The sequence below is a fragment of the Oncorhynchus masou genome, chromosome 12 (genome assembly GCF_036934945.1).
Source record: "Oncorhynchus masou masou isolate Uvic2021 chromosome 12, UVic_Omas_1.1, whole genome shotgun sequence".
NCBI lineage: Eukaryota > Metazoa > Chordata > Actinopteri > Salmoniformes > Salmonidae > Oncorhynchus > Oncorhynchus masou.
Window position 1 is genome coordinate 88,384,887 of NC_088223.1, and position 124,316 is coordinate 88,509,202.

The following is a 124,316-nucleotide window of genomic DNA, read 5'->3' on the forward strand; positions in this document are numbered from 1 at the left end:
CAGAATCAGAAATAAATCTGTGCTGATGTTCTGTTCCATTTTATCCCTTAAACAAGAGATTCTCTGAGAAAGCACGTGCACCAAACATGGTCAGGCATCAGCTGACCTCGTTGTGTAACCTCTAACTTCATTTGACTTGATTTGATTTCGCCTCGTTTCAAGCAATTGGATTTAGTTGTTATTTATTATATTGTCTGGCTAAACAGTCTTCTTTCTTTCCTCCAAAATAAGTTGTTGTAGCAGGCTAGCAGCAACAACACCCTTTGCACAGAGGGTGAAATTACACTGCTGAGTGTAAAGTGGTGTTTAAGATCTCTTTGTGGCAGTTCTGAAACTGATTGGAACACCCAGTCAGAGATGTCAGACTGAACATTCCTTAGAGATGTCAGTCTGAACATTCCTTAGAGATGTCAGACTGAACATTCCTCAGAGATGTCAGACTGAACATTCCTCAGAGATGTCAGACTGAACATTCCTCAGAGATGTCAGACTGAACATTCCTTAGAGATGTCAGAGAGATGTCAGACTGAACATTCCTTAGAGATGTCAGACTGAACATTCCCTGAACATTCCTTAGAGATGTCAGACTGAACATCAGAGATGTCAGACTGAACATTCCTTAGAGATGTCAGACTGAACATTCCAGAGATGTCAGAGAACATGTCAGACTGAACATTCCTCAGAGATGTCAGACTGAACACATTCCATTTAGAGATGTCAGACTGAACATTCCTCAGAGATGTCAGACTGAACATTCCTCAGAGATGTCAGAGAGATGTCAGACTGAACATTCCTCAGAGATGTCAGACTGAACATTCCTCAGAGATGTCAGACTGAACATTCCTCAGAGATGTCAGACTGAACATTCCTCAGAGATGTCAGACTGAACATTCCTCAGAGATGTCAGACTGAACATTCCTTAGAGATGTCAGACTGAACATTCCTCAGAGATGTCAGACTGAACATTCCTCAGAGATGTCAGACTGAACATTCCTTAGAGATGTCAGACTGAACATTCCTCAGAGATGTCAGACTGAACATTCCTTAGAGATGTCAGACTGAACATTCCTTAGAGATGTCAGACTGAACATTCCTCAGAGATGTCAGACTGAACATTCCTCAGAGATGTCAGACTGAACATTCCTTAGAGATGTCAGACTGAACATTCCTCAGAGATGTCAGACTGTCAGAGATGTCAGACTGAACACTCAGAGATGTCAGACTGAACATTCCTTAGAGATGTCAGACTGAACATTCCTCAGAGATGTCAGACTGAACATTCCTTAGAGATGTCAGACTGAACATTCCTTAGAGATGTCAGACTGAACATTCCTCAGAGATGTCAGACTGAACATTCCTTAGAGATGTCAGACTGAACATTCCTTAGAGATGTCAGACTGAACATTCCTCAGAGATGTCAGACTGAACATTCCTCAGAGATGTCAGACTGAACACTCAGAGATGTCAGACTGAACATTCCTTAGAGATGTCAGACTGAACATTCCTTAGAGATGTCAGACTGAACACTTAGAGATTCAGACTGAACATTCAGAGATGTCAGACTGACATTCCTCAGAGATGTCAGACTGAACATTCAGAGATGTCAGACTGAACATTCCTCAGAGATGTCAGACTGAACATTCCTCAGAGATGTCAGACTGAACATTCCTAGAGATGTCAGACTGAACATTCTTAGAGATGTCAGACTGAACATTCCTCAGAGATGTCAGACTGAACATTCCTCAGAGATGTCAGACTGAACATTCTCTTAGAGATGTCAGACTGAACACTTAGAGATGTCAGACTGAACACATTCCATTCAGAGATGTCAGAGAACACTCAGAACATTCCTCAGAGATGTCAGACTGAACATTCAGACTGAACATTCCTCAGAGATGTCAGACTGAACATTCCTCAGAGATGTCAGACTGAACATTCCTTAGAGATGTCAGATGAACATTCCTTAGAGATGTCAGACTGAACATTCCTCAGAGATGTCAGACTGAACATTCCTTAGAGATTCCATTTTTGTCTACAACAAAGAAAATTGTCGGAGACAAGTGATTTGCCACATGACATCATGACTCATGCTACCAAACAGCAGAGGAACATTTTGGGCTCTCTGGATGACCATGCCACTATATCAATCTTTCCTTTCCTCTTAATATCTACTGTATTTCATTCCAATGCTCTCCTCTATCTACTTTGCCAGTTTCCTTCTTTTCCATTTGATTTGTCAGCTGGCAGTGTGAAGGCCCATTTGGAAGACTGCTCCAGGTCTGTGCACAGATCATCTGAGATCCTGGCTAGACAGATAAATGTCCCAGAGTAAGCCGCTGCATTGGCCCGCCAACTCAAGCAGGACTTGGCTCTAGAAAAGACCACTCTTATTGACACAGCTATTGACAACCCGCTGAGAATCACTGTTCTGGCCCACAACATGCATCAGAAATGTTTACTTTACAGTACGTACCAACCACGGTCTCATTAGATGTTGTAATCTAATCCACTCTGAAGCAGTCATTTTGGGGAAAGTGCCGTGGCCCCATCAACTCCGTGTGTTTTCTGTCTTTCTGACTAAACCCTTCATTCATCAGGGCTAAGAGAAATGAATATGATACATTTTCCACCTCACAGTAAAGCTTGCTGGGATCCTCATACGACAGGCTCTGAAGTAGAGATCACGATAATGCTAGATCAGTGTAACATCATACCCACTTTGAGGCCACAATGATGACAAATGCTGCTCCATTCAAAAACTCTCACATATGGGACCAAGAAATATGTTAAAACCCATTAAAAGCTTGGCAATTCATTTCTCCTCCAAAGCCTGGGTCCTGCCAGCCTTTATGCTCATAGGAAAAATACCCCAAATGTATTAGTCAAGAAGTCAGGCCTCCTCTACTATCATGAATTGATAACAGATGTACATTTTCTGTACAGAGCTATAACGCTGTCAGATCATGGCTATTTTGACATACCTGTGTGTAATTTCGGTCTATTGAAATTCATATTTTATAAAGGTGTCCATTTTAAATGAATGACAGAATAGTAATGATTTTGCCTCATCCCCTAATTTGCAGTATTATAGATAAAACCAGCCACTGAAATGAGTGAAGAAGATTAAGGGTCATTTCCTTTTACATATTCCATCACAATGGCATCACAATGGCATCACAATGGCATCACAATGGCATCACAATGGCATCACAATGGCTTCAAATCAGAATATTTATTCTGAATTTCCTATTTCGCACAGTATAATTTTCTTCTCCTGTAGGACTTTGTTTCTGGACTTTGTGTAGCGTAAACAGATGATGTGCTTATCATACTCCCCCCAGACCCTCTCTCCCCTAAAGATGCTACAGTACTAAAACAAGTAATGTATTAAACTTTTATTACATTACAGACAGAATCTCAAAGTGCTTGTTAAAGCAGAATAAAATGCAATAAGTAATATAAAGAGAGATACAGTGTACAACAGTAGCTAGATCAGATCAAGTCTGTTTGAGTGCTTCTTGAAGTCTCCAGTTTACACACGCAGCCCAATTCTGATTTTTCTTTACCCAATTATTGCCAGAAGAGCAGATCTGATTGATCAAAAGACCAATTAGAGGCAACATAATCAGATTTTGGCTGTCTGTGTAAATGCAGCCTTAGTGACTAGAGGTACCTTGAAGACTATGATGTCACGTCCTGGGAGGCAAAAAGTCCCACCTGCATTTGTAGCCCATAATTACTATTGTAACGTCTGTCCTATTTTACCCTTATCCAGAGACAGGTCATTTGTTCTAAAATAACTCTCTGTTGATGGTGAAGGTCAGTTAATGCCACTGGGACACATTGTTTTGAGGCATCAGTCCGCATCCATTATAAAGAGATGACAGACCATCAGTGGATGGTTTTGAGGTTTCAATGGCTACTGTATCATTTGCATGGATCTGCTGCATGGCTTGAACAGACTAGGGGTTACCTTTTTTTTAAATCAATTCACAGAGTAATGTCAATATTTATTTGGCACGACAAGCAACCTAAAATTAAATAAGAAACATTCAAACTGCCAATCAAAAAGTGAGGTTTAAAGGCTGGTCCAAAGCTGGAACCACGACACAGAATAATGTATTCTATGATGGCACACGCCATACATTTTTCAGCAAATGCAACAAGAATATGGTTTTATCACATTCACAGTTTTTCAGTTTCCTTCAACTGCAGAGACATATTTGCTGGACTTCCTTTTATACAGATGGATCTAACAAGCTGGGGCACCTCGGGGCTCTGGATGTGCTGGGGCTCATCTAGTACAAACTGTTCAGGTGTCTGGTTGTTGCCTTGGAGATGGTATTTTTTGTTGTTGTGGCATTTCGGTGCGGGGTTGGTTGGGGTGTGGATACCGGGGCGTGTTGGGGTGGCTGTGGACCAACTGCAGGGCCTAGGATGTTTGAAATGTCGTCTCGTTGTAACATGTTTGATTGTCTTTTTGGAGGACTTGGGCGTTGTTGTTTTGTGTTGTATGCTTTGTGTATGAGGTATATGTGTCAGGCTGTTGATAACTGTGGTATGTTGAACATATTAATAAAATGTTTGAAGGACAAGGATGACCTGTTGACCTGCTCAAATAAAACTGATTTGTCACATGCTTCGTAAACAAGAGGTGTTGGTACGGTTTTCTTCTAACTCCTCCTCTGACGAAGAGGTGTAGCAAGGATCGGACCAAAATGCGGCGTGAAATTCTTACTTTACAGGCCCTTCCCAACAATGCAGGTGTACGAGGTAATTGAGATATAAGTAGTAACTCAGCAACAAATAATAAATAACAAATAAATAAACAAATAAATGACAAATAATGACAAATAACAAATAAATAATAAATAACAAATAAATAAATGACAAATAATAAACAAATAAATGACAAATAATGACAAATAACAAATAAATAATAAATAATAAATAAATAAATGACAAATAATAAACAAATAAATGACAAATAATGACAAATAACAAATAAATAATAAATAACAAATAAATAAATGACAAATAATAAACAAATAAATTACAAATAATGACAAATAACAAATAAATAATAAATAACAAATAAATAATAAATAACAAATAAATAAATGACACATAATAAATAAATAATAAACAAATAAATGACAAATAAATAATAAATAATAAATAACAAATAAATAAATGACAAATAATGAACAAATAATAAACAAATAAATGACAAATAAATAATAAATAACAAATAAATAAATGACAAATAATAAGTAGCAGTAGCGTTAAAAAAGTTGGTGCAAAAAGGGTGGAGATGGTCCGGGTGTCACGTACGAGTCGTATGAGTCGGACCAAGGCGCAGCGTGGTATGCGTACATTCTTTATTATTATAAGAACGAACACTGAACAAACTAACCTAAATAACAAAACTAACCGTGACGCTATATGAATAGTACAACTAAACATAGAACAAGAACCCACAAACACCAAACGGGAAAATGGCCGCCTAAATATGATCCCCCAATCAGAGACAATGATAAACAGCTGCCTCTGATTGGGAACCATATCAGGCCACCATAAACATACAAATACCTAGACCTACAAAACCCTAGACATACAAAAACCCTAGACAATACAAAACCCCTAGACAATACAGAAACTAGCATATCCACCCTAGTCACACCCTGACCTAACCAAAATATAAAGAAAACAGAGATATCTATGGTCAGGGCGTGACACCGGTAGGCTATCTGGTTAACTATGTAACTAACTATTTAGAAGTCTTATGGCTCGGGGGTAGAAGCTATTCGGGGTCATTTTGGTTACAAGTCATTTCGGTACCGCTTGCAGTGCGGTAGTGGAGAGAACAGTCTATGACTTGGGTGGCTGGAGTCTTTGATAATTTTTGGGCCTTCCTCTGACACTGCCTTGTATAGAGGTTCTGGATGGCAAGGAGCTCAGCCCCAGTGGTATTGGTATTTGGTATTATATTAGGATCCCCATTAGCTTTTGCTAAAGCAGCAGCTTCTCTTCCTGGGGTCCACACACAACATGAAACATAACACACAGAACATCATTAGACAAGAACAGCTCAAGGACAGACCTACATACATCTTTAAAAAGGCAAGATGTAGCCTACATATCAATGCATACACACAAACTATCTAGGTCAAATAGGGGAGAGGCGTTGTGCCGCGAGGTGTTGCTTTATCTGTGATGTACTGGGCCATACGCACAACCCATTCCAAGCAGTTATGAAGCCAGTCAAGAGGCTCTCGATGGTGCAGCTGTAGAACTTTTGAGGATCTGAGGGCCCCTGCCAAATATTTTCAGCCTCCTGAGGGGAAGAAGCGTTGTCGAGCCCTCTTCACAACTGTGTTGGTATATGTGGACCATGATAGATTCTTAGTGATGGACATCCAAACAAGGGCACTGCGTTCATCCACCTCTGGCCTGCTCGCCTCCCTACCACTGAGGAAGTACAGTTCCCGCTCAGCCCAGTCAAAACTGTTCGCTGCTCTGTCCCCCCAATGGTGGAACAAACTCCCTCACGACGCCAGGACAGCGGAGTCAATCACCACCTTCCGGAGACACCTGAAACCCCACCTCTTTAAGGAATACCTAGGATAGGAGAAAGTAATCCTTCTCACCCCCCCCCCTTAAATTATTTAGATGCACTATTGTAAAGTGGCTGTTCCACTGGATGTCAGAAGGTGAATTCACCAATTTGTAAGTCGCTCTGGATAAGAGCGTCTGCCAAATGACTTAAATGTAATGTAATGTAATGTAATGATGTGGACACAGAATGGAATGGGGGCGTGGCTCGGTCCTCCGTTTCCTGTAGTCCACAATCAGCTCCTTTGTCTTGCTGACGTTGAGGGAGAGGTTGTTGTCTTGGCACCACACTACCAGGACTCTGACCTCCTCCCTATTGGCTGTTTCATTGTCATCTGTGATAAGGTCTACCACCGTCGTGTCATCGACAAGCGTAATGATGGTGTTGGAGTTGCGCATCTGTAACGGATGTGAAACGGCTAGCTAGTTAGCGGTGGTGCCCGCTAAATAGCGGTTCAATCGGTGACGTCACTTGCTCTGAGACATTGAAGTAGTGGTTCCCCTTGCTCAGCAAGGGCCGCGGCTTTTGTGGAGCGATGGGTAACGATGCTTCGTGGGTGACTGTTGTTGATGTGTGCAGAGGGTCCCTGGTTTGCGTGTTACACATGGCCACACAGTCGTGGGTGAAGGGGAGAGGACGAAGCACACACCCCTGAGGAGCCCCGTGTTGAGAGTCAGCATGGCAGATGTCTGCATTCCGCACCTGGGGGCGGCCCGTCAGGAAGTCCAGGATCCAGTTGCAGAGGGAGGTGTTCAGTCCCAGAGTCTGTAGCTTAATTAATGATGAGCTTGGAGGACACTATGGTGTTGAATGTTGAGCTGTCGTCAATGAATAGCATTCTCACATAGGTGTTCCTGTTGCCCACGTGAAGTCAGGTGTCAGAGTCAGTCTGATGAAACAATTTACTTCTTCAAAGATGCTTCTTCTTCTGTTCCGGTCCTTTCCACGATAAAGTCTCTGAAATTAGTCCCTGTCCCAAATTCTCCTTACTATTTATAAGGAGAAACGAATTACAAAAATTGCTGAAGCTGGAGACTTATATTTCCCTCTCTAACTTTAAACATCAGCTATCTGAGCAGCTAACCGATCGCTGCAGCTGTACATAGCCCATCTGTAAATAGCCCACCCAATCTACCTCATCCCCATATTGTTTTTATTTACTTTTCTGCTCTTTTGCACACCAGTATTTCTACTTGCACATCACCATCTGTTTGTCTATCACTCCAGTGTTAATCTGTAAATTGTAATTACTTCGCTACTATGGCCTATTTATTGCCTTACCTCCTCACGCCATTTGCACACACTGAATATAGACTTTCTTTCTTTTTCTATTGTGTTATTGACTGTACGCTTGTTTATTCCATGTGTAACTGTGTTGTTGTTTGTGTCGCACTGCTCTGCTTTATCTTGGCCAGGTTGCAGTTGTAAATGAGAACTTGCTCTCAACTAGCTTACCTGGTAAGATTAAGGTGAAATAAACTTTTTTTTAAATAAAAAGGACACCAATCAGTGGAGCACATCAATTATGTCATCATGGCTGAATCAAACCTGATTCTTGGCTAGTTGTTCAAAAACTAATTTTTACCAACACGAAGTGCAACGGACCGGAGAGCAGTTCTCCTGACCTCTTGTCATCTGGCATCTGTCTATGTTCAAGGGCACAGAGGTATAATGTTCCCGTGAGTAATAAACCCACAGACTACTGTGACAGAGATACTGTATATAATGATGAGATGTTCTTGTCTCCGGTCCCAATAATGGGAGCCGTTGTCCCAAAGGAAAGAAAGCAGTTCTGCTTATCACTCTGCTTATCGCTGTATTCCCGCGCGGACAGTTTTTGATGGAAGGAACTCTCTCGCTCCGTCTCTTCCTCTCAGACTGTGATCACATATATGGTTCCACACCACCAGGGAATTCTGGGTAAATGGATGCCTCAGAATAACACATTTGACTCTGACAACGTGGAAAAAATCCAAAACGAGACCAAATCTCCCAAAGCAGAGGGGAAAATTAGGTAAGGAGTTTTATAAAATCAGAATCAATTAATATAGGATTATTTTTGTTAAGCAACACTCATTTCAAAAAAGAAATTATCTAAAATCTGAGAATTATGATCATTCACTATATTCATAATTTTGTTTGATACCTGTTTATAGCTTTGTGTGACTTTTCAAACTTAGTGACTACAAGGAAGAGGCTCTCGGACCCTATTCCCCCTGGCTGTCCCTTTGATGTAGGCCTGTGTGTGTGTGTGTGTGTGTGTGTGTGTGTGTGTGTGTGTGTGTGTGTGTGTGTGTGTGTGTGTGTGTGTGTGTGTGTGTGTGTGTGTGTGTGTGTGTGTGTGTGTGTGTGTGTGTGTGTGTGTGTGTGTGAGCATGTGTGAGCATGTGTGAGCATGTGTGAGCATGTGTGTGTGTGTGTTTACACGTGTGCGCGTGTGTGTGTGTACACGTGTGTGTGTGTGTGTGTACGTGTGTGTGTGTGTGTACGTGTGTGTGTGTGTGTGTGTGTGTGTGTGTGTGTGTGTGTGTGTGTGTGTGTGTGTGTGTGTGTGTGTGTGTGTGTGTGTGTGTGTGTGTGTGTGTGTGTGTGTGTGTGTGAGCGTGTGTGTGTGTGTGTGTGCGCATCCACAAGGATAGTAAAACAAGGAAAATTATCCCACGTGGGGACATTTCCCACGTCCCCATGAGGACAAAGGCTATTTTAAGCTTAGGGGTTAGGGTTAGGGTCAGGAGTTAGGGTATGAGTAAGGGGTTAGGGTAAGGGGTTAGTGGTTAGAGTTAGGGTAAGAGTAAGGGGTTAGGGTTAGGGTAAGAGTAAGGGGTTAGGGTTAGGGTATGAGTAAGGGGTTAGGGTAAGAGTAAGGGGTTAGAGTTGGGTAAGAGTAAGGGGTTAGGGTTAGGGTAAGAGTAAGGGGTTAGTGGTTAGAGTTAGGTTTTGGAGTTAGTTTTAGAGTTAAGGTTATAAGTTAAGGTTAGGGTTAAGGTTAGGGTTAGGTTAGGGTTAGTGGTTAGGGAAAATAGGGAAATAGGATTTTGAATGGAAATGAATTGTAGGTCCCCACGAGGATAGAGGAACATAACATGTGTGTGTGTGTGTGTGTGTGTGTGTGTGTGTGTGTGTGTGTGTGTGTGTGTGTGTGTGTGTGTGTGTGTGTGTGTGTGTGTGTGTGTGTGTGTGTGTGTGTGTGTGTGTGTGTGTGTGTGCGTTCGTGTGTGTGTGTGTGCGTTCATGTGTGTGTGTGCGTTCATGTGTGTGTGTGTGCATTCATGTGTGTGTGTGCGTTCATGTGTGTGTGTGTGTGCCTATATAAGGACACGCAAGTGTAAAAACATTTTTAAGTTATGAAGAACAAATCCCCTATATAAGTCTTGCTTTTCTACAGATCAAACAGAGTTAATCATCGACTAAGCCTTCAAGATAAATTCAGTTTGACTCCTGATAGTTTATCTCTCCAAACATTTGTGAGGTCGTGAACTCTAAAGTACATTATTCATATTAACTGTCAACTGAAAAACAGGAGCTAAACATTATGTTTCCATAAACCTCTTTTAAGACCAATTGATTTGGAGACAGTGGAGGAATAGGACCTCGGCCTATGTCCTTCAGGAACTTCTGTTTCTAACTGACTGCTGAAAGCAACTGGCAATGTGTTCATGGTTGTGAATTGCATCTCAGTTTAAGGTACTGCACTTCCCTTTTCCCACTAGTACTGACTTTTTCTGCTAAATACTTTTGTTGAGGGATAAATGTGCTTGATACGATTGTGACGTGGGGTTGTCTCACCTAGCTATCTTAAGATGAACGCACAAATTGTATGTCGCTCTGGATAAGAACGTCCGCTAAACAAATGTAAAGGTAGATGGAGGACGTATATCTAGATTCCATTTCCCAAGCCTCTCAAGAGTGCTCAAGTCTGTAAACGTCCCTTTAATATGTTTTAAGCTTTTCATATCACACACGCACACAATGGCACCTTGAAGTTCAAAGTAAGGAAGAATCCCTGTTGAAGATGTTTTTTTCCAACGGTCCATTAATCCGTTGATTTAAACAGTATTTAAACAGTAAATACCACAGTAAATTCCATGCTAACATTTGCGTTCTTTATTAAAAGTCAACAACAGAACAGTCAGTCGTGCAACAATTTTCCAATGATGTCAGATCTGACGACAAGTTAATGATTGAGTACCAAGCTACAAATACGGACATATATGCTTCTGTTATTGCTGTAATGTAATGGCATGGGCATTTCTTTATGGCCTGTTTGCAAATCAATGTATTCTTTGTGCCATGGAAATTGCATTATCATACTTTAAAGATTTATTATTTGAAATATGCTCATTGGTTGGTGCACAACCAATCCCGTGACGCTCATACAGAAGTCCAATCAGTGCGGCTGGATATATTTACTATTTGGGAGTCTCTCGGTCTGACATTGACAATATTTAAAGAGAAACACAAAACCTCTTAAAAACATCAGCTCCAACACCAGGCCTGAAAGGTATGGGTGCTTTAGGTTAAATGAATGAAGTGAGCTAAAGTGAACTCATAAATTCAAATTGAAACGGAAAATTAACATTTCAGAATCGGGAACTGTTTGTGAGGGGTGGCGAGGTTAAAATGGAGTGTATACAGCTGTTTGTTTCCAACCCTCTTTGTAGCTCTCAGTGTACAGACGGGCCTCCGCTCTCAGTGTACAGACGGGCCTCTGCTCTCAGTGTACAGACGGGCCTCTGCTCTCAGTGTACAGACGGGCCTCTGCTCTCAGTGTACAGACAGGCCTCTGCTCTCAGTGTACAGACGGGCCTCTAGTCTCAGTGTACAGACAGGCCTCTGCTCTCAGTGTACAGACGGGCCTCTGCTCTCAGTGTACAGACGGGCCTCTAGTCTCAGTGTACAGACGGGCCTCTGCTCTCAGTGTACAGACAGGCCTCTGCTCTCAGTGTACAGACAGGCCTCTGCTCTCAGTGTACAGACGGGTCTCTAGTCTCAGTGTACAGACAGGCCTCTGCTCTCAGTGTACAGACGGGCCTCTGCTCTCAGTGTACAGACAGGCCTCTGCTCTCAGTGTACAGACGGGCCTCTGCTCTCAGTGTACAGACGGGCCTCTGCTCTCAGTGTACAGACGGGCCTCCTGTCTCAGTGTACAGACGGGCCTCTAGTCTCAGTGTACAGACGGGCCTCTGCTCTCAGTGTACAGACGGGCCTCTGCTCTCAGTGTACAGACGGGCCTCTGCTCTCAGTGTACAGACAGGCCTCTGCTCTCAGTGTACAGACGGGCCTCTGCTCTCAGTGTACAGACGGGCCTCTGCTCTCAGTGTACAGGCGGGCCTCTAGTCTCAGTGTACAGACGGGCCTCTGCTCTCAGTGTACAGACAGGCCTCTGCTCTCAGTGTACAGACGGGCCTCTGCTCTCAGTGTACAGACGGGCCTCTGCTCTCAGTGTACAGACGGGCCTCTGCTCTCAGTGTACAGACGGGCCTCTGCTCTCAGTGTACAGACAGGCCTCTAGTCTCAGTGTACAGACGGGCCTCTGCTCTCAGTGTACAGACAGGCCTCTGCTCTCAGTGTACAGACGGGCCTCAGACAGACAGGCCTCTGCTCTCAGTGTACAGACGGGCCTCTGCTCTCAGTGTACAGACAGGCCTCTGCTCTCAGTGTACAGACGGGCCTCTGCTCTCAGTGTGGGCCTCTGCTCTCAGTGTACAGACGGGCCTCTGCTCTCAGTGTACAGACGGGCCTCTGTCTCAGTGTACAGACGGGCCTCTGCTCTCAGTGTACAGACGGGCCTCTGCTCTCAGTGTACAGACAGTGTACAGACAGGCCTCTGCTCTCAGTGTACAGACGGGCCTCTGCTCTCAGTGTACAGACGGGCCTCTGCTCTCAGTGTACAGGCGGGCCTCTAGTCTCAGTGTACAGACGGGCCTCTGCTCTCAGTGTACAGACAGGCCTCTGCTCTCAGTGTACAGACGGGGCTCTACAGACGGGCCTGCTCTCAGTGTACAGACGGGCTCTGCTCTCAGTGTACAGACGGGCCTCTGCTCTCAGTGTACAGACGGGCCTCTGCTCTCAGTGTACAGACAGGCCTCTAGTCTCAGTGACAGTACACGGGCCTCTGCTCTCTGTTCTCTCTCAGTGTACAGACGGGCCTCTGCTCTCAGTGTACAGACGGGCCTCTGCTCTCAGTGTACAGTGCAGGGCCTCTAGTCTCAGTGTACAGACGGGCCTCTAGTCTCAGTGTACAGACAGGCATCTGCTCTCAGTGTACAGACAGGCCTCTAGTCTCAGTGTACAGACGGGCCTCTGCTCTCAGTGTACAGGCGGGCCTCTGCTCTCAGTGTACAGACGGGCCTCTGCTCTCAGTGTACAGACAGGCCTCTGCTCTCAGTGTACAGACAGGCCTCTGCTCTCAGTGTACAGACGGGCCTCTAGTCTCAGTGTACAGACGGGCCTCTAGTCTCAGTGTACAGACGGGCCTCTGCACTCAGTGTACAGACGGGCCTCTGCTCTCAGTGTACAGACGGGCCTCTAGTCTCAGTGTACAGACGGGCCTCTGCTCTCAGTGTACAGACGGGCCTCTAGTCTCAGTGTACAGACAGACCTCTGCTCTCAGTGTACAGACGGGCCTCTGCTCTGTGGGATGATTGCATCATGGCATCCCAGTCAGCCATTTTGGCTGATGTCATATATCACCACATGTCTCATTCATCAACCTGAGGTAGAGTTGAGGGGGAGGAAAACGTAATCACTTCAGTGTTCATCTATTTGATATCTTGGCTACAGATCAAGAGTTTTAATATGAGTTATAGTGTGTGTTTAATATTTATATCCATTTTGCCTCTGTGCTGTATATTGACTGTTGCCTTGGCTTGGTATTCTACTGTGGTCAGCACTGATCTCTCGTGTCAAAATGCATCAGACTCCCACCCACCCACACACCATCCACAACTTTCCCTGTTCCCAGGCTTCAGTGTAGAGGTTGCCATGTTGGATCGATCTTAGAGAGCTGAGGGGTTTAACGGTGCCGTCTAAGAATAAAGAGAAATGCCTAGACAGAAAATGACTGCGATAGAAAGCCAGGCCGAGACACACAATGAATCAGCGTTCTCTCCTCCTAGTTTACCAAAGACTTATAGTTAAGACTTAACCCAAGGTTAAGATTAATTTAAAGGTTAAATATATAATCCTTAGTTGCTATATCAATTTAATAAATTAATGTCATATACCCATTGATTCTTGAAGTATGTAACTTATCAATGAGCTTAGTTCAACTGTCGTATCACATGAGAAACCCAAAATATCAGCTTGTTTTACCACAACATTTGTAAACAACGTAAATGTAAACAAACACTGTATAGACTCGAGACATTGTTAAAACTGTAATGTTGATATCATGGATGGTCAGTCCTTGCATCCATAGCTCTGTGGATACAATTGACAGTGATTATGTTTCTCCAGACCCTGACCCATAGATGTTGAGAGAAACAGAGGCGGGGAGGACGCTTTGTTATTGTTTAATGATTCTAGCTTCATACAAAGATGATAACCTATATTTTCATTTAATGTAGTTGTGGTTTAATCTAGTTGTGGTTTTAATTGTGGTTTAATGTAGTTGTGGTTTAATGTAATTGTGGTTTAATGTAATTGTGGTTTAATGTAGTTGTGGTTTAATGTAATTGTGGTTTAATGTAGTTGTGGTTTAATGTAATTGTGGTTTAATGTAGTTGTGTTTTAGTGTAGTTGTAGTTTAATGTAGTTGTGGTTTAATGTAGTTGTGGTATAATGTAGTTGTGGTTTAATGTAGTTGTGGTTTAATGTAGTTGTGTTTTAATGTAGTTGTGTTTTAATGTAGTTGTGTTTTAGTGTAGTTGTGTTTTAATGTAGTTGTGTTTTAATGTTGTTGTGTTTTAATGTAGTTGTGTTTTAATGTAGTTGTGTTTTAATGTAGTTGTGTTTTAATGTAGTTGTGTTTTAGTGTAGTTGTGTTTTAATGTAGTTGTGTTTTAATGTTGTTGTGTTTTAATGTAGTTGTGTTTTAATGTAGTTGTGTTTTAATGTAGTTGTGTTTTAATGTAGTTGTGTTTTAATGTAGTTGTGTTTTAATGTAGTTGTGTTTTAATGTTGTTGTGTTTTAATGTAGTTGTGTTTTAATGTAGTTGTGTTTTAATGTAGTTGTGTTTTAATGTAGTTGTGTTTTAATGTAGTTGTGTTTTAATGTTGTTGTGTTTTAATGTAGTTGTGTTTTAATGTAGTTGTGTTTTAATGTAGTTGTGTTTTAATGTAGTTGTGTTTTAATGTAGTTGTGTTTTAATGTAGTTGTGTTTTAATGTAGTTGTGTTTTAATGTAGTTGTGTTTTAATGTAGTTGTGTATGCTATTTCACTTTTATCAGACCTCTCTCAAAATAGTTTTTCATCCAAGTTTTGTAAGGGCCCAGAGCCATGATCGAAAATAAACATTAACACAAAAATAACAAATAAACATCCGTTTGTAATTTATTTTCCTACTATTTGAGGATCATTTCCAGGTGTTTGCATTAAATCAGACATCCCAGGTGTCTAATGCTACTGAAAATAACAACGATTTGGAAGATAATCTGTTTTGAAACATAATATTTGGCCTGCGAGAGACTCTGTGTCAAATGAAATCAAATGTTATTGGTCACATACACACGGTTAGCAGATGTTATTGGTCACACACACGGTTAGCAGATGTTATTGGTCACATACACACAGTTAGCAAATGTTATTGGTCACATACACACGGTTAGCAGATGTTATTGGTCACATACACACGGTTAGCAGATGTTATTGGTCACATACACTTGGTTAGCAGATGTTATTGGTCACATACACAGGGTTAGCAGATGTTATTGGTCACATACACATGGTTAGCAGATGTTATTGGTCAAAAACACATGGTTAGCAGATGTTATTGGTCACATACACATGGTTAGCAGATGTTATTGGTCACATACACACGGTTAGCAGATGTTATTGGTCACATACACACGGTTAGCAGATGTTATTGGTCACATACACATGGTTAGCAGATGTTATTGGTCACATACACTTGGTTAGCAGATGTTATTGGTCACATACACAGGGTTAGCAGATGTTATTGGTCACATACACATGGTTAGCAGATGTTATTGGTCAAAAACACATGGTTAGCAGATGTTATTGGTCACATACACATGGTTAGCAGATGTTATTGGTCACATACACACGGTTAGCAGATGTTATTGGTCACATACACACGGTTAGCAGATGTTATTGGTCACATACACATGGTTAGCAGATGTTATTGGTCACATACACATGGTTAGTAGATGTTATTGGTCACATACACACGGTTAGCAGATGTTATTGGTCACATACACACGGTTAGCAGATGTTAATGGTCACATACACATGGTTAGCAGATGTTATTGGTCACATACACATGGTTAGCAGATGTTATTGGTCACATACACACGGTTAGCAGATGTTATTGGTCACATACACACGGTTAGCAGATGTTATTGGTCACACACACACGGTTAGCAGATGTTATTGGTCACATACACATGGTTAGTAGATGTTAATGCGAGGGTAGTGAAATGCTTGTGCTTCTAGTTCCCGACAGTGCAGCAATATCTAACAAGTAATCTAACAATTCCACAACAACGACCTAATACACACAAATCTAAGTAAAGGAATGGAATATATATTAAAGTGCCAGTGTGTGTGTGTGTGTGTGTGTGTGTGTGTGTGTGTGTGTGTGTGTGTGTGTGTGTGTGTGTGTGTGTGTGTGTGTGTGTGTGTGTGTGTGTGTGTGTGTGTGTGTGTGTGTGTGTGTGTGTGTGTGTGTGTGTGTGTGTGTGTGTGTGTGTGTGTGTTTTTCTGTTCTTGTGTGCACAGAAACCCTTTTATTTAGAATGAATTTACTCGTCTTCAAGCAACTTCTCTTTGCTTTCACTGGAATGGATTGAATTACTTTATGCAATTGTGGATGATTTGCTGAAATATTTGTCCACACTGTCATCCTTTAATGCTGGGCTCCAGAGTGGCTGGGGCAGGATCCACACGACTGCCTACCCCTTACTCTATTCATTTGTGGTAGCCTTCTACCAGCAACAAAAATGTACTTGGTGTGCTAATAACAGAACACAAACAGTGTTGTGGAGTAGTGAACTACATGTAATTCAGCAGGTAATTTAACTACATTTTGCAGTAGCTTGGTGGCAGTTACCTAAATTCAAATCTCGTTAGTGTTTTCAGTAGTTAAATACATTTTTTGTTAACTACTGGAGCTACACACTATTATTTTCTAAATAAAATATACACTGTAAAAAAAAAATAATGTTGTTATCGAAGTGAATTTCTGGCTGCCACTTCAAATCAAATCAAATCCAATTTTATTTGTCACATACACATGGTTAGCAGATGTTAATGCGAGTGTAGCGAAATGCTTGTGCTTCCAGTTCCGACAATGCAGTAATAACCAACAAGTAATCTAACTAACAATTCCAAAACTAATATCTTATACACAGTGTAAGGGGATAAAGAATATGTACATAAACATATGAATGAGTGATGGTGCAGAGCAGCATAGGCAAGATACAGTAGATGGTATCGAGTACAGTATATACATATGAGATGAGTATGTAAACAAAGTGGCATAGTTAAAGTGGCTAGTGATACATGTATTACATAAGGATGCAGTAGATGATATAGAGTACAGTATATACGTATACATATGAGATGAATAATGTAGGGTATGTAAACATTATATTAGGTAGCATTGTTTAAAGTGGCTAGTGATATATTTTACATCCTTTCCCATCAATTCCCATTATTGAAGTGGCTGGAGTTGAGTCAGTGTGTTGGCAGCAGCCACTCAATGTTAGTGGTTGCTGTTTAACAGTCTGATGGCCTTGAGATAGAAGCTGTTTTTCAGTCTCTCGGTCCCAGCTTTGATGCACCTGTACTGACCTCGCCTTCTGGATGATAGCGGGGTGAACAGGCAGTGGCTCGGGTGGTTGATGTCCTTGATGATCTTTATGGCCTTCCTGTGACATCGGGTGGTGTAGGTGTCCTGGAGGGCAGGTAGTTTGCCCCCGGTGATACGTTGTGCAGACCTCACTTCCCTCTGGAGAGCCTTACGGTTGTGGGCGGAGCAGTTGCCGTACCAGGCGGTGATACAGCCCGCCAGGATGCTCTCGATTGTGCATCTGTAGAAGTTTGTGAGTGTTTTTGCTGACAAGCCGAATTTCTTCAGCCTCCTGAGGTTGAAGAGGCGCTGCTGCGCCTTCTTCACGATGCTGTCTGTGTGAGTGGACCAATTTAGTTTGTCTGTGATGCGTATGCCGAGGAACTTAAAACTTACTACCCTCTCCACTACTGTTCCATCGATGTGGATTAGGGGGGTGTTCCCTCTGCTGTTTCCTGAAGTCCACAAACAATAAACTTACCTGTTACTGTAAAAGTTACTGTAAAAACAACAGAAAAGAGAATAGTATGCCTCCGTACCATATTTTACGGTATCCAATACTTTTACTGTAATTGATTTACACTGCCAATAATGCTACTGTAGTCTTTTTATGTTAACATACTCTTACTATAAAGCCTTATTTGCATATTTCCCAGAGTGCCTTGCCTTTTGAACGAATTGTAGAGTTACCACCCATGACTGTGTTAGTGACCGAGACAAGATTGTTGCACTCATCAATGTTCAGGTCTGTGGTCTTCACCAAGTGAGATCCTCAGCGAGTGTGTTATCATTAATGTTACATTCTTTAACACAATATCTATTTCATAAGGCATTTGAGGGCCTAGCTTTACCCTAATAAAGGGGCCTGAAACTCATGGTTTACAGGCCACCTCATGCCTGCAAGTAGGCTTGCAAAATCTGGTGGAGGTATTCCGGATTTCCTGTTTATTTCCTCCAGTTTCCTGGAATCTTCCAACTAGGGTTTATGGAAAACCTGGACATTTGGGGAAAGTTGTCAGAACTTTGCAACCCTACCTGCAAGTCACATTATGCTGGCTTGCAAAGTGATGTGTAATTCCTACTGGAATCCAGTCAGAGTTAGAAAATCCAACCATTGAAATGTGTTCCCCCGTAACCTGGATTCAGAATGACAGAATGAGGAACGTTGTGAGGTTGACCACCGAAGCCGTTTAAACTGGAACAAGAATTTCACTGACGGGTGCATAAAATCTAAATTTTATGTAAAAATTTTATGTAAAAACAACAGAAAAGACGCCAGGACAGAAAAGACGCCAGGACAGCGGAGTCAATCACCACCTTCCGGAGACACCTGAAACCCCACCTCTTCAAGGAATACCTAGGATAGGATAAAGTAATCCTTCTCACCCCCCCCCCTTAAATGATTTAGATGCACTATTGTAAAGTGGCTGTTCCACTGGATGTCAGAAGGTGAATTCACCAATTTGTAAGTCGCTCTGGATAAGAGCGTCTGCTAAATGACTTAAATGTAAATGTAAATGTAAATGAATGAATTAGTTTATAAACAAAAAAGTTTAAAAAAAAATTGTAGCATAAGATTAATCAATCAATAAAAATACACAGATATTAAAAAACAATTCCAAAAATTCTACCTGCAGTAGAGCAGCTGGGAAATACGATAATGATAATGATTGCTGTTGTTTTACAGTAACTTACAGGTGCTAGGCTGCTAATAAGTTACCGTAAACAAAACAGTTTTATGGTACCAATGCCATTACGGTAATCATTGAAGGTGCCATTACTGGTGTTGTAATCTATTGTGTTGGTTGAGGAGGGGAGGGGGAGAGTTGTTTGAATTCAGACTAAGTGATGTTGCAATTTGCCTAATTTCCACCAGGGGCCTGCATTTGACATGTAACTCCTATTGTGTGTGATGCTTGGTTTACTTATGATTTGCCTTTCTGGTTGTCATTTTTTTTTCTATAATATGAAACAGTATGGCCACAAACAAAGCATATAAAATAACAAAACTAAGAAATAAATATTACAATTATAATAATATAGTAAGTGAACTGCTACTGTGTTCTATGGAGCATCAGATCTACCCGATTCTCACCTGAAACTGTGTTTGTGTTTAATAAACTAGATTGCACATTCTATTAACATCTGACTCCAGAGGGATCTGCTCTTGCTATTAACATCTGACTCCAGAGGGATCTGCTCTTGCTATTAACATCTGACTCCAGAGGGATCTGTTCTTGCTATTAACATCTGACTGCAGAGGGATCTCTTCTTGCTATTAACATCTGACTGCAGAGGGATCTCTTCTTGCTATTAACATCTGACTGCAGAGGGATCTGTTCTTGCTGTTAACATCTGACTCCAGAGGGATCTGTTCTTGCTATTAACATCTGACTCCAGAGGGATCTGTTCTTGCTATTAACATCTGACTCCAGAGTGATCTGTTCTTGCTATTAACATCTGACTCCAGAGGGATCTCTTCTTGCTATTAACATCTGACTCCAGAGTGATCTGTTCTTGAAATGAATATCTGACTCCAGAGGGATCTGTTCTTGCTATTAACATCTGACTCCAGAGGGATCTCTTCTTGCTATTAACATCTGACTGCAGAGTGATCTGTTCTTGAAATGAATATCTGACTCTCCAGAGTGATCTGTTCTTGAAATGAATATCTGACTCTCCAGAGTGATCTGTTCTTGAAATGAATATCTGACTTCAGAGTGATCTGTTCTTGAAATGAATATCTGACTCCAGAGGGATCTCTTCTTGCTGTTAACATCTGACTCCAGAGGGATTTGTTCTTGCAATATGTAGTCTATGACATTTCAGATGTAGATATAATGTATCACACAGTAGTTTTAGATTTAGTGAAATAATTTTTCAAAGTAACTTGAGTAAAGTAAACAATATTTTTCTCATTAAGGTTAGCTTTAGTGTAGCTTTAATTATTCCCGTGTGAAGTAGATGGTAGCTTAGTAAATGTATGTTTTCAGAGTAGATTCCCCAACACTAAACAGAAAGTAGTTTGAATGATTATTAAAGTCTAACTTTCAGGTGTAGGCTGATGGTCCCTAAAAGACATCCAAAGTGTAGTCTAAATTATGTCATCACAATCAATTGTGCATTAAGTTTGTGTAGATTGTAGCCTAATTATGAGACAATGACTACACTGAGTGTAGAAAACATTAGGAACTGCTGCTCTTTCCATGACATAAACTGACCAGGTGAATCAAGGTGAAAGCTATCATCCCTTATTGATGTCACATGTTAAATCCACTTCAATCAGAAGAGGAGGAGACAGACTAAAGAAGGATTTTTAAGCCTTGAGACAATTGAGACATGGATCGTGTGTGTGTGCCATTCAAAGGGTGAATGGGCAAAACAAAAGATTTAAGTGCCTTTGCACAGGGTATGGTAGTAGGTGACAGGCGCAATGGTTTGTGTCAAGAACTGCTGGGTTTTTCACGCTCAACAGTTTGTATGTGTGTTAAGAGTGTTAAGAATGGTCCACCACCCAAAGGACATCCAGCCAACTTCACACAACTGTGGGAAGCATTGGAGACAATATGGGCCAGCATCTCTGTGGAACGCTTTCGACACCTTGTAAATTAAGGTAGGGTAAAATAGGGTGCACCTCAATATTAGGATGATCTTCCTAATGTTTTGTACACTCACTGTAATCACCAGTAGGCCTACAGGTTAGTGCTTTGATTTGTAGTCCTTACTATAGCAATGCAACAATTTATAGTTGTTGTTGCGCTGGCCTTGACACATACTGCGTAGAGTTTTAATGCAGCATTCAAAACAACTGGGAACTTGGAAATCTCCGACCTCCCACTTGTCTTGAAAGCACCATAGATATATCATATAATAATTGGCGTGTTGATGGCACATGCTATTGCATATGCCTGTGATTTAAATTACTGGTTGATATAGCCATGTGCTTCTCAGTTTCAGGATTCCCGTATTGGTCAGTCCTGGAAACATTTTTGTGAGGGCATGTCGGATGACGTCCAGTGCCAATACGTTTAGGTCAGTGAAGAAAGGGGAGGAAAGGTTGTATATTGTGAACATGGATGCGGGAGGGGTCAGTTGGTGATGTTGCTGCGTTTCGACAGCTTGTATCACCACCGTGGCAACGCTGCAGAGTAGAGAGGAGGGGACGGAGTGAGAGGCGACAGTCACGACGACTGCAGCAGCTGGTTAAAGTGATATAATCTTGTGTTATGAAATTGAAGTTTTCCGGGAAACATCAGGGGATTATGGAACCACACCATAGGTCATTGCGCTTTTTCGATCCGTTTTGCGCTCATTCTTAGTAATTGTTTTAATTTCCAAAGCCACTTGAAATGAAGAATACTGGTGATTTAACAAAATGAACAATGTGTCTGTGTTGATCCATGGATTTACACTTATCTGGTATGGAGGAACTGGGTCATCAACATGAGTTTTGATACTGCTAATGATGCCAACTTCTGGAGTAACGGGTCCTCTGAGCTGTACGCAGAGACACCAGGACCGTTGTCTGCAAATAATTCCAATTTGACCACAGCGAATTACACAGACAGGAATCCTCTGGACCTTACCCGAGCCGTGTCAGTTGGTATGGTTCTGGGCGCTTTCATTTTGTTCGCAATCGTGGGCAACATACTCGTAATACTTTCCGTTGTGTGCAACAGACACCTGCGTATCCCAACGAACTATTTCATTATCAACCTAGCAATTGCAGACCTGTTACTGGGTACCACAGTTCTGCCCGTGTCCGCAACACTGGAGATTCTCGACTATTGGGTATTCGGGAGGATCTTCTGTGACATCTGGGCAGCAGTGGACGTGTTATGTTGCACGGCCTCCATCATGAGCCTGTGCGTAATATCCATAGACCGTTATATAGGCGTGCGCTACCCACTGCAGTACCCCTGTATAGTAACGGAGAAAAGAGCAATTTTGGCCATGCTCGGTGTGTGGGTTCTCGCCACTGTCATCTCCATCGGACCTCTACTAGGGTGGAAACAACCACCCTCAAATGATGACACCGTTTGCCCCATCACCGAAGAGCCCTTTTACGCACTCTTCTCCTCCCTGGGTTCATTTTACATACCTCTGGCTGTCATCCTGTGCATGTACTGCCAGGTTTATGTAGTTGCCAAACGGACAACTAAGAACTTGGAGGCGGGGGTCATGAAAGAACGCATGGACTCGAATGAGCTCACGCTCAGGATCCACTGCAAAAACGCACAGCTGCAAGAATACTGCGTCACGGGCAAAGGCCAGGCGCGGAGCACACTAACGGTGAAACTGCTCAAGTTCTCCCGAGAGAAGAAAGCTGCTAAAACTCTGGGTGTGGTGGTAGGCATGTTTATTCTCTGCTGGCTGCCATTCTTCCTCGTGCTGCCCATCGGTAGGTTTGGCGTTTTTTTTGTTTGTTGCAAACTTGTGTCACAATTTCTCACTAGTTCTATTGGGTTAAATTGAACCACATACCTGTTAGATAGATATGACACTGCACGCATACATGTTGTTTTTGAACCTTGAATGTGTGCGTATGTTTGCGTGCGTGTGTGTGTGACATGACAGGACAGCATCTAACCGAACAGCCTATTCTCTGCTAGTGTCCTCCAATGCAAGTATACAGCGCATTTGGAAAGTATTCAGACCCCGTGACTTTTTCCACATTTTATTACATTACAGCCTTGTTCTAAAATTGATTAAATGTTTTTTCCCCTCATCGATCTACAAACAATACCCTATAATGACAAAGCAAAAACAGGTTTTTAGAAATGTTGGCAAAAAATGTGACATTTACATAAGTATTTACATAAGTATTCAGACCCTTTCCTCAGTATTTTGTTGAAAAACCTTTGGCAGTGATTACAGCCGTGAGTCTTCTTGTGTACGACACTACAAGCTTGGCACACCTGTATTTGGGGAGTTTCTCCCATTCTTCTCTGCAGATCCTCTCCAGCTCTGTCAGGTTGGATGGAGTGCGTCGCTGCACAGCTATTTTCAGGTCTCTCCAGAGATGTTGGATCAGGTTCAAGTTTGGGCTCTGGCTGGGCCCCTCAAGGACATTCAGAGACTTGTCCTGAATCCAATCCTGTGTTATCATGGCTGTGTGCTTAGGGTCGTCGTCCACAGAGGAACTCTAGAGCTCTGTCAGAGTGACCATCGGGTTCTTGGTCACCTCCCTGACCAAGGCCCTTCTCCCCTGATTGCTCAGTTTGGCCGGGCGGCCAGCTCTAGGAAGAGTCTTGGTGGTTTCAAACTTCTTCCATTTAAGAATGATGGAGGCCACTGTGTTTTTTGGGACCTTCAATGCTGCAGAAATGTCTTGGTACCCTTTTCCAGATCTGTGCCTCGACACAATCAATTCCTTCGACCTCATAGTTTTGTTTCGCTCTGACATACCCTGTCAACTGTGGGACCTTATATAGTCAGGTTTGTGCCTGTCCAAATCATGTCCAATCAATTCAATTTACGACAGGTGGACTCCAATCAAGTTGTAGATACATCTCAGGGATGATCAATGGAAACAGAATGCAACTGAGCTCAATTTCGAGTCTCATAGCAAAGGGTCTGAATACCTAAATAAGGTATTTTTTAAATGTTATGTTGTAAATTAGCAAAAGAATTCACAAAAACCTGTTTTCACTCTGTCGTTATGGAGTATTGTGATGTCATTATGGAGTATTGTGATGTCATTATGGAGTATTGTGTGTACATTGACGAGGAAAAAAATGAATTTGAATCCATTTTAGAAAAAAGCTGTAACCTAACAAAATGTGGAAAAAAGTCAAGGGGTCGGAGTACTTTCCCGAATGCGCTGTATAAACACTTAAGCACTCAAGCAGATATATACAGACAGAAACACTTTCTCCCTACCTCACTCCCTCTCTCACACACACACACACACACACACACACACACACACACACACACACACACACACACACACACACACACACACACACACACACACACACACACACATATATAATAATTTTTTTCATATACAGTATGCCAACAATATAGAGTTTTCATAATAAGGATTTAACTAGAAGCAGTATGTACCCATGCCAAAACATGTAGGGTATTAACTTCCTTTTATTATGTGGGAAAAGGGTATTAACTTTTCCATGAATTAACTTGCCATATTTTCTAGTCATTGGCACTAGAAACGGGCAATCTTTCCTTTACATTTTGTAAAGAAATGACACACACACACACACACAACCAGACACACTGTCACATTATAACACACACAATCTACACATACATTATCCTTTAGTTGTACTGTTTGTATATATTGTATTTTACATGTGTGTGTGACTGTTCTTGTCTATCGGTGTATGAGAGTTTCTGCTACTCGTCATGTTTTATGTTTTTGTGATGACCGCCGAATGAATAGCTGCTGCTTCAGCAAAACCTAATGGGATTACAAATAAAGCACTAAAGCAAAAGCATCAACAGCCCTATACCACTAGACAGGAGACTATATAAATAGCTACAAAAAACATCAATAGCCCTATATCACTAGGCAGGAGACTATATAAATAGCTACAAAAACATCAATAGTCTTATATCACTAGGCAGGAGACTATACAAATAGCTACAAAAAACATCAATGGCTCTATATCACTAGGCAGGAGACTATAAATAGCTACAAAAAACACCAATAGCCCTATATCACTAGGCAGGGGACTATATAAATAGCTACAAAAAACATCAATAGCCCTATATCACTAGGCAGGAGACTATAAATAGCTACAAAAAACACCAATAGCCCTATATCACTAGGCAGGGGACTATATAAATAGCTACAAAAAACATCAATAGCCCTATATCACTAGGCAGGGGACTATATAAATAGCTACAAAAAACATCAATAGCCCTATATCACTAGGCAGGATACTATATAGATAGCTACAAAAAACATCAATAGCCCTATATCACTAGGCAGGGAACTATATATATAGCTAAAAAAAAAACATCAATAGCCCTATATCACTAGGCAGGAGACTATATAAATAGCTACAAAAAAACATCAATAGTCCTATATCACTAGGCAGGATACTATATAGATAGCTACAAAAAACATCAATAGCCCTATATCACTAGGCAGGAGACTATAAATAGCTACAAAAAACACCAATAGCCCTATATCACTAGGCAGGGGACTATATAAATAGCTACAAAAAACATCAATAGCCCTATATCACTAGGCAGGAGACTATATAAATAGCTACAAAAAACATCAATAGCCCTATATCACTAGGCAGGGGACTATATATATAGCTACAAAAAACATCAATAGCCCTATATCACTAGGCAGGGGACTATATATATAGCTACAAAAAACATCAATAGCCCTATATCACTAGGCAGGGGACTATATAAATAGCTACAAAAAACATCAATAGCCCTATATCACTAGGCAGGGGACTATATATATAGCTACAAAAAACATCAATAGCCCTATACCACTAGGCAGGAGACTATAAATAGCTACAAAAAACACCAATAGCCCTATATCACTAGGCAGGAGACTATATAAATAGCTACAAAAAACATCAATAGCCCTATATCACTAGGCAGGGGACTATATATATAGCTACAAAAAACATCAATAGCCCTATATCACTAGGCAGGAGACTATATAAATAGCTACAAAAAACATCAATAGCCCTATATCACTAGGCAGGGGACTATATAGATAGCTACAAAAAACATCAATAGCCCTATATCACTAGGCAGGGGACTATATAGATAGCTACAAAAAAACATCAATAGCCCTATATCACTAGGCAGGAGACTATATAGATAGCTACAAAAAACATCAATAGCCCTATATCACTAGGCAGGGGACTATATAGATAGCTACAAAAAAACATCAATAGCCCTATATCACTAGGCAGGAGACTATATAGATAGCTACAAAAAACATCAATAGCCCTATATCACTAGGCAGGAGACTATATAGATAGCTACAAAAAACATCAATAGCCCTATATCACTAGGCAGGAGACTATATAGATAGCTACAAAAAACACCAATAGCCCTATATCACTAGGCAGGAGACTATAGCTACAAATAGCATCAAATATGATCAATTATTGATTATACTCATTATTTTGTGCTTTTACTAAACCAGCTTGTTCATCACATAAATAAATCCTGAATTCTCCTTTTTCAAGCTTGATATCGATCAGTCCTCACCGTGCTTGAGATGACAGAAATGGTCAGTGTTGTGGCGATAAGCAGGTTATTTGGAACTGCTGACATTACCCGGTGTTTAATGTCCAATCGTGGCTCCCTTTAGTTTCCTGAGGCCTCGTCTGGGTGCAGTATGGACCATAAGGCTGTGTGGGTAATAGAGATGGAGACGTATATGCATTGAGGCACAGCAGTCACCTAGCCTGGCCACACCATGGAAGTGGAAGCAATGTGTAGAGGTGGTGACAGCCAGTGAAGATTCGCACAGAGTAAATTGATGTTGCAAAATTAAGACAATGCTTTGGGTAGTAACCTAATTAGTCTGCCGTTTGTCCGTGTCTTTGTGTGTACCATACGGTATAGGAACCCTGTTGGACCCTCCCCCGAGAAGCTCAGGGACATTTTAAAATAATAAAAATGTCATTGGTTTGAAGGATTACAGCTTTCCTGACGCTGGTTGTAATTTCCCCCTCCTATCGGGGTTATGGAATAGGATGTTTGATATATGTGTTATGTATTCTGGGAGCAACAATAAGCCCTGAATAGCTCCGTCTTTGCTTTCTCTGCCCTCACAATGCTTTCAGACTACCAGTATATCAGTGAATATATCATCTACAGAACGTTATATTCAATTCTTATTTACTTGAGGTATGGAGATTGAGAATAGGTATTATCTCAATTATGCAATAAAACCCAAGATGTAAACTGTAATAATTGGGATATATGGTGTTTTCATTGGAAATGATTGGGTCCTTACAAAGCACTCACTCATATGTTTTCAGTCGTTAACCTACTGTGTAGCCGTTCTCTCTGACAAATTGGATCAAAATAGCTGGGTCAAATATTCTTGGTGTCCATATTCGACAGTCTATTGCAACTGGCAGGATTTTAAATAATCTATTTGAAAGCTTTTGTAGATTGTCTTTGACGATAGCGCCACTTTTCACTGCCAGTATAAACTATGCAATTCTCAAGCTGTCTGCACTGACCCAACGAAAGGCATGTTTTGTTTGTATCACCCAACATAATGTAATTACCACAAACAATGGTGCTCTGTGATCTAGTATGCCTGTATCTTACACCTTGTCCTCATGCGGAGGTGGTGAACAATAGAAGGATCATTTTGTGAGGAAAACAGGAAACAACATCTGTTCAAACAAACAAAGATGATGGTAATCAGGATAGAAGTTGAGAGGTTTTGCTTTTTTCATCACAAAACTCACCAGATGAACCGAAACATTACATACTAAAGATATTGCTCTTCCATTGTCGCTTTCCATGTTATGTAACCAATATTTACTGTTTTGTCAAGGTTACAAGTTGAATATATAACCTCTTAGAAAAAAGGGTTCAATAAGGATTCTTTGGCTGGACCACTAGGAGAACCCTTTTTGGTTCCAGGTAGAACTATTTTGGGTTCCAGGTAGAACCCTTTTTGGTTCCAAGTATAAATACCTTGAACCAAAAAAAAAATGTTTTTTTAAGGGTTATACTATGGGGACAACCAAAGAACCCTTTTAGGTTATATATAGCATATTTTTTTCTAAGCGTGTACAGACAATCATATTGCATTCCCACCATATTTAATAGATGATTCCAGAAGGTTTCAGACTAGTTAACTAACCAACCCAAATTCTCCAATGAGCTGTAATTTGAGCGTGATATGATGGTGATGGGTCCCTTATGCTTCTAGATCAGTGGTTCCCAAACTTTGCATAGTCCCGTACCCCTTCAAACATTCAGCCTCCAGCTGTACTCTCAAATGTTTTTTTTTGCCATCACAGGGTCCTGTGTGGCTCAGTCGGTAGAGCATGGCGCTTGCAACGCCAAGCGTCGTGGGTTCGATTCCCGCTAGGGCCACCCATATGTAAAAAGTAGTGGCCCCAGCCGACTTGTAAGTCGCTTTGGACAAAAGCGTCTGCTAAATGGGATATATTATTATTATTATTTATTATATTTATTGTAAGCCTGCCACACACACACTATACGATACATTTATTAAACATAAGAATGAGTTTTTGTTACAACCTGGCTCGTGGGAAGTGACAAAGAGCTCTTATATGACCAGGGCACAAATAATAATATAATAATAATATAATAATTTTGCTCTTTATTTAGCCATCTTACATATAAAAGCTTATCGGTTCAGCAAAAAAATGTGAATAACTCACCACAGGTTAATGAGAAGGGTGTGCTTGAAATGATGAATGTAGCAATGCCATGTTGGGTTGTATTGGAGAGCGTCTCAATCTTAAATCATTTCTACACACAGTCTGTGCCTGTATTTAGTTTTCATGCTAGTGAGGGCCGAGAAGAATCCACTCTCAAATAGGTACGTGGTTGCAAAGGGCATCAGTGTCCTAACAGCGCGATTTGCCAAGGCAGGATACTCTGAACGCAGCCCTATCCAGAAATCTGGCAGTGGCTTCTGATTAAATTCAATTTTCACAGAACCGCTTGTTGCAATTTCGATGAGGCTCTCTTGAGATATCGGTAAGTGGACTAGAGGCAGGGCATGAAAGAGATAACGAATCCACACAAAAAAATCATAGTTAAGGTTATGAGGCTATGATGGAAAGACCTGTGTGTTGTCCTTGTTAATGCAGACAAAGAGCTCCAACTTCTTAATCATTGCCTCAATTTTGTCCCGCACATTGAATATAGTTGCAGAGAGTTCCTGTAATCCAAGATTCAGATCATTCAGGTGAGAAAAAACATCACCCAGATAGTTTCTCACACGACTGGCATATCATTGCATAATGCAGAAAATACACGATAATTCAGGGGCCTTGCTTTAACTAAGTTAACCATTTTCACTGTAGTGTCCAAAACATCTTTCAAGCTGTCAGACATTCCCTTGGCAGCAAGAACCTCTCGGTGGATGCTGCAGTGTACCCAAGTGGCATTGGGAACAACTGCTTGCACGTGCGTTACCACTCCACTATGTCTCCCTGTCATGGCTTTGCACCTTCAGTATAGATACCAACAACACATCTTGACCACCAAAGTCCATTTGATGTCACAAAGCTGTCCAGTACTTTAAAAATATCCTCTCCTGTTGGCCTGGTTTCCGGTGATTTGCAGAAGCGGATGTCTTCCTTAATTGACCCCCCATAAACCTAACGGACATTTACCAGGAGCTGTGCCAGGCCCGCCACGTCTGTTGACTCATCCAGCTGTAACGCATATAATTCACTGACTTGTATTTCGCAGTAATAATTGTTTCAAAACATCTCCTGCCATGTCACTGATGTGTTGTAAAACAGTGTTGTTTGTTGAAGACATTGTCTGTATAGTTTCTCTGTCCTTTTCCCCCAGCATTGTCCCAGCCATATCCGCGGCAGCAAGAAGAATGAAGTCCTCCACAATAGTCTGGGGCTTCCCTGTCCTAGCCACTCGGTAGCTCACCATATAAGACTCTTCTAGCCCCTTCTTATTAATAGTATCTGTTGCTTTTATACATGTCTTACTCTCGCTCCAAAAACTCCCCGTCTTATTTTTCAAATTGTCATGTTTAGTTTGTAAATGTCTGGTTTTGGACATGATCTTTGACTCCATGCTTTCGTCCATTCGTAGATGTGTGAGGAGAGGTCCGAGGGTATTTAGTTCCCAGGTAGATCTGAGTCATTCATAGCCTACTCTATCATAGTCAAGTGTGTCTTAGAAAAGAAACCAAAACTAGAACAAAAGATAAACCCCTCCTTGTACATACCATCAATGCTTCTGTCTTAATTTTTTATTTTTTTAAATGCCAGTTATTTTCTCGTGCCATCAATGCAGTTCCTCTAATGGCCTCCACATTGGCAGGAGAGGGCATGGACTGAGAGATTCCGTTTGGGATTATTTCTATGGCGACTGATTGTGAAATGAGTCCAGGAACAATTATAGATGGAGGTGTTTGCTGCATTTTATCCTGAGTTCTCCTCCCCGTTCCTCGAACATGCTGTTCTTTAGCAGCCCTCAGGATGAAGCCAGGAGATGTGTTGAAAGCCTGCATCCTCACAGGGCACTGCAGTATTTAAACCTTTATTTAACCAGGCAAGTCAGTTAAGAACAAATTTAAACCTTTATTTAACCAGGCAAGTCAGTTAAGAACAAATTTAAACCTTTATTTAACCAGGCAAGTCAGTTAAGAACAAATTTAAACCTTTATTTAACCAGGCAAGTCAGTTAAGAACAAATTTAAACCTTTATTTAACCAGGCAAGTCAGTTAAGAACAAATTTAAACCTTTATTTAACCAGGCAAGTCAGTTAAGAACAAATTTAAACCTTTATTTTAAGAACAAATTTAAACCTTTATTTAACTAGGCAAGTCAGTTAAGAACAGGCAAGTCAGTTAAGAACAAATTTAAACCTTTATTTAAACCTTTATTTAACCAGGCAAGTCAGTTAAGAACAAATTTAAACCTTTATTTAACCAGGCAAGTCAGTTAAGAACAAATTTAAACCTTTATTTAACCAGGCAAGTCAGTTAAGAACAAATTCTTATTTTCAACGACGGCCTAGGAACAGTGGGTTAATTGCCTTGTTCAGGGGCAGAATGACAAATTTGTACCTTGTCAGCTCGGGGATTCAATCTTGCAACCTTCCGGTTACTAGTCCAACGCTCCAACCACTAGGCTACCTGCCACCCCTAAAGACCTCATACAGGCACTGTACATTTAACTGCTGTCTCTCTTTAGAGTCTGATGTATTTCACCAGTCCAGTTGCTTTGTTGTTTACTCCGTCTGTAGAGCAACATCGACTACCTTCCTTTGTTTGGCTTGATAGTCAGCCAGCGTTAAGCAGCCGTCGAGAAGGACTCGGTCAATTAGTAGATAAGAAAGCCGGAAGCATCTGGTTTCTGGATGTGTGAAAGACGTTGCCAGTAGATTAAGTGGTGAATTAGTGATTAAATCACTGGGTTAGATAGACTGTGGACAGAGAAATTGGACAGAGAGCTGTGATTTGTTGCCCTGGATTCCACAGTTGCACGGCACGACGGCACGGAGGAGCATCCTAAATCTTCTCAAGTGAGCACTATCAGAACATAGTGCAGGGTTTGAGTTAATTCTATTTCAATTCTAGTCAATTCGAAAGTCGAATTCCAAATTTCCCTCATTGAAAAGCATTGAAAATAATTGGAATTGGAATTTCAGTGTACTTGCAGAATTTAAATGGAATTGACACCAATCCCGGTATAGTGGGTTGGCTTCATGTGACGAGGGAGGTTCGGGGTTGAGGAGGTTACAGTGTATGGACCTGTGCTGGAGAACTGTACACACGTTTTACTGGAAAACAAACCCAGACAGAAGCACATCATTAATTACTGCAGTGGACTAAATCAGGGTCACACAGTGTGTTTCTTGGTTTGAAACAAATATACTTTGAAACAAAGGTTTTCACCTCACACTCATTTGGGCTCCCGATTGGCGCAGCAGTCGAAGGCACTGCATCTCAGTGCTAGAGGCTTCACTACAGGCCCTGGTTCAATTCCAGGCTGTATCACAACTGGCCATGATTGGGAGTCCCATAGGGAGGCGCACAATTGGCCCAGCGTTCTCCGGGTTAGGGTTTGGCCGGGATAGGCCGTCGTTGATAATATGAATTTGTTCTTAACTGACTTGCCTAGTTAAATTAAGGTTAAATTAAGGTTAAATTAAAAAATATTCATAGTTAAGGGCTTAAAAAAGTAAGACACCTGTACCATGTCAGAAATAGACTTGAAATGTATTCAATGTTGAGTTGCATCCCAATATTACACTTTATATATGTCACAGAAGACTGGCATATACCAAAACCGTTTGACATAGAAACACCAGATTTCTGGCGTTTAAAAAAAAAAAAAAAAAAAGGTTTATAATTGTTTTTATTGATAACATTACACCCATGGGGACACTAGGTCATTTAACTGCAGGAAAGGACTACAGTGTAACCACAGTCTCTCCTCAGGCCAGGCTGAGAAATTACAAATGTGTCCTTGAATTAGATGGTTCTAAGAGCCATGGTTCTATTATGAGAAAATACAGTAATAACTCTTGTTAAACATCTCTCCATCCCAGAGTCTAAAGAGAGAACCAGGATGGAATGCCACATCTTTCTCTTCAGGTTTTCATCCAATAACGTGACAGCCAGGGTTTCTGTGGCAGGACATACCAAAGTGGATGAGTACCCACAATGCTGAGTCCAAAAAGGCCAAAAAAGGGGATGTGATGTTCAACAGGGGAGGAGTGCAAGGGCAGTAAAACAGTGGACTCCCAGCAGTGAAAGCCTCTGGGATTAGTTCGGCTGTAAAATTAGGAAGACTTTGGAATGATGACGGATCTCTGTGACCTTTGTTTATGAGCTGGAGACAGTAAAGATAAAGATACAACTCCAGAAAGTGCTTCTCTGAAACTGATACTATCTTATGCCAGCGCAGTAGTGGCATTGCTTACTGTAATGATTTCTTTATTGAATGTGAGATTGCTTGTAAATCCTGCCTTATCTTTAACTTTTTCCACATTTGCAGTTGTATAGCTTTTATTCTTTAACATTCAAGGTTCAGTAGCTTATTTAGAATCAGTGAAGGCTGATGTGAGGTCGGTAGAGTTGACCTCAGTGGTTAAGGAGACCATAGTACAGTAATGATGAGTGCCGTCAGTGAGTCACCTTATCTTTCTCCATCTAAAACAAACCGAAACAGGAAACAGCCAAGACAATAGAATCAGCACCAAGATGGTAGCCATTGGAATCACTGTGTAGCCATCATTGTAAGCGTTGGAGAGCCACCAATCTCCATCTCTCTGTTATCGGGGGGGGGGGGGGGGGGGCTGTGTATATCAGGTGCTTGAGGTAGGTGTGTCGTATCACACACAATAGAATGTACCTTTCATGCTTGAATGAATGTATGATTATATATTTGAAATAAATTTGTCTTAAGTTCTATCGGGAAAAAATATATAACGCTTCAAAATTACCAGCAGACAGACAATCTGTCTGTATTAAAGAGTTGAATAAAGACCCCCGCCCTGCACTCCCTAAAACGTTTTCTCATCTCATCTCCTTCGTCGCTGATCATTGATCTGAAAGGTCTGGGAAGGTGACAGCAAGCCTGTATTTCACCTTTCTCCGTCTCTCTCGATCAGTGGTGCGGAGTGAGAGGAGAATGCCGGTGGATAGCTGCCGGAACATTGGCTTTCTGTGAGGTTCTATTGAATACTGCCATCTATTGATCATCAAAATGAATGGATTGAAGAGATGCTTCCTCACTTACATTATTGTCTCAGGATACATCTACCACAACAGTACATAGCACAGCTTAATCATTTCTCAAATGTAAAGTCATGTGTCATAAAAAAAAGTAATGCCTAAAAGATGCGTAATAACATTTGTTTTTCCGATAATATCTCTCAATTGATAATCTATTTCATCATGTACTCTCTCAGGATCGTTCAACGCCAACCTGCGTCCCTCGGAGACGTTCTTCAAGGTGATCTTCTGGCTGGGCTACTTCAACAGCTGCCTGAACCCCATCATCTACCCCTGCTACAGCCGAGAGTTCAAGCAGGCCTTCATCCGTATCCTTAAGTGCCGCTGCCATCAGAAGAAGAAGCAGAAGGGTTGGAGGGCCTACTACAACCAACGTTCCTCTCGCCTGGGCTCCACCAATACCTCCTACCTGAACGGAAGTCAGCAGACCCTGTCCTCCGTCAACCCCAGCCCTCGCTGTGTCAGCAAAGGGACTGGCTCTCGCCTAGAGCCTGGGTTTGACCTCAACTCCCCATCCCCCTGCACGTCTCTGCCTGGGAGCCCCTTCACTGGCCAGATGAGAGCCCTCCCTGGGGCTGTCTACCAGAGCACCAGCGGAAATAACAGAGTCCACCTGGTCTCTCCCCTGGCCAGGGAGTCAGTTCATGCCAATGGACAGAGTAGGAATGGAGAGGTGGAGCACGGATCAATCAGGGCAACACCTGACACAATTATGTAATGACTGTGTGGTTGCACCAGTCATACGCCTGGACAATATCATTTGATAGTCTGTACTAATGCTGGCATGAGACTTTTTTTAGAGACACTATACATTGGATCATTGTAAATGTCTAAATGCAATATGGACAGCAGCCTAACTACTGTAGCAGTATGGATTGAAGATGTCCACATCACAATGTTTCCCTGAGTATTTATTACTAAGAATCTGGTTGCTTCTAGTTCCATGTCCTCCAAATGTCATCGTCAATAGGTCTTTTGGTCTTTTGGACAATTTTAGACAGAACATTGAAGTCTACTGCACAAAACATTTGCAGAACAATGCGTGCAGCTCTGGCACATAATAACTAGGCCCTTGAAAGAATCCATGAAAAAGGGACCAACTGTACCCACGGTTTGACTTGGGTTGCACTGCTCTGCATTTGTAACAGATACATATAGTTGAAGTCGGAGGTTTACATACACTGTAGCCAAATACATTTCAGCTCAGTTTTTCACATTTCCTGACATTTAATCTCAGTAAAAATTCCCTGTCTTAGGTCAGTTAGGATAATCACTTTATTTTAAGAATATGAATTGTCAGAATAATAGTGGAGAGAATTATTTATTTCAGCTTTTATTTCTTTCATGACATTCCCATTGGGTCAGAAGTGTACATACACTCAATTAGTATTTGGTAGCATTGCCTTTAAATTGTTTAACTTGGGTAAAACATTTTGGGTAGCCTTCCACAAGCTTCCCACTTTAAATTGGGTGAATTTTGGCCCATTCCTCCTGACTGAGCTGGTGTAACTGAGTCAGGTCTGTAGGCCTCCTTGCTCGCACACGCTTTTTCGGTTCTGCACACAAAATTTCTATAGGATTGAGGTCAGGCCTTTGTGATGGCCACTCCAATACCTTGACTTTGTTGTCCTTAAGCCATTTTGCCACAACATTGGAACTATGCTTGGGGTCATTGTCCATTTGGAAGACCCATTTGCAACCAAGCTTAAACTTCCTGACTGATGTCTTGAGATGTTGCTTCAATATATCCACATCATTTTCTTTCCTCATGATGCTATCTATCTTGTGAAGTGCACCAGTCCCTCCTGCAGCAAAGTGTCCCCACAACATGATGCTGCCACTCCATGCTTCATGGTTGGGATGGTGTTCTTCGGCTTGCAAGCCTCCCCCTTTTTCCTCAAACATAACGATGTCATCATGGCCAAACAGTTCTATTTTTGTTTCTTCAGACCACAGGACATTTCTCCAAAAAGTATTATCTTTGTCCCCATGTGCAGTTGCAAACCGTAGTCTGGCTTTTTCCATGGCGGTTTTGGAGCAGTGGCTTCTTCCTTGCCGAGTGGCCTTCCAGGTTATGTCGATATAGGACTCATTTTACTGTGGATATAGACACTTTTGTACCTGTTTCCTCCAGCATCTTCACAAGGTCCTTTGCTGTTGTTCTGGGATTGATTTGCACTTTCTCACCAAAGTACGTTCATCTCTAGGAGACAGAACGCGTCTCCTTCCTGAGCGGTATGATGGCTGCGTGGTCCCATAGTGTTGATACTTGCGTACTATTGTTTGTACAGATGAACGCGGTACCTTCAGGCGTTCGGAAATGCTCCCAAGGATGAACCAGACTTGTGGAGGTCTAAAAAAATAATTGGCTAATTTCATTTGATTTTCCTATGATGTCAAGCAAAGAGGCACTGAGTATGAAGGTCGGCCTTGAAATACATCCACAGGTACACCTCCAATTGACTCAAATGATGTCAATTAGCCTATCAGAAACTTCTAAAGCTATGACATCATTTTCTGGAATTTTCCAAGCTGTTTAAAGGCACAGTCAACTTAGTGTATGTAAACTTCTGACCCACTGGAATTGTGATATACTGAATTATAAGTGAAATAATCTGTCTGTAAACAATTGGTGGAAAAGTCACTTGTGTCATGCACACAGTAGATGTCCTAACCGACTTGCCAAAACTATATTTTGTTAACAAGAAATGTGTGGAGTGTCTGAAAAAGAGTTTTAATGACTCCAACTTAAGTGGATGTAAACCTCTGACTTCAACTGTATATATATATATATATATATTTTTTTTTAAAGGCATGTCTCTACAAATGTTTTTAGGGTGAAGAAAGTTTCCTTGTTGTCATAATGAATTTGCTCTATTTGTATGTTTGGTGAAAGTCATGGCATTGTGTTGAGATCATTCAGGTTCATTATTGACATGAATCCCAGTGTGCATTTGGGTTTGTTCTCTCAATTTAAGAATCTATTTGGAACATTCCATAACAACCACTGTGTAATGTAATATTGAAAATGCATATTTAGGTATTAGTATCGCATGTGGTGTATCTTGATATACAGTGTCTTATAGCAGCGTTTGTAGCTCACATCTGCTAAACTTGGGATTGATGTTTATTTATTACAATTTAGGTGGTGATGGAGATGTTATTTTATTTGAAGGGGAATGTACTTTTAATCTCAAACAATTTAGAAGGACATTGCAGTAACAACATAACTATGTTGACAAATAAAATCGATCTTAAAGATGCTCAGTGGCTGTTCAGATGGATCTACAGTACATGGATCTACAGTACATAGATCTACAGTACATGGATCTACGGTACATGGATCTAAAGTGCATAGATCTACAGTACATAGATCTACAGTATATGGATCTACAGTACATGGATCTAAAGTACATAGAGCTACAGTACATGGATCTACAGTACATGGATCTACAGTACATGGATCTAAAGTACATGGATCTACAGTACGTAGATCTACAGTACATGGATCTACAGCACATGGATCTAAAGTACATGGATCTACAGTACATGGATCTTATCCAGGCAGTCGCTCTGGATAAGAGCGTCTGCCAAATGACTTAAATGTAAATGTAAAGTACATGGATCTACAGTACATGGATCTACAGTACGTAGATCTACAGAACATGGATCTACAGTATATTTAAGGATATTGTCAACTCAAATTACTCTCTTGAAAATATGTAGTCATATTAAAATGCATCAATCTTCATTCAGACCAAATATTATTTTTTAAAGATTTCTTATCCCACTGTGGTGACTATAACCAAGTGAAGGGAAACGGAAACGTATATATACCATTTCACACACACTCACACACGCATACGCGCACACACACACGCACGCACACACACACACACAGCCGTGCACGCACGCATACGCATACACACACACACACACACACACACACACACACACACACACACACACACACACACACACACACACACACACACACACACACACACACACACACACACACACACACACACACACAGCCACGCACGCACGCACGCATACGCATACACACACACACACACACACACACACACACACACACACACACACACACAACACACACACACATACACACCCTGGTGCACCCCATAACTCGGCCCATTCACTATACATTCTTTCAAGACACAGATAAGACAGCACAGAGGTGAAATGTGTAAAAATAAATGGCGTAGTTGTACATAATGTTCTTTTGTAAATGGTTTTGAGTGCAGAGGTTAAATAAACTTGATTTATAAATGTTCCTCGGTGTTCATCATTTTTTCTCAGCTGCATTGTTATGATGATAATACACATAAACACCCTCCTTTTAAGGGCATGGGACAAATCTTTACACATTCCAGCATCCAGTGTATTTTATTGTGGGCAAGCAACAGCATTGATGAGCAAGGCCAGGAGCATAAAACAATCTCCTTATTAAGTGTGGCAATACAACATGTTTCTTGTTTTTTCTGACGGTTGAGGAATTTGGTAGCTTCTTGAAACAAATAAAAGATCTTCAGTCTGTCCAACGGTAGCGTGAAAAAGCATATGCAGCACAGGTCGAGGCAGGATGTTCAACATCAGGGTCAGGAACACACACCCCTATGCAAATATGACCCTTATCCATTCAGTGATGCAGCATACTGCGTACATCTTGGACAATAGATGCTCATCGCAGAATGTCAGAGAAGTTTCGATGCCAGCAATAAGATACATTTTGAAGATATTTCATGCATATAATCTGAAAATCATATATAGTCCACATCATGTGATCTTAATAAAACAATGTTCTCTCTCACACTCTCTCTCTCCTTCTCTCTCACTCTCTCTCTCATTCTCTCTCACTCCCTCTCACACTCTCTCTCACTCTCTCACTCTCTCTCTCTCACACACACACACTCTCTCTCTCTTTCTCTCTCTCTCTAACTCTCTCTCTCTCTCTCTCTCTCACTCTCTCTCTCTCTCTTACACTCTCTCTCTCACTCTCTCAATTCAATTCAATTCAAGGGCTTTATTGGCATGGGAAACATGTGTTAACATTGCCAAAGCAAGTGAGGTAGATAACATATAAAGTGAATATATAAAGTGAAAAACAATAAAAATTAACAGTAAACATTACACATACAGAAGTTTCAAAACAATAAAGACATTACAAATGTCATATTATATATATACAGTGTTTTAACAATGTACAAATGGTTAAAGGACTCTCTCTCTCACACTCTCTCACTCTCTCTCACTCTCTCTCTCTCTCTCTCTCTCTCCCTCTCTCACACACTCTCTATCTCACACTCTCTCTCTCTCACTTTCTATCTCTCTCTCTCACTCTCACTCTTTCTCTCTCTCACTAAAAAAAGTGATCTTAGAAGAATTGTTGATGACGATGCATGATGCATGTTTCAGAGTTACAGTAATGTCTGGGTGTTTTAGTTACAGTAATAACTGGGTGTTTTAGTTACAGTAATAACTGGGTGTTTTAGTTACAGTAAAAACTGGGTGTTTAAGTTACAGTAATAACTGGGTGTTTAGTTACAGTAATAACTGGGTGTTTTAGTTACAGTAATAACTGTGTGTTTTAGTTACAGTAAAAACTGGGTGTTTTAGTTACAGTACTAACTGGGTGTTTTAGTTACAGTACTAACTGGGTGTTTTAGTTACAGTAATAACTGTGTGTTTTAGTTACAGTAATAACTGTGTGTTTTAGTTACAGTAATAACTGTGTGTTTTAGTTACAGTAATAACTGGGTGTTTTAGTTACAGTACTAACTGGGTGTTTTAGTTACTGTAATAACTGGGTAGCATGTCTGACGCAACCCGTATGACTCACAGCGCAGTAGAACTAGCTACATATATATATATATATATATATATATATATATATATATAGTCTACATCACTTGCCAGACTAGTCAGGTCAACCAAGACCATTGGTCATCACCACCCTGCAATGTCCTGAATGCAATCTTTACACGTCTGTCAGATATTTCTGAATGGCTAGTCTATATATTATCCTGATTCATCTGGTTATTTAAAGGTCCAATGCAGCTTCTTAAAAAAAAATCTCAATATCAAATCATTCCTGGGTAACAATTAAGTGCCTTACTGTGATCGTTTTCAATTTAAATGTTTTAAAAATTTAACAAAAATAGCTTCTTAGCTAAGGGCAATTTCTCAAGGAAGAATTTTGCTATGACTATCTGGGAGTGGTCTGAGGGGGGAGGGGAAAACTGGAAACTAGCTGTTATTGGAAGAGAGGTTTGGAACTCTCTTTCTTGTTGGTCTATTAACCATTTTCCCGCCTGGTGATGTCACCAGGCAGCAGTGGCCATTTTAGCATGTCAATCTCGGTGGGGCAGTCTCTATCATTTTCTTTTTTAGATGGATGCCAGCAAAGCCACTACACATCATAACCACAAACAATACATTAATTGTCCTATGACAGTGACATACGGTGCCCCCAAACTGTTGGGCCCTATATAAAGCTGTCCCAACAGCAGAGCTTTCTTTTCAGCACAATGTAGTGAATCTTTACCACCACTACATCTGGCTATCAGCGGAGCCTTGTCTGGCAGCGACACAGTTCATTCAGCCTCATTTACTGCCTTTTTAAAAACAATAGCTGATATGGCTGACTTGCTTAAATAAATATGGTTTCTGCTGACTCCTTATGAATTTGTGTAACTCTATACGAACTGCATTCTCTTTCAATAATAACAAATGCCGACATGAGTGTTGACTTTTGAACCATACACAAACATGATTAAAGTTATGTTCAGTAAATTCATAATGTTTGTTCTTATAGCATTAACACTAAGCTCTAAGTATAAGCAAGTGCAAGCAAACGAGCTGCGACGAGGTAGGCTTATTCGTTCCACACTTTCAAAATGGACACCGACAGAAATTCAGATAGGTGTTAATTCAGATAAATTCAGCAAGATGTTGAGGCCTTAACTTTGTGGAGAGAGGGAGAGAGGAGAGAGAGAGAGAGAGAGAGAGGGGGAGGTGGAGAGAGGGAGAGAGAAAGAGAGAAAGAGAGAGAGGGAGGTGGAGAGAGGGAGAGAGAAAGAGAGAAAGAGAGAGAGAGAGGTGGAGAGAAGGAGAGAGAAAGAGAGAAAGAGAGAGAGAGACGTGGTTAGCCTATCAATTGAAGAATTTTATTAGGCCAATGTGGTCTAAAAGGGAAGGAAAATACAATCACGAGGATCCACTTTTATAGACTATATACAGACACAGACGGAGCACTGTACAAACAAAACAACCCTCGCAATATCAGCTGGAATTACATGGATCTATTACTGAACTTTCTGTTGAAAATAAATATTTGAATGGGAAGAGACTGTCACTGGCAAACATGGTTACAGACCCAACAACATTATATAGTATCATTATATAGTACCTCTCCCTGTGGAGAAAAGCACATGATCTAACTATAATACACAAAGTTTAAAAACAATGAAATGCATCATTCCAACATTGCCTTAAGAAGAATTAGATACTAATGAGACCAATATAAGCAATATAACAATGGAGATGTAAAAACTACGGCATGAGGACAAGAGGAGTGGATAAGAGGCAAGCCGTGATTTTGATTAAGATGGATGTAGTCGATTCTCCCTGTATACCAAGTCAGAACCAAAGGATAAATAATGGGGGCATGTAAGCAGACAATGAAACCTTTGAAAACGCAACGTCTTCCTGAGCGGTATGACGGCTGCGTGGTCCCATGGTGTTCATACTTGCGTACTATTGTTTGTACAGATGAACGTGGTACCTTCAGGTGTTTCGAAATTGCTCCCAAGGATGAACCAGACTTTTAATGACTCCAACTTTAGTGTATGTAAACTTCCGACTTCACCTGTATTTCCCTGCATAATTTATGTAGCAGCATACAAGACATATTTTTGGACACACCGTTGTTGTGCTGTGGCGCGGCGGTCCTTCATGTGGGTTAACTTTGTTTATCAAACTTTGTCCTCAAAGTCTGGCGTTCTCTGGATGAAGGCATGCCCGATTGACAGCCAATGTAATCAACATTTTCTGGCCCGCGGTGTTGCGTGTGAATGTGTATCCCTTTATGCTTGGAAAACAGGCTCTTTCAGACAGATGTTTTAATTCCTTAAATCCAGACTTGGACCACACACCCTCTCCACTGAATAACAGGCACGGGAAAAAAATTGTCATTGCTTTAACCAACACTTGCAGTTAGCCACTGATTCCTTCCAAACCACTCATTGTTTAATTTGCGATTTATGACTTGTTGTGTAATGTTTATGTCCAATGGTCGATGACCATCACTATGTTTATCTGTAATTTGTCTTCATATAACAACGATTGAAAAGGATTTGGCAGTAGATTGTCGACGTAATTCATGATATTGACTGCTTGTCTACAGCGGCTTGCGAAAGTATTCACCCCATTTGCATGTTTTCCTATTTTGTTGCCTTACAACCTGGAATTAAAATTGATTTTTGGGTGGTTTATATCATTTGATTTAAACAACATGCCAACCACAAAATATTTTTATTGTGAAACAAACAAGAAATAAAACTAAAAAACAGAACACTTGAGCGTGCATAATAATTCAGCCCCCAAAGTCAATACTTTGTAGAACCACCTTTTGCAGTAATTACAGCTGCAAGTATCTTGGCGTATGTCTCTATAAGCTTGGCACATCTAGCTACTGTGATGTTTGCCCATTCTTCAAGGCAAAACTGCTCCAGCTCCTTCAAGTTGGATGGGTTCCGCTGGGTTACAGCAATCTTTAAGTCATACCACAGATTCTCAATTGGATTGAGGTCTGGGCTTTGACTAGGCCATTCCAAGACATGTAAATGTTTCCCCTTCAACCACTCAAGTGTTGCTTTAGCAGTAAGCTTAGTGTCATTGTCCTGCTGGAAGGTGAACCTCCGTCCCAGTCTCAAATCTCTGGAAGACAAAAAGGTTTCCCTCAAGAATTTCCTTGTATTTAACGCCATCCATCATTCCTTCAATTCTGACCAGTTTCCCAGTCCCTGACAATGAAAAACATCCCCACATAATAGATTCAAGGCATTATGTACAGACAAGGGTATGGTATGATGTGAATACAGTGGAGGTAAACTTAGGCATTGAGTGATGATGAGAGAGGTATTGTCTCTAGAGACACCATTTAAACCAGGTGAGGTCACCGCATGTGTGGGAGGTGGAACAAAAGGGTTAGCTAAGGCATATTGAGCAGGGCTGGAGGCTCTACAGTGAAGTAAGACCATGATCACTAACCAAAACAGCAATGGACAAGGCATATTGACATTAGGAAGAGGCATGTAGCAGTGGCTAGCTGACTACTAGCTAGTAGCTAGTTAGCTGGCTAGCTTCTGTTGGGGGTTCCGGTTCTAAAGTAAAGAAAATAGCAGATCCATACCACATTGGGTGAGGCGGGTTGCAGGAGAGTATGTTGGAGTTGAGGTTTAAAAAATATTTAAAAAATATATACAAACTATATGCAAAGAAAAAAGTTATATACACGAGACACGACAAGACGAAGACAAAGACGCCTGACTTCTACGGCGTCTTGGATTAGGGAGAGACATGTAATTTTGAGCATATGATTGACAGAACACTAAGCAAATCACGGCGCAACTAGAGAAGATTACCAACGCCTACGCTATGTGCATTCGCTGAACTGCCCCTCCACCAGAGAAAACACCTGCATATTGGAGCTGCCTTACTCAATAAAGAGACCATGTTTGTATGCAGCTTTATTAAGTAAGGGAACGTTTTTTTTACACTGTTTGTAAACTGATATGTGACACGCAAAAAACAGGCAAACTTTAATTGATTTTTCTATTTTTGGGGGGGCTAAACAGGTAAGGCTCTGCCCCACCTGCCCTGAATGACAGGTCAACACTACTAGGCAGGCCAAAACTCCTTCCCACCAAAACAGGCTGAAAATGCAAGCTCTCTTTTCAAAATGCTCTTACATTAAAAGGGCATTATCATAATTTTCACAATATTATTCCAAACCTCATAGTGTGGAAATATATTCACAACACGGGATTATCATGTTTTTGACTGCACAGGGACTTTAATGATTATGTTGAGGGTGAAACGTTCTTTGAGCCAACTGTTTCCTTAATGACTACATTTCCCAGGGTGCCTTAGCGTCGTATTGATTTGATAAGCATCCGGAAGACATGATTACAGAGGAAATGTCATCCTGACTAGAGGTAGGACTGTAGCCACAAGGTATTAAATATGCAGTGTTATACCCATTAACAACCCATTTTTGTGTATATTTACTTTGGTGTATACATAGTTAAGTTTCAAGTATTCAAAGATATAGAAAACATAGAAAAGATGTCACATTATGTATCATTTGGGTCTGTAACTGGTAGCTAGCATTAGCTGACTAGCCAGAAAAATAGCTTCGTCGCAGAAGTTAAAAAATATTTGGGATAAAGTTAGCAGCTAGCTAGATATTCAAACCTAATGGTAGCTATTATTATGTTATGTGTCATGTCGCTAGCCTAGTAACAGTGTTAGGGAGCAAGCTGACGTTACTGGGCTAGCTAGCCGAGGGTGCAACTGAACAGTCAGAAGATTATGGATATACTGACAAGATGCATGTCTCTCTGCCTTAATAACAATGGGAGCCGTCCAGCTCCCGCCTATCGTTGGGCTCCCGAGTGGGGCAGCGGTCTAACTGCATCTCAGTGCTAGAGGCGTCATTACAGACCCTGGTTTGAACCTGGGCTGTATTACAACCGGACGTGATTGGGAGTCTTATAGGGCGGCACACAATTGGCCCAGCGTCGTCCTGTTTGGGGTTTGGCCGGGGTAGGCTGTCATTGTAAATAAGAATTTGTTCTTAACTGACTTGCCTAGTTAAATAAAATAAAACTGAAACTATATATGCTCAAGGGTCTATATATTTATTTCACATTCTCTTTGACTTGGTGAATACATCTCATTATTGTAATCCCTTTTTGAATATTCGATGAGGGGTGTTGATGTCAACTGCCTGTATTCAATGGAGATAAATGCTATGTTCCTAGCCTCATTTCATGAATATCCATAGTCATGTTGAGACAACTCTGATATAGTGCTTTTTCCTCACAGTTGCCTGGATGTCATGTGTTTTACTTCTATCAATAAACTCATGACATTACAAAACTTATATTTGAGGAAATAAACCTCACATAGCAAATAAGCCATTCATTTTTTGTTGACCAAATTTGACACTCATTGTACTCACAAAAAGTCTTCGCTAGGTGGGCAGAACAAAGAAAAAATGCCTTTTTTTCATTTTTTTTGCTGAGTTGGGCCTCTTCCTCTCTGACTGAAAGCTAGAGACCACTGATCTAGCTAGCAATGTCACTGGCAGAATTGATAGAGAATGTGAATTATATGATTTCTATGGTCAGATTTCTATATCGCAGTGTAGTGTGACTGACAATCTATCCCAAGATTAAACGGAGATACAGGTTAAATTGACAATGTAAAAACTGACTGCAATTCCTCCTTCTGGGTGAAGTTTTGTACAGGGAGAAAATTCAATGGAATCGTCAGCAGACAAGGAGTCTGAAACACTCCTTGACCGAATGACCAACTCTCAGACCAATATTAGAGCGTCTGAACAGCATGAATGTCCAGACGGCCAAAGCACTGCAGCCCACGGGGGTACTGAGCAGGGGGACGATGCCTTCTTTGACTGTGAGGAGTCTCTGAATGGAACAGACGGCTCCATGGGTGACAGACAGAGAAGGACTGACTGTTCAGAAGCCCCAGCATTATTCCAGGAAACAGAGGGGTGTTCACCGAACACAGAGAAAAAACACGTCAGCGCAGAGTTGTCAGGGGAGAGAACTACATTGTTGGGAGGTGAAGAAGAGGAGGGTAAAGAAACTTGGGATGAGTGCACCGAAGAAGACAAGAGTATGGCAGTTGAAGGGGGAGATTCTGATACTGAACTGAATGAAGAAGAGAACACCCCTCCTGAATTTGATGAGGAGTATCTGAGACGAATGGAGAAAGACATGACCGAGGAGGAAACAGAGGTGAACTTCTTCATCCTAGTCAACAACAACAACAACAACAAAAAAAATTGCGCAATTTGAAACTCTACAACCATCATTTGGTGGTCAGTAAGTTGGCATTACAAGAGCTCAATCTGATTGTTGTTTTTTTGCTGTGCCATAGAGCCGCAGAGAGGAGAGCATGACCCTGAAGGACAAGGGGAACAGTCAGTTCAAGAGTGGAGGTAAGCTGCTGTAGGCTAAACTGTATACTGCTGGAGGATGGATGTTTGAGAAAACGTGGTCAACAGGATCTTAGAGAATGATTCACTTAAACTATTGCTGATATGTAATCTTTTTACGTGAGTAAAGTACATGGCGGTAAAGTTAATTATGCGAGAAATGTCAGTGGAAACGCATTTGTGCTTAGATATTGACATAATGTCCATCAAAGTAAACTTGGGAGTCACGCGATGACATGTTGTGTGGTCCTCCCACTACGGCTCGTCGGGAAAAGCATGCAGTTTATGGAGCTACAGATTAAATAAATTATGATTAACTTCACAGGGTGATGGATGAGCTTCATGCTTCTTTCCAGTAAATATCGAGGGTCTTATTCTGGTGACATCATGATCGATACTTGGTTGCTGGTTGACAAAAAAAATAAAAATTGTCCATAATAATCTCATCAAGTATAACCAGTGGTTCCCAACCAGCAGTACTAGGACCCCAGGGGGTACTTGAGAAAACTCATGAGACCAACAGGATACTGGTAAAATGCACAAGAGGGGGTACTTCAGGGGTACTCTGGACCGAGCATCATTCAGTTGGTGGTACAGTAACTGAAAAAAGTTGTAACCTGCTGACGGTGGCTATACCCACACTGTATCTACGAGCTGTTGGCTGAAAGGCATTTGCCAATACAAGAGTGGGCACACTCGCTATATAACGCACATTTGTTTTGTGAAAGAAACATCATGAGGGTTGAAAATGCGATGGACACCCATTTAACTTGTATTTTTTTTTTATTCAGTACATGTGAATTTAACCACAAAAGGTATTTTTATGTGCACTATGTCATCACTATGTCATCATTATCCACAACAAGTCAAGTTTTCTGATTTTTGAATATACACGTGAAAAACCGTCACCAATTGGATGGAAACCTAGCTAGTGAGGATCAGCCCCAAAATGTGCTTTAGTGTTAACACACTGTTCACATTAAAGCTGTGTCTGTGTACACAGAGCATTCGGAAAGTATTCAGACCCCTTCCCTTTCTCCCACATTTTGTTACGTTTACAGTCTTATTCTAAAATGGATTAAATAACATCCTCATCGATCTAAACACAATACCCCATAATGACAAGCGAAAACAGGTTTTCAGAATTTTTTTGCAAATGTATAAAATATTTATGTATGTGTTCAGACCGTTTGCTATGAGACTCGAAATTGAGCTCAGGTGCATCCTTTTTCCATTGATCATCGTTGAGATGTTTCTACAACTTGAGTGGAGTCCACCTGTTGTAAATTCAATTGATTTGATTTGGACATGATTTGGAAAGGCTGTCTATATAAGGTCCCACAGTTGACAGTGCATGTCAGAGCAAAAACCAAGCCATGAGGTCGAAGGAATTGTCCATAGACCCCCGAGACAGGATTGTGTCGAGGCACAGATCTGGCGAAGGGTACCAAAACATTGCTGTAGCATTGAAGATCCCCAAGAAGTGGCCTCCATCATTCTTAAATGGAAGATGTTTTGAACCACCAAGACTCTTCCTAGAGCTGGCCGCCTGGCCAAACTGAGTAATCAGGGGAGAAGGACCTTGGTCAGGGAGGTGACCAAGAACCCGATGGTCACTCTGACAGAGTTCCAGAGTTCTTCTGTGGACATGGGAGAATCTTACAGAAGGACAACCATCTCTGCAGCACTTCACCAATCAGGCCTTTATGGTCGAGTGGACAGACGGAATCCAGTCCTCAGTAAAAGGCACATGACTGCCCGCTTGGAGTTTGCCAAAAGGCACCTAAATGACTCTCAGACCATGAGAAACAAGATTCGCAGGTCTGATGAAACCAAGATTGAACTTTTTGGCCAAGTGTCACATCTGGAGTAAACCTGGCACCATCCCTACGGTGAAGCATGGTGGTGGCAGCATCATGCTGTGGTGATGTTGTTCAGTGGAAGGGACTGGGAGACGAGTCAGGATCCAGGGAAAGATGAACGGCGCAAAGTACAGAGAGATCCTTGATGTAAACCTTCTCCAAAGTGTTCAGGACCTGCGATTAGGGCAAAGGTTCACCTTCCAACAGGACAACTACCCTACGCACACAGCCAAGACAACGCAGGAGTGGCTTCGGGACAAGTCTCTGAATGTCCTTGAGTGGCCCAGCCAGAGCCCAGTCTTGAACCCGATCGATCTAACATCTCTGGAGAAACCTGAAAATAACTGTGCAGCGGCGCTCCCCATCCAACCTGACTGCTTGAGATGATCTACAGAGAAGAATGGTAGAAACTCCCCAAATACAGGTGTGCCAAGCTTGTAGCGTCATACCCAAGAAGACTTGAGGCTGTCAAAGGTGCTTCAACAAAGTACAGAGCAATGGGTCTGAATACATGTGTAAATGTGATATTTCATTGTTTCTTTTTATACATTTGCCGTTTTTGCTTTGTTATTACGGGGTATTGTGTGTAGATTGTGTGTAGATCGAGGGGGGGGGGGGGAAATGTAATCAATTTTAGAATAAGGATGTAACGTAACAAAATGTAGATAAAAGGCAAAGGGTCTGCATACATACCGAATGCACTGTATACTGTATGTATGTGTACACCAGCAGCAATGCTTACATGGATGGATAATTGACTGACACTTCTTCATATCTTCCCAGAGCACACTGAGGCAGAGGAGTCATACACTGCAGCTTTAGGCTTATGCCCTGTGTGTTCCAGCAAGGACAGAGCTATCCTATTCTCTAACCGTGCTGCTGCCCGCCTGCACCTGGTAAGAGTGATAGCTAGTAACATTTAAACTTAACCAAGTGGTGAACTCTTGAGGGCCCTTTTTTTTAAGGTAATCCGGTTGGGTATTTATAACCCTTCTGAGGTCTCCTGAATTGTCAGTCTCAAGACAGCTGAAGTCTACATGTTTATTGCATAATTATATCACGTAAACCCAGTGTTCACCGGACATTACGTTGACCCTGACAAACAGAGTCTGTGATCAATAAAAATGGCCGTGTCTTGAATCCATCAATATCCTAGGTGTGTGGAGACATTGTAGGCTACACTATGAGGAAATTATAGTCCTAAAAATGCTTTCCAGTTTCACTGACCAGCTCAGTCGCTGGTGATGGCCGACGAGCTCGTGCCAAAAGCCTCTTGTTTTACTTTGTAAAAAAAAATAAAAAATATTTGAAAGTCAGTGGAGGCTGCTGAGGGGAGGACTGCTCATAATAATGACCGGGATGGAGTCAGTGGAATGGTATCAAACACATGGTTTCCATGGTTTCCGGGTGTTTGATGCCATTCCATCCATTCCGTTCCAGACATTATTATGAGCCATCCTCCTCTCAGCAGCTTCCACTGTTGAAAGTTGATAAAATATTTTTTAATAGCCTACAAACTGATATAGTCTTCTCTTTTCAGCAGGAGCCATTTGCTTTCCAATCTGTGTTTTCACACGATTGTATTTTAAATATTGCTGAAGGCCTGTTTTGTCTGCATGCTGTTCGCTGACAGATTTGCCACGCATTCCCGACTGTAGGCATGCCTTGTTATTGGGCTACATACCATCCACAGTTAGGCTATTTTTAAAGAAGCTATTGATCCTCTGTGGCCAAATTATAGGCATTCTCATGGTGTACTAGGCTATTCAGCACCCTTTATATAGCTCCTTCAGAACACTTCATATAGCTCCTTCAGAACACTTTATATAGCTCCTTTAGAACCCTTTATATAGCTCCTTCAGAACACTTTATATAGCTCCTTTAGAACCCTTTATATAGCTCCTTCAGAACCCTTTATATAGCTCCTTCAGAACCCTTTATATAGCTCCTTCAGAACCCTTTATATAGCTCCTTCAGAACCCTTTATATAGCTCCTTCAGAACCCTTTATATAGCTCCTTCAGAACCTTTTATATAGCTCCTTTAGAACCCTTTATATAGCTCCTTTAGAACCCTTTATATAGCTCCTTCAGAACCCTTTATATAGCTCCTTTAGAACCCTTTATATAGCTCCTTCAGAACCCTTTATATAGCTCCTTCAGAACCCTTTATATAGCTCCTTCAGAACCCTTTATATAGCTCCTTTAGAACCCTTTATATAGCTCCTTCAGAACCCTTTATATAGCTCCTTTAGAACCCTTTATATAGCTCCTTCAGAACCCTTTATATAGCTCCTTCAGAACCCTTTATATAGCTCCTTTATATTCCTTCAGAACCCTTTATATAGCTCCTTCAGAACCCTTTATATAGCTCCTTCAGAACCCTTTATATAGCTCCTTCAGAACCCTTTATATAGCTCCTTTAGAACCCTTTTTAGCTCCTTCAGAATAGCTCCTTTAGAACCCTTTATATAGCTCCTTTAGAACCCTTTATATAGCTCCTTTAGAACCCTTTATATAGCTCCTTCAGAACCCTTTATATAGCTCCTTCAGAACCCTTTATATAGCTCCTTCAGAACCCTTTATATAGCTCCTTTAGAACCCTTTATATAGCTCCTTCAGAACCCTTTATATAGCTCCTTCAGAACCCTTTATATAGCTCCTTTAGAACCCTTTATATAGCTCCTTTAGAACCCTTTATATAGCTCCTTCAGAACACTTTATATAGCTCCTTTAGAACCCTTTATATAGCTCCTACAGAACCCTTTATATAGCTCCTTCAGAACCCTTTATAAGCTCCTTCAGAACCCTTTATATAGCTTTCAGAACCCTTTATATAGCTCCTTCAGAACCCTTTATATAGCTCCTTTAGAACCCTTTATATAGCTCAGAACCCTTTAGAACCCTTTATATAGCTCCTTTAGAACCCTTTATATAGCTCCTTTCAGAACCCTTTATATAGCTCCTTTAGAACCCTTTATATAGCTCCTACAGAACCCTTTATATAGCTCCTTCAGAACCCTTTATATAGCTCCTTCAGAACCCTTTATATAGCTCCCTTTATATAGCTCCTTTAGAACCCTTCATATAGCTCCTTTAGAACCCTTTATATAGCTCCTTTAGAACCCTTTATATAGTTCCTTTAGAACCCTTTATATAGCTCCTTTAGAACCCTTTATATAGCTCCTTCAGAACCCTTTATATAGCTCCTTCAGAACCCTTTATATAGCTCCTTCAGAACCCTTTATATAGCTCCTTTAGAACCCTTTATATAGCTCCTTTAGAACCCTTTATATAGCTCCTTTAGAACCCTTCATATAGCTCCTTTAGAACCCTTTATATAGCTCCTTTAGAACCCTTTTATATAGCTCCTTCTGAACCCTTTTATAAAGCTCCTGCAGAACCCTTTATATAGCTCATTTAGAACCCTTTATATAGCTCCTTCAGAACCCTTTATATAGCTCCTTCAGAACCCTTTATATAGCTCCTTTAGAACCCTTTATATAGCTCCTTTAGAACCCTTTTATATAGCTCCTTCAGAACCCTTTTATAAAGCTCCTTTAGAACCCTTTATATAGCTCCTTCAGAACCCTTTATATAGCTCCTTCAGAACCCTTTTATATGATCTGTAAGGAAATACTTGATGAGTTGCAGGGTCATGTCTATGAGAGCGGAGAGAGGGAGAAAGATCATATAAAGGGGATCTCATTCCAGTTCTGTGAGCGATACTGGTGTTCTTCTCACACAGCCACGGCTACTTTTTGGTCTCAAGTATAGGTTACAATGTTGTGCAAACCTTAAGCCCTGACCGGCCCGGCCCAACGCCAATCAACTCTAGAATATCAACCCTGGGCTGGAAATCTACTTTTTTTCACATCACCTCTTTGAGGGGGGGGAAGGAGAATTAACAAAGAGGCAACACGAATTAACTTTGATCTCTTTTATCTGCATGATTTACATAGCAAAAAGTGAAAATTATGTTTCATGCCACGATAGGTACTGGATCCGGTCAAATAGGTTCTGGAATTAAACAGTCCAAAATGAAGAGGTGCCGGATCCAGTTCTAGCAGGCTAAAATGAAGCGCTGAGTAAACCACCCTTATCTCCCAAGAGGGTGGGGCTAAGAGAGACAGATCTCTTGTGACCCCTAGTGGTGCTCTACTGTCGCTACATAAATTTAGGATAGGTTTGACTGGCAAACACAATCCTACCTGGTTATTCAGATGGCTCGGGTCAAGACATCAACCGGTCATTTGGAATTGCTGTCATCTTGTCATAACCTTTCCACCCAAACAAATACATAACAAAATGGTGACTGCTGAGTTTGAAACACCTTTCCCCCTAATAGGATAAGAATGAGAGAGCCATCGCCGACTGCACCAAGGGTGAGTCTGTTCCGTCTCTGTTCTAATTCCACAATGCCAGACGGTTGAACTGTCTGGGACATGGTGTGTGCTTCTTTCCAACTATATTGTGTGTGAAGAAGACACAATTCCCACTCCAGAACACTGTTTAAAAAAATATATATAATAATAATAATTCTGTTCAAACTATCCAGGCGTATCTCCTTAAATTACAGTTGATATGATCAAAATCACTAACGCCAGCTGCAGATTTGGATAAATGCCATTTTTATTATTCGTACCCATCGCTACGTCACTGGCACTCTGTCCTTGTTTTCGTCACCTCCAGCCATAGAGTTGAACCCAAACTACATGCGAGCGATCCTGCGGAGGGCAGAGCTCTATGAGAAAACAGACAAGCTGGATGAGGCGTTGGAGGACTACAAGGCTGCTCTGGAGAAAGACCCTGACCTGCCTTCAGCCAGAGAGGCCTGCATGGTTAGTAGCAACCACTGACATTTCAACTATAATATATCATTGTTAGCAGAATAGAGAAGGCTTACATTTTAAGTCACTCTTCGCCTCCCAAGTGGCGCAGAGGTTTATAAGGCACTGCAACACGAGAGACCCAGGTTCGATCCCGGGCTGTATCACAACCAGCCGTGATCGGGAGTCCCATAGGGCGGCGCACAATTGGCCCAGCGTCATCCGGGTTAGGGGAGAGTTTGGCCGGGGGGGGGGGCTTTACTTGGCTCATCACGCTTTAGAGAATCCTTGTGGCGGGCCAGGCGCCTGCAGGCTGACCTCGGTCATCAGTTGAACAGTGTTTCCTCTGACACATTGGTGCGGCTGGCTTCCGGGTGTTAAAGGAGCGGTTTGGCAGGTCTTGTATCGGAGGACGCATGACTCGACCTTTGCCTTTTTCGACCTGTTGGGGAGTTGCAGCGATGAGACAAGATCGAGAAAGGGGGTAAAATACACTCCCCCAAAAAACATATACAACAAAACAACACTCTTCAGTAAATACACATTTCATGTCGTAGTTATTAGCACATGAACAGTATTGTGTAAAGGTTTTCATTTTACATTGAATGTTGTTAGGAGACCCGAACAGTCATTATAATCAATAATAATGAAGCGTTTGATATGAGGCCCAGTTATTAAACCATTTCATTGATTTTCCATGTTTATTAGCTCGGGGTGTCAAATTCATCAAATAAAAAAAAAATGCATTACTGTTTAACATGAAATATTGAATGCTCGGCAAACTGAAATGTCTCGGACAAAGATGTGTTTTTCATCTTTCCATTCAATGAGGTTTGTGGTTGACAGTTTCTATGTTCCTGATTCGTTCTGAATGAGGCTCTGCAATAATAACAGGAGCCGAGGAGCAGCTCTTACTAATGTAGCCATGAGGGGGAGGCTTACACAACACAAGCTCACAGCGCCTGCATCCCAAATGGCATCCTATTAGTCCCTTTTAGAGTGCACTAACTCGTGCACTAAGTGCAATACATAGGGAATAGGGTGCCGTTTGAGGCGCGGGCTTGGACTGGCCTGGAATAGAAGCTTTTCTCCATCTGAAATGCACCATCTGACACTAAATGGTCTCAAAATACTCTCGTCTTATCTCCCCAGCCCCGACACACACCGGTAGACACACATACACTTACCAGAGAATCAGCTCCTCCCAACAACTCCACAGTTAATTATACTGAACAAAAATATAAACGCAACAAGTGTCAGTCCCATGTTTCGTGAGCAGAAATTTTCCATACTCACAAAAAGCTTATTTTTATCTGATTTTGGGCACAAATGTGTTTACATTCCTGTTAGTGAGCATTTCTCCTTTGCCAAGATAATCCAGCCACCTGACAGGTGTGGTATATCAATAAGCTGATTAAACAGCATGATCATTACACAGGTGCACCTTGTACTGGGAACATTAAAAGGCCACTCTAAAATGTGCAGTTTTGTCACAACACAATGCCACAGGTGTCTCAAGTTTTGAGGGAGCGTGCAATTGGCATGCAGGGATGTCCACCAGAACTGCTGCCAGATAATTTAATGTTCATTTCTCTACCATAAGCCACCTCCAACATTATTGTAGAGAATTTGGCAGTATGTCCAACTGGCCTCATCCGCTGACCACGTGTAACCACGTCAGCCTTGGACTTCCGGCTTCTTCGCCTGCAGAATCGTCTGACACCAGCCACCGGACAGCTGCTGAAACTGTTTGCACAACTGAAGAATTTCTGCAGGAACTGTCAGAAACCGTCTTTGGGAAGCTCATCTGCGTGCTTGTCGTCCTCACCAGGGTCTTTGCACCTGACTGCAGTTTGGCGTTGTAACCGACTTCAGTGGTCAAATGCTCACCTTCAATGGTCACTGGCACGCTGGAGAAGTGTACTCTTCACGGATGAATCCAACAGACACAATTGCATTTTATCGATGGCGATTTGAATGCACAGAGATACCGTGACGAGATCCCGAGGCCCATTGCCATGCCATTCATCCACCGCCATCACCTCGGGTTTCAGCATGATAATCTGTATACTACTTGGAAGCTGACAATGTCTCAGTTCTTCAGTGGTCTGCAGACTCACCAGACATGTTTGGGATGCTTTGGATCGATGCGTACAACGCCGTGTTCCAGTTCCCGCCAATATCCAGAACCTTCGCACAGCCATTAAAGAGGAGTAGGAGAACATTCCACAGGCCACAATAAACAGCCTGATCAACTCTATGTGTACATAGTCCACCTATAATTTAGCCCAAACAACTACCTCTTTCCCTACTGTATTTATTTATTTTGCTACTTTGCACCCCATTATTTTTTATTGCTAATTGGCACTTTCTTCCACTGCAAATCTACCATTCCAGTGTTTTACTTGCTATATTGTATTTACTTTGCCACCATGGCCTTTTTTTTGCCTTTACCTCCCTTGTCTCACCTCATTTGCTCACATCATATATAGACTTGTTTCTACTGTATTATTGACTGTATGTTTGTTTTATTCCATGTGTAACTCTGTGTCGTTGTATGTGTCGAACTGCTTTGCTTTATCTTGGCCAGGTCGCAGTTGTAAATGAGAACTTGTTCTCAACTTGCCTACCTGGTTAAATAAAGGTGAAATAAAAAAAATAAAAATGTGAAGGAGATGTGTCGCACTGCATGAGGCAAATGGTGGTCACACCAGATACTGACTGGTTTTCCTGCACCCCCAGGAAAACATTTCAAAGACTTAAGTACGGTCCATTTTTTTCTTTTTTTTCTGTGGCCAATAGTTGAATATCTGTATTCCCAGTCATGTGAAATCCATAGATTAGGGCACCTAATCTGGTGCAGTCCACGAGGAGGAGATGCACTGCAGTACTTAATGCAGCTGGTGGCCACACCAGATACTGACTGTTACTTTTGATTTTTGACCCCCCCCCCCCCCCCCCCCCCCATTGTTCAGGGACACATTCCATTTCTCCTAGTAACATGTCTGTGGATCTTGTTCAGTTTGTCTCAGTTGTTGATTCTTATGTTCATACAAATATTTACACATGTTAAGTTTACTTAAAATAAACGCAGTTGACAAGTGAGGATGTTTTTTTGCTGCGTTTATGAACTTTAACTCAATAAAATATTTCTAGTTGCGGTTTTATATTTTTGTTCAGTGTAGTTTGATCTAGAATGGATAATTTGTGATGAGAACTTCTGTCCTTGGAGGCGTGCTGTCTAGACCTGCAGCACCCTAGATGGAAGATGCTGTGTAGACCTGCAGCACCCTAGATGGAAGATGCTGTGTAGACCTGCAGCACCCTAGATGGAAGATGCTGTGTAGACCTGCAGCACCCTAGATGGAAGATGCTGTGTAGACCTGCAGCACCCTAGATGGAAGATGCTGTGTAGACCTGCAGCACCCTAGATGGAAGTGTCTAGACCTGCAGCACCCTAGATGGAAGTGTCTAGACCTGCAGCACCCTAGATGGAAGATGACAGTGATTACAAAACAGAGGAAAGGGCTCCTTCTGACTTGAGATGGATAATGAGGTGTTACTGTGAAGGGTTTACCTCCCGCTGGCTCTAGTGCAGGGGTTAGGTGTAATGTGTTCCCACCACAGGGATGTTGCCAAGACAACCTGAAGGTAAAGTAGTGGAAAGTGTTTTATTCTGTGAAGTTCCATTCCAAACAGTGCTTGTAGGATGAGTACAATATAAGATCAGCAGAAGGTAAACCGTATCTGCCAGTAGTCTTCACAGCAATCAAGTCATTTACCTCGACTGTCTCTCTCCCTCTCCTCCGTACAGCGGCTTCCACAACAGATCCACGAGCGAAATGAGAAGCTGAAGGACGATATGATGGGTATGAGATCACCAACTGCTTTTCTATTGTTTTGCATAGATTGCACCCCCAGGAAAACATTTCAAAGACATAAGTGCAGTGCATTCGCAAAGTATTCAGACCCCTTCCCCTTTTTCCATGACAAAGCGAAAACACGTTTTTAGAAATGTTTGCAAATGTATAAAAAAACAAATAGATTGCTTATTTACATAAGTATTCAGATCCTTCGTTTTGAGTCTCTAAATTGAGCTCAGGTGCATCGTTTTCCCTCCCACCCATTGATCATCCTTGAGATGTTTCTATAACTTGTTTTTAAAGACTAAAGTACATTCACTGACTAGCAAAAACCCCAACAACAACGGTGCCTTGTGATATGTTTTAAATCATATTGTTGTCAGGTGAGGGTGACCTAAAATAACATGTGGTAGGGCCGGTTCTGTTCCATCATGGTCTCACTATAAGGTATTGTGGACCCCGTTGCTACTCACTAGGCTGGGAGTGGGGAACACATTTCAACTGCTTGGAATTGAAATTGACCACGAAGCGGTGTGTAGGGAGGGAGGCTCTTTAATCAACATTTCCTATTAATTTGACCCTTGGAGCTGTGCTGGGGAAAACGGCTCACTTCTAAAGTGCCGAGTTTGTAGAGTAGAACAAAGCTAAGCATATGTGTATTGGAATATCCTCTCATTTGCAATTGTCAATAGAAAAATACTGACTTCAATTAAATGTTTTCATGTGTTATTGGTCATTTTTTGTTTTTCCATCATCGTTTTTGTCATTATTTCGCTTTTTAATGTCTCTCCCTATCTATCTGTCATTAGGCAAACTGAAGGACTTGGGCAATATGTTCCTGCGGCCATTTGGTCTGTCCACATCAAACTTCCAGGTAAACCAGGATTCGGGCACTGGATCCTACTCTGTCAACTTTGTTCAGAATCCTAACAACAACAGATCACAGCATGAGGAGCCTGTCTGAGAGCCGTCGTCACGCCTAGCTTGGCCACCCATCTTCAGAGCTAAGAGACGGACAGTCAGGACCCTCCACTGGTGTGTCAGAGTGGGATCCATTTTGAAATTTAAAAGACAGTCTTTCATGGTGAAATAAGATTGCCCACCATCTCTCACACACAATCTGAAAGGGCCATTAAATGATCAGTGACTGTTACTTTGCTGCGTTGTCTTTTTTTAAATGTTATTTTTATGGAGCGATTTCATTTGCCACTTCTTTGACGTTAAGGATTTAAGGATTGAAAGTGTCATCAGCCTGTAAACACTCGGGTTACACAATTGATGTACGACAAATTTCACAACTTCTCAAGAATATATGCGGTATCACACCATCTTGTCAAATGTGTTGTACAACCTCGGTGTGTACAGGGCCATAGTGTAGTTGTTAAATTGTATTGAAAGATGAATTACTTTGTAGGCCTTTATTTGACTTAACTATTCAGAGGATGGCGAAGTACAATATAGAATAAAATACTCACACACCAAGTACAAAGGCAAACAGCAAATTTACTGATTTTTTTTTAGGATACGGATACATTAATAACAGGATGTCCCACAACCACCAGTCAGTCGTATGTTTAGTCAAGTAAACTATTTGATTGTATTGAAACGCATATATATGTACACGAGAAAGAGAGATGAGCCACAGCTGATTCATTCACTGTGGTTCTCTTCAGCTGCTCCTGACTGACTGACTGTTTCCCTTTTGGAATCCCCAATATGGCCTGTATCACATCATGGCCTCCGGGGTCAACTGGCCCTATGTGTCTTGATGTGAGGGGGGAGATGAATACTGTATGTAGGTTGGTTTGACCCTAGAGAGTGAGGGAGGGACAGCTGGCAAGGAAAATGGTATGTAATTCTTAAATTCGCACATTTTAATGTCATAACCTCTTTGAGCTGGATAAAGGGGAGAGAACCGAGAAGGGTGAAAGACAGTGTGAAAGTCACACGACACTGAGCGGAGGAGTGTGATAGAGGCCCATCTTTGTTTTCCTGTATTTGACTGTCAACTGTAGACGACACACCTCAAGTACTTGCAACACTCCAGCTCCCCAGGAACATTCTAGACATTTGGAGGTGTTCAGCAGGGCTCAATTCGATCCGTGAAGAGCTGCGCTACAAGCGTGATGGAAATGTAAAAGCTACGTTCCAGCGCGTTATAAAATGCTGGACTTCAGCTATACGGATTGAATCGAGCCCTAAGGCTGCTTGTAGCTCAGCTGGTAGCTCACTGTGGAATAACAGGAGACAATTTGTGGTTGTGGCAGAGACAAGACACCAGGATCATTGTTCCTGCACAACAAAACCCATTTTTCTGCGACTGCACTGCACTGCAATAGCATAGCACATGCAATGTTTATTGCACTACATTTTTTGATTTTATTTTACATAGTATTATTTTTATTCCTTTTTTTTTTATTTTTAAATTTACATTTGAGTCATTTAGCAGACACTTTTATCCAGAGCAACTTACAGGAGCGATTCGTCGGGGTTAAGTGCCTTGCTCAAGGGCACATCGATAAGATTTTTCGCCTCGAGAGATTCGAACAAGCGACCTGTTACTGGCACAAAGCTCTCTGTCTTTGCATTTCAAGATCACTGATCAACCTACTATAAAACCCTGCCAAGTCCTGTCACAACGTCTGTAATAGATACCAATAACAGTCAGAGAACCCACGTGTGCTTGTCTACTGCAGGAGTCTCCACTCAAACGAAGATCACATTCTTGAGGAAATGGACGCCCTGCTCAAAACAAATCAGATGGATAGGCCTGGAGGAATAGGTCTGCTTTCCATTATAAATATATAAATGTTCCTTCTTTCCGATACTTAAATAAAAAATAATTATGTCCATGACGTGTCTCCATCAATCAATTCTGGACACGTCCTTCCGTTCGACAGTCTTGCAACCAATGGCGGTGTTAGGAGTCAAGGGCCCGTCAGCAGCCCTTCAGCGTTGCAGCGCTGGAAGAGAAGAGAGAGATGGACACATCAGGGACCTTTTCCTCCAAATCAGAGGACGTTCTTGCTGTATTTGGCCGTAAGAAAGCACATTCAATAGCCATTAAAAAAAAAAGCCTTTAAAAAAGAAATCCAAGCACAGACATTATTGAAAAAGGCGATCCTATGCTACCTGGCAGGACGGCCATTCATCCAAATACTAAAATGTTCATTGAATATGGACTGTAGGTCATTAGTCAGCCAACAACACAAGGTTTTTGAGGGGACTCCAGTGAACTCAGGACTGAACCTTGTACTCCTTGAGTAAACGGTACATTGTTCACTCTACAATGGCGTTACTTGCAGACTCGAGAACACTCCTAAGGCGTTTTGGGGGGGTTCATGTACGTCTCACTGAGGGATCTCTACCTGAGTTGTCCTGTACGGATGTCTCAGTCTAGCAAGTATCTGACAGTGGCAAACCAAGATAGACATCACAAATGAGTCATCGTGTTCAGTCATAAACGTTTCAGCAGTTTGCTGGTCTGCCATGCATTTAACTCAACGGAATATTCAAATGTCCTTGAGATTCAAGCCAGATAACCTAGACTGCTGCCAAGTGGATTGTTTTATTTAAGTAAGGTTGTGTATGCTGCTCCTTTATCATACATATGTCGTCTTTTAATTTGTATTTCAAACCAAAACGTTACTACACAGTACCATTTCATTTACAAAAGCATTGCTTTCAATCCACTGACTGACAGCACTTTAGCAATGGTTCTTTTTCCATTATAGCCTACGAAGTCAATGATCTGCCATGCAGGACCTCTATACCAGACGGTGTCAGTCATGCTGTTCTCTCGGCTGCCGCACGGCAAGCGGTACCGATGCACCAAGTCTGGAACCAACAGGACCCTGAACAGCTTCTACCTCCAAGTCATAAGACGGGTTGTGTGCATATTATTCTCCATTACCTTCGTACCCCTGCACATCGACTCAGTACTGGTACGCCGTGTATATAGCCAAGTTACCATTACATTGTGTATATTGATATTACGTCTCTATTTGCTTTCTCTCTGTATTGTTGGGAAGAGCCCGTAAGTAAGCCTTTCACTGTTGTTCCACACCTGTTGTTTACGAAGCATGTGACGTATAAAAGTTGATTTGTTCTGTATGTCCTAGCTATTAAATTATTGCCTAGTCAGACAATTATTACTGTAAGGCCTATCAGCCCGTTGGAACAGTAGTAATGGTCTGACCAGGTGATAGATAGGTCCTATATCTGTTTGCAGGTAAGAAACTCTGTTCAATAAAAGGAATGATTTTGCGTAACATTTTTCTACCATATTCCCCCTTTTTCTCCCATTATCATTCATATAACAGCCCCAGGTGACAGACAGGGGCCTTGACTGGCAAACAGCCCCAGGTGACAGACAGGGGTCTTGTCTGGCTAACAGCCCCAGGTGAAGACAGCCCCAGGTGACAGACAGGGACCTTGACTGGCAAACAGCCCCAGGTGACAGACAGGGGCCTTGTCTGGCTAACAGCCCCAGGTGACAGACAGGGGCCTTGACTGGCAAACAGCCCCAGGTGACAGACAGGGGCCTTGACTGGCAAACAGCCCCAGGTGACAGACAGGGGCCTTGTCTGGCTAACAGCCCCAGGTGACAGACAGGGGCCTTGACTGGCAAACAGCCCCAGGTGACAGACAGGGGCCTTGACTGGCAAACAGCCCCAGGTGACAGACAGGGGCCTTGACTGGCAAACAGCCCCAGGTGACAGCCTTGTCTGGCAAATGTGTTTTCATACAGGTCTGCTATTTCATAAAAGCCCCACAAAATGTTGTAGTAAAATCGCAGCTAATGTAAAAGACCACAAGCTCCATTTTAAAAGGCGTTGTCATTGTCAACTTAAAAGGCCCCGCATTTGGTGCAAAAGAGACAATAGAACTATCTCGAATTCCAAATGACCATCAATGTCTTCATAACAGCTTGTTTCAAGGTGAAACTGAAGGCTAATAAACGTTATTGGATTTGTAGGTGTTAATGGAAGTAGGAGCACTAAAATGACGACAACTTAGGGCAGATTCTTTAAAGTTTACATTTTATTTATATACTTTTTAAAAACAGCAGAAAACATTTACACAAGTGTTCATCAAATGTTACTTTTCAACGTTTTTTTTTTGTCTCCTATACAGCATTCTCTGATCTGCAAACAGATGATAGAGGTCAGAAAGAAACAGAGCCAACTGTCATATAACCACACACGTCTCTGCTTGTAACCATGGTCAGGTCAGTGTGTGCTACCAAGCAAGAGGCCTCTGATCTCTACCTGTTCGAGCCAAAAGGGCAAAAGTGAGACAATGTTAGTCTTTACTGTATGTACGTTTCATATTTAGTCAAGAGTGGCTAGTAACATATTTATGAAATGTAGTTCATAATCTTTGTGATGAAGTGGTCAAATCTGAAGTCAACCCATAATTACAGAACAGATCATCTTCACCCCCCCCCCTTCAGCCAGAATAGGTCATCTCCCCACCCTACAACCAGTAGGAGAGGTTCTTTCCAATCCCCCACCCCGCCTTTCAACCAGGATGATTCAATCCCCCCCCCCCTCAGCCAGCAGGAGAGGTTATTTCCATTCCCCCCTCAGCCAGGATGATTCAATCCCCCCTCAGCCAGCAGGAGAGGTTATTTCCATTCCCCCCCCCCCCCGTTCAGCCAGGATGATTCAATCCCCCCCTCAGCCAGCAGGAGAGGTCACCTTCCCTCATCCCGCCCTCCCCCAGTCACACTAAAGAAAACCCTTTAACATGAATCATCATGAAAGTTCTAAATAATTTGATACAGATTGTACTGTACATAATATATAAAATCAAGATTCACAGTCGTACGAGATTAGCCAAGCAGTGAAGGAAGTGAATAGAAGATAGAGTTCAGACGCACCAAATAAAATCAACACACATTTCCCACTTCAAATTAGGGTGAAGTAGGTCTAACAACGGAAACTGAGAAATCACTGGGCAACTTAATAAATCAACAAGATATGGCAAACCCATAGTAAAAGTTTAACAAAATTGGCAAAAAATATAGTCACTCCATGTAACGTGCTACCATATCACATCGGTCTATGTGAGGAGTAACTAAAACGGCTTCCCACGGCCAATGCTAGTCGACTCAATATCGTTGGAATGGGAAGCTTTCGCTGCATCAACTAAATGTTTGTTGAAAATGTCCAGATGGAGACAATTCATTAAATCAGTGATTTTAAAACAACTGGGCATCATTTTATGTAAGAAAAACCAAGGCGCTAGCTAGGAAGATTAGAGAAGTAGGAATAGAACAGTCTTGGATAACTCAGTAGAGCATTAGGTAGACAGGACATAGTCAGATAGAAGAACAGAGACTGGGGGAGTGTGAAGGCCGAGAAGAGAGTCAAGGGAACTAGAGTATGTAGAAGCATTGTAGAAATATGGGTGGGGGTGGGGGGGGGCACTGTATCAATAGCCATCTCTATTTTGAGAGGGGATGAAGAGTGGCACACCATCCTCCTCTCCTCACCACCCCGGCTCACCTGTCTGGCTTAAAGGCTCCTCACTACCAAGGCTCACCTGTCTGACTTAAAGGCTCCTCGCTACCAAGGCTCACCTGTCTGGCTTAAAGGCTCCTCGCTACCAAGGCTCACCTGTCTGGCTTAAAGGCTCCTCAGGCCCTCGCTACCAAGGCTCACCTGTCTGGCTTAAAGGCTCCTCACTACCAAGGCTCACCTGTCTGGCTTAAAGGCTCCTCGCTACCAAGGCTCACCTGTCTGGCTTAAAGGCTCCTCGCTACCAAGGCTCACCTGTCTGGCTTAAAGGCTCCTCACTACCAAGGCTCACCTGTCTGGCTTAAAGGCTCCTCGCTACCAAGGCTCACCTGTCTGGCTTAAAGGCTCCTCGCTACCAAGGCTCACCTGTCTGGCTTAAAGGCTCCTCGTTACCAAGGCTCACCTATCTGGAAAGTCCTGGCAGGCAGCTCCCACAGCCAGTCAGCTCCCACAGCCAGGCAGCTCCCACAGCCAGTCAGCTCCCACAGCCAGGCAGCTATGACTATGTCCGAGGTACAGCAGATACATGAGCCCCTATATGCCTGCTCTCTCTTCAAATCCACAAGTGTCCACTTCCTGGTCACATCACAGCTACAGCATGTCTTCCACCCGTACAGATACATAATATCTACTCCTGCTCAGATCCTGTATCTTTCCATTCACAGTATCTGACACTGAACCGTTTGTTGCATAGACTGAAAGAAATACCCTTTTTGTCTCTAAGATTTTGACAATTGGCAGCGGAACTCGATTGATCAACCTATGAACCCGCGGTGTTAAAACAGGACGTAAGTTCTTTGCACAAAGAGTGACATTTAAAGGCTTCAATTTAAGAAGGAAAGGAGAATATTCCAAATCACTGACCAGTGAATAAAAATGTTCCTAAAATATACAATTACCAGATTTCCACCAGGTTGGAAAAGGTGATCCTTGATAGGATAAAGTAAAAATACACTGCCATCCTTATTTACCCAGCGAGGTTCATAACCCCATACCATCCAGTCCCTTTTCAAGCGTACAAAAAAAGAAAAAGATTACTGGTTGTGTTCTGGCCTGAAATTATTTAGTTTCTTTCTCCCTGGAAGGTGAGGGGGCCCTGTAGGTGACGAGCAGGGGAGAGATGCAGGGGGGGACGAAAGTGGGTGCCATTTTTGCCTACCTTTCCTTTTCCCCCAAAGCACACCACCTCACGTCTCGAATTGTGTAAGCAAGGCGCGAACCTCGGGAGTGAGCTGCTTGGCAGCCTTGGCTGCCTCTGTGATGGCTTTACGGTACAAGCCCTTTCTCTTCTTGTCGAAGCGTGACTGGAAGCTTTCTAGAAAAGGGGCGACCTGTGCAAGAGCCAGGAAGGAGGTGGTGGGTGAACCGAACCAGGCGACACGGGCCTCCTGCCTGACTAAGAGCCCATTATCTTTACGACTGATGTGGATGCCTAAGACGCGGGCTGGCCACCAGGGAAAGCCATATATTTTGGCCCAAACAATGTCCCCTACGCAAATGGTCCTGCCCTCCAGAGAGACACACTTAGACACATTTTTAGAAAACACTTTCTGAGATTTACAGGGCTTTTTCTCTTCCGTAGGGGCAGGCGACGGGTCAGCGACTGCTGAGGATGTGCCGGGGACGGGGGGCGAGGGGCGACCGGGAGGGGGAAAGTTAAAGCTCTCCGTAGAGCTACACTCTGAGTCCGAGGACTTTAAGTCGTCTGCACTATCAACGCTGCACATAGAGGTATTAGAGGAGTCCGGCTGGCCGGGGTTAAGGTTCATGAAAACGACAAGGTTGCCAGCCTTGCTGCCACGCGTCTCCCGCCTCTCCTCCTGCCCCCCCTGCTCCTCCGGCTCCGCCTTGGGGTCACCGTGCTCCGTGGCTGTGGGGGGCTCCACTTGGGGCTGAGGACAAACCTCAGGTTCTGGCCCGTTATCTGGGCCCTGGCTTTCAGCAGCAGCAGCGGCCTGGCCTGTGGAGCAGGAGGAGGAGGAGGAGCATGTGGCGGTGCAGCGGGGCGCGTCTGGCTTTGGAGGGGACAAACAGCCACTTCCCGGCACTTTCTCCAGGCAAGGCGGCTTACATGTAGAAGAGTCGTTCTCTTCATTACGGTACCTTTGAGGCTTGATGCGCATCCTGGGTGGCAGAGGGGTGGCGTTGCTTGGTCCCACCCCGCTGATCTGCTGCAGCCGCCGGGTGAAGTGGACCTTCTGGTGGGCGTGGGCCTCCTGCAGGGCGGCTGCCCTCGTCATCGTCTTGGCGTTGTCACTGCTGTCAGTGACTACCGTAGTCTCCCTTTGCCTCTTCTGGGCCTTGGCCAGTTTCAGCACCTCCCGGGCCTTGGAGTGATCAACATTTTTGCTCTGCAGCACTTTCTTGGCATTGAGCTGGACTCTGGAGCCGCTGTTCACCGGTGATGATGTTGTGGTGGAGGTCGCCCTCAGAACCCTGTTCCCTCCAGCTCCGCCCTTCACCTGGCCCAGAGAGGAGGAAGAAGAGGAGACCTGCCGTTTGGCCACCTCAGCAGCACGGCTCTTCTCCTCTGAGCGGGGGTCATTGCGCGGCCGCTTGCTGACCGTGTCGTTGCGTCTCCGCTTGGCATCCTCGCTCCTAGAGTCCGACACAGGGCCTCTGCGTGGCTCCCTCTTGTCCACTGTCGTGACAGCGCCCTTGCACTTGTCACAGAGCACCTGGCGGGGCCGCAACTTGATGGCATTCATAATGGAGGTGGGCTCCTCGCGGTACAGCCTGCGCTTGGGCCGCCTGATCTTGCGGGGAGGCGGCTGAGGTATCGACTGGTTGTAGGTGTCCCTGATGAACAAAGGGGGAGGGTAAGGGGCGCCTTCCTGAAACAGTGGGGGAGGTTTTGAAGTCCATGGGTTAGGCTGGGGGTCAGGGTTCGGTTCGGGCACTGTGGCGACTTGCCCATCGGGGTTTTCCTGGACTGGCTCTTCCACATTCTCGGTCTCTGGCTGGTGTTGTTCCGTCTTCAGCTGCATAGATTCAGGTTTATCCTTGTATTCTCTCTCCGGGAACACAGTGATTGGAATTCCATAGGGTCCAAACCTGAGAAGAGAAAGTTGAGAGGATTTAGAGACTGTGGATAACTCAACAACAACAAAATAACTCATATCATTCATTGGCTTTGTTTGTTTTGAGTGTTTCTTGTATTTCTGACATTTCATGCTAATTTCAGGCCTACATAGGTACATTTAGTACATCCATCTAAAGCCACTAAATCCTGAACATGCAAGGAGTAAAGTTTCAGATGTAAAAAGAGTGCTGTGAAGAACAGCAGCACACTAAATGAGTGTTGCATGAGATCAAAGGAGTTCCCACAGAAACACAATACCACCGCAGGTAACTACAGTGCACAAGGCCCTGAAGACACAGCAGGTAACTACAGTGCACAAGGCCCTGAAGACACAGCAGGTAACTACAGTGCACAAGGCCCTGAAAACACAGCAGGTAACTACAGTGCACAAGGCCCTGAAAACACAGCAGGTAACTACAGTGGCCCTGAAAACACAGCAGGTAACTACAGTGGCCCTGAAGACACAGCAGGTAACTACAGTGGCCCTGAAAACACAGCAGGTAACTACAGTGGCCCTGAAAACACAGCAGGTAACTACAGTGGCCCTGAAAACACAGCAGGTAACTACAGTGCACAAGGCCCTGAAAACACAGCAGGTAACTACAGTGGCCCTGAAGACACAGCAGGTAACTACAGTGCACAAAAACACAGCAGGTAACTACAGTGCACAAGGCCCTGAAGACACAGCAGGTAACTACAGTGCACAAGGCCCTGAAGACACAGCAGGTAACTACAGTGCACAAGGCCCTGAAGACACAGCAGGTAACTACAGTGCACAAGGCCCTGAAAACAAACACAGTGCACAGGCCCTGAAAACACAGCAGGTAACTACAGTGCACAAGGCCCTGAAAACACAGCCCTGAAGGTAACTACAGTGCACAAGGCCCTGAAGACACAGCAGGTAACTACAGTGCACAAGGCCCTGAAGACACAGCAGGTAACTACAGTGCACAAGGCCCTGAAAACACAGCAGGTAACTACAGTGCACAAGGCCCTGAAGACACAGCAGGTAACTACAGTGCACAAGGCCCTGAAGACACAACAAGAAACCAAGCCTTGTTTACAATATTAATGCTAAACTTCCCTCAAACTTTATTCATTCACAAACAATGAAGTCTTAAAATCACTTAAATTTAACTCCATGTAATCCCCGAAAGTAGTTATTTATCTTGAGAAGACCATAAACAATAGCTAGTAATGTTGCACACTCCAAGAAAGGTTAAAATCTCACCTTTCTGGTCAAAATAGTTATGCATGGCTCAGGTGTAGTCACTTTTGAGGACACAGTGCAAATATGATAAAATCTGAAATATTATATACGACGCATTTCCTAGTCAACAAAACTGGACGAATAAGGCTTGAAATGACTTATATGCTCTCTAAATATAGTATAATCAAATTATAAAACCACTAACTTGAAGAAGTTACCTTCCATATAACAGCAAAATACATATTTGTATGTTTAGCGTTAGAGAAAATGTGTTTATTCTTTAAAGGTCTCTCTTGATCAAAACATCTGTCCCCATCGCTGTGAACATCTCACAGAGCACTAGCTTGGCTTCCTGAACTCGTTAGGAACCTGCCTTTCATCTCATATATTATCAATCTTTGACAAACAGAAAGTGTTTGTTTTTTTTGTTTAAAACCTATTCATTTTTTTGGATTAATGGCTATAAATGGATCTCTGAATGTGCTATAGTGATGAAAGCACAAAGGAGTGTAGGCGGGATGGGTCATATCCTACCTCTAGTGGGTCTGTACTGAACTACCCTTCCTCCCCTTTGGAGAATCAATCAAATGTATTTATAAAGCCGATGTCACAAAGTGCTATACAGAAACCCAGCCTAAAACCCCAAACAGCAAGCAATGCAGATGGAGAAGCATGTAGAAAGGCAGGAACCTAGGTAGAAACCTAGAGAGGAACCAGGCTCTGGGGGGTGGCCAGTCCTCTTCTGGCTGTGCCGGGTGTAGAACAAAACAATGGATCTATACTCTTCCTTAAAGAGATTGAATGGGATCTTAAGCATTTACAAATTCGTAACATATTGTACAAATTGGAATTTGTAACATACAAATTTCAGGATTTTTATTAGATTTTTGCAGTATGTAACATATATACGAAATGGATGACGTTGTACAAAATTGAGCACAATTTTTTGGGGCCGTTTTGGTTTGTGAGCTACTTTCAAAACTACTGGCTGAAATGACAAAAAGCTCTGCTACATCCCTTTAATAGGAGATACACTCAAAACAAATAGTCCAATACCAACCCAATTCCTTATGTCATATCTAGAGGTCGACCGATTATGATTTTTCAACGCCGATACCGATTATTGGAGGACCCAAAAAAAAAAGCAGATACCGATTAATCTGACGATTTCATTTTTATTTTATTTGTAATAATGACAATTACAACAATACTGAATGAACACTTATTTTAACTTAATATAATACACCAATAAAATCAATTTAGCCTCAAGTAAATAATGAAACATGTTCAATTTGGTTTAAATAATGCAAAAACAAAGTGTTGGAGAAGAAAGTAAAAGTGCAATATGTGCTATGTAAGAAAGCTAACGTTTCAGTTCCTTGCTCAGAACATGAGAACATATGAAAGCTGGTGGTTCCTTTTAACATGAGTCTTCAATATTTCCAGGTAAGAAGTTTTAGGCTGTAGTTATTATAGGAATTATAGGACTATTTCTCTCTATACCATTTGTATTTCATTAACCTTTGACTATTGGATGTTCTTTTTGGCACTTTAGTATTGCCAGTGTAACAGTATAGCTTCCATCCCTCTCTTCGCTCCTCCCTGGGCTCAAACCAGCAACACAACGACAACAGCCACCATCGAAGCAGCATTACCCATGCAGAGCAAGGGGAACAACTACTAGAAGGCTCAGAGCGAGTGACGTTTGAAATGCTATTAGCGCACGCTAACTAGCTAGCCATTTCACTTTGATTACACCAGCCTCATCTCGGGAGTTGATAGGCTTGAAGTCATAAACAGCGCAATGCTTGACGCACAACAAAGAGCTGCTGGCAAAACGCACGAAAGTGCTGTTTGAATGAATGTTTACGCGCCTGCTTCTGCCTACCACCGCTCAGTCAGATACTTAGATACTTGTATGCTCAGTCAGATTATATGCAACGCAGGACACGCTAGATAATATCTAGTAATATCATCAACCATGTGTAGTTAACTAGTGATTATGATTGATTGTTATAAGATATGTTTAATGCTAGCTAGCAACTTACCTTGGCTTACTGCATTCGCGTAACAGGCAGTCCTTATGGAGTGCAACGAGAGAGAGGCAGGTCGTTATTGCGTTGAACTAGTTAATGGTAAGGTTGCAAGATTGTATCCCCCGAGCTGACAAGGTGAACATCTGTCGTTATGCCCCTGAACGAGGCAGTTAACCCACCGTTCCTAGGCCGTCAATATAAGAATGTGTTCTTAACTGACTTGCCTAGTTAAATAAAGTTTTTATTTTTATTTATTTTTACAAAAATAAAATAAAAATTTAAGAAAATTGGCAAATCAGCGCCCAAAAATACCGATTTCCAATTGTTATGAAAACTTGAAATCGGCCCTAATTAAATCGGCCATTCCAATTAATCGGTCAACCTCTAATCATGTCTACATGAGCATCTTGTAAATTAATGCAACGCGACGGCAAAACATGATTAAACAAATGGGAGAGTAAACGTATGCCGAGACGTGTTGCTTTTCAATGCCATTCATGGGTGAGGGCAATTTCAGTAACGGATCCAATTGCAGTCACAGGAACCACTAATTATAATGATATAATTTAGGCCAAGGAGAATGTAATTTCTCTTAATTTGAAGAGAGATTGTGCACGGTTTACATAGGCGAGGAGACGGTATGAAACAATACCAGCCAAGATTCAGGTTGAGGATGGAGGATCAGGGCTGAAAATATTTTTTCCCAGCAGAGCAGAGATGATGGCCCATGGTGTTTTAGCTAACACCAGATGACAAGGAGTAAAACATCACAGCACTGGGTCAAGGTGTGGAACAGTCTGCACAGGATTCACCAATGTGTAAGTCGCTCTGGATAAGAGCGTCTGCTAAATGACTTAAATGTAAATGTAAATGGATAGATAGAGAATATTCTCTAATAGAATAGGGGGAAAGGATTCCTCAGACGAGGCCTGGACTGCACTGAGCTGAGCCATCATGGAAACTGAAAATGTAACTGGACAATGTGGTAGGCTACGGCCTTTTTCAGAGCATAACATTAAACGTGGAGGGTTGGGATGCTTGTACTTAATTACTGCACTGAAGGCTACATACAAACATTCAATCTCTCTAAACCAGAAGGATGTGTCAAGTTGAAACTAATTGCTTCCCTGGCAGTTACATAAAGCAAGTACATCCATCCTTGCATTAATCTGGCCATGAGCCCATCCGTTCCTACTTAAAAACATCCTTGAAACCGCCGAAAGATGCAGAGTCCTCTGTGACAGCCGACACGAAGTGTAAAATTGCACAAGGATTAGGAAGACTGATCACAACTAATGAAACAGCCATGAACAGGAGAACATGCCGTTCCCTGCCACTGCCTTTGCTTTCCATCACAGCAGCCTCCTTATTCAACCAACACCTTTCATTGTCACGCAACCACCACCTTCTCTTTCCTTATCAAGGGACGCGAGACAAAAAGATGGCTTGGTCAAGAAACACATTCTACCCCTAGATCTGAAACAGGCTTATTGGATAGTATAGGGCTGGGAATGGCCAGGGACCTCATGATATTATCACGATACGTAGGGGCCGATACGATATGTATTGTGATTCTCACCATTCTATATGTATTGTGATTCTCACCATTCTGTGTGTATTGTGATTCTCACCATTCTGTGTGTATTGTGATTCTCACCATTCTGTGTGTATTGTGATTCTCACCATTCTATATGTATTGTGATTCTCACCATTCTGTGTGTATTGTGATTCTCACCATTCTGTGTGTATTGTGATTCTCACCATTCTGTGTGTATTGTGATTCTCACCATTCTGTGTGTATTGTGATTCTCACCATTCTGTGTGTATTGTTATTCTCACCATTCTGTGTGTATTGTTATTCTCGCCATTCTATATGTGTTGTGATTCTCACCATTCTGTGTGTATTGTGATTCTCACCATTCTATATGTATTGTGATTCTCACCATTCTGTGTGTATTGTGATTCTCACCATTCTATATATATTGTGATTCTCACCATTCTATATGTATTGTGATTCTCACCATTCTGTGTGTATTGTGATTCTCACCATTCTATATGTATTGTGATTCTCACCATTCTATATGTATTGTGATTCTCACCATTCTATATGTATTGTGATTCTCACCATTGTATATGTATTGTGATTCTCACCATTCTATATGTATTGTGATTCTCATCATTCTATATGTATTGCGATCTGATGTTTCAAACATATTGCTCACTATATATTTGCTGCTGAGAAAATTAGTTTTGATCAGTAATTGAAATAAAAGTACTGAAAATATGTTGGCTCAGTATTTAAAAAGATGGAGAACAAGCTATAGGATGAAATATACTGGGGTTTTGGCGCAGGTACAGGTAAATATCTGTCGTTCTGCCCCTGAACAAGGCAGTTAAACACACTGTTCCCCGGTAGGCACCATTTTCGGCAATGAGCCATTAGCTATTTACTGGTGTGTTGATTTGACCAACAGGCAATTGTATCCGTAAACTGACATTTGACAGTCGGATGAGATCATTGTCATAATAGGGAAAGAAGCAAGTGTTTTAAAATACCTAAATATAAGTTGGCAATGGGTTTAGCGAGCTAAAAATCCTCCTGCATGTTTATGGACCGAGAAATATGTAGAGGGACAAGGGGGATACCTAGTCAGTTGTCCAACTGAATGAAAGGGGGGTGGATACCTAGTCAGTTGTCCAACTGAATGAAAGGGGGGTGGATACCTAGTCAGTTGTCCAACTGAATGAAAGGGGGGTGGATACCTAGTCAGTTGTCCAACTGAATGAAAGGGGGGTGGATACCTAGTCAGTTGTCCAACTGAATGAAAGGGGGGTGGATACCTAGTCAGTTGTCCAACTGAATGAAAGGGGGGATACCTGGTCAGTTGTCCAACTGAATGAAAGGGGGGATACCTGGTCAGTTGTCCAACTGAATGAAAGGGGGGATACCTAGGCAGTTGTCCAACTGAATGAAAAGGGGGATACCTAGTCAGTTGTCCAACTGAATGAAAGGGGGGTGGATACCTAGTCAGTTGTCCAACTGAATGAAAGGGGGGATACCTGGTCAGTTGTCCAACTGAATGAAAGGGGGATGCCTGGTCAGTTGTCCAACTGAATGAAAGGGGATACCTGGTCAGTTGTCCAACTGAATGAAAGGGAGGATACCTGGTCAGTTGTCAGTTGTCCAACTGAATGAAAGGGGGGATACCTGGTCAGTTGTCCAACTGAATGAAAGGGGGATACCTGGTCAGTTGTCCAACTGAATGAAAGGGGGATACCTGGTCAGTTGTCCAACTGAATGAAAGGGGGATACCTGGTCAGTTGTCCAACTGAATGAAAGGGGGGATACCTGGTCAGTTGTCCAACTGAATGAAAGGGGGGATACCTGGTCAGTTGTCCAACTGAATGACTTCAACTGAAATGTGTCTTCCGTGCATTCTCACTTCTCAGATGAGTCCTTCGAACAGAACTTGCATCGTCATGTGATCTTTTTTCCCTAGCCTCGCTCTCGTTAGATATTATGCACCTTCTGACTTTGTAGCAAATGTCATCGTCATTGAGATAGTTCTCATAGTAGCAGTAAACAGCACCAAGTGATATGAGCGATGGAGGGGTGTGAAAGGAAGTGTAGTTGCAGCCTAACTCTATCCAATCGTAGCAGTAGAATCAAGTTACAACCCGCCCAATTCTTGGCAGATAGCGGAACTAACCAATTGAGTTGTTTCATCCTAGCAGCAGAGCTGTTTAGAGATGAATCATGACATCTGAAGAAAAAAATTATAATCCCGATCACGGAAAATTACCAAAATAATACTAGATTCATAAGCATACGTGATCCCAAATCATTAAGTTACATTGGACCCATTTGGATTGAATAGATGTTATTTACAATAGTCAAACTAAAAGCAGTGCCTATAGGATGTCCTTCCATACAGGCTTGACATGGAGTGATGCTTCTATGTAAACGTTGTTGATCAGTAGGCTAGTAGAAGTGCCACATTGGAAGGAATACAGAATGTCATCTGTAGCACCTTAGACACTGGTCATCCCAAACAAGCTCAAATACTCCTGTTGAATATGCATTCACCTGTATTGTGAGTAAGCCTTTGCCATCTTAATTTACCCAGTTTACCAAAAGATTTACCATTCAAATACAATTATCACCATTGTGTTGTAATGTAATTCGATTATTTTACCAAAATCACATTTTTTGTTTGATTTTTTAAATGAATGTATACATGGCTGTCTCCGGGAAATTTTGTAATTAACATTTTTAAATTTAAATGATATTGAATAGCAGTCTAAAATATTGTCAATTGGCCTCCTTGACCCTCGAAAATCGGTATCGGCCCTAAAAAGAATCTATATAGGTCGTTCTCTAATGACCTATGCTATGGAACACACTCTGGCCAATCACAGGCACAAGGCCTGCACTCAGGGGACTTATGGAAAACAAAAGCCATAAACCGATCCCTTAAACTAGAGAGGAAAATGCGAAACAAGAGCTTTAACTCTCACCAAAATCTATCCAAAATAAGCCCAATGAGTTTCTATGTTGCCTGCCTTCCCCTCTTTAGGACAACGACTCCTATTGTTAAGGCGGAGACATAATCATCTTGTCATTATATACAGATCTCTGCTTAGACTCAATGATAAGGATGTTGTTTGTAGAGGGTGCTGATTATCTACAGTGTTGTAAGATTGGAAAAGGAAACCCTAAGGTTTTAGTGGCCTCCATCTTGTCATTGCAATGAACTGACCATTGTCTTTGAGATGACCACTGCTCAGGATCTTATCATAGCAATTTAAACTAATGTGGCTTCCCAAGTTATAGCATATATTATTCCATGTATTGATTGACTATATTAATAGCCTTGGTCTACACGGTATAACACCAGAAATTAACATATCCTGATATTATACTCTGAAATGATATGAAGATACCCTGATATTATATCCTGAAATGATATGAAGATATCCCGATATTATATGAAGATATCCCGATATTATATGAAGATATCCCGATATTATATGAAGATATCCTGATATTATACCCTGAAATGATATGAAGATATCCTGATATTATATGAAGATATCCTGATATTATACCCTGAAATGATATGAAGATACCCTGAAATGATATGAAGATATCCTGATATTATATGAAGATATCCTGATATTATACCCTGAAATGATATGAAGATACCCTGATATTATTCCCTGAAATGATATGAAGATACCCTGATATTATACCCTGAAATGATATGAAGATACCCTGATATTATACCCTGAAATGATATGAAGATACCCTGAAATGATATGAAGATATCCTGATATTATATCCTGAAATGATATGAAGATACCCGATATTATATGAAGATATCCTGATATTATATCCTGAAATGATATGAAGATACCCTGATATTATACCCTGAAATGATATGAAGATACCCTGAAATGATATGAAGATACCCTGAAATGATATGAAGATATCCTGATATTATATCCTGAAATGATATGAACATCTAAAGAACAACTCCAAAGAGACACTTGTGAAGGGAAACACCACAACGTGTTGATTTCCTCTGATAGTTTAGTAAAGTTTGTGTGTGCAGATGGCACCTTTTCTTAACCAAATAAGGATAATTTACATAGGCCCCAGGCAAAAATAAGAAAGTTTAACGATGACCCTAAATATAGATCTGCAGCTGATAAGTGAGAGAGAGAAGTGTGTGTGTGTGTGGGGGGGGGGTGTTGATGAGGCGGGTGATAAATTACAAAGAGGAAAATAAGACAGAAACCGAGGGAGGGGGGGTAAAGTAGCATAGTTCTACTCTACCGATTGCACCATTCTCCAATGCTGCTTTTCGACTGTAACACCAGTGTTACACTAGTGTATATGCCCTTATGATATACTAGGGGCATTGTTTACATAGCTAGGGCTGACAGTGAGGACTGGTGAAAAGCAGAATCAACAACCTCTGAATAATATTTTTTTTTAAAGTGTTGCTTTGTGCAAAGGTGTTAAAGGTTCACAGTTAGCCATTGTTATGTAAAATGACAGCTGAAGAGTACCAGTGGGCCTGGCTTTGGCCCCAAGTGAGAGCAGGGCTGCTGGAGCCATGGCCCATTGAGACACAGGTGCCGGCTCACGTAAATGGAAACAGAAAAGTCTCTTGGCCTTTTGGGTAAAACACTAGGGTAAATCCTGTATGGAAATGCACCATAAGACTGACCTCACACTATAGACTGTTCATGTGATCCTCCTCTCCAGTTGACCTCTGATGTAACTGGACTTTTGTAAATAAAACCAAGATGAGTTTTGTAAACTGAAAAAAAACGAAAGCACAGCCTACATAATTGAGGATAAGAGCAGTTACTCTCTGTATTTTTGTGACTTGGTTGTCAAGCTATAGAGGTCGCATGGTAGCTTGACCCCTCGCCCTGTGGCAAGAGTAGAAAACTGTGTCTTAAGGTTAGGAAGATGGGACGTGGGTTTGCAAAGCACAAGTTAGGAATGTAGACACACCACATATTTCAGGAGTGTACATTGTATGCACCATGGATGTCAGTAGTAAACAAAACAACGTGATATGATTCCAGGCGTAGACCTAAACTTAAGAACAGAAAAGTGACAGAAAGTGACATAGCTAGAAAAACACAACGAAGAGACATTTCTGAGAAGGATCATAATATACCTTTTAGATAGGTCCATCAGAACCCCGGAGAAGATTTTCTTGCCTAACTGAAAGGACACCACCAGTGCGTCGTCGATTATGTGATCCAGAGATACTCGAACCTCAGACCCAGGTATCAGGTTGTGCACAGACTCGGGCTGTAGCTCCTCAGTTTCAGCACCAGACACAGGGGGAGAGGGTTTCGATACTGGATCGCTTTCATTGAAATTCGTTTCGAACCTCTGTGGTGAGCACGAGTCTCCAAGTTCTGCCGAGGAGGGTACCTGGTCCACTGGCATTAGAGGAACCTCGGGTCTCGGAATGTTCTGGGTTGTTATGCTCGAAAAGTCACACATGTAACCAGCCTCCACGGGTGTCCCAAGGACGGTTTCCCTCTCTAGAATTGGTAGAAAGTCGACGTGGTCTATGGACTGGGGACGTTCAAGCGAAGCAGCTTCTGAGGGGTCGTCATTCTTGTACTCGGAGACAGAAGGAAATTCATCTGCGGGTTCGGGATCCAGTTCAGCCTCGTGAGACGGTTTAATTAAAGCTCTATAGTCACACTCGATATTAGGAGATTGGGTTAATTCTGGGTTCTTATCGTAATCTATAATGGGTTCTGCTGGTTCTGCTAACGACAGCCCAGCCTCCGTAGCCATAGGTTGCGCAGGGAACGAATGCAAAAAGACCACCGATGGCTGTGAATCGGAGATGGGGCTATTCTGAAGGCAGGCGTAGGGCTCGTGCTTACTGACCTCGTTTGCAGGTTCAACATTCGGCGAAAAAAACTGTTTCAAACGTTCCGCTCGCGACATGGTGTATTTGGAACCAAAGCCCTCGAGAGCATGGTTCTCCGTTTTTTCTACACCGACCCCAAGACAACCTGCCTCGATCTGTTCATCCTCTGCACTAGCAGCGAGGGCTTTTCCCGCTGCTTCTAGGTCTGGCCTGCTCACTAGCTCCATTTGGACCTGGTTGCATTCCTGAACTACATCCCCATCCTTGAGTTGGTGAACATGGTCCATTACTGGTGCGTACTCCTGCGTCGCATCGAAGTCGATTTTGGCCTCCGGCACCGGTTCCGGTTCGAAATCACCACTGTTCCCCGCTGTTGTTGTTGATGCCGCAGCAGCTCCTGGCTCCGCAGCCACGGCCGCCATTTTCTTTCCGCTTTGCTTGTACGGTCAGGTCCTCTCCCTGTGATAGCGATAGAGCCCGCCCACTTGAAACCAAAAACCACTTGGGATTGGCCAGCAAACTACAAAGTTGTAGTTGACTGGTCAATGTCCACCTCATTCAACAGAAACCCCTGGAAACACTTTTGTAATTGGCTCCCTTTGTCTGGTTTTGTAAACATTTGCCACAAGGGGCGATATTGTATTGTATTTGAGGCACCAGCGATGTTCAAGCAGCAATGTTACAACATTTACAGTAGGCCCATTGACATTAGGACCTTTGACTTTGGTTCAATACTGCCCCAGTATCTGTGCGTTAGAGATGTCTAACGCCCAGGAAGCTCTGATTCAAACTCCCAATAGATAGCTTTGCAAGCGTTTTAATGTCAAATATGGAGTTTCGTTGAGCAACTAACTTAATTTACTCCGGTGTGTACTTCTAAAACGGTGTATTGGGCTCCTGAGTGGCACAGAGGTCTAAGTCACTGCATCTCAGTGCTAGAGGCATCACACCAGACACTGGTTCGATTCCAGTCTGTATCACAACCAGCCGTGATTGGGAGTCCCATAGGGAGGCGCACAATTGGCCCAGCGTCGTTAGATTTTTGCCGGAGTAGGCCGTCATTGTAAGCAATAATTGGTTCTTAACTGACTTGCCTAGTTAAATGAAGGTTACATAAATAAAACATTTAGCTGTTGTAGCCTTCCTGTTTTGGCAGTAATGATTGATCCATTGGTGGTGCCGAATAGGCACATTTTCTGTTGCTTGTAAATTCCTATTTTGTTTTGGAAGTTCATATTGTAATGACCCTGGGTCGTTACAATACATTACAGGCTTAAATGAAGATAGATGCTCAGCGAAACTCTATATTTGATGAGTAAAAAAAACGTATTTTGACATTATGACGCTCGGAGAGATGTCTAATGGGAGTTTGAATCATAACTTCCTGGGTGTTAGATGGCATCTCTACTGGGGCAGTTCTATCCCTCCCTTCAACAAAAGTCATTCAGAGCAACACTCCATGCATTGCGTTTAACATAAGTCACTGAAAATTCACCAGGAAGGGACTCCTAGTAAAAAACTGAGAGCAAACACAATATACAGTAAAATGCCTGCAATGACTTGGAGCAGTCTCCGTTTACTGTTCAAACTAAAACAAAATGGCACAATCAATGGCTCAAGTCCTCGGTGGAAGGATTTTCAAGGTCCTAGGCCATAATTGCAAATTTGTATTTTGTTCTCTTATTTTCTCACCTTGTTTATATGTCTCTATAGAATCCCCATTTACCAGAAGGTCTAACTGTATGCTACAGTTTCTCAGTTTCTGAAAACAGGATCCCAAAAAAACGAGGGGTCATATCAGCTCTAACATTTATGTCATCTACATAAAAAGTGTTTGAATGGATCAATTGTGGAAATACAATGCAAACTACTGTATATCCTTCTTCTGTGTTATTCAATGGATACAGGATTTTTGTATTTTTTTTTATAGCAGCTCTGGCTGTTGATCAAACTGATAGTGTTTGGTCAACAGTGTTCCCTCGGAATAGCACTGTGAAAGCATCTCAGCAGGAAATACCATTGGGGTGGATGGGAGATTAAATTATTTGACTAGGCAGCTGAACGACATTTTGAGTTGAGGAAATGCGGACATATTCAAATAGTTTATTAGTACTTTGCAAAGAAATCAGACAGATACAATCACGCCACAGATTACTACATTCTATAAGGTTTGAGAGCAGAAATGTGCCATACTCCTGCCTGAAAGACCTTGCAGAATGCATACTATGGAATATGAGTATATAGGCCATATTTTATGGACAAATACATTAGTTAGTTGTGTCAGTTGTGTGAATTACAGATTATCAATAAGAGAGAGCACCTACTTACAAAGAATAATTCTGATTTGTATGACATTTGTCATTTTATTTAACTATGCAAGTCAGTTAAGAACACATTCTTATTTTACAATGACAGTCTACCCCGGCCAAACCCTCCCCTAACGAGACTGGGCCAATTGTGCACCCACCCTATGGGACTCCTAATACACAGCCGGTTGTGATACAGCCCAGGATTGAACCAGGGTGTGTAGTGACACCTCTAGCACTGAGAGGCAGTGCCTTAGACCGCTGCGCCACTCGGAAGTGGTAATGTGCTGAATTAGTATGGTGCACTATAAAAGTTGATGTTTCACTGTGTTTTACATTCTTCAAACTGATTCAACCCTGAGAGGGGAATAAAATTATTTGTCTCAGCGTTGAAGGACACTGTTGAGCATACAGTCATGAAAGAGGTTTATGTTTCTCATGGCATAGTACAACAACGACTCAAGTAATGAAATCAAAGGTGACACAGTTTAAGTCAATGAGTAACTGATACCCAAATGGACTTAGGAATGACTTCGTCTCACTGTTGTAAGCATTTCAAATGAGCATTTAAATCAAGGAATGATCAAAAAACATGGGCAGAAAGCAACAATCTTGTAGCTTGCATTTTGAAAAGGCATATACACCAGTAGAGATTATATGATGAGCAATGGGTTTTACCCCTACCACTTAAGGGTCAAATGGCCTGGAGTATGTGTTGCTTCCTCAAAAACGCCTTTAAAATTCTGAAACACACTGTGTGTGTGTGTGTGTGTGTGTGTGTGTGTGTGTGTGTGTGTGTGTGTGTGTGTGTGTGTTAAGACATACTTCCTCTGAGTTGCATCTGAGTAGTGGAACACTGAATTACATTGGTGTGTGCATTTTTTTGGAGAAGGTCTGAGGTTAGGTGTGCTTTTCCATGTGCTCCAACTCACTGTCCACCAGGAGATCATCCCTGGTGTTGTGGCTGTTGATCTAAAGAGCTTACTGTCCTTACACGAGCTGACCTTGTGTACTGCCAAGTCCCAGATCTAGACTCATCACAGCTTTGCAGGCCCTTTTTTTGTCAAGAGTGGAAAATGCACAGTACACCTCTGTGGCTGTCCATAGGGGGTTACAACAACACTCCCAGTGACAGAGGAGAACTAAACAGGCAAGACAAAATGGTGGTTGATTCAGAGAGCCCGTTTCTATGTAAGGCAGCCTTAGGGGTCTGGACTGAAGCAGTCGGTGAACTCTCAATGTGATTCATCCTTTACTAACAAGTTAAAAAAGGACTTGTACGGTACAATCCTGTCCAATTTTTTGAGGCATTTTGGACCTCTATGCTGCCATTTAATGTAGTATTGAAATATTGTTCAAAGTTAAATCTATTCAGTCGGGTTCACGTCTGGTTGTGTTGTTTAAGGGCTTAACACTCAGTGCAGTGGGTATTTCACCATAGGCTACTATAACTATGTGGAAAGGTGAGTGACCCCATGGCCACCAGCTCTCTGATGACTCGCCATATATGACCAAGCTGGCACCATAAATGTTTATGGTGTAGTTATGGTACTGCTGTACCAAAAAAAAGTGTCATGAGAGATGGGTGGAGATGGTGACTGTGTGTATTTAAAGAGGGACAGGTTGTCACTCAGTACCTTGTGCTTCCCTGCTTTGCCTTGGAGTGGATTTTTCGCTCACCTCTCGCTCAACCCATCAACTCTCCGTACACCATGGCCTTCGCTGGAAAGTGGGAAACTGAGACCCAGGAGGGATACGAAGAATTCTGCAAGCTCGTTGGTGAGGCATTTACTCAAGCTTACTAGCCTAGAGCCTATAAAAAAACTATTTGTCTTGACATCTTGAATTAACTTGGATTATGCAATGTATTGAAAGGGATGTATTCACATTCATTGGTGATTAGCGGTGTCAGTGTGGAAAAATGACAGTGCTCAATCTGTACTCACACTTATGATAGTATGTGATTCAAAACACATATGATTCAAAATAGCCTCATTACCCCAAGTCTAACTATATATTTTCTTGTAATCCAAGGCATCCCTGATGACATCATTGAGAAGGGTCGCGACTACAAACTCATCACTGTGGTGGTGCAGAACGGCAATGAGTTCTCATGGTCCCAGCTCTATCCCACAAACAAGAGCGTCACCAACAAGTTTGTAATTGACCAGGAATGTGACATGGAGACCATCGGGGGGAAAAAGTTCAAGGTAAACATCTCTAGATCAGAAATTAGGGAGTTTTGTGCCCGTTGTGTAAGCTGCTGTAGTATTTCTGACTGAAGTCTCATATAGTCACTATAGTCAGTAGTCAGGGCCAATAGCCGTAGAGATAGATGACGTTCGGACAAGACAGACAGTCAAAGTCTCATATAGTCACTATAGTCAGTAGTCAGGGTCAATAGCCATAGAGATGACATTCGGGCAAGACAGACAGTTATAATGTGTATATTGACATTCAAATTCACATGAAATCTGGAAGCAAGTTTGTCTAATGTTTTGGAGGGTTTGAATAGCAAAGTGAAGATCAGGTGGCCTAGCAGTTAAGCATGTTGGGACAGTCACTGAAAGGCTGCTGGTTTGACTCCCCGAGCTGACTAGGTGAAAAAAATATGTCGATGTGCCCTTGAGCAAGGCACTTATCCCTAATTGCTTCTTTGAGTTACTCTGGATAAGATCGTCTGCTAAACGTCAAAATAAATACTTGGATGCATGTATTATATCAAATCAAATGTATTTACATAGCCCTTCGTACATCAGCTGATATCTCAAAGTGCTGTACAGAAACCCAGCCTTAAACCCCAAACAGCAAGCAATGCAGGTGTAGAAGCACAACACGATCTATGACATCTAGATCAAACAAACTGAGGTTGTTTGTTGAATAAACGACAGTATGAATAAAAAGCGTTTTTGTGTCAGGCCACTGTTACAATGGAGGGGGGCAAGCTGAGCACGAAATTCCCCAAATACCACCACACATCTGAAATCAGCGGAGGAAAACTGATTGAGGTAAAAGTGTCACTTTGGCAGAAGATGGTGTATATTAGGAGAGAGATGATTAAATAAGTTTGGGCAGTTCCAAGTGATGTTTAACGTCTTTTCTCCCCTGTTTAGACCTCTACAGTGGGCTCGGTCGTGTTGAAAAGAACCAGCAAGAAGATCTAGAGATATTGTGACCGTGTTATTACCAACAACTCTAATTGAATAATGAGTCAATAAACGGAGGCTGCACTGGCCAACGTGTTGCCTTTGTCTTAATGTCTTTCTTACGCTTGATGACATTTGATGTATAATGGGCACGGGAAAACCTCAGTCTTGCCAAATGTCACTACGCTTATCCTGGGACAACCACTAGAGGGAATATATCTTTAAACACAATACAAAATATACAGTAGTAGTAACTTCAGACTATTTGAAGGGTTGAAATAAGTCTTTCTCAAGATTTGCTAGAAATGTTCAAACCCTATAACATCAAGGATAAACGGTGTGTAGAACAGAATGTGGAAATCAGTTTGATTCTCATTCCACCATGACAGATGTACATTGTTGAGTTTTAGTATTAAACATTAACAAGCAATCAATAGGTTTGGGCCTCATTCTTATTTAGCCGTTTAAGCTCTCTGGGATAGACACAATAAAAGGCTAGGCAGAGAAGAGGATGTCTCGGGTGAGCGAGTGCCCCTGGGTAAGCTGAGGACTATGCTAGCCAACCCCTCCCCCCACCCTGCTTTGTAAACAAAGCTAGGGAGAATGATCCATTACCCAACCCCCCTTGCCCACCCCAGCGTCCCCACTTCAGTACCCCCTACCAAGCTGTCCAAAGAAGGGCGTTACTATAACCTCTCACTCACTTTCCTATCATCAGTGATCAACTGAAATTAGAAGACTCTTATTTTTTATTTAACCTTTATTTAACTAGGCAAGTCAGTTAAGAATTTTTTTTCTATTTTACAATGACGGCCTAACCCAATCCAAAAACTAATCCAGACAATGCTGGGCCAATTGTGCATTGCCTTATGGGACTCCCAATCACTGCTGGTGGTGATACAGCCTGGAATTGAACTAGGGTCTGTAGTAAAGCCTCGAGCGCTGAGATGCAGTGCCTTAGACCACTGCGCCACTCGGGATCCCCCAAGCATGGAAACGGTGGTGAATGAATACAGGCCACGAAGGATGATGTTGCAAATGAGAACTTGTTCTCAACTAGCCTACCTGGTTAAATAAAGGTGTTCTCAACTAGCCTACCTGGTTAAATAAAGGTGTTCTCAACTAGCCTACCTGGTTAAATAAAGGTGTTCTCAACTAGCCTACCTGGTTAAATAAAGGTGTTCTCAACTAGCCTACCTGGTTAAATAAAGGTGAAATAAGAATAAATAAATAAAAAACCTCTCAGAAAGGCTCTGAAAATTACCAGGGAAAAACAGCTGCCTTTATCGTATATTGGTCTTTCGTCGTACAACCGACAGGCAAAGTCTATGCATTGTTCCTGAATTTAATTCCTGATGGAGTTTAACCAAAACTGCACTAAAAGACCCTTGAACTGACTATCTCTATACACAGGACATCCTGTGCGTTGCTTCTACTTCCTCATTTTGTCTTTCTGTTGTGGTTTATATCTTGAGAGACTAACATGTTTTCATAATTCTTCATCTGCAATGATTCTTCACACATACAGTTTCTTCTTTACCCTTAATCACATTGGTCTTTTCATTGCGAGATACAGATCCCTGTTACGCCAACAGTATCGATGGCCTCCAGTTTCTTGACTTCATTTGTTTAGTGGCAAAGGGAGGGTAAACATGAGGGATAGGAATCTCCTCCATTGTCTTGAGGTCTGTAGAGGACGGGAGGGAGCGTCAGGAGAGACCGGGGTGAGGTTACTGATCTAGAGGGTGGAGCTAATTGGTAGAGCCCCCTCCTCTCACCCCCATTGAAGACCTTTTCATGTGCAATGAGTTGAGACATTCATATTAAACTATTCCCCTTGGGGTATGCTAATCGACTTCAGAGAGGCTTGCAACACCTCGAGCTACGGATATTCTCAACAAAGACCAAAAACAAAGAGTGGAGGAACGATACTACCAGACTGGATTTTTATTTGCACCAGTAAACACTGTTTTTTGATTCCCTTCTCCTGCACATAGCTGTAATCATTGTACCATCAAAGTAGATGTAGTCGGGCCACTTGGATTTACCTTTATTTAACTAGGCAAGTCAGTTAAGAACAAATTCTTATTTTCAATGACGGCCTAGGAACAGTGGGTTAACTGCCTGTTCAGGGGCAGAACGACAGATTTGTACCTTGTCAGCTCGGGGGTTTGAACTTACAACCTTCCGGTTACTAGTCCAACTCTCTAACCACTAGGCTACTAGGTGGTTGCAATGTACAACATTTTCATTTAAAAGGTAAAGAAATCCACTGTCTTCAAGCAGTTAAAAACACAAGTACTAATAAACATTAACAAAGAAAAAAAATTACCTTTAAAACATTAGATGGCGGTGTGATTGAAAGTAGTCTTATCTCAAATGACCAACCGTTAGGCTACAGATCACACAAGATACAGTACATTGGTCTTTGATGGTGCATTGAACTCATCTATTCTAACAAAACACAGTAAAAAAAAAAAAAAAAAAACACGAGACAAAAATGTACGTCGTTCCATCAAATATAAATGTACAAACATTTGGTCTAATGATAAAACAAGGGCTGCACTATATATTGAGGTAGGACAAAGATAAGGTACGCAGAAGAATGGTTTTGTTATCCGAGACCCACTAAACTAGAGGCCTGTGGGTCTTTCATGCCATTTGTCAACAGTAGTGGAAGCAGACAGACATTGTGGTCAGGATGTGATCAATGGAAAATATTTAATACTCTATAAAAACAAAAAAAACAGCTCACCCCATCAAGCCTGGGACACGGACACTGGACCCACATGTCCTTGGCTAAATGGTAACAGCATGTCTGGCCTGCCTGGACTTAGACGTCACTAAATGACAGCGTCATGACTCACCATACAAACGTTGCGTTCACATGCTAGTCGGGATTAGGAAACTCTGATATTTCCCACTTGCTAACTGGTTGTAGTTATACACGTGCAGAAATGTCAAGAGTTCCCTAATTCCGACTAGCATGTGAACGCGGCAATATTCCATGTAAGCATCAAAGAAAAAAAGTCAAACTTTTGTTATTTTTTACTTCGGTTCTTCAATTGTCTGAGATATTCCTACTGACATTCAATGGGTCGTATCCAAGGTAACCAATAATCACAAAACATCTTATGGTCAACTATATTTTTACTCATTTTATAGAATCTCGTGTTTGGTGGCACTCCATCCATCTGACCCAGCAAGGTCAATTTTACAGCAGGTTTGTTGTAATAACACCACAACCCTGGAGAGTGACCGAGGTCGGACATCAGTAGTTGTATGTGCTAATCAAAGTTTATTGGTCACGTTCACACAGATTTGTAGATGTTATCGTGGGGCAGCGTGATGCTTGTGTTTCTATCTCCAACAGAGCAGTAATACAGACCATAGATGATGGATGCTACAAGATATCCTGTGCAGCAACATTTTCATGGCTTCATTAACTGCCAAAGGTGTTTGTGACAATGAGAGCAGCAGAAGCCGGCATGGGTTTCAGTCAAAGACACACATATTAAATGGTACCAGTCAGGAGAATTTACATGACAAGCCTGGCTCCCCCCCCCCATCCCCGGAGACGAGCTAGTAAAGTATCACCTCCCCCCCTGTGGTTTGATTGGCTGAGAGGACAGATGTGTCTGTTCCTCTGGACACCATGGCTCCATGCCTGCAGTGGCACCAGAACAGCAAAACAAGATGGAGTCTTCTCCCGAGTAGCACAGCGGTCTAAGGCACTGCATTTCAGTGCAAGAGGCATCACTACAGTCCCTGGTTCGAATCCAGGCTGTATCACATCCGGCCGTGATTGGGAGTCCCATAGGGCGGCGCACAATTGGCCCAGCTTCGTCCAGGTTTGGCCGGGGGTAGGCCGTCAATGTAAATAAGAATTTGTTCTTAACTGACTTGCCTAATTAAATAAAAGGTAAAAAAAAAAAAACACCAGCCAAGGCCAAAGAATAGATCAGAAATCTCAGTGAGACATCTCTCCTACAACACACACGTCTTTAACCAGTAGAAGTTAAACAACATAAAAAAAGGAATTAATTGACACAGCTGTGTCAACCCCCCCCCCCAGTAATCCGTCAAACACCCTGATATATGGTATTGTTCATGTAAACCAGTGGTCCTCCAACCTCTCCTCGGGGACCCCCAGGTATTTTATTTATTCTAGAGCTAACACCAACACCAGATTCAACTTGTCAACTAATCCTCAAGCCCTTGAATAGGTAAATCAGGTGAGCTAGTTCAGAGCTACAACAAAATAGTGAAATGTCTGGCGGTCCCTGAGGAGAGGTTTGAGAACCACGGGTGTAAACAATACCAAGGACAGACCACTTGCATGATCATAAAGCCATCGTTTTGTTTAAGGCAGCAGCATTGAAAGATACTAGTATAAAAAACCAGATGTCCCACATTGACAGAAATGGTGTGGAAGAAGGGGCTCCACACAACCACAGTTGATGTCAGAATCACAGTGGCCAAACCAGCCTCACAGTCTCTCAGTATAGATCAAGCAGTCGTGTGAAAGGAACTGAACATACTGTATGTAAACACCTCATCACAAATATTGTGTCGCTTCAAATAGTTAGGACCTTTGTTAGGTGAATACCGCAGCAATATCTGCGTTGACATCGCTTCTTCCTTTTGGTTTCCTTTGTCCTTGTTGGATGAGGTCAGGACAGGTGGAGGCGGACAGGGAGTCAGGACAGGTGGAGGACACTGACTGACCCAGGTTCAGTTCATCCTCCCTCTCCTGGCGTCACCTGTCGAAGCAGCCTGCTGTGAAGGCGTGATGGGAGCCCAGGTAGCCTCCCCCGTAGGACAGGCCGAGACAGTGACGGGGCTCTGCAGCAAGGACCACGTGCATGGAGATGGGTCCCTGGAGGGGCAGGGAGGAGCCCAGACCTGAGGTCAGGCTGGGGAACGGGGGGAAGGCTCCCTGAGAAACCGAGCCTGAGAGGAGCCCTGTCTGCTGGGACTGGGGGTAGTCCCGAGACCCAATAGGGCCCAGAGCCTGGGACTCACCTAGCATGTGCATCTGGGAAATGGAAGTGGAGTGCTGGGTGAGGTGCTGCTGGTAGCCGCCTGTCTGGAGGAGCAGCTGCTGGGAGCCAGAAGAGGGTTGTATCAGGGTGGAGCAGGAGACTGTGGAGGGTGAGGGATGGGCCTGGGGTTGTAGAGGGCTCTGGACAGATGAAGAGTTGGACTTGGATTTGTTGGCCTGTTTCACATCGTTGTCATGGGCACTACAGGGAGGAAAAGAGTGCAAATCATTACTTGGTGACCTTTAGCTGATGGACATAAACATCAATATACAGAGGAAATAACTATGGGTCAATGGTATTGACAGTATGAAAAAGCTGTAGAATATTAACCTTGCATTAACCCACCACAACATGAAGGAAAAGTGCGTGGGAAGAACACAACACAAACATAGAAACTGCTGACTTCAGACATGGCCGACGATAAATGAAGTCTAGGCAGATGGCCGTCAGCTTGGTTGGTGGTCAGATTAATGTGGGTGTGCAGCACGTTATGTAAAGCAGTATTACAGCAGCAGCAGCTTTATGCACTGGGTGAGGTGGTCCCAGGAGTATCCGGTGAGCAGGCGGAGGTCGGTGGTCCAGCTGGGGGTGATCTGGAGACAGATGCGTGACGCCGCGATGCAAGCTGCCGTCACCTGGGACGGCCGGAAGCCCAGGAAGGCATGGTCTGGGACACACAGACACGGACCATCAGTTACATTTACTCAACAACGGATGGCCCCACTAAAGAGGAAATTTGTCTTGCCCATTAAACCACCCACTGCTGTCACTATGAACTTCCACTCCTAATCTCCTCCTCACCTTGCAGTGAGACTTCCAGGAAGTAGTGTGTGTATTTGTCCATGAAGGCTCTGGTCTTGTTGAGGGAGGAGAGGGGCCAGCCGTTGTGCAGGTCTCCGTCCTGTACAGCATCATGGAGGTAGTAGTCTATGAAGTGTGCTGGCGTGGGCATACACAGGTTCCAGCCAAACGTCTCTAAGAGAAGCAGCTCCATCTTGACCAGATCCTTCTTGGTTAGTGACAGGTTCAGACTACACATGAAGCCCAGAGAGTTGAGCTGCTCCAGCTTTGGCACACAGTCCTCCTTCTCCTCAAACTTACCTGGATGGGGAAACAGTGTTATTGTGAGTGAAAAATCAAAACACATGTTATGGGTCGTGTGAGAAAATACCGAGTGTGTTCAAAAGACTGCCTATAAGATGTATACGTCATAACACACACCTCCATCTCCCCTTTCACTGGTCACAGCTAAATCCTCATCATGCATATCCCCCTAGAGTCAGATGCTCGAACAATGCAGAAGCCCTGGCCTCTGGAGACCAGTCCTGGGCACTCAGGGAGAGGCCCTTTCAACAGATCAGTGGAGGGTGTGTGTGTTTGGGAAGGGGGCAAATAATTACCCCACTTTTCATTTCTTTAAGTCATTAAATATTCATGCATATATTGACCCCAGAAACATTCACTGAAAAGGCCCAACGGTACCTATTAACACTTTTCTGTGTAAAATCATCCCTGCAGCCCTTCCTCTCTCAGAGAGGTGTAGGGGGAATCATTGTTCCCTGCAGCCCTTCCTCTCTCAGAGAGGTGTAGGGGGAATCATTGTTCCCTGCAGCCCTTCCTCTCTCAGAGAGGTGTAGGGGGAATCATTGTTCCCTGCAGCCCTTCCTCTCAGAGAGGTGTAGGGGGAATCATTGTTCCCTGCAGCCCTTCCTCTCCCAGAGAGGTGTAGGGGGAATCATTGTTCCCTGCAGCCCTTCCTCTCTCAGAGAGGTGTAGGGGTAATCATTGTTCCCTGCATCAGGTTGAATCATTGTTCCCTGCAGCCCTTCCTCTCTCAGAGGTGAGGGGGAATCATTGTTCCCTGCAGCCCTTCCCTCTCAGAGAGGTCCAGGGGAATCATTGTTCCCTGCAGCCCTTCCTCTCTCAGAGGTGTAGGGGGAATCATTGTTCCCTGCAGCCCTTCCTCTCTCAGAGAGGTGTCATTGTTCCCTGCAGCCCTTCCTCTCTCAGGGGTAATCATTGTTCCCTGCAGCCCTTCCTCTCTCAGAGAGGTGTAGGGGGAATCATTGTTCCCTGCAGCCCTTCCTCTCTCAGAGAGGTGTAGGGGTAATCATTGTTCCCTGCAGCCCTTCCTCTCTCAGAGAGGTGCAGGGGTAATCATTGTTCCCTGCAGAATCATTGTTCCACACCAGAAGGCAGAAACAGCCCTAAACAATGAGACCTCTCAATCTAAAACACAAATGTTGTCAATGTCCACGGCAACCCTGTCCATGGCAACCCTGTCCACGGCAACCGTTCCGTTAGTCAGGCCTACATCTATTCTCTACAAGACATCTATTCTCTAGAAGTCACCATTGTGATTGTTCTGTTCAACAACTTTAATTACTACGCAGGCCAGGGTTGTGGGTAACGCAGGCCAGGGTTGTGGGTAACGCAGGCCAGGGCTGTGGGTAACGCAGGCCAGGGCTGTGGGTAAAGCAGGCCAGGGTTGTGGGTAACGCAGGCCAGGGTTGTGGGTAACGCAGGCCAGGGTTGTGGGTAACGCAGGCCAGGGCTGTGGGTAACGCAGGCCAGGGTTGTGGGGTAACGCAGGCCAGGGTTGTGGGTAACGCAGGCCAGGGCTGTGGGTAACGCAGGCCAGGGTTGTGGGTAACGCAGGCCAGGGTTGTGGGTAACGCAGGCCAGGGTTGTGGGTAACGCAGGCCAGGGCTGTGGGTAACGCAGGCCAGGGCTGTGGGTAACGCAGGCCAGGGTTGTGGGTAACGCAGGCCAGGGTTGTGGGTAACGCAGGCCAGGGTTGTGGGTAACGCAGGCCAGGGCTGTGGGTAACGCAGGCCTACTGGTTTTCACATGTGATAAGTTCCCTTGGTGACTGCCAGAGGTCTGGGGGAGGCAGAGGCTCTTAAACACACAGCTCACACTAAACACAGCGCCTCAGACTAACTAGACTAGAACAAACAACGTACATCTGTCCTTGTAAAAGGAAGGACATTATAACTGAAGTACTTCAGTCACTATGAGATGACATGTCCTAGAGGGTAGCCTTACTGCTGCTCCGCCTTTACCCGGATCGACTGTGTTGCCGTTTGCTTACTGGCTAGGAGGAGACAGGAGAGGGCGATGACGTAGAGCTGGCGGACTGCCACATCGTAGTGGCCCATAAACAAGTCCAGGAAGTAGACGGCCAGGTGGCGAGCCGCTGGGCACAGCTGGTAGCGGTTACTGAGGACAGCCAGCAGGTCAGCAAAGTACCGTCGCATCCTGATCTGAGGAGAGTGGGTCTTGTAGGAAGGCAACTTCAGCTCCTGCGGAGAGGAGACAAGACAAGTGAGAGAGACTAAGGATATTGCACAGTTGAACTGGGTATACAGAAAACAAAACAGCGCTGTGTCAGGAGGCATGTAACCTACAAGCTCTCACAGTCTCACGTCAGATTTAGACATTCGTCCATGTTTCTCAAACGTCAAATTTCAAAGTGTTTAAGGTTAGGCATTAACTCCACATTGTTAAGGTTAAGTTTAGGCATTAAATCTGAACATTAAATTAGGCAAAGGTTTGGGATAGGCTTAAAAACAAAAAATATATAAAAAACAACTTTCTTTCGCTGGATTCAAACATACAACCTTTGGAATCAGAAGCAGATGCTTACGCCCAACCATCATCCCTTTCCACAAAGCCCTAGCAAAACCAAAACCTACTGGAAGGTAACAGAGCTCACTGTTGCCCCCTAGTGGACGGTTTCCACTTCATCTCCAGACGTCAAATTCTGACTTGTATCACAGGTGACCTTGCCAATGTAAGAGCATGTGCCAAGGCTCCACTTTAAAATGTGAATAACTGACAAGAAATTGCAACCCATTCTGGACCATGGGCCTAAAATATAAAACCAATTCATAATATATTGAGTTATATTTTTTGGAACGAAGCGACTTGTTCATCCCATGCCTTCCAGACCCGTCGCCAGCTATAAAAGCCTATTCTTCACGAAAATTGTTAACAATCTTGGAGGAAAAAAAATAACCCACTAACCTTTAAATATGTTATGGATCATTTAAAAATATGCATCCCACTGACATCCATGTGAACAACGTATCCTATTTCAGACCTGGAAACATTTGACATACACATCTCTATTTAATTCTGTGTCTGGCACGGTCACTGTTGCTAGGCAAAGGCAGACACCGAGGATCCAACTCTTCCATATATCTCTCCCATCTATACGTCATATTCAAGAAGTCTGCTGTGGGAACCAGGGAGTCTCCCATGGTTATGCAAGCCCAGCCAGCCAGGCCACATGTCTCACAGCCATCTGTCTCCCTGGGGGTGAGGGGCTTGGGCCTGACCCTCTGAACACAGCCTTTTGTAGAGCACGGCTTTCATTTATTGAACTCTACAGCTGTTTCTTGATCAGCTGAAAGCATGGTCTTGATATTCTGCAACACGCAGATCCAATTGGGTCAACGTTCTCCTGTCTTCTAGGGTTGGGTGTTATTTGGAGAGACCTCTTCTACGATATGCTAATTCAAATAGCATATCGTAGAATATGCTAATTCAGATATCCGATACAAATAGTTTTGCACCATTAATGACTAGATAATTCTAGACTGAAATTTGTCATCTTATTTACAATATTAGAGTCACATTCTCATTAAATAATCTTAGTATGTAATATTAGTTCTGATATTTCTTAATTTCTATTTTGGGAGATTTGTGTGTATTGTTAGGTATTACTGCACTGTTGGAGCTAGAAACATAAGCATTTCGCTGCCCCTGCGATGTTCACGCTACCAATAAAATGTGATTTCTATGCCGAAGAAATAAGACCTAATGAATACATGTAGACCAATTTTTCAACAATTTGACACATCCTAACTGATAAAACTGCACTGTTTTTATTCGTAAAAATAAAATGTTATTTGTCACATGCACCGAATACAACCTTAGTGAAATGCTTACTTACAAGCCCTTAACCAACAACGCAGTTAAGAAAAATATGTACTAAATAAACTAAAGTTAACAAATAAAAGAGCAACAATAAAAGAACAATCATAGAGTGAAGTCACAATATTAAGCTGGGATACCTGGTCAGTTGTCCAACTGAATGAAAGGGAGGATACCTGGTCAGTTGTCCAACTGAATGAAAGGGGGATACCTGGTCAGTTGTCCAACTGAATGAAAGGGGGGATACCTGGTCAGTTGTCCAACTGAATGAAAGGGGGGATACCTGGTCAGTTGTCCAACTGAATGAAAGTGGGGATACCTGGTCAGTTGTCCAACTGAATGAAAGGGGGGATACCTGGTCAGTTGTCCAACTGAATGAAAGGGGGGATACCTAGTCAGTTGTCCAACTGAATGAAAGGGGGGATACCTGGTCAGTTGTATAGCTGAATTAAAAGGGGGATACCTAGTCAGTTATACAACTAAATGTATTCAACTGAAATGTGTCTTCTGGATTTAACCCAACCCCTCTGAATCAGAGAGGAGCGGGGGGGCTGCTATCCACGCCATATATCGTCTTGCACTTCACAATATATCGTCAATGTCATATATTACGATATTTGGATTTATTGTAATATCGGCACAACCCTATTCTGAAATGTAGTTCCAATTGGGTCAACATTGTCCTGTGCAAGATTGTCAGTATTTAATTTCCCCCCGAGGGCAGTGGGTTGATACGACTTTGAAAGATTCCGAAGGGTTTGATGACATCACACTTACAGGAAACTCTTTGTGAAATGGAATGTATTAATGAATTGTTCCTTCAAAAATCGCTAATAATAATTGTTTCAATTTCAATTGTTTTACTTCAACCCTGTGAACTGCATTCTGGTGAAAATGCAATTAACAGTGCAGTAATAGACGAGGCATTCAACCTGGCATCAGCAAATGGTGCCTTTTTATTCAGAGAGGCGCTATTAATACATTCAACAGCCTTTGGTGAGCATGGAGGACACAGGTAGAGAGGCCTCCATAGCAACGGTCTGTGGGAAAGAATGGCTTGTGCAATTTATCATACTGTTACCCTGGAGATGCATCAAAGCTCTCATGAAAAACCATTCTTGTGAAAAAAGCACCTGGATTTAGCTCTAATGCAACCATTTGCTAAAATATTTATTCCATGAAGCCTGTCAAATTCTATTTCTGAATAGCAGCTGCTGATAAAAATCAGATCTCGCCGGTAGTTGTCAGCTTGTAAATGGTTTCAAACGAGAACAAGGACGGTGAAAAGCGTAAACATCAAAAGCTCTGGAGATTTCTTCACGATGACCAAGCAATGTCAGTATAAAGTCACACATCACTTCAGCCCCATTATCAGGCTGGGTAACAGGCAGGACAAGAGGAACTTCAGATCGAACCAGGGGCGCAACTTTGGTTTTAGAAGTTGGGGTGGGGGACATAATTATTTTTAATCCAGTCAGTTAAACACTCCAAACAGCCTACTCGACGCTCGGAGGCGTCCGCGTGGTCCTAAAGCACACCGTTGCCTCATTTCGTATCACATTCCAAAAAATGCAATTTCAGAATGTGGACGTCCCCAGTGAAAGATGCGCCCCTGGATCTAACAATGTCGAGTATTTGGCAAGAGAGCAAGATCCTAAATTAGCATAAAAGCAAACGCTCCACATATAGCCAAAAAGCTTCCACTTAGCAGCTCCTACAGGAAGTGGCCATGATATACAGCCATGCCATAAACAGGAGACAAACACAGCCAGACGGAGCCAACAGGCTGAGTAGAGTCGCCAGGTCCTCAGTGCTCTCTAATCCAGTCAACACAGACAATTACAGTCTGCCCTGAATGGACCCACTTAGTAACCCACTTCACAGATCTTCTCTCAGCTCAGCTGGTTGCATCGGCTCATTTGGACAGCGTTTCGCACACAATAGCGCGGCCAATTTGACTAATTACAATTTAAGATGACTGATCAATACATCTCTATTTGAAGCCGTCTTTGGGTTTATTATTGTTCACAACCATTAAGTGTCAATCCCTGATTTTTATTTTTACCTTTATTTAACCAGGCAAGTCAGTTAAGAACACATTCTTATTTTCACATTCTTATTCCACTAGGCTGCCCCAGGGTAGCCCAGTGGCTAGGCCGTGGAAATCCTGAACTACAACATATAATAATAATATAATAATAATGATACCATGGGTCAGATAAACACATATCTTGGTCTTATTGAAATACATAAAATGGCTGCGTTTAGACAGTCAGCGCAAATCTGATCTTTTTTTTTCAGATCTGATGTGAAAAGATCTGGGATGCCTGTCTAAAACACAGCCAATTGTAGGCAAGACTGTGATAGAGTTTCTGCTAACCAGACAGGGAAACTACCTCAAGCGTTATGGTTTAGGCCCAAGCTTCAGGAGGGGCATGTGACATTTCACACCTCAGCATCAAAAAGACAGTAAGTAGTACAGGAATAGATTAACTCACTACTGGCAAATAAAATACACACACGTCATTTTCTGATGGTATTTGTGAAATCCAACTAAAGCACCATGTTTTCTGTGGATAAAAACTATCAGAGAATGAGACATTCACCTTTATTCGTAGAGACTGGTGGATGTCTGCAGCGAGTTGGCACGTCCACCACTGCTCCTCCCGCTCCATCTTGTCAGTGGTGAGTTGTGGCCACTGTCCACCCTGAACGAAACGTCAAACAGTGCGGCAGAAACACATTAGATACCTGTCCGATCTACATCAATTATATCATCAAGGCAAACTTTGGGAAACTGACAGGTTTCATTTGAATTGTTGTATGATTTTGTGTGTTATGGTTTCCAAATCATTTGGATTTGCAGCAAAATAATGCACTCAAACTGACAAACGTTACTCATATTTTGTTCAGTTGTTTTTATTAAGTAGGGTAGCCAGCCTAGTGTGCCCTACTTGTATGTGCGTACTCATTGATTTCAGATACTATAGCATATTGCTTACTGTACAACAGTTTATTTACACTTAGGTAAATTCAAAAAATATGTAAGCTAGCCTACAGCACAGAAGTGTAATTTAAAAAAAGCGAGCACCTCACATTCGCCATCTGTATTGCACAAGGCATGCTCATGTTCGGATACATTGTTCATATTCGTGCTTATAAATTGTAACTAATCTACCACGCGTGGCAACTCACCTCGCCACACTAGAAAGTTATGGTGACCAATCGGATATTTCTGAGAATTGTTCTACACATGACTGTACCACAGAACTGGAAAGAGGTTGGAATAGTGACAACGTGCAAAGCTAGTCACATGTTGGACTTGTAGGCTAGTATCCACTAAAATGTTACCTTTCAACCTGCTTTTACCACTGCAACACTCCGGAGTCCCGACCCCTTTGTTTCAGACCAGTAGCATTCTGAATAAAATCTTCGCCGACAGATTCCCTACACCTTTAACAACATTAAAAATAACAGCAAAATAATCAACTCCTAGTCTAATCGTCACAGATCCATGAACTCAAACCCAAAGACTGGTATGTTGAGTTTGAATTCTATATTTTTTCGACGCCTCTCTTCATTTCCCCCCTGTGATGTGTTCCCGTCAACTCAATGGAACCTGGTCAGACAACCACACGCGGTTCTCCCTGTTGGTACCGTGGAGACAATCTGGAATGGGGAGGGTTTTGACAGCGCCCCCAGACAGCATTCAACTAAAATCAACTTCTGGTGGATATTCTATGTAACATCTATATTATAGATGTATATTATTACAGGATTTGAACAACGTGTTTTATATCCTAGGAAGATCAGGGCAAGCCTATTTGAAATGACAGCATTAAGGCTATTGAGTTTGACTGACGCATGTTGGTGGTGCAGGTCGTATAGGCCTTCTGGACAAACTCCTAAAATGAATACTTAAAAATAATAATCTATAGGCGATATTTTGTGAACTAGAGAAATTATTAAAACCATGTGTCAATTACAATCAGATCCAGCATGTAGAACAATGGCATTGACCACAGTGATCCTTATGCCATCTCTCTGTTTGACCAACAGGTGGCACATGAACTCAACTGCTAGATGTTTGCCATGGACAGTTGTGTAAAGTACTTAATTAGGTAAAAATCATTTAAAGTACTACTTAAGTCGTTATTTTAGGGTATCTGTACTTTATTTTCCTATCTATATTTTTGTCCACTTGAAACTTTTACTTCACTACATTCCTAAAGAAAATAATATATTTTTTACTCCATACATTTTCCCTGACACCCAAAAGTACTCATTACATTTTGAATGCTTAGCAGGACAGGAAAATGGTCCAATTCACACACTTATCAAGTGAACATCCCTTGTCATCCCTATTGCCTCTGATCTGGAGGACTCACTAAACAGAGAACTTCCCTGGTCATCCATACTGCCTCTGATCTGGAGGACTCACTAAACAGAGAACATCCCTGGTCATCCCTACTGCCTCTGATCTGGAGGACTCACTAAACAGAGAACATCCCTGGTCATCCCTATTGCCTCTGATCTGGAGGACTCACTAAACAGAGAACATCCCTGGTCATCCCTACTGCCTCTGACTCACTAAACAGAGAACATCCCTGGTCATCCCTACTGCCTCTGATCTGATCTGGTCGACTCACTAAACAGAGAAAAATCCCTGGTCATCCCTACTGCCTCTGATCTGGAGGACTCACTAAACAGAGAACATCCCTGGTCATCCCTACTGCCTCTGATCTGGAGGACTCACTAAACAGAGAACATCCCTGGTCATCCCTACTGCCTCTGATCTGGAGGACTCACTAAACAGAGAACATCCCTGGTCATCCCTACTGCCTCTGATCTGGAGGACTCACTAAACAGAGAACATCCCTGGTCATCCCTACTGCCTCTGATCTGGAGGACTCACTAAACAGAGAACATCCCTGGTCATCCCTACTGCCTCTGATCTGGAGGACTCACTAAACAGAGAACATCCCTGGTCATCCCTACTGCCTCTGATCTGGAGGACTCACTAAACAGAGAACAGAACATCTGAGGACTCACCTGGTCATCCCTACTGCCTCTGATCTGGAGGACTCACTAAACAGAGAACATCCCTGGTCATCCCTACTGATCTGAGGACTCTAAACAGAGAACATCCCTGGTCATCCCTACTGCCTCTGATCTGGAGGACTCACTAAACAGAGAACATCCCTGGTCATCCCTATTTGGAGGACTCACTAAACAGAGAACATCCCTGGTCATCCCTACTGCCTCTGATCTGGAGGACTCACTAAACAGAGAACATCCCTGGTCATCCCTACTGCCTCTGATCTGGAGGACTCACTAAACAGAGAACATCCCTGGTCATCCCTACTGCCTCTGATCTGGAGGACTCACTAAACAGAGAACATCCCTGTTCATCCCTACTGCCTCTGATCTGGAGGACTCACTAAACACACATGATTTGTTTGTAAATGATGTCTTAGTGTTGGAGTATGCCACTGGCTCTCGTAAATTAAAAAAAACAAGAAAATGTTGCCGTCTGGTTTGCTTAATATATGGAATTTGAAATTATTCTCTTAAGTATATTTTAGCAATTACATTTACTTTTGATACTAAGTATATTTAAAACCAAATAATTTTAGACTTTTACTCAAGTAGTATTTTACTGGGTGACCTTTACTTGAGTAATTTTCTACTAAGGGTTCCCAAGTAGGGCAGCGGTCTAAGGCACTGCATCTCAGTGCAAGAGGTGTCACTACAGTCCATGGTTCGAATCCAGGCTGTATCACATCCCACCACGATTGGAAGTCCCATGGGGCGGCGCACAATTGGCACAGCATCGTCCGGGTTTCGCTGGGATAGGCCGTCATTGTAAATAAGAATCTCTACATGTTCCCTTCAAGTTCATCACTAAACTAAGGACCTTGGGACTGAACACCTCCCTCTGCAACTGGATCCTGAACTTCCTGAATGCCCGCGCCCAGGTGGTGAGGGTAGGTAATAACACATTCGTCACTCTGAACATCAACACGGGGGCCCCTCAGGGGTGCATGCTCAGTCCCCTCCTGTACTCCCTGTTCACCCACGACTGCATGGCCAAGCACGTCTCCAACACCATCATTACATGACAGTGATAGGCTTGATCACAGATGACGATGAAGCAGCCTATAGGGAGGAAATCAGAGACCTGGCAATGTGGTGCCAGGACATAAACCTCTCCCTCAACGTCAGCAAGACAAAGGAGCTGATCGTGGACTACCGGAAACAGAGGGCCGAGCGAGTCCACCACATTCATATCAACAGGGATGTAGTGGAGGAGGACATCACTAAGGATCTGTCATGGTCCACACACACCAACACAGTCATGATGAGGTACGACAAGGCCTCTTCCCTCTCAGGAGGCTGAAGAGATATGGCACGGGCCTTCAGATCCTCAAAAAGTTCTACAGCTGCACCATAGACAGCATCTTGACTGACTGCTTTGTATGGGAACTGCTTGGCATCTGACCGCAAGGCACTACAGAAGGTAGTGCGTAAGGCCCAGTTCATCATTGGGAATGAACTCCCTGCCATCCAGGACCTCTATACCAGGCCGTGTCAGAGGAAGGCCCAGTACATCACTGGGGCCAAGCTTCCTGCCATCCGGGACCTCTATACCAGGCGGTGTCAGAGGAAGGCCCTAAAAATGGCCAAGACTCCAGTCACCCAAGTCATAGACTGTTCTCTCTGCTGCCGCACGGCAAGCGGTACCGATTCACCAAGTCATAGACTGTTCTCTCTGCTGCAGCACGGCAAGCGGTACCGATTCACCAAGTCATAGACTGTTCTCTCTGCTGCAGCACGGCAAGCGGTACCGATTCACCAAGTCATAGACTGTTCTCTCTGCTGCAGCACGGCAAGCGGTACCGATTCACCAAGTCATAGACTGTTCTCTCTGCTGCCGCACGGCAAGCGGTACCGATTCACCAAGTCATAGACTGTTATCTCTGCTGCCGCACGGCAAGCGGTACCGATTCACCAAGTCTGGAACCAACTGGACACTGAACAGCTTCTGCCCCCCCCAAGCCATAAGATTGGTTATATGTGCATATCTACCTCAATTACCTCGTACCCCTGCACGTACCCCTACTGGTACCCAGTGTATGTAGTCAGGTTATCATTACTCGTTGTGAATCTGTTAATTATTTTATTATTGCTTGTTTTACTTTTATATTATGTCTCTATTGTCTTTCACTCTGCTTTTTTGGGAAGGTCCAGTAAGTAAGCAATTCACTGTTGTTTACGAACATGACGAATAAAATTTGATTCGATTTTTTTTTATTTGATTTGAGTGGCTCTGCCCATACTGTCACATACGCTATGTTCCCATGCTGTCACATATGCCCATGCTGTCACATACGCTACATACACTATAAGTTCCCAAGTTGCCCCTCATACCATCACGGTCACCTAATCATCCCCAGCTTAGTATTGGCTCTTTCTCCCCCCTCCTCTCCCCTGTAACTGTTCCCCAGGTCGTTGCTGTAAATGAGAACGTGTTCTCAGTCAACTTACCTGGTCAAATAACGGTCAAATGAATCAATAACAATGGCACAGATACAAAGAGGAGTCCTCTATCTATCTCTATAGCCTGGACACACTATACACTTGTGTCATGCATAGAGACACTTTCATGCTATTGCTGAGTGAATGGTCACGTGTGTGTTTGTATGTGTGTGTGTGGGTGTTTGTTTTCAATGATTGCACGGTTTAATTATGACTGCTGCCATATAAGCCAAACATTTATGATCTGTAGGGTTTTATGCTTCTTGCACCGTCCATTTGCTCAGGTCAGCATAATTTGATGCAATTTGTTTCTCATTTTATTTGTTTAGAAGAGTCATAGAAAAGAGAGAAAGCATGCAATCTAATAAGGAGTGAAGAAGAGTAATCATATCCTGTGCATCACTACAGGGCCAGACCCCCACAGTCACCCCAGACAGGGTAGACCCCTACCACAGGAAGGTTGGCGGCAACCTTAATTGGGAAGAACGGCCTCGTGGTAATTGCTGGAGTGGAATAGGTGGAATGGTGTCGATTACATCAAACGCCTGGTTTCCGTGGTTTCCATGTGTTTGATGCCATTCCATTCGCTCCGTTCCAGACGTCATTATGAGCCGTCCTCCTCTCAGCAGCCTCCACTGAGCCTTACACAAACACACAGGTTAACACCGGAGTGTTCCAGTTGATCCCAGCTGACTTGCAGGGACCGGGGCTCTGCACACCACAGACATCTAGCAGAGTGGGTAGTTACCACACAACCTTTACCAGTTCGCTCGTTAAAACGCGACCTATTCCAATACCAACAAACTATTTGGCGCTGCCACGGTGGTAAATTTGACCCGAATGTCTAATCCCTGTCTTCTTGGTATGGTCGGCATGGTAGTGACCCATCAGACACTTTTGCCCAGCAGGGAGGTTTGGCACTGCTGAACTGCTGAATCATAATCCCACAACAGCACTGCTGCAACAATAGTCAATAAGACAAAACTTTCAAAATGGTGTGATCTTCATTCTAAAGTATAAACACTTATACTATAGCGATCAAAGTTCATGTATGTATTAGGTGCCTACTATGTGCCCATGTATATAAATGAACTATTACATAAACTAAATCGTAGGTTCCTCCTAGTAGTATATACAGTGTATCCCCATCATTAAATGACCATTCAACCATTCCATTTAGAGGAGTCATTTAGTGGCCACAGCCCTCTCTCCCCAATGATAGCGCTATAGGGCTGCAGAGGCTATATTAAGCCAGCCCTGTGACTGTGTGTAAACTGGCCATGTGGATTCCAGTGGTAGGCTCAGCTCCAGCGCAACCCAACCAGCACCTGCTACTTTGAGTTTACTGCCAGGCCGTCATCTCAGCTCCTGCTGGGCCAGGACCACATAGCCCCAGGGCCCAGGGCCAAGCCTCAAGAGACGAGAAAAGAAGGTCAGACAGTCATCCAGTCAACCATTTATCATCTCAGAGAGACAGTCATCTGGAGACAGTCATCTGGAGACAGTCATCTCCAGTCAACCATTTATCATCTCAGAGAGACAGTCATCTGGAGACAGTCATCTGGAGACAGTCATCTCCAGAGACAGTCATCTGGAGACAGTCATCTGGAGACAGTCATCTCCAGTCAACCATTTATCATCTCAGAGAGACAGTCATCTGGAGACAGTCATCTCCAGTCAACCATTTATCATCTCACAGAGACAGTCATCTGGAGACAGTCATCTGGAGACAGTCATCTCCAGTCAACCATTTATCATCTCACAGAGACAGTCATCTGGAGACAGTCATCTCCAGTCAACCATTTATCATCTCACAGAGACAGTCATCTGGAGACAGTCATCTGGAGACAGTCATCTGGAGTCAGTCATCTGGAGACAGTCATCTCCAGTCAACCATTTATCATCTCACAGAGACAGTCATCTGGAGACAGTCATCTGGAGACAGTCATCTCCAGTCAACCATTTATCATCTCACATAGACAGTCATCTGGAGACAGTCATCTGGAGACAGTCATCTCCAGTCAACCATTTATCATCTCACAGAGACAGTCATCTGGAGACAGTCATCTGGAGACAGTCATCTGGAGACAGTCATCTCCAGTCAACCATTTATCATCTCACAGAGACAGTCATCTGGAGACAGTCATCTGGAGACAGTCATCTCCAGTCCACCATTTATTTTAGACGGTGAAGGTTGGTGTAGTTAATTTTGTTTTGATTTCTATTTTTTGTTGTATTTGAGATGTCTAGACATATAAAGGCCTGTGGTTCTTTGGTTTCAGGTTTTGTTGGAGGAGGATTTGACTGGACTGGTGGTTGATGTGTGAAGAATTTTCTCCAGGCTGGGCTGTAGGATCTGTTCATAGGAATTAGGTTGTGGTTGTCTTCACAGCTGACAAGACACAAGGGGGGCCTTCATCTACCTCACATCAAGGTAACTGTAGATGTCTTACTGGAAGTGTCAGGTCTCACTTTCGCAGACACTGCCAGCTACAAGCACACGGTCAGGGGAGAATACCTTCAAGTCAGATCAGATGCATGTGCAGGCCTTCATCTACCTCACATCAAGGTAACTGTAGATGTCTTACTGGAAGTGGCAGGTGTCAGGCCTTCAGAATCCCACTTACCTAATAACTATGAGGATATTCACAAGACTTGGTTTCATAGATAATGTAGATGTTATGCATTTACTGTTAAATACTTGATACATTTTAATTTATACCATGCAGCACTTAGATTTGTTACATAAAAATAAAATACAACAGTTAGATAAACAAAACATGATTCAAAACTGTGTAAATACAGTCGTGGCCAAAAGTTTTGAGAATGACACAAATATTAATTTTCACAAGGTTTGCTGCTTCAGTGTCTTTAGATTTTTTTGTCAGATGTTACTATAGTATAATTACAAGCATTTCAAAAGTGTCAAAGGCTTTTATTGACAATTACATGAAGTTACACAGAGTCAATATTTGCAGTGTTGACGCTTCTTTTTCAAGACCTCTGCAATCCACCCTGGCATGCTGTCAATTAACTTCAGGGCCACATCCTGACTGATGGCAGCCCATTCTTGCATAATCAATGCTTGGAGTTTGTCAGAATTTGTGGGTTTTTGTTTGTCCACCCGCGTCTTGAGGATTGACCACAAGTTTAAGGTCTGGGGATTTTCCTGGCCATGGACCCAAAATATCAATGTTTTGTTCCCCGAGCCACTTAGTTATCACTTTTGCCTTATGGCAAGGTGCTCCATCATGCTGGAAAAGGCATTGTTCGTCACCAAACTGTTCCTGGACGATTGGGAGAAGTTGCTCTTGGAGGATGTGTTGGTACCATTCTTTATTCATGGCTGTGTTCTGAGGGAGTATTGTGAGTGAGCCCACTCCCTTGGCTGAGAAGCAACCCCACACATGACTGGTCTCAGGATGCTTTACTGTTGGCATAACACAGGACTTATGGTAGCGCTCACCTAGTCTTCTCCAGACAAGCTTTTTTCCAGATGCCCCAAACAACCGGAAAGGGGATTCATCAGAGAAAATTATTTTACCCCAGTCCTCAGCAGTCCAATCCCTGTACCTTTTGCAGAATATTTATTTATTTATTTATTCTTAAACCTTTATTTAACCAGGAAGGGCTCATTGAGATTTAAAATCTCTTTTTCAAGAGCATCCTGGCCAATATCAGTCTGCCCCTGATGTTTTTCCTGGAGAGAAGTGGCTTCTTTGCTGTCCTTCTTGACACCAGGCCAACCTCCAAAAGTCTTCGCCTCACTGTGCGTGCAGATGCACTCACACCTGCCTGCTGCCATTCCCGAGAGAGCTCTGTACTGGTGGTGCCCCGATCCCACAGCTGAATAAGCTTTAGGAGACGGTCCTGGCGCTTGCTGGACTTTTTTGGGTGCCCAAGAAAGTCCAGAAATTGAACCGCTCTCCTTGAAGTTCTTGATGATCTGAAAAATGGTTGATTTAGGTGCAATCTTACTGGAGGCAATATCCTTGCCTGTGAAGCCCTTGTTGTGCAAAGCAATGATGACGGCATGTGTTTCCTTGCAGGTAACCTTGTTTGACAGAGGAAGAGCAATGATTCCAAGCACCGCCCTCCTTTTTAAGCTTCCAGTCTGTTATTCGAACTCAAGCAGCATGACAGAGTGATCTCCAGCCGTGTCCTCGTCAACACTCACACCTATGTTAATGAGAGAATCACTGATATGATGTCAGCTGGTCCTTTTGTGGCAGGGCTGAAATGTAGTGGAAATGTTTTTTGGGGGATTCAATTCATTTACATGGCAAAGACGGACTTTGCAATTAATTGCAATTCATCTGATCACTCTTCATAACATCCTGGAGTATATGCAAATTGCCACCATACAAACTAAGGCAGTCTGAGCTCTGTTAACACTGCCTCCTGAGCCCCAACCTCTAGTCTGAGCTCTATTAACACTGCCTCCTGAGCCCCAGCCTCTAGTCTGAGCTCTGTTAACACTGCCTCCTGAGCCCCAGCCTCTAGTCTGTGCTCTGTTAACACTGCCTCCTGAGCCCCAGCCTCTAGTCTGTGCTCTGTTAACACTGCCTCCTGAGCCCCAGCCTCTAGTCTGTGCTCTGTTAACACTGCCCCCTGAGCCCCAGCCTCTAGTCTGTTCTCTGTTAACACTGCCTCCTGAGCCCCAGCCTCTAGTCTGTGCTCTGTTAACACTGCCTCCTGAGCCCCAGCCTCTAGTCTGTTCTCTGTTAACACTGCCCCCTGAGCCCCAGCCTCTAGTCTGTTCTCTGTTAACACTGCCCCCTGAGCCCCAGCCTCTAGTCTGTTCTCTGTTAACACTGCCCCCTGAGCCCCAGACTCTAGTCTGAGCTCACTAATACCGACTTCATCTCAAATGACTGATGCTGCTGTATTGTTTGAGGCCTGTATTACCAACCTGACAGAGGGAAGAGTACAGATGGGTCAAGTAAAACATCAGATGAAACTTCTTAATCCAACAAAACAGTGGCACAGTGGCTGCTATCCTCACTGATATTGACACCAATGAGAGGTCCTTCTCCCCTCAACCCAGATTCACCTGTAACACTCTTTTGATCCAAGGTAAATCAATACAACTTGGACAAGGGACAAGAACACATTGGCAGACAGCCAAACGAGGTTTCCACAACACAGAGAGGGTCCCAGTATTTGTGACACTGAAAGTAAACTCCTTAGCAGAAACCCCTATGGAGGGTAACCCTAGCCCTAACGCCGTGGAGGGTGGTCAGGAGGAGCGGTGGGAGGAGTTGGACTGCACAGAGGCTAGCTACAAAGAGGAGCAGACGGAGCTGTCACTCAGAGACGGAAATAGAAAAGTGCCTGCAAGCTGCATCTCGACACTCAGGATCTGCAGTCAGGAATCCCAGCATGTTGTTATTCGGAGTGTTCCCTCGCAACTGGGCAGCAACACCAATGACAGAGCCCTCCCGGATCCCAGAGCTTGCCAACGGGCAGCCAGGAAGACGCCTGGAGATCCAGACCGCTCCCTCAGAAACACTGTAGAAGCACCTGGTGTCTCCACAAAGCTCTACAACACAGGGGTGAGACATCCACCATGACCACCAAGTTCTACGAGGCTGACAGAGACCTGGCCTTCAGCAAATACTACTGCCCCCAGACAGACTACTTGGATGTCTACAGCTCCAGCTGTAGGTCCTCGACCCAAACGTCTACAGTCAGCGACTGGTCAGAAGATGATATCTCCCTCCAGCTGTCTTTGGTTGGGTCAGCTAACATCCGAAACACAACAGCATGCTTAGAAACCGGCAGCGTCGAATGCATTGATGTGGCTATGGAAAACCAGGGTGAGGTGTACAGAGGGGGGGCGAAAACCGTTCCCAAGAGGCAAATCCAACTCAAGAGACGGGACGCGGCGGAATCACAAGACAGCAACAAAGGCGAGGTGACAGATGAAGGCCGATGTACACCCTGTACAGTCAGCCACCGCAGAGATGTGTTGATGCGTCAGCACAGCACCCCGGCTGCCTTTCACCGAGAGTCACATGGGACGGAGTCGGTGAACAGGACAACTCGGGCAGAGAGAAAGCAGAGGCTCCAGAAGTCCGTTTCCTTGGACGAGACCTCCACAAAAACCAAAATGGCCTCATGTATCATTAAGAGTGTCCTGTCAAAGAAGATGCAGTTGGAGCTGAATCTTCAAAACTCTGAAGTGAAAGAAGGAGCCTTCGCACCTGCAGAAGTCCAGAACAACGTTAAGAACTGTCACCAGAGCCCTCTGGCAGTCAAAGGGAACAACACCACTGATATGAGCTCTGTGGATTCACATAGACAGAGTAACTCGATCCAATATCATCAGGTTGCAAGTGCCAAAACACACCAAAAGCTGCTTTACAAACAGAACTCAATTCCTCTGGTGAGCAGCTTTGGAGGGTCAGAGTTTCAGAGGACGTTCACTAAGAGGGCTGGAATAGCCACCGCTCTAGAGAGTGTGGAGATCGAATGGCAAAACCCCTGGAATGGGGCTCTACCGTACGCTAACCGGAGCCCTGGGGACAGACTATCCTGTGACTCAGCAAAAGGCAAAAACAGGAGCACATGTTGTTCTGGTTCAAGTAGAACTGGAGGCAAACAGACTCTGGTGAAAAACACATCAGAGGAATGCAACAGAGGGGAGGGGGTTCATAAACAACAGAACCCCCTGCCTAAGGCACTACAGAGGACTGATATACTCTGGGGATGTCAAGAGAGGCATCAGCCACTCATTCGTGAAGGTTTATCAGGAAAGGTGATAGAGCCAAGGGACAGGGGAGATGTGCAGTTCCTGGGACCATCTGGGAACCTGGGGACACTTAAAGCCATGGCTCCAGTGCATGTTGTGAGGGATGTGAGGAGGCTGGTGAAAAATACCTACAACCTGTCTTTCAAAAATGTAGGGGACACTGTTTCGGGACAAGAGGACAGACCCCCATCCTTCTATCAGCAGTCTACATACGACCAGGTCAGCCACAGAGAGGCCTGTGGGGTCAGAGCAGCCAGGCCTGATGAAAAGTTTGTGAAGAAAGTGTCCCCTCCGGCACCTCTGAAGGTTGTGGATACAACTTTGCTTTACACCGCCCCGAAGGGATTTGTAACCAAAGCCACAGCTCTCCATGAATCACAAGACATCATTTCTAACACTGGATTTACAAATGTCACACCCCAAAGTCTTGTAAAACCTTTTGGGAGAAGAGGCAGCCAGCCTCATATCAACCAATCTGATTCAACGTCAAAATACCCAAACAGAGCAGAGATGCCCCGTCAGACCTGGTCTTCAGTGGAGCTCCCTAGTAAGTGTAATCAGCGACAGTGTGAAAGGACAGGCACCACCAATGGAAAACAGAAATCACCACAAGCAGCAAATAGTTTTAATGCAGTTCCAACTTATAACTCATCAGCAGCATACCAGCCAGAACAGTATCAGTGTTCCAGTGTCAAGGATAACAACCAAATTCAGGGCCCACCTCCCAGATACCAGGCTCAAACTACACTCGCTTGCACACCATCCCCTGCCTGTGTACAGCTGAACACCACTGGGACTCCACAGATGCTGACGTCTTCCTTCTTTTGTCCAGCCAACCCAATGAGCTGCCAGGAAGGAAAGATGAGTTTCATACAGGCCCCTGTACTGATGCAGCCTTCAATTCAAAACCTGCCATTCCAACTGCTGAGCGAAGAAAAATACGCCCCCCGGCAGCCAGCAGGGAATGGAGAAATCAAAATGCCCTCCTCAGATACGCAACAACAGCAGTACCTGTGCAGCACACAGGGTTTCATGGCCCCATTCAGCACAGAATACAGGCAGAGCAGTGCAGGCCTGGTGTACCCTGAGATGGCTGGAGGTCAGGTTTACGGACAGGGACCCCGACACATGCTGATGGACCCGGAGACAGGGAGATGTTTCTACATCGACGTTCCCCAACTTCCCCCTCAGCCACAACGCAAGATGCTGTTCGATCCAGAGACCTGCCAGTACGTGGAAGTGCTGCTACCACAGCGGACGGTGCCTACTGCAGTCCTGCCACCAGTGTATGCAATGCCCTACCACTCACTGCAATTCCCAGCCATGTGCTTCTCTGTTCAGGCTCATCCACAGGAGATGCCTCGCACCAGGCCCTGAGACGTCTACAGGGTCAGTGGCAGCAGAACACTATCACATGAGTGCACTCTGCACTATCCAGGGAGTATGGACTGTGTGGGTAAGCCACCCAAGGCTATCCAGTGATAGATCAGACAGTCTTAGCTACATACTGTCAGGTTGAGTGAATCTTGCGTATCAATCATAGTCATTAAAATCAGTGTCTCATCTCTGATTCGGAGACACCTGACAGTACCGATTAAGATTAGAACTACCGGGATTTTACATCATCATATATCTGTGTGAGAGAACAGAGGGCTGCTAATATACAGTCCTTCGGAAAGTATTCATGTCCCTTGACTTATTCCACATTTGGTTGTGTTAGGCTGGATGAAAAATAATAATAATTCTCAACCATGTACACACAATACCCCATAATGACAAAATTAAAACACATGCTAATTTATTGAAATCACATTTACATAAGTATTTACACCCTTGAGTCAATACATGTTAGAATCACCTTTGGCAGTGATTACAGCTGTGAGTCTGTCTGGGTAAGTCTCTAAGAGCTGTGTGAGTCTTTCTGGGTAAGTCCCTAAGAGCTGTGTGAGTCTGTCTGGGTAAGTCTCTAAGAGCTGTGTGAGTCTTTCTGGGTAAGTCTCTAAGAGCTGTGTGAGTCTTTCTGGGTACGTCTCTAAGAGCTGTGTGAGTCTTTCTGGGTACGTCTCTAAGAGCTGTGTGAGTCTTTCTGGGTGTGAGTCTGTCTGGGTACGTCTCTAAGAGCTGTGTGAGTCTTTCTGCGAAAGTCTAAGAGCTGTGTGAGTCTTTCTGGGTACGTCTCTAAGAGCTGTGTGAGTCTTTCTGGGTAAGTCTCTATGAGCTGTGTGATTCTGTCTGGGTAAGTCCCTAAGAGCTTTCCACACCTGGATTGTGCAACATTTGCCCATTATTCTTTTCAACATTCTTCAAGCTCTGTCAAGTTGGTTGTTGATCATTGCTAGACAACCATTTTCAGATCTTGCCATAGGTTTTCAAGTATATTTAAGTCAAAACTGCAACTCGGCCACTCAGGAACATTCAGTGTTGTCTTGGTAGCCAACTCCAGTGTTGACTTGGCCTTGTGTTCTAGGTTATTGTCCTGCTGAAAGTTGAATTCATCTCCCAGTGTCTGGTGGAAAACAGACTGACCCAGGTTTTCCTCTAGGAGTTTGCCTGTGCTTAGTGCCATTCAGTTTATTTTTTAACCTGAAAACTCCCCAGTCCTTAATGATTATAAGCATACCCAGTACATGATGCTGCCACCAGTATGCTTGAAAATATGGAGCTTGCTACTCAGTAATGTATTGCATTGGATTTGCCCCAAACATAACACTTTGTATTCAGGACAAAAAGTGAATTGCTTTTTTTTTTTAGTGCCTTGTTGTAAACAGGATGCATGTTTTGGAATATTTTTAATCTGTACAGGCTTCCTTCTTTTCACTCTGTCATTTAGGTTAGTATTGTGGAGTAACTACAATGTTGTAGATCCATCCTCAGTTTTCTCCTATCACATCCATTAAACTCTGTAACAGTTTTAAAGTCACCATTGGCTTCATGGTGAAATGCCTGAGCGGTTTCCTTCCTCTCTGGCAACTGAGTTAGGAAGGACGCCTGTATCTTTGTAGTGACTGGGTGTATTGATACACCATCCAAAGAAATTCAATGTCATTTACCAATAGGTGCAGTTCTTTGCCAGGCATTGGAAAAACTCCCCAGTCTTTGTGGTTGAATCTGTGTTTGAAATTCACTACTCGACTGAGGGACCTTACAGATAATTGCATGTACAATTATCTGTAAATGCAGGTACAGAGATGAGGTAGTCATTCAAAAATCATGTTAAACACTATTATTGCACACAGAGTCCATGCAACTTATTATGTAACTTGTTAAGCACATTTTTACTTGCTCAACTAATTTGCCGTAACAAAGGAGTTGAATAGTTAATGACTCAAGACATTGCAGCATTTTTACATTTTAATTCTATTAATGTGTAAAAAATGTAGAGAAACATAATTCCATTTTGATACTATGGGGTATTGTGTGTAGGCCAAATCTACATTTAATACATTTTCAATTCAGGCTGTATCACAACAACAAAAAGTGGAATTAGTCAATGGGGTAAGAATACATTCTGAAAGCACTGTGTTGTTTTGCATCCCTAAAATGCATACAGTGTGTTGACCCCTGGTTCCATGAACCCTCCACTTCCCTTTCCTACTGACAATGTGTATTTGTGGGCAGATACCTGATGATCTTTTATTATTTTTCTAACGTAAACAAACTGTTTCTTTGTTGTTGGTGGTAATGTTTTTCATGTCTAGTTGTGTAATATAGATAGAACAACACATTCTTAAAAAACACAGATTATATTTTTCCAAATTTCAAAGGAGAAATGTAGAAATTCAATTTTTAGTGGTCGATATTTTTTTTACACTGAGTGAAATGTTTTCTAAAAATAACAACAAAGTTTGATAGGATCACATTTTCCCTATGACCTGCATAAGCTTTTGTTGTCTTTTCCATCTTACCATTGTTTACTTGAAGAGCGTGACCTGAACAAAGCGAGAGGGCAGCTGTCGTCAGATTACAAACTAATCGCCAGGGAGACTCCAATGGGCGCTATTGACAGAGACTCTGACAGACAAAGGCTCAGAGTGTAATATGGAAGGGAAATTTAAATTCAAATACTTTCATGATGTCACAGTGAAATCAATCATGAACGGTCATAAATATACGGATCCTGTGCTTCCTTGATAGATCAATAGATCCCAGCCTCTTGGTTTGCGCCTTTTTAGAATCACTTCTAGAGGTCACACCCGTGTCACAGTCTCCCAATCTGTACAGTGTCGTTTCATGGTTCAGTCTCTGTCAGATAATAGCACAGTGTCGTTTCATGGTTCAGTCTCTCTCAGATAATAGCACAGTGTCGTTTCATGGTTCAGTCTCTCTCAGATAATAGTACAGTGTCGTTTCATGGTTCAGTCTCTCTCAGATAATAGCACAGTGTCGTTTCATGGTTCAGTCTCTCTCAGATAATAGCACAGTGTCGTTTCATGGTTCAGTCTCTCTCAGATAATAGTACAGTGTCGTTTCATGGTTCAGTCTCTCTCAGATAATAGTACAGTAGTGTCGTTTCATGGTTCAGTCTTTCTCAGATAATAGCACAGTGTCGTTTCATGGTTCAGTCTCTCTCAGATAATAGCACAGTGTCGTTTCATGGTTCAGTCTCTCTCAGATAATAGTACAGTGTCGTTTCATGGTTCAGTCTCTCGAATTCATGGTTCAGTCTCTCAGATAATAGCACAGTGTCGTTTCATGGTTCAGTCTCTCTCAGATAATAGCACAGTGTCGTTTCATGGTTCAGTCTCTCTCAGATAATAGTACAGTGTCGTTTCATGGTTCAGTCTCTCAGATAATAGCACAGTGTCGTTTCATGGTTCAGTCTCTCTCAGATAATAGCACAGTGTCGTTTCATGGTTCAGTCTCTCTCAGATAATAGCACAGTGTCGTTTCATGGTTCAGTCTCTCTCAGATAATAGCACAGTGTCGTTTCATGGTTCAGTCTCTCAGATAATAGTACAGTGTCGTTTCATGGTTCAGTCTCTCAGATAATAGCACAGTGTCGTTTCATGGTTCAGTCTCAGTTAATAGCACAGTACAATTACCATGTTAACTTGACATCGAAGCCTGTGGGTTTTCTATCTTACGGTACTTTGTCAAATTGTAAATCAGTTGATAGACGTCTCTACTCTCATTCGTCTGTTTTAACATGTTGTAACTCTTAATAATGTAAACAAACATTTGACAGTCAAAAATAGGAATGCTTTCCTTAATTATACTTTAGTTTTATATCATATATGTTTTTGCATAACCTCACGTGTGTTTTGAGTTCAGATCATCAAAAGCGATATCTTTACCTATAATTTTGTACACAATAAAGACTTACTAAATAAACACTGTTAATGTTGTCTCTGCTTCTTCAACACAGTCTACATACAGTACAATAAGGCCAGTATGCATCTGTATTTGGACTCTTTTGTTCTTTAACTTAGAAACAGAATGTTGTAAGGTGGTAGTGGTGAGTAGTAAAATGGGGACAGTAGACAAACCTCCCAAATCAATGTGGTGAGAAATATGCTCTGGTAAATAACATTACAGTTTAAAAAATGCAACATCGGCATCATTTTTGCCCAGTCAGTGTTCATACTCCCTGTTTCCCAATTGCAGACAGGCCATTTTTCAATTACAACTGTAAGTGTCCAAAACCAATAAACAGCTGTGTAAAATACAGCTCAGTATAAAATGATTTAAAAGATGAATCATTGCAGGGTTACTATACTTTAGTGAAGGCCAAGGTAATTGTTGTGTCCATGTGTAAACTCTCATTCCTCTCTCTGAATTCACCCTCCATGTTTTCCTGCATGCTGTCCCTCCGTCTGCTTCGCAAGAAGCCTCGGAAACTGGGGCAGATGGGTAGATAGCGCAGGAAGCTGACTTTCCTAACGCAGCTCATTCCAATGGGGAAGTCATAAGTACGCATGTTCGCTGAGCTTCCCCCCATGCTCTCATCGGCCTTCCAGTCCAGCAGCCCTCTCTCCCTCTTGGTGCCTGTTGAAACCACACACACACACACACACACACACACACACAACGGTTGCGCAAAAATGGAAAGATTGATGTGTCACATAGTGCTATTGTGGTGTCACATAAACAAACACAACTGATGATGTCTTTGATCCGTGTGTGACAAGGTGACTGGTAGCTCCTGTTAATGAGATGAGGTTTCACATTCTCACATAGCGTGCATACCTGGGATGGTGTTATCCAGGGCAAACGCCAGGAAGCCTCCGACAAACATCTCCGTGGTCAGGAGCACTGTGAGGATTTGATCCACCTCTGCAACGCCTGAGGAGGGCAATAAAATATCTATTAACAAATTAATTATCCTAATCATTATTCATAACATCAACATAATAATCTAATACTAAAGCTTCATTACATCCACAATATAATCCATACTAAAGCTTGATAACAGTCTAACGGTACACACTGTAAACTCTCTAAAGCCACGCCTACACTTCCTCTTAAGATGTCTTTTCATATAAGTAAAAACCTTTTCAATGTGCAGCCCACCTGTTTGGATGCAGCCGGGATGCATGTCTAGGTAATTGGGCAACATTAGGCCAAAGAACATGGAGAAGCCGAGGACGAAGAGATTCCTAGAGGAGTTGAGGTCTACACTCTGCAGGTTGGACAAGCCCACAGCAGTGATCATACCTGCAGGGCATAGACACCAACAACAGAGGACTGGATCAGGTTATTATTGTCTTATTGTTACCTGGGTTTCTAGCTTGAGACATACAGTATTTCCTCATCCCTTCTCAAATAGAGGTGAGCTTTCTCTGATCATACTGCCCCCTGGTGGGGTAGAGAGAGATATACAATACCACAGTGTGACATCACAGCAGCAAGATTTGTGACCTGTTGCCACAAAAAAAAGGGCTACTAGTGAAGAACAAACACCGTTGTAAATACAACCCATATTCATGTTTATTTATTTTCTCTTTTGTACTTTAACCTTTTGCACATCGTAACACTATATATACAGTACATAATATGACATTTGAAATGTCTTTATTCTTTTGGAACTTCTCAGAGTGTAATACAGTTAATTTCTATTGTTTATTTTACTTTTGTTTATTATCTACTTCACTTGCTTTGGCAAATGTTAACACATGTTTCCCCTGTAAATAAATCCCCGTGAATTGAATTGAGTTGAATTGAGAGATGACGCTGTATGTGAGTTCTCTGTTAGAAGGTCAGTGACTCACCAAACAAGGTGCAGAACATGCTACCTAGAATGGGGTCAGGCAGCGATGCGAAGAGGGCAGTGAATTTCCCCACAGTTCCTAACAGGAACATTATGGCTGCACCATATTGTACCACCCTCCTGCTTCCCACCTGTGTGCAGAGAGAGACGTTGTACAACGTGACTCCATGTGAACCGTGCAACCTCTGGTAGTCAGCTCATTGTTTATAAATATAATGATTAGCATAACAGTTAATGTAAAGATGAACAGACCTTTAGCTAATAATCATGTGGCAATAATCAAATCAAATGTATTTATAAAGCCCTTCCAGTTGAATACCCTGTGCATACGGTGTTTTTTCAGAAAGTATTCAGATCCATTGACTTTCTCATTTTGTTACAGCCTTATTCTAAAAGGTATTAAATTGTTTCCTCCCACGTCAATCCACACAATATCCCATAATGACAAAAGTGAAAAAAGTTTTTTTTTTTTTTTACAAATGTATTAATCAAATCAAATGTATTTATATAGCCCTTCGTACATCAGCTGATATCTCAAAGTGCTGTACAGAAAAACACAGCCTAAAACCCCACAACAGCAAGCAATGTAGGTGTAGAAGCACAGTGGCTTGGAAAAACTCCCTAGAAAGGCCAAAACCTAGGAAGAAACCTAGAGAGGAACCAGGCTATGTGGGGTGGCCAGTCGATTTGCATTGTGACAAAGCACTTGCACTGGAGATCATGCCAATAAACCTTCATCTGTTTCAAAAATATCATTTTGCCGATTCCAACTCGAACTCGACAGCTTGAGATTACATATCTACATTCATGTGTTTTTCATTACATAGATTAAAGACAACATGTCCTAGAACAACCTGGGGAGGGGTCGACGGGGCCATATTTAGACAGTGTACAACTTATGTCAGATTTACATCAAAAGTTGAAACGTTTAGCATGTTAGCTAACCCTTTTTCCTAACCATAACCTAATTCTCCTAACCAGCTACGTTAATTCTCCTAACATGCTGCATAAATTCTCCGAACCTGCTACAAAAAGTCAATTTTGTCATAAGCTGTATTCCCATCTAGTCAAAACTAGTTGAGGGGCTAAGCTTCCTTACCTTAGTGATTCCCAGAACTCCAATGTTGGGACTGGAGGAGGTGGAGCCATTTCCTGTACCCAGCAGTCCTGCTATAATACAGCACACCCCCTCTGTGAAGATACCCCTGGTACCGGAAAGACATGACACACACATACACAGGGAACTGATGCTTGACAATAAGAAGACACTTAAGAACACAGGTCCCTGTCAGAGCCTTAGGTCCATGTTAGAAGTCTAACCCCCGGTGTTGAAGACTGATGCTTACCTGTTGATGGCATGGACAGGTGGAGGAGGTGCCCCTGAGAGGCGAGCACAGGCGTAATAGTCCCCGATAGACTCCACGATGCCAGCTAGTGTGGCGCTGAACATGCCCAGCACCCCAGCGATGGTCACCGTGGGCAACCCCCACTGACCTATCAGAGACACACAAACACCACACGTCTGAATCCTCCTCCTATGCAGCAAGATGAAAGGCAATGCAAATAGATGACAACTCAGATCATTTCCCCATTTAAAATGATATACAAGGACATTCTAAAGTGACATAAATTATCAGTGTCATCCGCTTTCTTAACTTGACCCTTGATCTAGCTCGTGTGTCCAAACTGCCCCTGTGTGTGAGACAGTGGAGGTAATGCTGGTCTCTTACAGGGGTAGGGGACCCGGAACCAGGGGGAGAGGGTCATGATGTCACCACGGGCGTCTGTGCGTGCCTTCTGTCCGTACTGGCTGGGGTCACTGGGCAGCACATCGGTCAGAGTCAGGATGTAACATAGCAACCACACCAACATGATGGCCATGATGATCTGAACACAGAAAGAACAGTCGAACAACATAACATGTCATAACGGAATCATAGGGATTCCGAGACTCCAAGATTCCAAGTTATCATTTTGGATGTGCCTGGTCTGTGCCATATTTGTATTTTATTTTACAGCCATTTCCATCAGAAAGCTAATTCTTGGCATTAAAACATAACGGTGACTTGATCCCTGTGGTCTGTGTCTGTCTATCACAGTGGGTCATTTCTACAGCCTGACAGTGTCCACACCACATGTCTGGCAGCACTCACTAAGGCAGTAGCATAGAGGGCACTGCAGTAAAATGTGCTTCAGACTCTCTTATAACCGCTCAAGATTTGTATGACATGATGTGCCGTGAATGATTAGCCTGATGTATTTTAACAATAGGTCATAACCCCACATGAGAACATCTTATTAGTATAGCTTTCTGACATCCCTGTGAGACAGGTGTGTGGTGTGTTGGTTCTAACCGGGAACATCTTAAAGATCTGAACCCTGGCAGTGCTGAAGCCTTTCTTTCTGTTGTAGGAGGGGAGAGGGAAGGACCAGTTCCTCAGATACTGAGCGAACAGCACGATGAGGAAGATGGACCTGGGGAGAGGCAGTGATACTGTTACATCATAACCCAATAAAAGACATAAAACAGGGACAAAGTAATTAAGTTAATAGTATGTTATTAGATTACAAATTGTCCTCGACGTAAGAAGATAAAGAGTCTCAAGCCCAAAACAAGGTAAACCATTTAAACAAAAGTAGTGAGGAAGAGCGGTAATAACAACATACCACACACAATAATACAACTCAGGACAACATAGATGGATCTCTAGTGTCAAATCATGAGAGGAGAGGATCAGATGGAGAGAGAAACCTGGGAGAATCAGATGGAGAGAAGAGAGAGAAACCTGGGAGAATCCGATGGAGAGAGGAGAGAGAAACCTGGGAGAATCAGATGGAGAGAGAAACCTGGGAGAATCAGATGGAGAGAGAAACCTGGGAGAATCAGATGGAGAGAGGAGAGAGAAACCTGGGAGGATCAGATGGAGAGAGGAGAGAGAAACCTGGGAGAATCAGATGGAGAGAGGAGAGATAAACCTGGGAGGATCAGATGGGAGAGAGAAACCTGGGAGAATCAGATGGAGAGAGAAACCTGGGAGAATCAGATGGAGAGAGGAGAGAGAAACCTGGGAGGATCAGATGGAGAGAGGAGAGAGAAACCTGGGAGAATCAGATGGAGAGAGGAGAGAGAAACCTGGGAGAATCAGATGGAGAGAGAAACCTGGGAGAATCAGATGGAGAGAGAAACCTGGGAGAATCAGATGGAGAGAGAAACCTGGGAGGATCAGATGGAGAGAGGAGAGAGAAACCTGGGAGAATCAGATGGAGAGAGAAACCTGGGAGAATCAGATGGAGAGAGAAACCTGGGAGAATCAGATGGAGAGAGAGAAACCTGGGAGAATCAGATGGAGAGGAGAAACCTGGGAGAATCAGATGGAGAGAGAGAGAGAAACCTGGGAGAATCAGATGGAGAGGAGAGAGAAACCTGGGAGAATCAGATGGAGAGAGGAGAGAGAAACCAGATGGGAGAGAGAAACCTGGGAGAATCAGATGGAGGAGAGAGAAACCTGGGAGAATCAGATGGAGGGAAACCTGGGAGAATCAGATGGAGAGAGAAACCTGGGAGATCAGATGGAGAGAGGAGAGAGAGAAACCTGGGAGAATCAGATGGAGAGAGAAACCTGGGAGAATCAGATGGAGAGAGAACCTGGGAGAATCAGATGGAGAGAGAAACCTGGGAGAATCAGATGGAGAGAGAGAGAGAAACCTGGGAGAATCAGATGGAGAGAGAAACCTGGGAGGATCAGATGGAGAGAGACACCTGGGAGAATCAGATGGAGAGAGGAGAGAGAAACCTGGGAGAATCAGATGGAGAGAGAAACCTGGGAGAATCAGATGGAGAGAGAAACCTGGGAGGATCAGATGGAGAGAGGAGAGAGAAACCTGGGAGGATCAGATGGAGAGAGAAACCTGGGAGAATCAGATCAGATGGGAGAATCAGATGGAGAGAGAAACCTGGGAGAATCAGATGGAGAGAGGAGAGAAACCTGGGAGAATCAGATGGAGAGAGAAACCTGGGAGAATCAGATGGAGAGAGAAACCTGGGAGAATCAGATGGGAGAGAGAGAGAAACCTGGGAGAATCAGATGGAGAGAGAAACCTGGGAGAATCAGATGGAGAGAAACCAGATGGAGAGAGAAACCTGGGAGAATCAGATGGAGAGAGGAGAGAGAAACCTGGGAGATCAGATGGAGAGAGAAACCTGGGAGGAATCAGATGGAGAGAGAAACCTGGGAGAATCAGATGGAGAGAGAGAGAAACCTGGGAGGATCAGATGGGAGAATCAGATGGAGAGAGGAGAGAAACCTGGAGAAATGAATCAGATGGAGAGAGGAGAGAAACCTGGGAGAATCAGAGATGGAGAGATGGAGAGAGAAACCTGGGAAGATGGAGAGAGAGCTGGGAGGTTCAGATGGAGAGAGAAAGAGGAAACCTGGGAGAATCAGATGAGAGAAACCTGGGAGGAAGAAACCTGGGAGAATCAGATGGAGAGAGAAACCTGGGAGAATCAGATGAGAGAGAGGAGAGAGAAACCTGGGAGAATCAGATGGAGAGAGAAACCTGGGAGAATCAGATGGAGAAGAACCTGGGAGAATCAGATGGAGAGAGGAGAGAAAACCTGGGAGGATCAGATGGAGAGAGAAACCTGGGAGAATCAGATGAGAAACCTGGGAGAATCAGATGGAGAGAGAAACCTGGGAGAATCAGATGGAGAGAGAAACCTGGGAGGATCAGATGGAGAGAGGAGAGAGAAACCAGATGGAGAAACCTGGGCATCAGATGGAGAGATACAGACACCTGGGAAATCTATGGGAGGATCAGATGGAGAGAGAAACCTGGGACCAGATGAGAGAGGAGAGAAAACCTGGGAGAATCAGATATCAGATGGAGAGAGGAGAGAGAAATGGGAGGATCAGATGGAGAGAGAGAAACCTGGGAGATCAGATGGTAATGAAACCTGGGAGAATCAGATGGAGAGCTGGGAGAATCTGGAAGACTTCTGTGATGGGACCTGGGAGGATCACTGTTAGATTTTTAGAGAAACCTGGGAGGATCAGATTTAGATATTATAAACCTGGGAGAATAGATGGAGAGAGAAACCTTTGGCAATGATGGAAGAGAAACCTGGGATTGTTTATCAGATAAAGAAACCTGGGAGAATTGAATTGAATTGAATTGAAACCTGGGAGAATCAGATGGAGAGAGAAACCTGGGAGAATCAGATGGAGAGAAACCTGGGAGAGAAACCTGGAAAGGAGAGAGAAATCTGGGAGGATCAGATGGAGAGAGGAGAGAGAAACCTGGGAGAATCAGATGGAGAGAGAAACCTGGGAGAATCAGATGGAGAGAGAAACCTGGGAGGATCAGATGGAGAGAGGAGAGAGAAACCTGGGAGAATCAGATGGAGAGAGGAGAGAGAAACCTGGGAGGATCAGATGGAGAGAGAAACCTGGGAGGATCAGATGGAGAGAGAAACCTGGGAGGATCAGATGGAGAGAGGAGAGAGAAACCTGGGAGAATCAGATGGAGAGAGGAGAGAGAAACCTGGGAGGATCAGATGGAGAGAGAAACCTGGGAGGATCAGATGGAGAGAGGAGAGAGAAACCTGGGAGAATCAGATGGAGAGAGACACCTGGGAGAATCAGATGGAGAGAGGAGAGAGAAACCTGGGAGGAGGATACATTACAGAGATGAAGCGAGGATGGATTATGCTCTTACAGTGCTGAGAGGCCCCAGTGAGAACCGGCTCTGTCCCCAGCGGTCTGGAATACAGACAGACCGATGAGGGACACGGTGGGGGTGACGGTCAGGGGCCCGATGTAGTCCAGCAGGAGACCAGGGAGACCCACCAGCCCGATGACCACCTCCACCACACTGGACGCTATGATGGCACCCTGGATCTATGGGGGGAGACAGACCGACTGTTATTATCATTAGCTATGTCTAGGACCACCATTTGACCTGACCCACACAAACCCTGGCTCCTAGTTATGTCCACATGATGTCTCTGATAATGTCAATCAAAGTGAGAGATTCTACAGTTCAAAAAGATGAACCCCAAGATGGAGGCCCAGTGACAAGAGGCAGGAAGTACCTCTCTTATCCTTGGGTGCCAGATGTGTGAAGTGTTCAGAGGAAGACTCCAGTTCCCATAAATCTCCTCTGATGAAAGACAGACACAATAGCACGTTAGTGAGGTTCTGTCGTTGATTGAGCCATATTCTTCTGACATAGGATGGGACTGAGTGATGCACCTGTAGGGGGACATTTCCATCTATCCAGCCCTAAGATGGCTTGGGCAGGGATGAGGAAGGCAAACGCACTGGCCTGGAAAAGAGGTAACCTAAACATAGAAGATAAAATATGTTACACAATGCATTCCAAGCATTAGAAGACACGCACATACAGTGGGGCAAAAAAGTATTTAGTCAGCCACCAATTGTGCAAGTTCTCCCACTTACAATGATGGGAGAGGCCTGTAATTTAAGACACGCACATACACGTACCTGATTCCAAATGTGGTCTGTATGATTGTGGTGATTCCCACACAGGTGAAGATGGTTCCCACCAGCTGACTGACCGTGTACTGGTCTTGTCCCACACACATGGCCTCCGCCAGCAGGAAGGGCACAGCGATGGTCCCGCTGAAACACGTTAGGTAGTGCTGTGATTAAAGACACAGTGTTAATCACCATGGAGAGATAGAGAAGGGGGGGACAGAGGGAGGGGGGAGAGAGAGTAGGAGAGAGGGGGGGGCAGAGGGAGGGGGAGAGAGAGTAGGAGAGAGAGGGAGGGGGGGACAGAGGGAGGGAGGGGGAGAGATACATTTGGGGGAAGGAGCGCACAAAAGAGAAAAAGAAACAATTACTGATAGAAAGGTGGAGTGAGAAAACCTTTCATGAAAACTGTGTGAGAGAGAGAGAGAGAGAGAGAGAGAGTGTGAGTATGTGAGAGTATGTGTGTGTATGTGTGTGAGAGTATGTGTGTGTGTGTGTGTGTATGTGTGTGTGTGTGTATGTGTGTGAGAGTATGTGTGTGTGTGTGTGTGTGTGAGTATGTGTGTGTGTGTGTGTGTGTGTGTGTACGTGTGTGTGTGTGTGTGTGTGTGTGTGTGTGTGTGTGTGTGTGTGTGTGTGTGTGTGTGTGTGTGTGTGTGTGTGTGTGTGTGTGTGTGTGTGTGTGTGTGTGTGTGTGTGTGTGTGTGAGAGAGAGTTTGTGAGTGTGTGTGTGAGAGAGAGAGTTTGTGAGTGTGTGTGTGAGAGAGATTGTGAGTGATTGTGAGTGAGTTTGTGAGTGTGTGTGAGAGATTGTGAGTGAGTGTAAGAGATTGTGAGTGAGTGTAAGAGATTGTGAGTGATTGTGAGTGAGTGTGTGAGTGTGTGTGAGAGAGAGTGTGTGAGAGAGTGTGTGAGTGTGTGTGTGAGAGAGTGTGTGAGTGTGTGTGAGTGTGTGAGAGAATGTGTGAGTGTGTGTGAGAGTGAATGTGTGAGAGTGTTTGTGAGAGTGTGTGTATTTGTGTACCTGGAGGCCCAGTAGAATGCAGAGGTACCACGGTGGGACATCCTCTATGGTGTAGATCATGTCAGAGCCTGGCTGCTGCTTCCCCTCCCCAGCACCCTGCTCCTGTCTGCCCCCCTCAGCACCCTGCTCCTGTCTGCCCCCCTCAGCACCCTGCCCCCTCAGCACCCTGTCTGCCCCCTCAGCACCCTGTCTGCCCCCTCCTGTCTTCCCCCCTCAGCACCCTGCTCCTGTCCCCCTCAGCACCCTGCTCCTGTCTGCCCCCTCAGCACCCTGCTCCTGTCTGCCCCCCTCAGCACCCTGCTCCCTGTCAGCACCCTGCTCCTGTCTGCCCCCTCAGCACCCTGCTCCTGTCTGCCCCCTCAGCACCCTGCTCCTGTCTGCCCCCCCTCAGCACCCTGCTCCTGTCTGCCCCCTCAGCACCCTGCTCCTGTCTGCCCCCTCAGCTCCCTGCTCCTGTCTGCCCCACCTCAGCTCCCTGCTCCTGTCTGCCCCCCTCAGCACCCTGCTCCTGTCTGCCCCCCTCAGCACCCTGCTCCTGTCTGCCCCCCTCAGCACCCTGCTCCTCCTCTGTCTGAGTCTGGACATCACAACTCTGAAAGGGAACACAGAGACATTCACACATCCACAGTAACATTGGTTAACTTGTCATACACAGAGTTTGAAAGTCACATGATGTTTAAAAACTGGGAATATTCGATGACCTCTCAGACATCATGTAAAATACCTTATATGGCACAAGATTGTCACCGACGTGATTTGTCACTGTCCCATACTTTTAATTTAACGAGGCAAGTCCGTTATGAAGAACAAATGTTTATTTACAATGACGGACTACCCCGGCCAAACCCGGACGATGCTGGGCCAATTATGCACCACCATATGGGACTACAAATCACGGCCGGTTGTGATACAGCCTGGAATCTAACCAGGGTCTGTAGTGACGCCTCTAGCACTGAGATGCAGTGCCTTAGACCGCTGCGCCACTCGGGAGCCCACCATATGGCCTTGCCATCTCCACCAAGGCCAACCGTCAGGCACATGACCATCTGGGTGTTACATGTGCTTTAATTGACCAACTCTATGAATGATCGACATGAGCCTGGATTACGTTATAACCCAGTAGAATGTCACCGTCACCATGGCCAGTTGTCATGGTTCTTGGTGTTGACTGTTTTGAAAGATGATGCAAGAGGAGCTCTTCCAAGACTAACTCATCAAAGTAGACTGGAGTGACACAGAGTTTCCCTTCCTAAATCACAGGAATCTAGGTTAATAGCCTCTTGGTGTTACAATACATTCCACTGTGAACAAAACATATCACCTTTAAATCTTTGTCAGAGAAACATTGTTAAAACTGTCTTCTACAATTCAGTGTCTCCACTTTTGCTATGAGGTATTGTGTCTTCAAATAATAGCCACAAATATCCCGCAAAAAGCATGGTTTCTGATATCAATCCAGATCCATCCTCCACAAGTTGTTATTCAGTGAGACATCATGGCAGTAAATCCCCTAATCTGAGCATGGTAAACACCTTGGTCATTTCACCCCAAAGGTAAACAGAAATACTTTGAAAACATCCAATGATGCAATATACTAAGTGTAAAGCTAAACTATTCAAGTTAACAGAAATAAAAGCTCACTAAGGACCTACACACCAGACATTAACTCAACCATAACCCATCATTTTACCAGGCCGGACAGCGTACAATTACAATTTAAACATTCACAACAAAACTAAACTCAATGAAATATTGAAATGATAGTGAATGATGAGTTTACCTTGAGGTCTGGTCGCGTTTCTGTTTGCTTCTTCTTCATCTGGACAGTCAGTTGTTTGTGATGGATCCTTAGTTTCCGTTTGGGTGCTGCCCTCTCTCAACTAGCCAACACACGTGTGACCTCAGCCCTATACAGGAGTATAGGGCCCTTTTATGGGGGTTGAGGGGACCAGATCAGCCAGGTTAATAATCTGCCCCTGAGATGGACTTTACCCACTCGTGCTGTTTAAGAGGCAGAGACTGTACAACGACAGGAAAAAGATCAAAAGGTCAAGAAGACACTTCTTGGAATTAGAGATAGTGAGCAAGAATCAGATTAGCCATCAGAAAGAACTAAACTCAGCAAAAAAAAAGAAACGTCCTCTTCACTGTCAACGGCGTTTATTTTCAGCAAACTTAACATGTGTAAATATTTGTATGAACATAACAAGCTTCAACAGCCATAAACTGAACAAGTTCCACAGACATGTGACTAGGAGAAATGGAATGTGTCCCTGAACAATGGGGGAGTGTCAAAAGCAACAGTCAGTATCTGGTGTGGCCACCAGCTGCATTAAGTACTGCAGTGCATCTCCTCCTCATGGACTGCACCAGATGTGCCAGTTCTTGCTGTGAGATGTTACCTCACTCTTCAACCAAGGCACCTGCAAGTTCCCGGACATTTCTGGTGGGAATGGGCCCAAGCCCTCACCCTCCGGTCCAACAGGTCCCAGACGTGCTCAATGGGATTGAGATCTGGGATATTTGCTGGCCATGGCAGAACACTGACATTGCTGTCTTGCAGGAAATCATACACAGAACGTGCAGTATGGCTGGTGGTATTGTCATGCTGGAGGGTCATGTCAGGATGAGCCTGCAGGAAGGCGACCACATGAGGGAGGAGGATGTCTTCCCTGAAAGGCACAGCGTTGAAATTGCCCGCAATGACCACATGCTCAGTCCGATGATGGCGTG

At 43.2% G+C, this 124,316-nt stretch overlaps 6 protein-coding genes across 9 annotated transcripts; 3 read left to right on the plus strand and 3 right to left on the minus strand.

The window, feature by feature from the left end:
• Positions 1-22,032: 22,032 nt before the first annotated feature.
• Positions 22,033-36,281, plus strand: LOC135549246 (alpha-1A adrenergic receptor-like). The gene is made up of 2 exons (XM_064979273.1): positions 22,033-22,990; positions 34,211-36,281. The coding sequence occupies exons 1-2, from the start codon at positions 22,033-22,035 to the stop codon at positions 34,750-34,752; spliced, it is 1,500 nt and encodes a 499-aa protein (XP_064835345.1). The 3' UTR covers positions 34,753-36,281.
• A 7,939-nt stretch (positions 36,282-44,220) lies between these two features.
• On the plus strand, positions 44,221-58,010 carry LOC135551016 (tetratricopeptide repeat protein 1-like). Of its 2 annotated transcripts, none has more exons than XM_064982369.1 (8): positions 44,221-44,275; positions 45,583-46,105; positions 46,248-46,308; positions 48,951-49,063; positions 52,514-52,550; positions 52,858-53,006; positions 56,809-56,863; positions 57,667-58,010. In XM_064982369.1, the coding sequence occupies exons 2-8, from the start codon at positions 45,605-45,607 to the stop codon at positions 57,819-57,821; spliced, it is 1,071 nt and encodes a 356-aa protein (XP_064838441.1). In that variant the 5' UTR covers positions 44,221-44,275; positions 45,583-45,604; the 3' UTR covers positions 57,822-58,010. The 2 variants fall into 2 exon arrangements, with proteins under 2 accessions (XP_064838441.1, XP_064838442.1); XM_064982370.1 differs by having other exon boundaries at positions 44,248-44,294.
• Positions 58,011-58,340: 330 nt separating this feature from the next.
• On the minus strand, positions 58,341-77,550 carry LOC135551015 (PWWP domain-containing protein 2A-like). Of its 2 annotated transcripts, none has more exons than XM_064982368.1 (3): positions 76,408-77,550; positions 64,541-66,435; positions 58,341-59,820 (listed from the first exon to the last, which is right to left on the minus strand). In XM_064982368.1, exons 1-2 carry the CDS (start codon positions 77,544-77,546, stop codon positions 64,569-64,571), a joined length of 3,006 nt encoding a protein of 1,001 aa, XP_064838440.1. In that variant the 5' UTR covers positions 77,547-77,550; the 3' UTR covers positions 58,341-59,820; positions 64,541-64,568. The 2 variants fall into 2 exon arrangements, 1 of the variants encoding a protein (XP_064838440.1); XR_010457166.1 differs by lacking the exon at positions 58,341-59,820 and adding an exon at positions 63,271-63,480 and having other exon boundaries at positions 63,526-66,435.
• Positions 77,551-81,057: 3,507 nt separating this feature from the next.
• Positions 81,058-82,674, plus strand: LOC135551017 (gastrotropin-like). Its single transcript, XM_064982372.1, has 4 exons — positions 81,058-81,209; positions 81,465-81,640; positions 82,349-82,438; positions 82,544-82,674. Exons 1-4 carry the CDS (start codon positions 81,143-81,145, stop codon positions 82,592-82,594), a joined length of 384 nt encoding a protein of 127 aa, XP_064838444.1. The 5' UTR covers positions 81,058-81,142; the 3' UTR covers positions 82,595-82,674.
• Positions 82,675-86,151: 3,477 nt separating this feature from the next.
• LOC135551018 (cyclin-J-like) lies at positions 86,152-96,270 on the minus strand. The gene is made up of 6 exons (XM_064982373.1): positions 95,914-96,270; positions 95,169-95,270; positions 90,716-90,926; positions 88,423-88,722; positions 88,129-88,288; positions 86,152-87,822 (listed from the first exon to the last, which is right to left on the minus strand). The coding sequence occupies exons 2-6, from the start codon at positions 95,235-95,237 to the stop codon at positions 87,336-87,338; spliced, it is 1,227 nt and encodes a 408-aa protein (XP_064838445.1). The 5' UTR covers positions 95,238-95,270; positions 95,914-96,270; the 3' UTR covers positions 86,152-87,335.
• A 15,242-nt stretch (positions 96,271-111,512) lies between these two features.
• LOC135551019 (solute carrier family 23 member 1-like) lies at positions 111,513-121,692 on the minus strand. 2 transcript variants are annotated; one of them, XM_064982375.1, is made up of 13 exons: positions 121,584-121,692; positions 120,569-120,706; positions 120,317-120,405; positions 120,157-120,224; positions 119,781-119,962; positions 116,417-116,537; positions 115,793-115,949; positions 115,409-115,556; positions 115,162-115,267; positions 114,064-114,193; positions 113,366-113,509; positions 113,042-113,137; positions 111,513-112,840 (listed from the first exon to the last, which is right to left on the minus strand). In XM_064982375.1, the coding sequence occupies exons 1-13, from the start codon at positions 121,622-121,624 to the stop codon at positions 112,566-112,568; spliced, it is 1,695 nt and encodes a 564-aa protein (XP_064838447.1). In that variant the 5' UTR covers positions 121,625-121,692; the 3' UTR covers positions 111,513-112,565. The 2 variants fall into 2 exon arrangements, with proteins under 2 accessions (XP_064838447.1, XP_064838446.1); XM_064982374.1 differs by having other exon boundaries at positions 120,569-120,726.
• Between the last annotated feature and the right edge of the window lie 2,624 nt (positions 121,693-124,316).

Coding starts and splice junctions, on each gene's coding strand:
- LOC135551019 (XM_064982374.1), bottom strand. CDS start 121,643: ATGATCTACACCATAGAGGATGTCCCACCGTGGTACCTCTGCATTCTA. Junction 120,727..121,583: donor GCATTCTACTGGGCCTCCAG/GTACACAAATAC, acceptor CTTTAATCACAG/CACTACCTAACGTGTTTCAG. Junction 115,950..116,416: donor AGATCTTTAAGATGTTCCCG/GTTAGAACCAAC, acceptor TTCTGTGTTCAG/ATCATCATGGCCATCATGTT.
- LOC135551018 (XM_064982373.1), bottom strand. CDS start 95,237: ATGGAGCGGGAGGAGCAGTGGTGGACGTGCCAACTCGCTGCAGACATC. Junction 90,927..95,168: donor ACCAGTCTCTACGAATAAAG/GTGAATGTCTCA, acceptor TCCTCTCCGCAG/GAGCTGAAGTTGCCTTCCTA. Junction 88,289..88,422: donor CCTGGAAGTCTCACTGCAAG/GTGAGGAGGAGA, acceptor TGTGTGTCCCAG/ACCATGCCTTCCTGGGCTTC.
- LOC135551017 (XM_064982372.1), top strand. CDS start 81,143: ATGGCCTTCGCTGGAAAGTGGGAAACTGAGACCCAGGAGGGATACGAA. Junction 81,210..81,464: donor AGAATTCTGCAAGCTCGTTG/GTGAGGCATTTA, acceptor TTGTAATCCAAG/GCATCCCTGATGACATCATT. Junction 81,641..82,348: donor TCGGGGGGAAAAAGTTCAAG/GTAAACATCTCT, acceptor TTTTTGTGTCAG/GCCACTGTTACAATGGAGGG.
- LOC135551015 (XM_064982368.1), bottom strand. CDS start 77,546: ATGGCGGCCGTGGCTGCGGAGCCAGGAGCTGCTGCGGCATCAACAACA. Junction 66,436..76,407: donor CTGATGGACCTATCTAAAAG/GTATATTATGAT, acceptor TTCTCTTCTCAG/GTTTGGACCCTATGGAATTC.
- LOC135549246 (XM_064979273.1), top strand. CDS start 22,033: ATGAGTTTTGATACTGCTAATGATGCCAACTTCTGGAGTAACGGGTCC. Junction 22,991..34,210: donor CTTCCTCGTGCTGCCCATCG/GTAGGTTTGGCG, acceptor GTACTCTCTCAG/GATCGTTCAACGCCAACCTG.
- LOC135551016 (XM_064982369.1), top strand. CDS start 45,605: ATGGAATCGTCAGCAGACAAGGAGTCTGAAACACTCCTTGACCGAATG. Junction 52,551..52,857: donor CATCGCCGACTGCACCAAGG/GTGAGTCTGTTC, acceptor CGTCACCTCCAG/CCATAGAGTTGAACCCAAAC. Junction 53,007..56,808: donor CAGCCAGAGAGGCCTGCATG/GTTAGTAGCAAC, acceptor TCCTCCGTACAG/CGGCTTCCACAACAGATCCA.